Here is a 142,657-nt window from a genome sequence, read left to right as displayed (position 1 = left end):
AAGGGTTTAAATTTACAAGACACTAATAAAACTTATATATTTCCTTGTAGTCTGTTTCGGTAATTTGTGATATTTAGTTAATGAAAATGAGCAATAACCTACTTTTGAGGATTCTCAATGACAACAAGCTGATCAGACTGAATTTTAATAATTGGTTAAGGAATTTGAGAATTATTCTCAGTTCTGAAATGGCCAGGCATGTCTTGGAAGCACCCCTTCCACTTTCTTTGCCTCCTGATGCCACACCACAAGAAAATGAAGTTTTCGATAAGTGGCAGGAGGATGACTTATGAGCTTGAACCTACATGGTAGCATCAATGAATGTTGAGCTCCAAGTTGAGCATGAAAAGATGGAAAGTGCAAATGAGATAATGATCCATTTACAAGAATTGAATGGTGAGAACTTAATGGTGAAGGAATACGAATTGTGTTCAACACTATTTGCAATGAGGCTTAGGGAGAGAGTTGCCCCAAATAATCTTGTCATTAAGATGATTAATATTATAGGGCAATTGCATACACTTAAGATTGTGATGCCATACAGTCTTGAGGAGAATTTGATTCTGCAATCCTTTCCACCAAGTTTCAAGCCCTTCACCACAAATTATAATCGCAATAGGATTGAGCGCACTCTTGCAGCATTGTTAAATGAGATTCAACAGTTCTGCAAGCAGGCAAGAAAGGAAAAGGGGCAGGAGGATGTTTTTGCAGCTTCTTCTAGTATGACTAAAAAGAAGCAATGGAAGCAAAAGAAACGTCCAAAAGTTGGACCACATAAAAAACCTTTCAAGAAGGTTGCTTCTAACACCGAGAAGGGCAAAGAAAAGGTTGATGATAAAGGAAATTATTTCCACTATAAGAAAGATGGACATTGGAAAAGAAATTGTCCTCTTTATCTGGAGAGCTTAAAGAAAGCTCAAGCAGGTATGTTCCATTCTTATGTTATAGAATTTGAATTAAATGTTAGTTCAAATGATCTTTCCTGGATATTAGATTCAGCTGCTACATCTCACATTTGTGTTTCATTGCAAGCACTGCAGAATAGTTCTACATTGTTAAAAAGTGGAGTCATTTTGAAGATGGCAAATAGAGCAAAAGCTATGGCGAAGGTAATAGGGACTTGCCATTTGACATTGCCATCAGGACACATTGTGTATTTGTACAGAACTTTGCATTTTGCCAAAGCAACTAGAAATATCATTTCTATTTCTGTTTTATGTAAATCTGGTTACAAAAATACAATATAATGGAAATGATTGTCTAATTTATTTTGGAAATGAATTAGTCGGCAAAGCAATTAATACAAATGGTTTGTACGTTTTAGAAATGAATGATTATGACGTACTTAATACCATTACAAATAAGAGATTTTGAAATGAAATTAATCCAAAATTACGTTGGCATCATCGATTAGGTCATATAGGAGATAAAAGGGTCATCAAGTTAGAAGCAAATGGGCTTTTAAACCTATTGGGTTCAGAACATTATCTAACCTGTGAATCTTGTTTTCAAGGCAAAATGACGAAATTTTCCTTTAAGGGTAAAGGGGAAAGATCCAACGAATTATGAGATGTATGCGGACCATTTAATGAAATGGCTCGAGGAGGTTTTCGATACTTCATTACCTTTACTGATGATTATTCTAGGCACAAGTATTTGTATTTAATGAAATACAAATTTGAATCCTTTGAAAAGTTCAAAGAGTTTAAGAATGAAGTAGAGAAACAGACCGGAAAGAGTATTAATACTCTGCGATTAGATCGTGGTGGTGAAAACTTAAGTACAGAATTTTGAGATTTTCTAAAAGAGAATGGTATAATATCCCAGTTCACTCCTCCATATACACCGCAACATAACAGCATGTCTGAAAGGAGGAATCGTACTTTATTGGATATAGTACAGTCGATGGTAAGTTTTATGGACTTGCCAATGTCACCATACGGATTTGCCCTTGAAACCGTTGCAAATATTCTGAATAGGGCACCATTTAAATCTATCAAGAAGACACCATATGAGATGTGTTATGGAAAACCTCCTAGTCTTAAATATATGAGAATTTGGGATTGTCTAGCTTATGTCAAGATTGTCAAGACGGATAAGTTGGACATTAGATCTGAGAAAAGTCAATTTATTGGGTATCCCGAAGATAATTTGGGATATTATTTTTAATTCCACACTAATCAACGAATTTCGATCAATAGGAATGCACATTTCCTTGAGAAAAAGTTCTTAGAAGAAAGTGGTGCAATGTAATGCTTTCTTTCTAGCTAGTATACTCGTAAAATAATCACTAAAACTCATTAAAAATATATATAAGAAAATACACATATATATACGAGTAATAAAGTATGGGCCCATATTCAATTTTTCTTTATAAACAATTATTTACAAAATATTCTCAAAAATAGCAACTTGACAGTGTAGCCCGACCCTTCCACTGCATGACGTTCCGAGAGACCGCAATTCACCTATTACCTGCAAAACTTTAAAAACAACGGAGTGAGCACTAAAATTTCGAATTTTCTTTCCTTACATCACATTTCCTGATTATTCTCTATTCTTTCCCTATTCTTCTCTATGTTCTTTCGCTATTCTTTCTCTATTTTTTCTCTATTTTGCTCTCTGTTTTTCTCTCCGTTTTCTAAATTTTTCACTACCCATGACAAATAAGCACGGTATTATGCATATTCATGATGCAAATGAACAAATGCATAAATTATGCATTTTCTTTTCTATTTTTCTTATTCTGTTTTCTGTTTCTTTATTTCTTTCTTTCTTTTCTAGTCTTTCTTTTCTTTCTTTCTATTCTTGCCAACCAGACTCGGTTGAGGCATGGATTTGGAGCCTTGGCCATATGAGTGAATTCTCTAATTCTGGGTATAGTCATCATCAACACACACTTCTAATGGACTGTACAATTTTTCTTTCTAAATTCTGAGGCCGCTCACTAAAAGGTGGCGTGCATGTGGGACTATGTCACTCATGGCTCCCCATCGCAACAACCTTCTCCTTTTTTTTTTTTTTTTTTTTTACAACTTCTTTAAGAAAAATTCAGATTTGATTATCTTTAATATTCTCACTTCTTTCTATTTTCTCTTTAACATATTTTAGGGCTTTTTCATGCTCTTATAATATGTATGCATGTTGATGGTTTTATGCTTATAATTCTTTCTAAATTCACATATTTAAATCCAATTATGCATTATAGAATGCAAACATGTCATTCTCTACCATCTACAAACTCATCCCAAAGTAACACATAATCATTCTCATACATGCACTTCTCTTTGGCATTTCATCAAACAATTCATGTGCACAAATCAACACTAATTTGACTACACTTCTATCTCTATTTTAGGCCACCAAAAATTTGGAATAAACTCCTCCATAATTAACACCAAATCTGCCCAAAATACACACTTCAAAATTTTCACTTCAATTCTTCCAAATCTCATCCAAACATTCATCAAATAACAACTACACCAACACAACTTCTCATGGATAGGTTCTAATCATTATTCAACACCAAATCCATCAACAATTTTACATATAACACATATATATACATAAAGAAAATTCTCTACACAACATAACTTAAATCATACTTAGGGTAGGATTTACTTACCTTGTGCTTGAGTAATTCCACTAGAATCTCTCTTTCTTTGGTAGACTTTTTCTTCCTCTAAAACCCTAAGCATAAATACTACAAGAATTCAATACTTTAAAAATTAATTTCACATCTATTGTAAGAATTCTTACCTTTGGGTGCTTAGGATCAAATCTCTACCAAAATCTAACGAAAAGCCCTCTAAAATCGCTTGGAAATTTGATGAAGAGATGAGAAAAATTGAGAGTGAAGTGGCGTGAGAGGGAGTAGAGAATGACAGGGTCTTTTTGCTTGAACTCTTACTATCTCATAATAATATGCATACTTTCCCATTTTGCCCTTGCACTTTCTTTAAAATTCCATCTATGTCCCTTAGTCAATTACCATAATGCTCTCATTTTTAATACATTCTCCATGAAATTCTACGTCTTTTCACTCCCCACTTTTTCAAGTAATTTTGAGTGAAAAGACCGTTTTACCCTTAATGCAAGTTTAAGGCATTTTCTCAAAATAACTTTAGCAAAAAAAATCAACTAAAGGTATAAGAGCATAAGTTAAATACGTACCTCCATATGGGCGTTACAGGTCGTAGCCCTTATTTAATTTGTTAATTAAAATTAAATAAGTGAAATTATATTCAAATATGTGTTCGCATATATTTAAATGAATTACTATTATTGTTAAATGAATTATTAAATGTTTTACCCTTAATGCAAGTTTAAGGCATTTTCTCAAAATAACTTTAGCAAAAAAAATCAACTAAAGGTATAAGAGCATAAGTTAAATTACGTACCTCCATATGGGCGTTACAGGTCGTAGCCCTTATTTAATTTGTTAATTAAAATTAAATAAGTGAAATTATATTCAAATATGTGTTCGCATATATTTAAATAAAATTATTGTTATTGTTAAATGTCAATATATGAAATATATATATTAATTGAATTTAATTGAAAAATAACAATAATAATTATTAAAATATCTAAAGGGGGCTGTTTGGATACAAGGGGTGTTTGGGTTGGAGCCCAAGCCTATTCCATGATGGAATAGGGCAAAGTGTGCACTATATAAGTGCAACACTTTGTGAATTATTCAATTAATTCATTTGAATCATTAAAAGGAAAAATTCCAGCCCTTTTCTCTTCTCTCCCACGTCAGAATGCTTTTGCTTGAAACAAAGTTTGATTCATTTCTTTTGGTTCTTAAAGACTAAAGAGGATCTAGCAAATCCCTCTTTAGTTCGTTAGAGTTATCTTCATGTGGACTACATTGGTTTGATCCTACACTTGAGTTGGTAGCGAAATCCGTTTAGAGACAAACTTGGAGGAGCCTCCAAACGTGCGTATGATTTCTTAAACTTTAAACTAATTTTTCTACAGATTCTATTATTATATATAAACTGTAATTTTTGTGCCCTGATCTTGGTTCTAAGGAATGATCTATCATGTAAATTATTTTGTTTTCCGTTACCATAGATGATCGTTTCCTAATAGTGGTATCAAAGCCTGAATGACTGCTTTATACTAGGATACTCTTAGAAATATATCAAGTAGAATATATTGATATTAGCGAAAGTAAATGGGCCCAAAATTTTCTTTTATTACATATAAACATTATTTATACAAAACAGAGTATCATTTACAAAATGGTATTAAAACAGTGGACAGTGTAGCTATTGCTCTTCGCTTGCCGACGCCCATCCGACTGCATTCTCACTTAGATCTTGCAACCAGAAAAAAAACAACGGGGTGAGCACAAAACAATCCTCTACTCGACTGTCCCCGTAACTCTTTCTCTTAATTCTTTCCTTACACTTTTTCTCATCTCATTTATTCTCTCTTTCACACAGCTCTATTACTTAACTTCTGCTATAAGTCACGACCTCATCTTACCGAAGGCACGGCCAGGCGGAGTTCACACAGCACCAACCCACTCTTCGTGACTTTCCGGTGGAGATCACAAAGCACCAACCCATTTTTCATAACTATCGGGTGGAGATCACAAAGCACCAACCCGTTTTTAGTGCTCTTCTCATTCTCTCTACTCTTAGAGTAGTTCATTCACACAGTTCTTTACTCTTTCTCAAGCTACTTCTCAATGCACAAGTAATGCATATGGATGGTTCATGCTCATTAATGCACTTAAGAAATGCCAATATGCAATGTTGCAAGAATTAAGGTTGACAACTCATGCTCATACTTCTCTTAGGCATTTCATCAAACAACTAGTGTGCATACATACACTCTACTTTATCTATAGTTCTATCCCTCTCTTGAACCATCCAAAATGGGAGAAAACTCCCTCACCAAGCTATAATTCCTGCCATAACATAACACTTCCAAAGAGATTTCTCAATCTCCTCCAATTTCATCTCAAACTACATTCTCATCACACATCATACTTCTCAATTGAAGTGTGTATTTAACAACCACAAAATAAATACTCATCTCAACCCAAGTTCTCAATAACATAACATATATCATGCATAAATAAATCTCTACTCAAAGGATTTCTCAAATATCAACTTGGATTGAGATTTACTTACCTTACAATGGAGAGATCACACTTGCACTTTCCCTTCCTTTAAGATGCTTGTCTCTTCTCTACCCTTAAAAACAAGAACACCATAAGACTTCAATATACAAATATCTACAAAACTTCACATCTAAAGCAAGAATCCTTACCTTAGGATGCTTTAGATTAATTATCTACCAAGATCCAACTAAAAATCCTCAAAAATCCTTGAAAGCTTGAAGGAAAAGTTATGAGGACATGGAGAATGAAAGAGGCGGTGGAATATGAAGAATGAAGGGTTTACTAAACTTAACCCCTTTTTAGCTCAAATTATCTTCATTCATTCCCATATTGCCCTTGCTCTTCCTTAGGAATTCCATCATTGTCCTTTAATTCATTACAATCACACCCCCACTCTAACATATTCTCCATAAAATTTCCTTACATTTTACTCCCCACTTTTCCTGCTAACTAAGGGTAGAAAGGTCATTTTGCCCCTATGGAAGAATTCTCTAGAAACTCACTACAAATTTTATTCGGCTCTTCGCCGCAGCGAAGACTCTTTCTTTGCCCCGGCGAAAAATTACAGAACCTACCTCTTTGGTTGCAGAACCTCGTCGCCGCGGCGAATATTATTCTTCCCCCCTGTAAAGTCTGTAACACCAAGATTTCGCCAAGTCTTTACAATTTCAAGGCAACCACTCACCCAAACCAATACATCCATACAACCAAGGGCCAACCAAACAATATTAACAATATACCATCTCAAATAAGAGCAAAACAATAAACATTAGCTACGTACCTCAAGTGGGGCGTTACAGAGCCTAGGGTACTAGATTTTACAGTTTTTTGTGAATGGTTAATTACATGTATTTGATTGATAACATGTTGCCTTGATGAATCTGCACAAAATCTGCCATGAGATGCACAAAATTTTCCATTAGTCAGGTTATCAACTGGACAACTATCAAATATCGGTATCCCATACCCTGATTGGATGGCATGTTAGATGAGCTTCATGGTGCAACCATCTTCTCCAAGACTGATCTAAGAAGTGGCTACCATCAAGTTAGAATGAGAGAAGGAGATGAGTGGAAAATGACATTCAAGACCAATGGAGGATTGTATTGATGGATGATGATGCCCTTCGGCCTTTCCAGTGCACCAAGCACCTTCATGAGGTTAATGAATGAGGTGCTCAGGCCTTTTATTGGAAAATTTGTTGTTGTGTATTTTGACGACGTATTAATATATATTACATGTGAGGATAGCCATGTAGAACATCTTAGCTTAGTTCTTGAATCGTTGAGGCAGAAAAAGTTGTATGCTAAGCTTGAAAAATGTGAATTATTTATGAAGCAATTGGTGTTCTTAGTTATGTGGTTTCAGGAGAAGGCATTAAGGTAGATCAATCTAAGGTAGAATCCATTCATAGTTGGCTTAAACCTAGTTCAATTATGGAAGTTAGGAGTTTTCATGGTTTAGCCTCTTTCTACCAAAGATTTGTACCTAATTTTAGTTCCATCATGGCTCCCATAATTGAATGTTTGAAGAAAGGATCTTTTGAGTGGACTAAGGCAGCAAATGAGGCATTTGATTTGATTAAAAAGAAGTTGTGTGAAGCTCCCATTCTTGTCTTATGGATTTCAACCAAGTGTTCGAACTTGAGTGTGATGCAAGTGGTGTTGGCATTGGGGCAATTTTGAATCAATCCAAAAGGCCAGTAGCATACTTTAGTGAGAAGCTTAGTGATTCAAGGAGAAAATATAGGACATATGATAAAGAGTTTTATGCTATAGTGAGGGCACTTGACCATTGAAGTCACTACCTTCGGCCGAAACAATTTGTCCTCCATTCGGACCACCAAGCTTTAAGGTTCATCAATGGGCAACACAAACTCAATCCAATACATGCTGAATGGGTTGAGTTCAACCAATCTTTCTCATTTGTCCTAAATTACAAGCAAGGAGCACACAATGTTGTAGCCGATGAACTCTCTAAAAGGTATGTCATACTTTCTTTACTTGATTCTAGAGTTTTAGACTTTGAATTAATGAAGTTGTGTTATGAGGTAGATTTGAGATGAAAACATGCATAACCAAATGTGGGAAACCTAGTTTTGAAGATTATATTATGCATGATGGGTATTTGTTCAAAGGTAGAAAATTATGCGTCCCTAGGGGTAGTTTTAGAGAATTAATCATGAGGGAGACACATAATGGTGGGTTGGCAGGTCACTTTGGGGTTACTAAGAATTTAGAGACCATCAAAGAATACTTTTATTGGCCTAAGATGTTAGGGGATGTTCAAGCTCTCATTAGGAGGTGTGGTTCATGTCAAAGGGCTAAGAGCCAATTCAAAGCTGGTCCATACTTACCCTTACCCATAGCCAAACACCCTTGGGAAGATCTTAGCATGGATTTTTGTGGTTGCATTGCCTAGGACCCAAAAGGGAAAGGATTCCATCATGGTAGTGGTTGATAGGTTCTAAAAAATGGCCCATTTAATACCTTGTCATACCACACATGATGCCTCCAAAGTTGCTGAATTATTCTTTAGAGAAGTGGTGAGACTTCATGGCATTTTGAGAACCATTGTCTTGGATAGGGATACAAAATTTTTGAGTCATTTTGGGAGAAGTTTATGGGGTAAATTAGGGACAAAATTGATGTTTAGTACCTTACATCACCCTCAAACTAATGGCATTTTAGGGATTGGGATTTGCAACTGGCACATGCTGAATTAACCTAATTAAGTGGCCCTACTTCTACTACGGGTCACACTCCATTTGAGGTGTATATGGAGTAAACCCACTTATCCTTTTGATCTCACTTCCCTACCCTTTGATTTTAAGCCAAGTATGGATGCTAATGAAAAATTGAAGCAAATGAAATAACTCCATGAAATTGTGAGGGCTCAAATTGAAAAATCAAATGAAAACATCAAAAATAAGGCAAATAGCATAAAAAGCCTAGCTATTCCAACCGATGGATTTAGTGTGGATTCACTTGACAAAGGAGGGTTTCCAAGTAAGAGAAAGAGTAAATTAACTCCTAGGGTAGATGGGCCTTTTGAGGTTGTTGAGAGGGTAAATGATAATGCTTATAGGTGGAGTTGCCTGTGAGTATAGGGGAGTCTCGGCACCTTTAATGGGGGGATCTAAGCCCATATTTGGAGGATGATCTAGATTAAGGGAAAATCCTTCTCAACCCAGGGAGGATGATATGTTTAGAAGTCTTAAAACACTTGTAAACTGTTAGAGTAGATGCCCTAGAGCCAATCAATTATTGTAGAATTGACTCTTTGTAATAATGTTCATAATCAATAAAAGGCATTTTATTCATATCGCGTAAATCATTATTATTGAATATGTTTTATATGTCCTTAGAATGGTAGAGCCGTGACGAGGGTATCAAGTGTTTCAAATCTTGATAGTGAGAACCTATGAGCACATATGGTGGCCATTCTAGAAACATCCGTAGCCCCAGTATTATTCTGAACTAAGGGCACAGATAATACAGTAAGGCTATCATAGTGTTGAACGACCCTGTCGAAAGGCAGTGACTGATCTCACTTGTCAAGGTTGTTTGGCGACACACATGGGTGTTTGTTGTAGGCGATTACACCACAGCAGTTCACTAGACTGACCCACCAGAGGATTCCATATGGATGGTAACCCCAGTGTCTATGGAACAAATCCTCTAACGAATGGTGGTGCATGTGATCCTTAGACTTGAGATCACCGGAGCGCCTTGTGCACCGATTGGTGAGTTTGACACTAGCCTAACGCAGTTCTTTTCAGAGCTGTCAATATGGTGGTGATTGGCTGCATCAAGGAGTGTATCCAGACATGGTGGATTGACAGAGGATTTATCACTCCTGTGGTACGGGAGAAAGTTATCTCACGGCGCAATTCAGTATATGGCAATGACACTAAAACTGTGGCCACAGTGGGTTGAGTTGTTGCTCTATCCAGTTTATAATACGGGTCATGGTCCAGAAACTGAATAAATAATATCGAGAGTAACTAAAGGTTGACACTATTTTCTATGCCTTCGTTCGTCGAGATAACGTATGAGAAAGGATCGAATTGCACACGTAACCATATCGTTGACAGGTAGCTACTTTGCTGATCCGAATCTATCGGGTGGCCATGTGCCTTGCTAGGGGCCAATCTTGGTCTGTGTATTAGTGAGAAGATTAATTGGTGTTAATCGCAATACTAACACTACCGATATGATGAGGAGCCTAAGGGTCACAACATAGAAGACAATTTAAGATGCAAGAAGAAAGAAGGGCATTTTCGTCTTTTAAGGTGAAAGGGTATTTTGGTAATTTCACAGTGCAATTAAATTTGCTGAGGTCGTAGCCTTTATTTAATTTGTTAGAAAAATTAATAAGTGAAATTACGTTTAAATATGTGTTCGCACATATTTAAATATATTATCATTATTGTTAAATGTTAATATATTATATATATATATTATATATATATATATATATATATATATTTTTATATATTAATTGATTTAATTGAGATATAAGATGGAAATTAAATAAATCAAATTGGGTGTGTTGGAACATGGGGCGTTGGGTTGGAGCCCAAGCCTATTCCGTATGGGATATGGCAAATTGTTTTTTAAAATAAAAGGAAAAGTGTGTGATTTTTTTAATGAATGTTTTTCTTTGTAAAACCAAAACACACAGCAGCCTATTTTTGCTTCTCCCACGGCAGTAAACACAAGTGCCTAAAATCAAATCATTGATTTTTCTTCTTAATCTTGAAGCCAAGAGGACTAGAGCAATCCCTTTTGGTTTTTTTAAGATTGTCTTCGTGTGGATACGCAGGTTCGATCCTACACTGGATCGGTAGCAAAATGTTCGTCGACAAATTTGGAGGAGCCTTCAATGTGCGTTTGTTTCTCTAACTCATGTGAATATTATGCAGATTTTATTTAATATAAATTATTAAAATCATACCCTTGATCTTGGCTCATGTAAATGATCCTGTTATATTTATTTTTCCGTTTCCGGCGTATACGGGACCGTTTACTAATAGTTGTATCAGAGCCTAGGGTACTGAATTTACAATTTTATGTGTATGGTTGATAACAAGTATTTGATGATAATGTTGCCATATTGAATCTGTGTAAATCTGGCTTGAAATAGTTTTTAAGAAACTGATTAATTGATTAATTAATTTGTTGATGATCTACTGGTGGTTTAATGCATGATGGATTTTTGTTGAGATCAATGTGTTTGATGATTGCAAATCCGGTTAGAGTGTTTTGGTGCTGTAGAACAGATCCGGAGCTACAGATCTGTGTACATCGTCGCAGCGATCGTTGTCGCCGAGCGATATAACTCATCGCCGCGGCGATCGTCCTTGGACGCGCTGTATGAAAACAGCTCACGCGGCGATATGACCCATCGCCGCGGCGATCGTCCTTCAGACGTGTGCTGTACCAAAACCAATGCACACCGCGACGATCTAACTCATCGCTGCAGTGAGTGCACTTCCAAGTGTGCAGGGGGTAAAATGCAAAGTTTCAAAACTTTTAGACCAACGTCAGCAAATTGTTAGGGGGTAAATGGTAATTAACCCAAAAATTTCAGAAATTGGTGTTTTGAAATGTAGCTTCGTACATGTTTGTATATTGCATGGTGCCGGTACATGAGCCTAGACCTAAGGGTGAATGTTTTAAAATATTGGGTATGATGGTGTATTATTTATTAAATAGGGCCTGCGTGTCTGCCTTTCTCCTCTTCTCGATGGATATTCTCTCTCATCTAATTCCCTCGAATGTAAACGAGGTTTCTAAATTTATTGATGTAAAGAATTTGTATATTTATTTATTGTAAATTTAGAACGATAGTTTGTAATGTACTTGAAGACGAAGCAAAGGACGAAACAACCATACTTGAAGACTCAAGATGTTTATTACAGCACCCCTAGGTGACCCACCGATTCCTCTAGGCTCGAGGAAATCGGTTTTAGTTGGGCCATGTACCGGCACATTTAATTTTTGTTTAGAATGATGCTAAGGTTGAATGTTTGTAACATGCAAACAATGTCATTCTAACAAAGATATAATCTGATGAGACATTAAATAACAAACCCCTCAACTGAATATATTAAGTCACGTAAGCCTTCCTCACCATGGTTTTAATCAAACCATGTCGTCGAAACCTTGTTCGCCAAAGCGAAGGGTACACTTCTACAGTGGGAGGGTAAAATCATGGAGTTTTTCCTAATGGTGATGGGTCGACTTAAAATGACGGTTTTGCTTGTTCGCCAAAGCGAAGGTTGATAAACGCGTCATAGGCCTAGTAGAGCAGTACACATATATGTGTACGTGGTGACATGTAGTGTCCACTCTACTGATACTGAGAATCACACTTGAGGAAAATGGTTGGAGCCATTGGATTGTGTGATTGGCTTGTTGGCTTTCTCAAATTGAGGTTGTATGTGGGAGCTATCAACTGGTGTGGATTAAGTTTGTTGGCTACCTAATCAACTCATTTTGGCTTGTTCGCCAAAGCGAAGGTTTGAAATGGGTAGGATGGGATCTCAATCCACTAGGAAAGTCAACGGGCTTTCCGAGTTAATAGTGAGGGCTATTGGCTTGAGAAAATAGTGGGAGCATCGTTTAATAAAGACCATATTAAACAACAATGAACTTTATTTAACTTTATCTTTCTGCAATTGTAGATTCACCAAATGAGCATTATGAACCTACGACCGATAACGAGAAAGAAAACAGGTTAGATGGATCCAATTTCTCAGACTGGTATCGTAATCTTCGGATTATACTCAAGTTAGAAAAGAAATTGATATCCTTGAAAAGCCATACATGGCTGAGCCTGATCCTGATGCCACTAGAAAGTTAAGGTATGTAACATCTGCTGAAAACTAATAAAATGCATGCATATACAATAGAAAATTGGGCCCAAAACTTCTTTCATTATAAGTCATATGTCTTTATACACCAAAAGTATTGTTTACAAAGGTGCATTTAAAAGACAAAACAGGGGAAACCGTGTAGATTGCTCCTCGCTTGCCGACGCCCTCCGACTGCATCAACACCTAGATCCTACATCCACAAAGGAAAATAATAGGGTGAGCACAAAATAATGCTCAGTAAGTAAAACCCTCTATCTGTCTGTCCCCGTATGTATCACACGTAATCTTTCCTTATACATTTCTGTTTCTATTTCTGTTTCTACCAAACATCATGGCCTCATCTACGGAGGTACGGCCGGATGGCGTTCACACAGCAGCATCTCACTCTTCATGACTATCGGGTGGAATCACACAGTACCAACCCGTTTTAGTGACTACCGAGTGGGAATCACAAAGCACCTACTCGGTTTTCCAACTGTCGGTGGAGACCACCTAGCACTACCGTTTCTCATGACTTTTGGGTAACGATCACCAAGCATTAAACCTCTAGTCACTGTGGGTGATGATCACAAAGCATCAACCCACTTTACTAAATGTCAGAGATGATCACAAAGCATCAACCTACTTATCCAAAACTAACCAGGTGGTGGTCACAAAGCATCCATCCGTTTCTAATACTATCGGGTGACGATCACAAAGCATCAACCCATCTCTAATGGCTATTGGGTGGTGATACAAAGCATCAACCCGATCCCATAACTGTGGGTGATGATCACAAAGCATCATCCCAACTATACTACTCTTCTAATTCACTCTATGTAGGATTTTTCATTCTCTCTACCCTTAGAGAGTTGTATCCACCAAGCTCTCTACTCATGGGTAATTGCGTACACAAATTTCCTACACTTTCTAGGTCACTTTCAATGCACAATTAGTGCCTAGGATGTTCAACTCCACCAATGCACTTATGAAATGCCAACATGCAATGTTTGCAAGAATTAAAGTTCACTGCTCATACTCAAACCTCTCTTAGGCATTTCATCAAACAACTCAAGTGCACTATAAAACTCTACTATAGCAATATTCTAAAATTTTCTAACCATCCAAAATGGGGAGAAACCCCTTCACATAACCACAAAACCTGTCAATAAACACTTCCAAAAAGGGATCCACAATACCCCTTCAATTATCTCAAACTACCTTTCCAACCAAAACAACCATTTCTCATATTGCAAAGAATAAACAATCACAAGGCATAGAAATCTCTATTTAAGCCTTCATACATGGCATATCAAATGTATATCACATAACATACATCATTTCTATCAAAACCCTAATCAAGAAAAATTCTTAAATCTCAACTTGGGTTGGGGTTTACTTACTTGTTATGGAGAGACTTCACCAACTCTTCCTTTCACTTGGTTTGCTTGATTTTTCTATTCTTAACCAAAAGAACAAAAACCCTCAAACTCAAATATATACAAAACTCACAAGCTATCACAACCAAAGCAAGAATCCTTACCTTAGGAAACCTTAGGGGATTTTCTACCCCAATTCACTTCAAAAAACCCTGGGACTCCGTGTAAAAAAGAAAGGGAGTTGAGAGGAAACAGAATGGAGAGGTTGCGTTTTTTAGAAGAAGAATGAGGGGTTTTAACTCTTAATTCCTTTTAATGAAATTATACACAATCATTCCCATTTTGCCCTTACTTTCTTTGGAATTCCATCTATATCCTTTGATTCATTACAAACTCACCCCCCATATCAACATATTCTCCATGAAAAATCCTTACAATTACTCCCACTTTTTTGCTAATTAGGGGTAGAATGGTCAAATGCCCTTAGGAAGAAAATATCTAAAACTAACAAACATTAATCGGCTGTCGCCGCGGCGAAACTGCCCAGAGAGTTTCCCCGTGTGGTTCAAACATCTTCGCCGCGGCGAAGATTCTCCTTCGCCCGGCGAAGCTTTGCACACTGAACTTCTTCTATTTTCAACCAATTTCAGGGCAGCATTCAACACACACTCAATCAAAACAATTACCAAAACCCAAACTCAAATAAGAGCGGAAGAGGAAACAATAACGAAGTATCTCATGTGGGGCGTTACAGGATACTTATCAAAAGTTCCTGTGATGCTGATAGCGTTCTGCTTGATGTTAGCATCGATGACACACTATGCTGCAAAAGCAGCAGGAGATATGGATGCTTTCCATTATTCTACATCTCAAGGAGCTTTACGAATCAAATGCTCGACATGAGAGGTACAAGGTGTCGAAAGCACTGTTTGGGAGTTGTCTAACTGAGGGAGCCCAAGTTGGTCCTCATGTGCTCAAGATGATCGAGCACATAGAGAGGCTTGAGACTTTCGGATGTGGCTTGGATGCAGAATTACAAATGGATTTAATTCTGCAATCTTGCCGACTCTTATGCTCGTTCATAATGAATTTCAATATGAACACGATGGAGAAAACCTGTCAGAGCTTCGAACATGCTTAGGACTGCAGAGCAGGACTTGAAAAAGTCCAAGCTGTTTTGCTGGTTGCTGCCATAACCAAAGGGTTATGGCAAGGGTAAGGCCAAGGCCAAACCCAAGCCCAAGCCTAAAAGACAGGTTGCTCTTGGACCTGAGAGTGGCATAGGGAAGGGTAAGGTAGTTGCTTCTTTTGTGGCAAGCCTGGCCACTGGAGGAAACACTGCAAGGCTTTCCTGCAAGCAAGAAGAAGAAGTTAGAGGCTACGACTTCAGGTGTTTTTGATTGAGATTAACTTCTCTCCTCAACATCTTGGGTCATTGACACAGGATGTGGTACTCATATGTACTGATGTGCAGGGTCTAAGCAGAGTAGAGTGCTAGCCAAGGGAGAGGTGGACCTCGATTGGAAATGGAGCACATGTGGCTGCATTGGCTGTAGGGACTTATTGTTTATCTTTGCCTACGGGCATTATTGGAACTACATAATTGTTATCATGTACCTTCTATTTCTAGAAATATTATTTCAGTATCCGCTTGGATAATATGGAGTATCATTTTGAGATATCTAATGGGTTGTTGTCCTTTAGTTTGATGGTATTCTATTTGGAATTGCAAGGTTATATAATGGTTATATGTTCTTGATTTAAACAATAAAGATATCTCAATATTGAAACCAAGAAAGCTAAACATAGCGATCAAAACCAAACATATCTCTGGCATTGTAGATTGTGTCATGTTAATAGACTCGCATTGCAAAACTTCAAAGGGTGGAGTTTTGGCCCCTTTGACTTCCAGTCTTTTGAGGTATGCGAGTCATGCCTTTTGGGCAAGATGACCAAGTCTCCTTTCACAGGACAAAGTGAAAGGGCTACTGAACTGTTAGGCATATCCATAGTGATGTTGTGGTCCACTAACAGTTGAAGACGAGGTGGATTATCATATTTCATCACATTTACTGATGATTTCAGTAGAATGGTTATGTCTACCATATGAGACATAAATCTGAAGCCTTTGATAAATTCAAGGAATTCAGGAATGAAGTACAAAATATGTTGGGCAAAAGTATTAAAGCTCTTCGGTTGGATCGAGGAGGTGAATACTTAAGCTCAGGGTTTTCAGAGTACCTGAAGGAATGTGGGATAGTATCACAACTCACCCCCTTATACACCCAACAAAATGGAGTGTCAGAAAGAGGAATAGGACCTTACTTGACATGGTTAGGTCCATGATGAGGTTAGGTGTTTACCTGCATCGTTTTGGGGTTATGCCCTAGAGACTGCGACTCACGTTTTGAACCGTGTGCCGTCAAAGTCTGTAGATAGACTCCGTGAGCTATGGAGTGGGGGAAAGCCCAACTGTCTATCTAAGGATTTGGGGTTGCGAAGCTTATGTTAAGAAATTGACTTCGAACAAGCTGGGCCCAAAATTCTGTATGTATATTTGTGGGGTATCCAAAGGAGACCAAAGGATACTATTTCTACCACCCGAAGAGCGAAAATTTTTGTTGCCGATCTGGTGTCTTCCTAGAAAAGGAATATTTTCTAAGAAGTACTATGTGGAGAAAAGTAGAACTCGATGAAGTTCTAGAACCACAAGGTATACTAGACGAAGGACAGGTGATGTGCCACAAGAAGTGGTTGAGCATCATAAGGAGGTTACTCCATAACTTGTGGATCAAAGTGAACTACCTCAAGCAGCACAGAAGCTACGTAGATCTGGGAGAGTACGCCATGAGCCGAGAGATACGGTTATCTCGTGCATCAACATGGTGATGTATGGTCTACCAAGACGATGAACCCAGAACCTACGAAGACGCTATACGGATCCAGATTCCGTTAAATGGCTTGAAGCCATGAAATCTGAGAGGACTCCATGTACCAGAACCAAGTGGTCTCTGGTGGAACCACCTGAAGGGGTAAAACGCATAGGGTGTAAATGGGTCTTCAAGAAGAAGACTGACATGGATGGCAACGTACATACTTATAAAGCACGACTGGTTGCCAAAGGTTTCAAACAAATTCATGGCATGACTATGAAGAAACCTTTCGCCGCGTTGCCATGATTAAATCCATCCGGATTATGCTTGCAATTGCTGCATATCATGACTATGAGATTTTGCAAATGGATGTCAAAACTGCTTCCTGAACGGAAACCTTGAGGAGGAGTGTATATGACAAAAACTGATGGTTTCGTTCTTGATAGTCAAGTAATAAGGTATGCAAGTTGCGAGATCCATTTATGACTCAAGCAAGTTCAAGGAGCTGGAACATTGTTTTGATGAAGTCGTAAAAGAATTCGGTTTTATTAGAACGAAGATGAGCCCTGTGTTACAAGAAAGTGAGTGGGAGCGCAGTAGCATTCCTAGTGTGTATGTCGATGACATACTTCTGATCGGGAATGATATACCGAACTTGCAGCGGTAAAGACTTGGTTATCCAAGTGCTCTCCATGAAGGACTTAGGGGAAGCGGCCTACATCCTTGGTATAAAGATCTCATCGTGATAGATCGCGTAGGTTGCTTGGCCTAAGTCAGAGTGCATATATTGACAAAGTACTGAAACGATTCAGTATGAAGAATCCAAGAAAGGATTTTTCCGATGTCACATGGGGTGTTATCTCTCTAAGGAATTGTGTCCCAAAACACAAGATGAGAGAGATAGGATGAAGAGGATCCATATGCATCAGCAAGAGGCTCATGTATGCCATGCTATGTACTCGGATTGAGTTCATGTGCCTTGAGCAGTAGTAGATATCATCGGATCCAGGTGAGCGTCACTGGATGGCTGTCAAGAATATCTTAAGTACCTGAAGAGGAATAAGATATGTTCTTGGTTTATGGAGGGAAGATGAGCTCACTGTAAGAAGATACAGTGATGCTAGTTTCCAAACAGACAAAGTGATTATCGACGCAATCAGGGTTTGTATTTGTCTTAATGGCGGTGCAGTGAGCTGGAAGAGCCCAAGCAAAGCACTGTAGCGGATTCTACAATAGAGGCTGAGTATATTGCATTGTCGGATGGGCCAAGGAGGCAGTCTGGATTAGAAAGTCATTTACTGAACTTGTGGGTTCCTACGATTGTTGATCCTATAGACATCTATTGTGACAACAATGGAGCAATTGCTCAAGCCAGGGAACCAAGGTCTCATCAGAAATCAGACACATACTCAGAGGATTCCATCTAGAGAGATAGTTGGAGAGAGAGACGTGCAGATTAGTTAAGTGCATACTGAGACAATCTCGCAGATCACTAACAAAGCCTCTGGCAGCAGAAGCATGACAGGCACTTGAGATCATTTGGTATTAAATACATGAATGGTTGGTATAGTGCAAGTGGGAGATTGTTAGAGGAGATGCCCAGAGCCAATCAATTATTGAGAATTGACTCTTTGTAAATATGTTCATTAATCAATAAAAGGCATTTTATTCTATATCGCGTAAATCATTATATTGCAATATGTATTGATATTGTCTTAGAATGGTAGAGCCGTGATGAGGGTATCAAGTGTTTCAAATCTTGATAGTGAGAACCTTATGAGCACATATGGTGGCCATTCTAGAAACGTCCGTAGCCCCAGTATTATTTGAACTAAGGGCACAGATAATACGATAAGGCTGTCATAGTGTTGAACGACCCTGTCGAAAGGCAGTGACTGATCTCACTTGTCAAGGTTGTTTGGTGACAACCTAGTGCAAAACATGGGGGTTTGTTGTAGGCGATTACACCACAGCAAGTTCACTAGACTGACCACCAGAGGATTCATATGGATGGTAACCCAGTGTCTATGGAACAAACCTCTAACGAATGGTGGTGCATGTATCCTTAGACTTGAGATCACGGACGAGCGCTTGTGCACCGATTGGTGTAGTTTGACACTAGCTAACGCAGTTCTTTTCAGAGCTGTCATACGGTGGTGATTGGCTGCATCAAGGAGTGTATCAAGACTATGGTGGATTGACAGAGGATTTATCACTCTGGGTACGGGAGAAAGTTATCCCACGGCGCAATTCAGTTATGGCAATTGCACTAAAACTGTGGCCACAGTGGGATTGAGTTTTTGCTTTATCCAGTTTATAATACGGGTCATTGGTCCAGAAACTGAATAAATAATATGAGAGTAACCGAAGGTTGACACTATTTCTATGCTTCATCTGTCGAGAAACGTATGATGAAAGGATCGAATTGCACGGTAACCATATTGTTGACAGGTAGTAATTTGCTGAATCCGAATCATCGGGTGGCCATGATGCCTGCTAGGGGCCAATCTTGGTCTGTGGTATTAGTGAGACGATAATTGGTGTTAATCGCAATAACTACATGCCGATATGATGAGGAGCCTAAGGGTCACAACATAGAAGACAAATTAAGATGCAAGAAGAAAGAAGGGCATTTTCGTCTTTTAAGGCGAAAGGGTATTTTGGTAATTTCACAGTGCAATTAAATTGCTGAGGTCGTAGCCTTTTAATTTGTTAGAAAAATTAAATAAGTGAAATTACGTTTAAATATGTGTTCGCACATATTTAAATATATTATCATATTTAAATGTAATATATAATATATATATATATATATATATATATATATATATATATAATCATTATCTCATAAAATCAATTAATATATAATATATATAATATATTTAAATATATATATTAATTGATTTTAATGAGATAAGATGGAAATTAAAATAAATCAAATTGGGTGTGTTGGCAACATGGGGCGTTGGGTTCGAGCCAAGCCTATTCCGTATGGGATTAGGGCAAATTGTTTTTTAATATAAAAGGAAAAGTGTGTGATTTTTTTTAATGAATGTTTTTCTTTGTAAAACCAAACCAAACAGCCGCCCTATTTGTTCCCCACGGCAGTACCACAAGTGCCTAAAATCAAATCAATGATTTTGTTTCTTCTAATCTGAAGCCAAAGAGGATCTAGCAAATCCCTCTTTGGTTCTTTTAAGATTGTCTTTTGTGGGACTACGCAGGGTCGATCCTACACTTGGATCGGTAGCAAAACGTTCGTCGACAAATTTGCAGGAGGCCTTCAACGTGCGTTTGTTTCTCTTAACTCATGTTGAATATTTATGCAGATTTTATTTAATATAAATTGTTAAGATCATACCCTTGATCTTGGCTCATGTAAACGATCCTGTATATTATATTTTTCCGTTTTCGCTGCATATACGGGACCGTTTACTAACATAAACATGAATGGACAAGGAATTGCAAGTCCTAACACACTTTCTATTTCGGTTAAATTGAAGAAATTCACTCCAAGTCCTAAATCACTTGGTTTGTGGAATGTGGGGAGCTATGAAGACCACTTGGCCCAAGCAAGTTCAAAGAAAGAGAAAAGTCCAAACATTTCAGCCCAAGTCACTCCAAGTCCAAGCACAACAAGGGAGGCTCAAGTCCACCAAAAAAGAAGCCCAAATGTTCAAAGTGTCAAATTCGGCCCAATTTGCATTACAAAGGGGAAAGTCCACATGACCCCTTATTGGATCCATTTTCATGATTTTAAAGGCCCAAATTCTTACACCCCTATTAGTAGACTTAGTTAGGACATTGATTAGCTTTTGATCTAATGGAAGCAAGCTTTGACAACTAATGGGGTGGTTAAAGACATAGATCCTAGAATTAGGGAATTGTGTCTCTTTTGCATTAAATAGGCATGGCCTTGTTTTTTGAATGAATGGCTTGTAATATTTAGCTAATTTTATTTCATTTTCTTGTATTTGTAATTTACTTTTTTATCCTTGTATTTTCCTATATGAGGGTAACTATTCCATTGTATCACTTGGTTTTGAAATATATGAAAATTGGTTTATCCATTTGAGAGAACTTTTGTGTTCTTTGATTGTGCATTCTTTATCCATGTCTTGGCAAAGGGATTTGGTGGTGAATCAATTCAAGTTGGTGGAACAATCCTTTAGACTTGAAGTGTTTCTACTTGTCTTGGTCCAAAATTACAAGTAAGTGTGAGATTGTTCTTGTTTTGTGTTTGGTCGAATTTTAACTTGGATTTATGGCATGTGTTGTTGAATTGATTGGATTTGGATAAAAAAACCAATGCACTTTTGTCCCCATTATTGAATCTGATTCAATAATAATATTTAATAAGTCTTTATTACCCTTGCTTAGTGCTAGCTATCCATGGATAATCATTTCTCACCAATACATTAATTCGAATGTAACTGTTTACGTTTGAACATCATTAATCTGATCAATTATATGTATTACTCTCTCTCCTTGAGCTTGGTTTTATGTGAGATCATTTTGGTTTACTATGATCTAGCCATGGGCCCAATATCGAATTTTGATATGTTTCATTGTAACTACTTATAATCGAAACTCCCACTGATTATGGTAGATGTCTAACAATGTTCCATAACCCCTAAACCACAATAAAGTGTAAACTCCAATGAACCCTTTCTGATCGTACGAACCATGTAGTAAAATCCTTCCATCATCTAATCCCGATTAAGAATGGTGTAACATCTTCTGAAAACTAGTACAATGCATGCATAATAACAATATAAAATTGGGCCCCAAAAATTTCTTTTCATTATAATTCATATGTCTTTTATACACAAAGAGTACTGTTTACAAAAATGCATTTTAAAAAGACAAAACAGGGGAAACAGTGTAGCTATTTCTCTTCGCTTGCCGACGCCCCTCCGACTGCATCATCACCTAGATCCTGCATCCACAAAGGAAAATAACGGGGTGAGCACAAAATAATGCTCAGTAAGTAAAACCCTCTATCTGTCTGTCCCCGTATGTATAACTCTTAATTCTTTCCTTATACTGTTTCTGATTCTATCTCTGTTTCTACTAAACATCATGGCCTCATCTTACCGGAGGTACGGCCGGATGGCGTTCACACAGCACCATCTCACTCTTCATGACTATCGGGTGGAATTCACACAGTACCAACCCGTTCTTAGTGACTACCGAGTGGGGATCACAAAGCACCTACTCGGTTTTCCTAACTATCGGGTGGAGACCACCTAGCACCTACCCGTTTCTCATGACTTTTGGGTAACGATCACCAAGCATTAACCCGTCTCTAGTCACTGTCGGGTGATGATCACAAAGCATCAACCCACTTCTACTAAATGTTGGATGATGGTCACAAAGCATCAACCCACTTATCTAACAACTAACCGGGTAGTGGTCACAAAGCATCTACCCATTTCTACTACTCATCGGGTGACGATCACAAAGCATCGACCCATCTCTAAGGGCTATTCGGGTGGTGATCACAAAGCATCAACCCGATTCCCATAACTGTCGGATGATGATCACAAAGCATCAACCCAACTATACTACTCTTCTAATTCACTCTATTCTAACATTCTTCAATTCTCTCTACCCTTAAGGTAGTTGTACCCACCAAGCTCTCTACTCATAGGGTAATTGCATACACAATTTTCCTACACTTTCTTAGGTCACTTTTCAATGCACAATTAGTGCCTATGGATGGTTCATCACCACCAATGCACTTATGAAATGCCAACATGCAATGTTGCAAGAATTAAGGTTCATTACTCATACTCAAACCTCTATTAGGCATTTCATCAAACAACTCAAGTGCACTATAAAACTCTACTATAGCAATGATTCTAAAACTTTTTCTAACCATCCAAAATGGGGAGAAACCCCTTCACATAACCATAAAACCTGTCAAATAAAACACTTCCAAAAAGGGATCCACAATACCCCTTCAATTCCATCTCAAACTACCTTTCCAACCCACAACTCATTTCTTATATTTGAAAGGTATAAACAATCACAAGGCATAGAAATCTCTATTTAAGCCTCCATACATGGCATATCACATGTATATCACATACATACATCATTTCTATCAAAACCCTAATCAAGAAAATTCTTAAATCTCAACTTGGGTTGGGATTTACTTACCTTGTTATGGAGAGACTTCACCAACTCTTCCTTTCACTTGGTTTGCTTGACTTTTTCTCTACTCTTAACCAAAAGAACAAAAACCCTCAAACTTCAATATAAACTAAAACTCACAAATCACACAACTTAAGTAGGAATCCTTACCTTAGGAAGCCTTAGGTTGATTTTCTACCCCAAATCACTTCAAAAACCCCTTGGAACTCCTTGATCAAAAGAAAGAAAAGTTGAGAGGAGTAAGGATGGAGAGTTGCGTTTTTGAGAAGAAGAATGAGGGGTTTGCTAACTCTTAATTCCTTTTAATGAAATTTATACCCAATCATTCCCATTTTGCCCTTACTCTTCTTTGGGAATTCCATCTATATCCTTTGATTCATTACAAACTCACCCCCATATCAACATATTCTCCATGAAAAATCCTTACAATTAACTCCCCACTTTTCCTGCTAATTAGGGGTAGAATGGTCAATTTGCCCTTAGGGAAGAAAATATCTAAAACTCAACAAACATTTTAAACGGTCTGTCGTCGCGGCGAAGAAACTTCTGTCGCCGCGGCGAAACTGTCCAGAGAGTTTCCCCGTGGTTTCAACACATCTTCGCCGCGGCGAAGATTATCCTTCGCCCTGGCGAAGCTTGGCACACTAAACTTCTTCTATTTTCAACCAATTTCAGGGCAAACATTCAACACAACATTCAATCAAACAATATTACCAAAACCAACTCAATTAAGAGCGAAAGAAGCAACAATAACTACGTACCTCATGTGGGGCGTTACAAATGGTTCATGGTATGTCGAAACCCTTAACTTAATCTTTAATCGAATTGTCTATCGATACAATGGAACTCATCAACATGAAACTAATTTTCATCTAACATTCATTATACTCTGGCTAGAGATTTCCCTTTTCCAATGTTTATTGACATTTTTCTGGGAACTCGAGATTGGATTGTTTTGAGTTAACGGATCCCATCTTGACCATACTTGTCCTTGCACATGAATAACATATGACCAAACTGTCTTATTACACAAGACATGACTAGTCTCACGTTTATACATATATGAACCATATGCATCCTATGTTGAATCCAACATGATGTTTGAGGTCTAAGGATCAGTGGTACACTAGCACGATCCTACAATTCATCATTAACCACATTCTAAACATCCATGTGATTCATCGTAATCGGTCGTATTCGATAAACGGTTCACTAACCTTTTATCCATGCGAATGCCTTAGTGACATACCTTTTATAATCACCCACACTAATATCATCACATGATATTCAATGGAGACATTCGGCATGCCTACAATGCAATGTTATTGCGTAATTAACATTACTTGCGTAGGGAATTCTTCGATGATTTGATCTCCTAAAGATTCGTGTTATCCAGACATTTCACATGCAATATTAAATATAATATAAATGAAGCAGTAAATCAACATGTGAAATAAGATCACTTTCTTTTATTCATAATACATTTACAAGATATAATGTCTTAAAACCGACAACACGATTGGTTCCTAGGGCATACACTAACAAAATTTCCACTTGCACTAGAGCCAATCGCTGTGGTATCTAATACCCATCTTCTCAAGATGATAGTCCAACTACTTCTGTGTCATCGCTTTAGTGAGTGGGTTAGCTACATTCTCTGCTGAAGGTGTTTTCTGAACCAAAATTCCTCTAGCTCCAATGAATTCTATCGAAATGTAATATTTACGTTAAATATGTTTTGACTTCTGGTGTGCCCTTGGCTTTTTTGCTTGTGCAATAGCACCAGTATTGTCATAGTACAAGGTTATTGGATAAACCATGTTTGGAACCACACCAAGTTCAGCCATGAACTTGCACATCCAGACAGCTTCCTTTGTTGCTTCTGAAGCGGCAATGTATTTAGCTTCTGTAGTGGAATTGCAGTGGTCGACTGCTTAGAACTCTTCCAACTGACTACTCCTCCACTACATATGAAAATGAACTCGGAGCTAGACTTTTGATCATCCATATTTGATTGAAAATCAGAATCATAGTATCCTTCAATTTTCAACTCTGAATGTCATGACTCTATCTAGCTAGTATACTTGAAAAATATAATACATTATAAACACATAAACATATTAGTAAAAGATAATGGGCCCGAAAATTTCTTTACTTTATATATAAAATTCTTTACATTAACAAAAGTCTCGTGTACATAAGCTCAAAAATAGTAGACAGTGGTGCCATTTCCTTCCGCCTCTCGACGTCCATCGGACCGCTTTTTACCTATTTCCTACAAAAACAAAGAAATCAATAGAGTGAGCACTAATGGCTCAATAAGTAAATCTACTAAACTAGCCTTTTCTATTTGTTGCTCACATTCTAATTTCTTTCCTTACATTACTCTATTCTTATCTCTCTGTTCTTTCTTTCTTTCTAATTCTCAATTCTTCTTCTTTCTTTCTTTCTAATTTCTCACTACTCATGGTAGTAGGCATAATGCCATGCATAAGTGTGATGCACATGCACAAATGCAAGAAATGCACATTTTCTTTTCAGTTTTCTATTCTTTCTTTCTTTCTTTCTATACTTTCTCTTCTTTCTTTTCTTCTCTTATGCTTTCTTATTCTTATTCTTCCTTATTCTTTGTCGATTGGACTAGGTTGAGGCACGGATTCGGAACCCTGGCCGTGTGAGTGTATTCTTCTTTCTTGGGTACAGCCCTCATCCATATGCACTCTTACGAGCTATACCAATTCTTTTTCTTATTCTTAGGCCACTCACTGGAGGCGGCATGCATGCGGGGAAATTCTTCTTGTCACTCACGGGTTCCCCATCGCAACAACCTATTCTTTGCTTCTTTTAGAGCATTCTTTAATAACTTTACTTTCTTTCTCTTTATTCTTTAAGTTCTAGTACACATGTATATGCATGTATGTAGATGGCTTATGCTCATTATTCTTTCTAATTGCAAATGTTTAAATGCAAGGATGTCATGTAGCATAAAAATAAGTTTCTCTCTACCATCTTCTCATATCAATTCATAAATGAACAAAACTCATGCATACACTTCTCTTAGACATTTCTTCAAACATATTGCATGCATAATTAAATTCTAATTTGGCTATAATTCTATCTCTTTCTCAAGTCACCGATATTTGGAGTAAAACTCCATTAAATAATTACTAGACCTATCCAAAACAATACACTCCCAGAAATTCTACTCAACTCTTTCTAACTTCAACCAAACTTCAATTAATCATCATACAACCAAAACCACTTCTCATGGATAAATTCTACTAATCAATAATCATCAAACTCATCAATAATTCATCAATTTCATCAACAGTTCTCAAAATCATAGGCATATACACATATGTAAAATCTCTACACCCTTGATTTCTCAAATCATAACTTGGGTTGGATTTACTTACTTGTGCTTGAGTTATTCCACTAGAATCTCTCTTTCTTTGGTAGACTTGTTCTTTCTCTAAAACCTAAGCATAAACACTATAAGAATTCAACACCTTAAAAAATTAATCTCACTTCTATTGCAAGAATTCTTACCTTTGGGTGCTTAGAATCAAATCTCTACCAAAATCCATCCAAAAGCCCTCTAAAATCCCTTGGAATTTTGATGAAGAGATGAGAGAAATCTAGAGCGGAAGTGGCATGAGAGGAAGTAGAGAATGATAGGGTCTTTGTGCTTGAACCCTTAATATCTCATATTAATAGGCATACTTTCCCATTTTGCCCTTACACTTTATAGAAAATTCCATCTTTGGCCCTTAGTCATTTACACAAATGCCCTTACCTTCATTACATTCTCCATCAAATTTCCTTATTTTTCACTCCCCACATTTTCAACTAATTAGGGGTAGAATGGTCATTTTGCCCATAAGGTAGATTTCTCTAGAATTTTCTCAAAATTCTAGCCAGCTCTTTGCCTCGGTGAAAAAATCCAGAGAGTTCTTCGCCTCGGCAAAGTCTAAAATTTTTGACACAAATTTGGGCAAAAAGTTCATTACCGCGGCGAAGTTTGTAAATGTCGATTTTTCAATCTTTCTCCCTGAAATAAGCAAAACTAAGGGCATAAATGCATAAATAAGTTATGTACCTCAATGTGGGCGTTACACTAAACCTCCATAACTTAGTATTAGATCCTTAGTTCTTCTTAAGTACTTAAAGTTCGTCTTAACCACTGACCAATGTTTCTCCCTGAGTCGGATTGATATTTGCTTATAACACTCACAACATATGCTATATCAGGCATAGTACATAACATAGCATACATGAGACTACCTATGGCTGAAGCATGGGTATCCCAAGTTGGTGTGCTGTCGTAGGCACCCAGAATTAAAACCTAAAAACACATGTAATAGTGTGAGTCATGGTCATTCCCATAGAGAGTGTCTAGCCGAATGTTTTGTTATGTGAACAAGGCTGAGGGGGTTTTTTAGTAAAACAAAAACTTTTGTAGGAAAACAAAATAATTCAAATCGAATTCAATCAAAATAACGAACTTGGTCTCCGTCAACATCCACCCTCGGAATCTTACAACTGATCATTGATGCAAAAAAAATAGATCAATTCTTACTTTGAATATTCACCGTTAGAACTATTTTCCTATCTCTCCTTAATTGTAATTAATTAGGAAACAAGCGATCTTAATTAATCTTACCACTAAACAACCCTAGACAAGTGCTCAAGATTTAATCTAGTGGCAGCCTTAAGAATTAGAGAAATCGATGAAGCTAAACAACACAAACACAAGCGTTGCAACAAATAATACACTAGTAGGCCTCCCAGTAATTAAATGCATCAATCATGAAGATATGCACAGAATAACATTCAATACTCAAACACGAAAATTGAACACTAAAAAAAAATAGAGTAGATCTTACAGTTGGTTGATTCCGAGGTCTTCGTGTCCTTCGACCAAGTTAAAAAAATCAGCCACTCATGGCCATCACGAAAAATACCAAAGAGAAAATTTCCAGAAGAGAGCCAAGAGAGACGTCCCTGATACTGGTCTAATCCCCCTCTCTTTAACAAATCCAATTCAAGTTTTTTAAATCCACTCAATCTCCTCAAATATTCTAATATCCTAAAATCATTTATCCTAATCTGATTCTAATTAATTGAAAATGCAATAAAGTCCTAAAATAAAAATAGGAAAGTGGCATGTCCAGCTGTAACTTGTGTGCCACATGTATTCAAATCTTCCAATAATAAACTGCCTCTTGGACTTGCATTACAAGGCGGAATGTTCCAGAACATCGGCAGTGCAGATACGTCAACTTCAAGCCCGATTACAGCCTTGATGCAGCAAGTATCTCTCCAAACTCAAAACATTAAAGTTTTAGATCTATTTCTTATTGTTCCACAAAATTTTGAATCATCTCAATCGGAGCTCGGATGAGAGAGTTATGCCCAGATTACGAAACAATGTCGACATTGTCCGAATTCACTTAATTAGTTCCATTTTGCAATTAACGCCTCCATTTGCATCCTAAATCAAAATAGAATAATAATGAGTACATTTTAGGCAAAAAATAAGTATAAAATACTAGACATTAAGGGGGGTAAATATGACATTTTACATTCTCATCACACGCATTTGCTCGCGCTCCTGATCAGTCTTTGGACTCATATCTTTTGAACGATGAATTCTGTGACTGCAAGGCAAAATTCCCCTTTTGGAGTCTTGCATGTCAAACCATTTCAACATCTTTTCTATGTACATCCTCTGGGATAAGCCTATTAATCCTTTTGTTCTGATCTCTATAGATACGAATTCCTAGGATATAGGTTGCTTCTTCTAAGTCTTTCATGGAGAAAATTCCGGATAACCACAACTTAATTTCAGTCATCATCCCAATGTCATTTCCCATCAATAGTATGTCATCTACATATAGTATGAGAAATATGATTGCATGATCCTTTGTCCATTTATAAACATAGGGTTCATCCATATTCTTTATAAAACCAAACATTTTGATTGTTTCATCAAATTGGATGTTCCAGCTTCTTGAAGCTTGTTTTAACCCGTAAATGGATTTATGCAGCTTGCACACTTTATTTCTTTCAGAACTGGATACAAAACCTACAGGTTGTTGCATGTAGATATTTTCCTTAATAAATCCATTGAGGAATGCTGTTTTGACATCCATCTGCCATAACTCATAATCATAGTATACAGCTATGGCTAGCATAATTCTGATTGATTTAGGCATAGTGACTAGTGAGAAAGTTTCCTCATAATCCAACCCTTGTTTCTGAGTATAACCTTTTATTGAGTGTTGGAAATGCAGATTTATTTAGTGATTTAGGGTGAAACTATAAGGAATTTAAGGTTTAGTGCATGATTTGTTATCTTCCAAAATCACGGGTGTTGTGTGTGTTTTCAGGTATTCAGGTGCAAAAAAAAAAAAAAAATGGATTATTTGTGCTTGTGTTGGTGTTTAGACATCCTGGATCCATCAAGTGTGGATAAATCAAGGCGAGCGGAAAAAGAGTTAAATTTTGCATTTGAGTCGCAACACACTTTTCTGAGCCGCAGCGTGATGATGGCGAAACTAATTTTGAGCTGTAGCATGTTAGTAAACGGTCCCGTATACGCAGCGGAAACAAAAAAATATAATATAACAGGATCGTTTACATGAGCCAAGATCAAGGGTATGATTTTCAATTTATATTAAATAAAAATCTGCATAATATTCAACATGAGTTAAGAGAAACAAATGCACGTTGAAGGCTCCTCCAAATTTGTCGACGAACATTTTGCTACCGATCCAAGGTGTAGGATCGAACCTGCATAGTCCACACGAAGACAATCTTAAAGGAACCAAAGAGGGATTTGCTGAGCCTCTTGGCTCAAGATTAAGAAGAAAAGAAAACAATGAATTGATTTCAGGTCAGATGTTACTGCCGTGGGAGAAGCAAAAGGGCTGCTGTGTGTATTGTGTTTTACAAAGAAAAACTCATCAATTCAAAATCACACACTTTTCCTTTATATTTAAAAACAATTTGCCCTAATCCCATACGGATAGGCTTGGGCTCCAACCCAAACGCCCCATGTTGCCAAAACACCCAATTTGATTTATTTTAATTTCCATCATTATCTCAATTAAAATCAATTATATTATATTTTTATATATTAACATTAACAATAATGTTAATATATTTAAATATGGTGAACACATATTTAAACGTAATTCACTTATCTAATTTTTCTAACAAATTAATAAAGGCTGCGACCTCAGCAAATTTAATTACACTGTGAAATTACCAAAATACCTTTCGCCTTAAAAGACGAAAACGCCCTTCTTTCTTTTGATCTTAAATTGTCTTATGTGTGTGACCCTTAGGCTCATCATATCGGCAGTGATAGTATGGGATAACACCAATTAATCGTCTTACTAATAAACAGACCAAGATTGGCCCCTAGCAAGGCATCATGGCCACCCGATAGGTTGGATTCAGCAAATTAGTACTCGTCAACGATATGGTTATGTGCAATTCGATCTTTCATCATACGTTTCTCTACGAGACGAAGGCATGAAAATAGTGTCAACCTTCGGTTACTCTCAATATTATTTATTCAGTTTCTGGACCAATGACCGTATTATAACTGGATAGAGCAACAACTCAATCCCACTGTGGCCACAATTTTAGTGTCATTGCCATATACTGAATTGCGCCGTGAGATAACTTTCTCCCATACCCGGGAGTGATAAATCTCTGTCAATCACCATAGTCTTGATACACTCCTTGATGCAGCCAATCACCACCGGATTGACAGCTCGGAAAAGAAATGTGTTAGGCTAGTGGCAAACCAACCAATCGGTACACAAGGCGCTCCGGTGATCTCAGTCTAAGGATCACATGCACACCATTCGTTACAGGATTTGTTCCATAGACACAGGGGTTACATCCATATGGAATCCTCTGGTGTGCAGTCCAGTGAACTTGCTATGGTGTAATCGCCTACAACAAGCACCCATGTGTTGCACCAGGTTGTCACCAAACAACCTTGACAAGTGAGATCAGTCACTGCCTTTGACAGGGTCGTTCAACACTAGAAGCCTTACCGTATTATCTGTGCCCTTAGTTCAGAATAATACTGGGGCTACAGACGTTTCTAGAATGGCCACCATATGTGCTCATAGGGTTCTCACTATCAAGATTTGAAACACTTGATACCCTTGTCACGGCTCTACCCTTCTAAGGACATACAATACATATTGCAATAATAAGATTTACGCGATATAGATAAAATGCCTTTTATTGATTAATGAACATTATTACAAAGAGTCAATTTACAATAATTGATTGGCTCTAGGGCATCTACTTTAACAATCCCACTTGCACTATAGCCAATCATTCATGTATTTAATACCAAATGATCTCAAGTGCCTGTCATGCTTCTGCTGCGAAAGAGGCTTTGTTAGTGGATCTGCGAGATTGTCGTCAGTATGCACTTTACCATCTGCACGTCTTTCCTCTCAACTATCTCTCTGATGAGATGGAATCGTCTGAGTATGTGTCTGGATTTCTGATGAGACCTTGGTTCCCTGGTTGAGAAATTGCTCCATTGTTGTCACAATAGATGTCTATAGGATCAATAATCGTAGGAACCACACCAAGTTCAGTAAGAATTTCTTAATCCAGACTGCCTCCTTGGCCGCATCCGACAATGCATATAATCACAGCCTATTGTAGAATCCGCTACAGTGCTTTGCTTGGAGCTCTTCCAGCTCACTTCACCACATTGAGACAAAATAAAAACCCTGATTGCGATCGATAATCCTCTTTGTCCGTTTGGAAACTAGCATCACTGTATCCTCTTACAGTGAGCTCATCTTCCCCTCCATAAACAAGAACATATCTTTAGTCCTTTCAGGTACTAAGAATATTCTTGATAGCCATCCAGTGACGCTCACCTGGATCCGATTGATATCTACTACAAGTGCTCAAGGCACATGAGACATCAATCCGAGTACATAGCATGGCATACATGATAGATCCTATTGCTGATGCATATGGGATCCTCTTCATCCTATCTCTTATTTGTGTTTTAGGACACAATTCCTGAGAGATAAACACCATGTGACATCGGAAGAAATCCTTTCTTGGATTCTCCATACTAATCGTTTCAGTACTTTGTCAATATATGCACTTGACTTAGGCCAAGCAACCTACGCGATCTCACCAGATAGATCTTTATACCAAGGATGTAGGCCGCTTCCCCTAAGTCCTTCATAGAGAAGCACTTGGATAACCAAGTCTTACAGACTGCAAGTTCGATATATCATTCCCGATCAGAAGTATATCATCGACATACAAACACTAGGAATGCTACTGCGCTCCCATCACTTCTTGTAAACACAGGGTCATCTTCGTCTTAATAAAAACGAATTCTTTTACGGCGTCATCAAAAACGAATGTTCCAGCTCCTTGAATCTTGCTTGAGTCCATAAATGGATCTCCACAACTTGCATACTTATTAGCTTGACTATAAGAACGAAACCATCAGGTTGTGTCATATACACATCCTCCTCAAGGTTTCCATTAGGAAAGCAGTTTTGACATCCATTTGCCAAATCTCATAGTCATGATATGCAGCAATTGCAAGCATAATCGGAGGATTTAATCATGGCAATTGGCGAAAAGGTTTCTTCATAGTCATGCCATGAATTTGTTTGAAACCTTTGGAACCAGTCGTGCTTTATAAGTATGCACGTTGCCATCTATGTCAGTCTTCTTCTTGAAGACCCATTTACACCCTATGGGTTTTACCTTCAGGTGGTTCCACCAGAGACCACACTTGGTTCTGTACATGGAGTCCATCTCAGATTCATGGCTTCAAGCCATTTAACGGAATCTGGATCGATATAGCGTCTTGTAGGTTTCGGGTTCATCGTCTTGGTAGACCAGTACGTCACCATGTTGGTCACGAGATAACCGTATCTCTCGGGCTCATTCGTACTCTCCAGATCTATGTAGCTCCTGTGCTAAGTAGTAGTTCACTTTGATCCACAAGTTGTGGAGTAACCTCCTCATGTGCTCAACACTTCTTGTGGCACATCATCTCGTCCTTCGTCTAGTATACCTTGTGATTCTAGAACTTCATCAAGTACTTTTCTCCCACTAGTACTTCTTAGAAAAATTCCTTTTTAGGAAGACACCAGATCGAGCAACAAAAATTTTGCACTCTTCTGGGTGGTAGAATAGTATCCTTTGGTCTCCTTTTACAGAATTTAGGCCCAGCTTATTCGAAGTCAATTTCTTAACATAAGCTTCGCAACCCAAATCCTTAGATAAGACAAGTTGGGCTTTGCCCACCCATAGCTCATATGGAGTCTTATCTACAGACTTTGACGGCACACGGTTCAAAAGTGAGTCGCAGTCTCTAGGGCATAACCCAGAACGATGCAGGTAAATCACAAAACTATCATGGACAACCATGTCAGTAAGGTCCTATTCCTTCTTTCTGACACTCCATTGTGTTGGGGTGTATAAGGAGGGGTGAGTTGTGATACTATCCCACATTCCTTCAGGTACTCTGAAAACCCTGAGCTTAAGTATTCACCTCCTCGATCCGACCAAAGAGCTTTACTTTTGCCCAACATATTCTGTATCATTCCTGAATTCCTTGAATTTATCAAAGGCTTCAGATTTATGTCTCATAAGGTAGACATAACCATATCTATGAAATCATCAGTAAATGTGATGAAGTAGAATATCCACCTCTGGCTTCAACTGTTAGTGGACCACATAAACACTATGGATGATGCTAACAGTTTAGTAGCCCTTTCACTTGTCCTGTGAAAGGAGACTTGGTCTCTTGCCTAAAAGGCATGACTCGCATACCTCAAATGAATGGAAGTCAAAAGGGGCCAAACTCCATCCCTTTGAAGTTTTGCAATGCGAGTCTTATTAACATGACACAATCTACAATGCAGCAGATATGTTTGGTTTTGATCGCTATGTTTAGCTTTCTTGGTTTCAATATTGAGAATTCTTTATTGTTTAAATCAAGAACATATAATCCATTATATAACCTTGCAATTCCAAATAGAATACCATTCAAACTAAAGGACAACAATCCATTAGATATCTCAAAATGATACCCCATATTACCAAGCGGATACTGAAATAAATTTCTAGAAATAGAAGGAACATGATAACAATTATGTAGTTCCAATAATAAGCCCATAGGCAAAGATAAACATAAGTCCCTACAGCCAATGCAACCACATGTGCTCCATTTCCAACTCGTAGGTCCACCTCCCTTGGCGAAGCACTCTACTCTACCTTAGACCCTGCACATCAGTACAAATGTGAGTACCACATCCGTGTCAATGACCAAGATGTTGAGGGAGAGAAGTTAATTCAATCATAAAAAAATGAAGTCGTAGCCTCTAACTTCTTCTTGCTTGCGAGGAAAGCCTTGCAGTGTTTCCTCCAGTGGCCAGGCTTACCACAAAAGAAGAGACTACCTTACCTTCCCTATGCACTCTCAGGCCCAACAGTAACCTGTCTTTTGGGCTTGGGCTTGGGTTTGGCCTTGGCCTTGGCCTTACCCTTGCCGTAACCTTTTTGTTTACTGGCAGCAACCAGCAAAACAGGCTTGGACTTTTTCAAGTCCTGCTCTGCAGTCCTAAGCATGTTCAGAAGCTCTGATAGGGTTTTCTGCATCGTGTTATATTGAATTCATTATGAACAGAGCATAAGAGTCAGGAAGGATTGCAGAATTAAATCCATTTGTAATTCTGCATCCAGCCACATCCCAAAGTCTCAAGCTCTCTATGTGCTCGATCATCTTGAGCACATGAGGACCAACTTGGGCTCCCTCAGTCAGACGACTCCCAAACAGTGCTTTCGACACCTTGTACCTTCATGTCGAGCATTTGTTTCGTAAAGCTCCTTGAGATGTAATAATGGAAGAAGCATCCATATTCTCATGCTGCTTTTGCAGCATAGGGTCATCGATGCTAACATCAAGCATTGAACGCTATCAGCATCATCACAAGAACTTTTGAGAAGTATCCTTAACTTCCAGAGTGGCATCAGGATCAAGCTCAGCCATGTATGGTTTTCAAGGATATACAATTTCTTTTCTGACTTGAGTATAATCCGAAGATTACGATACCAGTCGAGAAATTGGATCCATCTAACCTGTTTTCTTTCTCGATTATCGGTCGCAGGTTCATAATGCTCATTTTGGTGAATCTACAATTACAGAAAAGATAAAGTTAATATAAAGTATTGTTGTTTAATATGGTCTTTTATAAACGATGCTCCCACTATTTACTCAAGCCAATAGCCTCACTATTAACTCGGGAAAGCCTGTTGACTTTCCTAGTGGATCGAGATCCATCCTGCCATTTCAAACCTTCGCTTTGGCGAACAAGCCAAAATGAGTTGATTAGGTAGGCCAACAAACCTAATCACACCAGTTGATAGCTCCCACTATCACCCAAATGTGAGAAAGCCAACAAGCCAATCACACAATCCAATGGCTCCAACCATTTTCCTCAAGTGTGATTCTCAGTATCAGTAGAGTGGACACTACATGTCACCATGTACACATAATATGTGTACTGCTCTACTATGCCTATGACGCGTTTATCAACCTTCGCTTTGGCGAACAAGCAAAACCGTATTTTAAGTCGACCCATCACCATTAAGGAAAACTCCAATGTATTTTAACCTCCCACTAGTAGAAGTGTACCCTTGCTTTGGCGAACAAGGTTTCGACGAACAGTGGTTTGATTAAAACCATGGTGATGGAAGGCTTACGTGACTTAATATAATTCAGTTGAGGGGTTTGTTATTTAATGTCTCATCAGATTATTATCTTTGTTAGAATGACATTGTTTGGCATGTTATCAAACATTCAACCTTAGCATGCATTCTAAACAAAAATTAAACGTGCCGGTACATGGCCAACTAAAACCGATTTCCTCGAGCCTAGAGGAAATCGGTGGGTCACCTAGGGGTCCTGTAATAAAATCTTGAGTCTTCAAGTATGGTTGCCTCGTCCTTTGCTTCGTCTTCAAGTACATTACAAAAACTATCGTTCTAAATTTACAATAAATAAATATACAAATTCTTTACATCAATAAATTTAGAAACCTCGATTACATTCGAGGGGAATTAGATGAGAAGAGAATATACATCGAGAAGAGGAGAAAGGCAGGACACGCCAAGCCCTATTAATAAATAATACAACCATACATACCCAAATATTTTAAAACATTCACCCTTAGGTCTAAGGCTCATGTACCGGGCACTATGCAATATACAAACATGTACAAAGCATACATTTCAAAACAATCAATTTCTGAAATTTGGGGTTAATTACAATTTCCCCCTGATAATTTGCAGATTTACGTTTGGTCCAAAAGTTTTGAAACTTTGTATTTTACCCCCTGCACACTTGGAAGTGCGCTCGCTGCGCGATGAGTTAGATCGCCACGGCGTGCATTGGTTTTGGTACAGCACACGTCCGAGGACGATCGCCGCGGCTATGGGTTATATCACGCGGCGGAGGTTGTTTTCATACAGCGCTCGTCCAAAGGACGATCGCCGCGGCGATGAGTTATATTGCTGCAGCGACACGATCGCTGCAGCGATGGATTATATTGCCGCGGCAAGCGTACACAGATCTGTAGCTCCGGATCTGTTCATACAGCAACCAAAAACACTCTAACCGGATTCTGCAATCAATCAAACACATTGATCTCAACAAAAATCCATCATGCATAAACCAAACCAGCAGATCATAACAAATTAAATTAATCGATTAATCAGTTTCTTAAAAACATATTTCAAGATAGATTTACAAGATTAATATGGCAACATTTATCATCAAATACATGTTATCAACCATACACATAAAATTGTAAAATTCAGTACCCTAGGCCTGATACCACTGTTAGTAAACGGTCCCGTATACGCAGCGGAAACAAAAAATATAATATAACAGGATCGTTTACATGAGCCAAGATCAAGGGTATGATAATTTATATTAATAAAAAATCTGCATAAATATTCAACATGAGTTAAGAGAAACAAACGCACGTTGAAGGCTCCCCAAATTTGTCGACGAACGTTTTGCTACCGATCCAAGTGTGGATCGAACCTGCGTAGTCCACACGAAGACAATCTTAAAAGAACCAAGAGGGATTTGCTAGATCCTCTTTGGCTTCAAGATTAAGAAGAAAAGAAAATCAATTGAATTGATTTCAGGCTCAAGAGTGTACTGCCATGGGAGAAGCAAAAGGGCTGTGTGTGTGTATTTTGGTTTACAAAGAAAAACTCATCAATTCAAACACACACTTTTCTTTTATATTTAAAAACAATTTGCCCTCCATAATACGGAATAGGCTTGGGCTCCAACCCAACGCCCCATGTTGCCAAACACTCCCAATTTGATTTATTTTAATTTCCATCATTATCTCAATTAAAATCAATTAATTATATATTTTTTATATATTAACATTAACATAATGTTAATATATTTAAATATGTGGAACACATATTTAAACGTAATTTCACTTATCTAATTTTTCTAACAAATTAAATAAAGGCTACGACCTCAGCAAATTTAATTACACTGTGAAATTACCAAAATACCCTTTCGCCTAAAGACGAAACGCCTTCTTTCTTCTTGCATCTTAAATTGTCTTCTATGTGTGTGACCCTTAGGCTCCTCATCATATCGGCAGTGTATAGTATTGCGATTAACACCAATTAATCGTCTTACTAATACAACAGAACAGATTGGCCCTAGCAAGGCATCATGGCCACCGATAGATTCGATTCAGCAAATTAGCTACCTGTCAACGATATGGTTACCGTGCAATTGATCCTTTCATCATATGTTATTTCGACGAGACGAAGGCATAGAAATAGTGTAAACCTTCGGTTACTCTCGATATTATTTATTCAGTTTCGGACCAATGACCGTATTATAAACTGGATAGAGCAATAACTCAATCCCACTGTGGCCACAGTTTTAGTGCCATTGCCATATACTGAATTGCGCCGTGAGTAAACTTTCTCCGTACCCGGGAGTGATAAATCCTCTGTCAATCCACCATAGTCTTGATACACTCCTTGATGCAGCCAATCACCACCGTACTGACAGCTCTGAAAAGAAAACTGCGTTAGGCTAGTGTCAAACCACACAATCGGTGCACAAGGCGCTCCGGTGATCTCAAGTCTAAGGATCACATGCACCACCATTCGTTAGGGATTTGTTCCATAGACACGGGGTTACCATCCATATGGAATCCTCTGGTGGGTCAGTCCAGTGAACTTGCTGTGGTGTAATCGCCTACAATAAACACCATGTGTTGCACCAGGTTGTCACCAAACAACCTTGACAATGAGATCAGTCACTGCCTTTCGACGGGTCGTTCAACACTATGATAGCCTTACCGTATTATCTGTGCCCTTAGTTCAGAATAATACTGGGGCTTCGGACGTTCTATAATGACCACCATATGTGTCATAGGGTTCTCACTATCAAGATTTGAAACACTTGATACCCTTGTCAAGGCTCTACCATTCGAAGGAATCTATCAATACATATTGCAATAATAATGATTTACGCGATATAGAATAAAATGCCTTTTATTGATTAATGAACATTATTACAAAGAGTCAATTCTACAATAATTGATTGGCTCTAGGGCATCTACTTTAACATAGCACACTTTTATGCACCGTGGCATAAAGTCGACAAAATCAGTGATTAGGTTTTTGCCAAAGAAGAAATTGGTAGAACCGCATTGTGGCACAATTAAACTGACCCATGGTGTCAACGCATAGGGGTGCAATTAAAATGAGCCGCGGTGCATGTCGCGTAGAATGTAAAAATGTCGCATTTCTAACCCTAATTTCGGCGACTGGTATTTACAAGTTTGCTATTTTTTGTAAAAACTATATAAAGGTAGCTTTAGTCCGTTTTTAAGTTTTTTTTAAGGTTTGATATACACATTTTAGGGAGAGAATACATTTGGGGCTTCTTGGAAAGGTGGAGCTTGGAATGGAGATGAGGTTCTCTTCCTCTCCTCTTCCTTTGTTCTTCATGATTATGGTTACAAGTGTTGTTGTTTCTTTTCCTTTATGTTGTATTTTGTTTTCTAGGGATTTGATGTAAGCTAATTGAAGGCTTGTGTTTTTTTGTTAATCTATTTGTTTGATCCATTCTATTATGTTCTAGATTCATTCATTGTGTTTAATTCAATCTTTAGTTGATGTTAGGGCCTGATCAACCTTGATGTTAGTTGATTGATTGTATGAGACAAGACTGGGTATAGAATGATTGATTTGTAGCCCTGCCTAGGTATAGATTGGTTATTGTCTTTAAGATTGTCTTGTGCTTAATGGGTTTTTGTTACTGGACTAGGCTATACGCCACTAGCTAGTTTAGTTGACGGAAACACTAGGTTATTTCGAATGGCCATGGTAATACCTTACAAACGAGAGACGTCGTGCCTATCTTGATTAGCTCTGTGAATGGATGATTTGTGTCTATGCGAATTGGTTCCTTCATTGTTTAGATTAGGCTACACGCCACTAGCTAGTTTGAATAATGAAAGTACTAGGTTGAACCCGATGATGCACGAGCCCTAGAATGGAGTGGGGAGAATGATAGTTTGATGATGAACATGTAGACTAATAATTATGATGGAGTTAGAGCCCTAGAATTCTTTGTAGATAGTTAGATTTAGATTTACTTTAATGTCATTTATATGTTTTCTTTATTTCAATTCTTGTTGTTTTGATTCATCAAGGCATAGTTACTAGGATCACGAGAGCATCTATAGTCTCTATGGGATCGACCCTTACTCGTGCACTATGTTGCAATTGCGACTTGTGCACTTGCAAATGATTAAACTTTGTATGTCTGTTACCTTTCGCAACCAGTCTTGCTTTGTAGGTCTCTACCTTTCCATCCTTGCCAATCTTTCTCTTGAAGATCTATTTACATCCAATAGGAAGTATTCCTTTTGGAGGATCAACGAGAGTCCATACTTGATTAGCATGCATGGATTCTATCTCAGAATTCATGGCTTTTAGCCATTTTCCAAAATCGATATCTAATATCGCTTTTTCATAGCTTCTAGGATCATCCTCATGACTGACTTATCCAATCATGATAGATTCAAAAATATCTTCATGAAGTAATTCGTATCTTTCTGGAGGTCGAGATGCTCTAGATGATTTAGGAATTGGAACTGTTTCAGGTATTAAGGTTTCCTGAGAGGGACCACCCATCTGAGTATTTTTGGTTTGAGGCTCCCCAAACTCTTCCTGGAGCACAAATTTTCTTCTTGCATGTAACGCCCACATGGAGGATTTAAGAGAAAGAGAGTTTGATCAAAGGAGATTCTTAAAGGGTTGAATTTGCTTATATCAAAGGTAAGTAAATCCTACCCTAAGTATGATTTAAGTTATGTTGTGTAGAGAACTTTCTTTATGCATATATATGTGTTATATGTAAAATTGTTGATGGATTTGGTGTTGAATAATTATTAGAACCTATCCATGAGAAGTTGTGTTGGTGTAGTAGTTATTTGATGAATGTTTGGATGAGATTTGGAAGAATTGAAGTGAAACTTTTGAAGTGTGTATTTTGGGCAGATTTGGTGTTAATTATGGAGGAGTTTATTCCAAATTTTTGGTGGCCTAAAATAGAGATAGAAGTGTAGCCAAATTAGTGTTGATTTGTGCACATGAATTGTTTGATGAAATGCCAAGGAGAAGTGCATGTATGAGTATGATTATGTGTTACCTTGGGATGTGTTTGTAGATGGTAGAGAATGACATGTTTGCATTCCATAATGCATAATTGCATTTAAATATGTGAAGTTAGAAAGAATTATAAGCATGAAACCATCTACATGCATACATATTCATAAGAGCATGAAAATGCCCTAAAATATGTTAAAGAGAAAATAGAAAGAAATGAGAATATTAAAGATATTCAAATCTGAATTTTTCTTAAAGAAGTGTAAAAAAAGATAAAAAGAAGAGAAGGTTGTTGCGATGGGGAGCCATGAGTGACATAGTCCCACATGCACGCCGCCTTTAGTGAGCGGCCTCAGAATTCAGAAGGAAGAACTGTACAGACCGTTAGAAGTGTGTGTGGATGAGGACTGTACCCAGAATTAGAGAATTCACTCATACGGCCAAGGCTCCAAATCCATGCCTCAACCGAGTCCAGTCGGCAAGAATAGAAAGAAAGAAAAGAAAGAGTAGAAAGAAAGACTAGAAAAGAAAGAAAGAAATAAAGAAAAAGAAACAGAAAACAGAATAAGAAAAATAGGAAAAAAAATGCAAAATTTATGCATTTGTGCATTTGCATCATGAATATGCATAATACCATGCTCATTATCATGGGTAGTGAAAAATTTAGAAAACAGAGAGCAAAACAAACAAAGAATAGAGAAAGAACAGCAAAAGAACAGAGAGATGAACAGGGAAAGAATAGAGAATAATCGGGAAATGTGATGTAAGGAAAGAAAATTCGGAATTTTAAGCAACAGAGAGAGAGAAGGGTACCATAGTGGGTTTACTTACTGAGCCATTAGTGCTCACTCCGTTGTTTTTAATGTTTTGTAGGTAATAGGTGAGTTGCGGTCGCTCTGAACGTCACGCAGTGGAAGGGTCGGGCTACACTGTCAAGTTGCTATTTTTGAGAATATTTTGTAAATATTTGCGTATAAAGAAAAATTAAATATGGGCCCATACTTTATTACTCGTATATATATGTGTATTTTCTTATATATATTTTTAATGAGTTTTAGTGATTATTTTACGAGTATACTAGCTAGAAAGAAAGCATTACATTCACCACTTTCTTCTAAGAACTTTTTCTCAAGGAAATGTGCATTCATATTGATCGAAATTCGTTGATTAGTGTGGAAGTAAAAATAATATCCCAAACTATCTTTGGGATACCCAATAAATTGACTATTCTCAGATCTAATGTCCAACTTATCTGTCTTGACAATCTTGACATAAGCTGGACAATCCCAACTTCTCATATATTTAAGACTAGGAGGTTTACCATAACACATCTCATATGGTGTCTTCTTGATAGATTTAGATGGTGCCCTATTCAGAATATTTGCAGCGGTTTCAAGGGCAAATCCCCATGGTGACGTTGGCAAGTCCGTAAAACTTACCATCGAATGTACTATATCCAATAAAGTATGATTCCTCCTTTCAGACATGCTGTTATGTTGCGGTGTATACGGAGGAGTGAACTAGGATATTATACCATTCTCTTTTAGAAAATCTCAAAATTCTGTACTTAAGTTTTCACCACAACGATCTGATCACAGAGTCTTAATACTCTTTCCGGTCTGTTTCTCTATTTCATTCTTAAACTCTTTTAACTTTTCAAAGGATTCAGATTTGTATTGATTTGTATTTCATTAAATACAAATACTTGTACCTAGAATAATCGTCAATAAAGGTAATGAAGTATTGAAAACCTCTTCGAGTCATTTCATTAAATGGTCCGCATACATCTGAATGTATAACCTCTAATAATTCTTTGGATCTTTCCCCTTTACCCTTAAAGGACAATTTGGTCATTTTGCCTTGAAAACGAGATTCACAGGTTAGATAAGGTTCTGAACCCAATGGGTTTAAAAGCCCATTTGCTTCTAACTTGATTATCCTTTTAGCTCCTATATGACTGATTGATGATGCCAACGTAATTTTGGATTAATTTCATGTCAAAATCTCTTATTTGTAATGGTATTAATTATGTCATAATCATTCATTTCTAAAACATACAAACCATTTGTATTAATTGCTTTGCCGACTAATTCATTTCCAAAATAAATTAGACAATCTTTTCCATTATATTGTATTTTTGTAACCAGATTTACATAAAACAGAAATAGAAATGATATTTCTAGTTGCTTTGGCAAAATGCAAAGTTCTGTACAAATACACAATGTGTCCCGATGGCAATGTCAAATGGCAAGTCCTTATTACCTTGGCCACAACTTTTGCTCCATTTGCCTTCTTCAAAATGACTTCACTTTTTAACAATGCAGAACTATTCTGCAGTGCTTGGAATGAAACACAAATGTGAGATGTAGCAGCTGAATTTAATATCCAGGAAAGATCATTTGAACTAACATTTAATTCAAATTCTATAACATAAGAATGGAACATACCTGCTTGAGCTTTCTTAAAGCTCTCCAGATAAAGAGGACAATTTCTTTTCCAATGTCCATCTTTCTTATAGTGGAAACAATTTCCTTTATCATCGACCTTTTCTTTGCCCTTCTCGGTGTTAGAAGCAACCTTCTTGAAAGGTTTTTTATGTGGTCCAACTTTTGGACTTTTCTTTTGCGTCCATTGCTTCTTTTTAGTCTTATTAGAAGAAGCTGCAAAAACATCCTCCTACCCCTTTTCCTTTCTTCCCTGCTTGCAGAACTGTTGAATCTCATTTAACAATTCTGCAAGAGTGCGCTCAATCCTATTGCGATTATAATTTGTGGTGAAGGGCTTGAAACTTGGTGGAAAGGATTGCAGAATCAAATTCTCCTCAAGACTGTGTGGCATCACAATCTTAAGTGTATGCAATTGCCCTATAATATTAATCATCTTAATGACATGATTATTTGGGGCAACCCTCTCCCTAAGCCTCATTGCAAATAATGTTGAACACAATTCGTATTCCTTCACCATTGAGTTCTTACCATACAATTCTTGTAAATGGATCATTATCTCATTTGCACTTTCTATCTTTTCATTCTCAACCTAGAGCTCAGCATTCATTGATGCTAGCATGTAGGTTCAAGCTCGTAAGTTATCCTCCTGCCACTTATTGAAAACTTTTGTTTCTTGTGGTGTGGCATCAAGAGGCAAAGAAAGTGGAAGGGATGCTTCCAAGACATACCTGGCCATTTTAGAATTGAGAATAATTCTCAAATTCCTTAACCAATTATTAAAATTCGGTTCGATCAGCTTGTTGTCATTGAGAATCCTCAAAAGTAGGTTATTGCTCATTTTCATTAACTAAATATCACAAATTACTGAAAGAGACTACAAGGAAATATGTAAGTTTTATTAGTGTCTTGTAAATTTAAACCCTTTAATGCTAATCTTAAGGTATGATTCATTCCTTGCCTCTAGTTTTGGATACCTCACATAATAGAAATCTTGGTACCCTAGACTAGTTAAATCCAACCCATTATGCTTTCTTAAAATATAATTCCCATTATACCCTCACATAATAGAAATCTTGGATATTATGAAAATTTCTATCCAAGAACTAAGACAATTAATTCCATGTCATAAAATTAGCATCCCTCACATAATAGAAATATTGGGATCTCTAATTTTATGCCAAAGAATTAATTGACCCATAATGGAAGGCTTGGATCTAATATTGTTCGTTAGGGAGATTATTAGGTTTAACCTTTGATTAAAAATGTTTTACATTTATCACATTCATTAATTCAAATGCATCCATGTAAATATAAAACATGGTGGGATGATCATGGGGGCTTTGAAAATACAACCTAATTAGGTAAATTATTCACCTAATTCTGATTCGCCATGCGGATCTTCATCTGGTGATTGTTCGGATCTCCATCCTCTGTCCGATTGTACGATTTCATAAACCAATTTAGAACATGCAGGCTCAGATAACAAACTAATAATAAAATTAATTATTATAACAATCCATTGAAAGAATATTACATGCCCAAATATCAAATATTTTTGGGAAAAATAAATATACACCCGTGATCATCCCCTAATTAATATTCATCCATCACATTAATAAATATTAATTCAATCAAGGGCATATAAATAAATATATATGCAGCTTGCAATAATTATAAATAAATGACTTCATGTAATAAATACATAAAAATATGCCATCATTGAACCAAGGGTACATGCATAATTTTACTACGCTTAAACTTACAATATCATTATATTATGCATCACATGGATATAAAATATCTTATATTATCCATCACATTAAGTAACCTCTCAAATTACATTCAAAAAAAAAAAAAAAAAACAATTGTAAACCATCATGATGCACAATTTTTACTCAAAGATGAATCAACCAACTTGCATTCACAATACAATCTAAGTCAAATGCATTTATAGACTATTATATCACAAATAACACTTTCAATAAGCATTCAAAATATATTATGCATTTGAATCAAATTTGACCGAATTCATCCCTTCTCAAAATGTTAGAGTAGGTGCCCTAGAGCCAATCAATTATTGTAGAATTGACTCTTTGTAATAACATTCATTGATCAATAAAAGGCATTTTATACTATATCGCGTAAATCATCATTGTATGTATTGATATATGTCCTTAGAATAGTAGAACCGTGACGAGGGTATCAAGTGTTTCAAATATTGATAGTGAGAACCCTATGAGCACATACGGTGGCCATTCTAAAAATGTCCGTAGCCCCAGTATTATTCTGAAGTAAAGGGCACAGATAATACGGTAAGGCTATCATAGTGTTGAACGACCCTGTCGAAAGGCAGTGACTGATCTCACTTGTCAAGGTTGTTTGGTGACAACCTGGTGCAACACATGGGTGCTTGCTGTAGGCAAGTTCACTGGACTAACCCACCAGAGGATTCCATATGGATGGTAACCCCAGTGTCTATGGAACAAATCCTCTAACGAATGGTGGTGCATGTGATCCTTAGACTTGAGATAACCGGAGCGCCTTGTACACCAATTGGTGCAGTTTGACACTAGCCTAACGTAGTTCTATTCAGAGCTATCAATACAATAGTGATTGGCTGCATTAAGGAGTGTATCAAGACTATGGTGGATAGACAAAGGATTCATCACTCCCGGCTATGGGAAAAGTTATCTCACTGCGTAATTCAGTAAATGACAATGACACTAAAACTGTGGCCACAGTGGGATTGAGTTGTTGCTCGATCCAGTTTATAATACAGGTCATTGGTCTAGTAACTGAATACATAATATCTAGAGTAACCGAGGTTGACACTATTTCTATGCCCCGGTCTCGTCGAGATAACGGATGATGAAAGGATCAGATTATACGGTAACCATATCATTGACAGGTAGTTGTTTTGCTGAATCTGAATCTATCGGGTGGCCATGATGCCTTGCTAGGGGCCAATCTTAGTCTGTGTGTAGTGAGACGATTAATTGGTGTTAATCACAATACTACACACTACCGGTATGATGAGGAGCCTACGGGTCACACACATAGAAGATAATTTAAGAACCAGTTTAGAAGAAGGAGTTTTTCATCTTTTTAGGTGAAAGGGTATTTTGGTAATTTCATAGTGCAATTAAATTTACTGAGGTCGTAGCCTTTATTTAATTTGAAATTAAAATTAAATAAGTGAGATTACGTTTAAATATGTGTTCACATATATTTAAATAAATTATCATTATTGTTAAATGTTAATATATATATTGTAAATATATATTAATTGAATTTAATTGAGATAATGATAAATTAAAATTAAAAATATCTTAAAGGGGATGTTTGGATACAAGGGGTGTTTGGGTTGGAGCCCAAGCTCATTCCATGATGGAATAGGGTATAGTGTGCACTATATAAGTGCACACTTTTTGAAATATTTTAATTCACTCATTCAATCATTGAAAGGAAAAATTCTAGCCCCTTAAACACTCTCACGCCAGATTGCATTCTTTGTTAAAATCAAATACACTTTGATTTCTTTTTGGTTCTTAAAGGTTAAAGAAGATCTAGCAAATCCCTCTCTAGTTCCTTGAGGTTATCTTTGTGTGCACTACATTAGTTCGATCCTACACTTGGGTCGGTAGCAAAATACGTTCAGAGACAAGTTGGAGGAGCCTCTAAACGTGCGTATGATTTCTTCAACTCTAAACTAAAATCTGCAGATTCTTATTTAATATATAAACTGTAAATTTGTACCCTGATCTTGGTTCTAAGGAATGATCCATGTTGTAAATGTTTTTGTTTTTCCGCTGCCATGTTTGATCGTTTCTTAACACAAAATCATCAAATTTGCATCAAATATGCTTATATTACACATGCATGCACCATATGAATGTGATATATTCGTATTTAATCAAAAATGCATCAAGATGAATAAAAAACAACATGCATGTTACATATGACTTTAAGAACAAGAAATTTTTTATTCTAAATATCAAAATTTCATACAAGCATGTTAATAAGCATGAATATCATATATCCATCATCAAATGTATTCAAAATACATAAGCTCAACATGCACTCAAAACCGAGTGACACCTAGGTCCAAACCAAGCCATTTTTCACTAAAAATGTTACATGCATGCATGAATTTAAACATGCTATGACACCATTGTTGGGATTCATGCATTTTGGACATGGAAATGGTGTAAAAATGATGAACAAGATGATGGATGCAAGGTAGAACATAAACATAACACATAAGCCCAAAAAATTTCAAGGTAAGGATGGAATATTACCTACTCCTTTGCTATTCAACACTTGAATCTTCTTTCTTGGAGTCTAAGTTCTTCAAGTGGACTTGAAGAACCTCAAAATGTGATCCACACAAGCCAAGGAAGAGAGAGACGCGAGAGTGAGAGAGAAAATGAGAGAGTCATTTTGTTTCAATTGTTTTCAAAAAAAAAAAAAATGAAAATGGTATAATACTTGGTTTATATACCACGGGCACAAAGTGTAATTATAAATTGTCTTGGGAAGTCCTCAAAAGATTTAAATTAATCTTGGAAAAGAGCATTTATGTCAAGTCCTTGGTTTTATGGTTAATTCATAATTAGCCAAAATTTTAATCCCATTAAATATTCTAACTCTTTAGAGTAAAACTAATGCACTTTTGTCCCCATGATTGAATCTGATTCAATAATAATATTTAATAAATCCTTATTACCCTTGGCTAGTGCTAGTTATCCATGGATAATCATTTCTCACCAATACATTTATTCGGATGCAACTGTTTACATCCAAACATCATTAATCTGATCAATGATATGTATTACTCTCTCTCTCTCTCCCCTTGAGCTTGGTTTTATGTGTGACCATTTTGGTTTACTGTGATCTAGGCGTGGGCCCAATATCGGATTTTGATATGTTTCATTATAACTCTTTATAATTGAAACTCCCACTGATTATGGTAGACGTCTAGTAATGTTCCATAACCCCTAAACCACAATGAAGTGTAATGTAATATCTCACTAAGCAAGTATTCACTGAGTATCCTATAGAGAGAATCCAGAGAATTGCTAGTTTAAAAAGGGTGTTCGTCTAAATTTTTTATCCTTAATCCAGTTATAACATACTATTACACAAAGATTATTTCTCACATATACAAATCCACATTAAATTTCTTCACTGAGATAGTGTATGTAATCCTCTCGTCAGCTTGACATCTCCTAACCACTACAATCTAATAGCTGCAAAAATAAGGAAACCAACCGGGTGAGCTATAAATGCTCAATAAGTAAACCAAATCTAATAATGCTCTTACTCCGTTGTCCCCGTTTTCGCTATACTGCTTCTAAATTTCTGCTTGCTTTCTCTCTTTATTCTCAAGCGTACTACTTAGTAGTCTTCTATTTTTCTCAAATCTTTCTAAATCTATCTAGGGCTATGCTATTCTTTATCATTTTATTTCTCTTCTCTGCTAGATTATAACTTTCTGTTTCTTTCTCTACTCAACAAATCACTAGGTTTTCAGGCTATTTGTCATGTTTCTAATTTATGTTCTTTTCTAGCATGTATCTAATTTCTGTTCTTTTCTTGTATATCTTTAATTTCTTTTCTTTTCTATTCTCGGAGGCTTTTATTTTATTTTCTTCTCTATTCTCATGGGTTTCTATTTTCTTTTCTTCTCTATTCTCATGGGCTTCTATTTTCTTTACTTCTCTATTCTCATGGGCTTCTATTTTCTTTTCTTCTCTATTCTTATGGGTTTCTATTTTCTCTTCTTGGCTAGTCAGAGTGTCAGACACACAATAATAAATAAACTGTTTAATCTATGCATAAATGCATAAGATGCAATGCACATAAAATGTCTAATGCATATGCAAATGATCATGTTTGTATTCTTTCTGAAAATTCTTTTTCTAATTATTTTCTTTTCTTTTTAAAATTCTTTCTGTTTTCTATTTCTTATTCTATTTTTCTTTCTTTCTGAAATTCTTTTTCTATTTTTCTCTCTTTATGAAATTCTTTCTGTTTTCTGTTTTGGTTTGCCGATCAATGCAAATGATCATGTTTGTATTCTTTCTGAAAATTCTTTTTCTAATTCTTTTCTTTTCTTTATGAAATTCCTTCTATTTTCTATTTCTTATTCTATTTTTCGTTCTTTCCGAAATTCTTTTTGTTTTCTATTTATTATTCTATTTTTCGTTCTTTCTGAAATTCTTTTTGTTTTCTGTTTCTTATTCTATTTTTCGTTCTTTCTGAAATTCTTTTTGTTTTCTGTTTCTTATTCTATTTTTTCTTTCTTTCTGAAATTCCTTTTGTTTTCTATTTCTTATTCTATTTCTCTTTCTTTCTGAAATTCTTTCAGTTTTTTGTTTCTTATTCTATTTTTCTTTCTTTCTGAAATTCTTTATGTTTTTCGTTTCTTATTCTATTTTTCTTTCTTTCTGAAATTCTTTTTGTTTTCTGTTTTGGTTTTCCGATCGGACCAGGCTGAGGCATCAATTTGGAACCCTGGCTGTGTGAGCGTATTCTGAAATTCTTTCTGGGTACAGTCCTCATTTACATGCACTTCTAGTGGACTATACAATTCTGTTTTCTATTCTGAGGCCGCTCACTGATGGCGGCGTGCATGTGGGAAACTTCTGCATCTCTGTTACCACTAGCTAATGCAATGAATGCTCACAAGTTCCTCATCGCAACAGCCCTCTGAAAACATGCTCTGTAAATCTGCAAAGTAACTAGCTAGACATTTCCAATAATTATAAAATTTCTAAAATATATGCTATGTTATGCTATGTCATGCATTTACATGCCGTCTATGCATGATCCCAAGAAACATGTCTGACTCTGGCATTTACTCAATTAATTCTAAGGCTTTTATTTCTATACTTTTCTGGAAAGCCCAAAGTTCTATTCTAATAACACACTTTACTTAAACATTTTCTATTTTATTCTTTATTTTTGAATTCTATGCATCATGTGTACGTACACGATTCTATAATTTCTACAAAATTATGTAATTCTTCAATTCTGTCATGCTATGTAAAATGTACATGTACACAAGTACATTAGCTCTCACAAATTCTACTCTTCTATAATTCTATGAGTGAGATTAAAACGGCACAATTTAACTGGGGAATGAATTCTACATTTTGGGCAATCTAATTTCTTCTATAAAAATCTATGCCACAACTTAGGTATGAAGTCTACTAATTTCCCCAATTATGCTACTAGTTTTTCTCAAACTTATATGTCACATAACCATGTCATTAAGCAACTTATTTTTCTATTGTAACCAACATGCCTTGTACAACTTTTTAAATACAAATCTTAATGTCATAAATTTGCATTCTCTTACATGACCATCAACTTCAATTGTTATACATGCCCTTCTTTCTTCTTTTCTTTTGGCTACATTATATACATTAATCTATATTGCCATATTAAACATTGTAAATTCAATCTAATATATGGCATAACATTTATACTTTGGCTAAATTCTAATTTCTTTCTAACATTCTTAACTAAACTTTTGGCCAATACAACCTATTCTCAAGATCTTCTAGCACAATTCTATAGCTTGTAATATATAATAAGGCATGAAAACTAAACTCATACCAAACAATTTCTAAAATGGTCATGTATTTAATACATAAACCAAACTTCTATTTCTTTGATGTTTCTTTTGATATCTATGCTTGGGAAAGTTTTTCTAATTCTTTATACAATAAAATCACTTATTACATATTGTTTGTAACTAATCTCAAAACAGGAAACAACAATATACTCATTTGGCCAAGCCATTATTTGGATGATCTTTCTAAATTCAAGTACACAAACTTGAGAATTTATTATGGCATATTGATATGTCATGATATAATCTACCATTCTCTATTATCAACAATACCATATCAAAGTAACAATTTAACATATAAATCCCTTCTAACACTTTCCCAAAGTCATAAGTTTCACAATTTCTAATTCAATAACTAAATAAAATGTGCTATTGAAGAAATACTAAAGATTCAAGTAACTTGAACCATGCACTAAAAGCCATATAAAATCATTGAACTAAAATGACCAAGTGATATTCTAAATTTTGGCATAACAAAATGCACTATTGAACACTAAAACTTACACTTGGTTGAGCCTAACATAACCTTTCAACTCCAATTCTTTCCTTTCTCCAACAATTTCTTCAATAAGATTTAACAAACTCATGCATGCATTTCTCTTTGAATTTTCATCAAACAATTCACATGCACATGCAAATACTTAGTTGGCCATACTTCCATATCTCTCAAAATCCACCAAAATTGGAGCAAAAACTCACTAAATCTAACTTCAAATCTGGCCGGATTCAACACTTCAAAATTTCATCAACAATTCTTCCATATTTCATCCATAATTCCACCAAATCACCACATACACATGAACTACTTCTCATGGCTGGAATTTTACACATCATTCAACATTAAAACAACCAATAATTCTCACCATACAATCACATACAAACATACAAGAATCAATCTACACAATTATTGCTCAAATCAAAACTAAAATTGGATTTACTTACCTTGAATTTGTGCAACACTAATGATATAACCTCCCTTTGCTAAAATTCTCTTCCTCTTGGACCTAAATCATATAAAACCATAAGAATTTAAAACTTTAAAGTTTAATCACACACCTTTGTGCTAGAATCTTACCTTTGGATGCTTTAGGATTGAAAATCTACAAAAATTTAAGCCAATTCCTATGAATTCTCTTTGAAATTTGGTGAAGAAGTTTGAGAGAAATTGGATGAGGGGTGGCGTGTACAAGGGATGGAATGGCTAGGGTTTAGTTTATTGAAACCTTATAACTAAATAAATATATATATTCCCATTTTGCCCTTGCACTTTTATGATAATTCCAATTATGCCATACGTGCATTTACCGATATACCCTCACTTTCAATGGATTTAACACATGTTCTTGGTCATTTTCACTCCCCAGTTTTTCATCTAGTTGTGAGTGAAAAGACCATTTTACCCTTATTCTTTAATTTCTTTCTATGACTTTACAAACATGTATTTATCTCGGCATCACATCACGTGTATTCTCCATAACCTTTCTGCCACTCTATTCTCATGGCTAGCACACTTAATACATTATATTTATCATACTCACTTTTTTTTTTGAACACGTGATTCTATGTGAAATGGCCATTTTTCCCCTATTGAAACTTTTATGGAGTTCCTATATAAAACTAATTAAATATATTCACTATGACTAGAAAATAATGTTAACCATATTTCTGAATGTGGGTATTACATGTAAACTCCAATGAACCTTTTCTGATCGTACGTATTGTGTAGTAAAATCCCTTCATCATCTAATCCCGATTAAGAATGGTTCATGACATGTCAAAACCCTTAACTTAATCTTTAATCGAATTGTCGATCGATACAATGGAACTCATCAACATGAAACTAAGTTTCATCTAACATTCATTATACTCTGGCCAGAGATTTCCCTTTTCCAATGTTTATTGACATTCATCTAGGAACTCGAGATTGGACTATTTTGAGTTAACGAATCCCATCTTGACCATCATTTGTCCTCACACATGAATAACATATGACCAAACCAACTTTTTACACAAGACATGACTAGTCTCGTGTTTATACACCATATGAACCATATGCATCCTATGTTGAATCCAATGTGATGTCTCAAGTCTAAGGGTTACTGGTACACTAGCACGATCCTATGATGCATAATTGACAACATTCTAAACATCCATGTGATTCATCGTAATTGATCGTATTCAATAAACAGTTCACTAACCTTTTATCCATGCTAATGCCTTAGTGACATACCTCTTATAATCACCCACACTAATACCATCACATGATATTCAATGGAGACATTCAACATGCCTACTATGCAATGTTATTGCCCAATTAACATTACTTGCATAGGGAATTCTTCAACGATTTGATCTTCTGAAGATTCATGTCATTCGAACATTTGACATGCAATATTATATATAATATAAATGAAGTAGTAAATCAACATGTGAAATAAGAACATTTTCTTTTATTCATAGTACATTTACAAGATATAATGTCTTAAAATCGACAACACGATTAGTTCCTAGGGCATACACTAACATAATATAGCATTTTTTTTGGCAATATACAGATAATTATTACTATGTAGAGATAAGTTGAGACCTAGAAAAATGATAACTTATTACAATATGAAATTTATTCTTATTTACAACTGACCCAAGTTGGAACCATAATTTTTTATAACTATATTGAAGTTATTCCTATATAGAGTATCACTATAGAGATGTGCTACTGTATATGTTATTGTATATATGTATATATTGTATGGGCCAAAAATCATCTTGGGCCTTATCAGGTCCAAGCATGAACCATCTATTATGTGGCCAAAGGCCATGGCCCAGTTTCGATTGGGCCTCCGTCAAGGTTCATGTCATAGGCAAGACTCATGACACCAACCTAGCTCCCCTCCAGATTGGGCCACTCAAATTGGGCCTTATCATTAGTCCATCTAAGCCCATGCCTGTTGGTCCAATATCTATTAAGGGTCCAAAATCCTACTCAAACCCTACTACATCTACTTCCTATTCAATCTTCATCCTAATTCACCTAAGATCCTAAATCTTATGTAAATTAGGACTCTCACTCCTAGAGAGGTAAGTAAATCAAGACCTTCCTATTTACTAAAGTTCTACCATTATGGACTTAAAGTCGTACTAGGATTTCGATGCTATGTTCGCTATATAAACAGAGGCTTGACCTCTCATTAAAGATTGAATATTCAATGTCGCCTACTAGCTCCTAAGTTCTTACTCTGGAGAACTATACACCTTCGTCATAATTCTAGTCTCCGACTAAACTTCTAGTAACATGTTCTTCCCTTAACCCTCACTAAATAGCCTCTTTTAGCCTTTCTAACTTGAGCGTCAGAGTGTCTACGGCAGACACCACACTGGTGTTTTACGTAAGCTTCGCGCTTGTTTTCTTTGTGTGTAGGTTCAACGGATTATCAGTGGTCTCAACCTCATAGGATCATACCTTCTTCTATAATTGTAGATTTTACTATCTATAGTTTGGTGCCCACCGTGGGGCCTTTGGCAATCAACCTTCCTTCGGTAATTTACTCTACAAAGAATCATGTTATGGCTGAAACCACAGACAATGCCTCAACATACCTCCCGGAGACTCTTACTACATTAATGCAACATCACACAGATAAGGTCATGACACTGGAAGTCGAGAATGCCAACATTCGGGCTGAGAACCAACCCCTATGAGAAAAGTTAACACAATTTTACTCTCTTGAGTTTCCAATCAACTAGATACCAGAGAATCGCTTTTGCGTCCCAGTGAACTCCATGCAACCCCTCATGACCCCAGACCCCAGATCCTTGGCTTTAGACCCTCAGTCTTCCCAGCTTCAATCATCCTTAACGGATGGCCCGGTTCCCGCCATTATAAACACATTTGACCTAGCCATGCAAACACGACCTTTATGAACCGACCCATCACTCACCTTTGACCAAGCTACTCCACTTATCCCCAATAACCAACTACAAACAACTGCCACCATCAGCCACCCTATCCACATGAATGTAAGTGATCCTCCCTATCTCCAAGTTTCACTCGGCTCGGCTCTTCCTCATGGGTCGGGTGTGTTAGTGAGCGACCCAGTTACGCAGCGGAAAACAAAAACGTAAACTACATGGATCGTTCCTTAGAACCAAGATCTGGGTACAAAAATCACAGTTTATACAAAAATGATCAAATCTGCAGAAAAATCAGTTCAAGGTTTAAGAAACATACGCACGTTTGGAGGCTCCTCCAAGTTGTCTCTGAACATATTTTGCTACCGACCCAAGTGTAGGATCGAACCCACGTAGTCCACACGAAGACAATCACAAAGAACTAAGGAGGGATTTGCTAGATCCTCCTTAGCTTTAAGACACAAGAAGAAAAATCAAAAGAATTTGATTTCAAAGCAAAATAGCAATGTGGCATGGGAGAGAGTGTTTTGGGGTTGTGTGTTTTCTTTCTCAATCAAAGAATGAATCATTTAAAAATCACACACACCTTTATCTTTTATAGTCATATTTTAGTTGCCCTATTCCCTTATGGAATAGGCTTGGGCTCCAACCCAAACACCCCATGTTTCCAAACACTCCCAATTAGATATTTATTTTAATTCATCATTATCTTCAATAAAAATCAATTAATATATATATATTAACATTTAACAATAATGATAATTTATTTAAATATATGCAAACACATATTTAAACGTAATTTCACGTATTTAATTTTTTCTAATAAATTAAATAAAGGCTACGACCTTCGCAAATTTAATTGCACTATGAAATTACTAAAATACCCCTTCGCCTAAAAGGATGAAAACACCCTTCTTTCTTCCTAGCTCTTAAATTATCTTCTATGTGTGTGACCCATAGGCTCCTCATCATACCGGCAGTGTATAGTATCGCGATTAACATCAATTAATCATCTCACTAATACACAGACCAAGATTGGCCCCTAGCAAGGCATCATGGCCACCTGATAGATTCAGATTCAGCAAAGTAGCTACCTGTCAACGATATGGCTACCGTACAATTCGATCCATTCATCATACTTTATCTCAACGAGATGAAGGCATAGAAATAGTGTCAACCTTCGGTTACTCTCGATATTATGTATTCAGTTTCTGGACCAATGACCTGTATTATAATCTGGATAAAGAAACAACTCAATCCCACTGTGGCCACAGTTCTAGTGTCATTGCCATATACTGAATTGTGCTGTGAGATAACTTCTCCCATACTCGGGAGTGATGAATCTTCTGTCAATCCACCATAGTCTTGATACACTCCTCAATGCAGTCAATCACCACCATATTGACAGCTCTAAATAGAACTGCATTAAGCTAGTGTCAAACTACACCAATCGGTGCACAAGGCGCTCCGGTGATCTCAAGTCTAAGGATCACATGTATCACCATTCGTTAGAGGATTTGTTCCATAGACACTGGGGTTACCATCTATATGGAATCCTCTGGTGGATCAGTCTAATGAACTTGCTGCGGTATATCCGCCCACAACAAGTACCCATGTGTTACACCAGGTTGTTACCAAACAACCTTGACAAGTGAGATCAGTCACTGCCTTTCGACAGGGTCATTCAACACTATGATAGCCTTAACGTATTATCTGTGCCCTTACTTCAGAATAATACTGGGGCTACGGACATTTCTAGAATGGCCACCATATGTGCTCATAGGGTTCTCACTATCAAGATTTGAAATACTTGATACCCTCATCACGGTTCTACCATTCTAAAGACATATATCAATACATATTGCAATAATAATGATTTACGTGATATAGAATAAAATGCCTTTTATTATTGATTAATGAACATTATTACAAAGAGTCAATTCTACAATAATTGATTGGCTCTAGGGATCTACTCTACTCCCACTTGCACTATAGCCAATCATTCATGTATTTAATACCAAATGATCTCAAGTTCCTTTCATGCTTCTGCTGTGACAGAGGCTTTTTCAGTGGATCTGCGAGATGGTCGTCAATATGCACTTTACTAATCTGCATGTCTTTCCTCTCAACTATCTCTCTGATGAGATGGAATCGTTTGAGTATGTGTCTGGACTTCTGATGAGACCATGGTTCTCTGGCTTGAGCTATTGCTCCATTGTTGTCATAATAGATGTCTATAGGATCAACTCAACAATCATGGGAACCACACCAAGTTCAGTAACGAACTTCTTAATCCAGACTGCCTCTTTGGCCGCATCTAAAAATGCAATATACTTAGCCTCCATTATAGAGTCCGCTACAATGCTTTGCTTGGAGCTCTTCCAGCTCACTGCATTGCCATTGAGACAAAATACAAACCCTTATTGTGATTGATAATCATCTTTATCCATTTGGAAACTAGCATCACTATATCCTCTTACAGTGAGCTTATCTTCCCCTCCATAAACCAAGAACATATCCTTAGTCCTCTTCAGGTACTTAAGAATATTCTTGACAGCCATCCAGTGACGCTTACCTAGATCTGATTGATATCTACTACAAGTACTCAAAGCACATGAGACATCAATTCGAGTACATAACATGGCATACATGATGGATCCAATTGATGATGCATATGGGATCCTCTTCATCCTATAAGTAAACGGTCCCGTATACGTAGCAGAAACAAAAAATATAATTCAGGGATCGTTTACATGAGCCAAGATCAAGGGTATAATTTTACAATTTTATCATAATAAGAATTTGCAGAAATATTAATCATGAGTTAAGAGAAACATATGCACGTTGCAGGCTCCTCCAAATTTGTCAACGAGTGTTTTGCTACCGATCCAAGTGTAGGATCTAACACACGTAGTCCACACGAAGACAATCTCAAAAGAACCAAAGAGGGATTTGCTAGATCCTCTTTGGCTTCAAGATTAAGAAGAAAGCAAATCAATTGAATTGATTTTTTAGGCCAAAATGTTTTTGCCGTGGGAGTGTTTATCAAAAGGGGCTACTGTGTTTTTTTTTTCAAAGAAAAATTGTCTTATTTAATTAACGCACTTTTTCTTTTATAGTGAATCAAGTTGCCCTAATCCCATATGGAATAGGCTTGGGCTCCAACCCAAACGCCCCACGTTGCCAAACACTCCCAATTTGATATTTTATTTTATTTTCCATCATTATCTCAATTAAAATCAATTAATATATATTTGAACATATATTAACATTTAACAATAATGATAATATATTTAAATATGTGCGAACACACATTTAAACGTAATTTCACTTATTTAATTTTTCTAACAAATTAAATAAAGGCTACGACCTCAGCAAATTTAATTGCACTGTGAAATTACCAAAATACCCTTTCGCCTTAAAAGACGAAAACGCCCTTCTTTCTTCTTGGATCTTAAATTATCTTCTATGTGTGTGACCCATAGGCTCCTCATCATATCGGCAGTGTATAGTATCGCGATTAACACCAATTAATCGTCTCACTAATACACAGACCAAGATTGGCCCCTAGCAAGGCATCATGGCCACCCGATAGATTCGGATTCAGCAAAGTAGCTACCTGTCAACGATATGGTTACCGTGCAATTCGATCCTTTCATCATACGTTATCTCGACGAGACGAAGGCATAGAAATAGTGTCAACCTTCGGTTACTCTCGATATTATTTATTCAGTTTCTGGACCAATGACCCGTATTATAAACTGGATAGAGCAACAACTCAATCCCACTGTGGCCACAGTTTTAGTGTCATTGCCATATACTGAATTGCGCCGTGAGATAACTTTCTCCCGTACCCGGGAGTGATAAATCCTCTGTCAATCCACCATAGTCTTGATACACTCCTTGATGCAGCCAATCACCACCGTATTGACAGCTCTGAAAAGAACTGCGTTAGGCTAGTGTCAAACTACACCAATCGGTGCACAAGGCGCTCCGGTGATCTCAAGTCTAAGGATCACATGCACCACCATTCGTTAGAGGATTTGTTCCATAGACACTGGGGTTACCATCCATATGGAATCCTCTGGTGGGTCAGTCCAGTGAACTTGCTGTGGTGTAATCGCCTACAACAAGCACCCATGTGTTGCACCAGGTTGTCACCAAACAACCTTGACAAGTGAGATCAGTCACTGCCTTTCGACAGGGTCGTTCAACACTATGATAGCCTTACCGTATTATCTGTGCCCTTACTTCAGAATAATACTGGGGCTACGAACGTTTCTAGAATGGCGACCATATGTGTTCATAGGGTTCTCATTATCAAGATTTGAAACACTTGATACCCTCATCACGGTTCTACCATTCTAAGGACATATATCAATACATATTGCAATAATAATGATTTATGTGATATAGAATAAAATGCCTTTTATTATTGATTAATGAACATTATTACAAAGAGTCGATTCTACAATAATTGATTAGCTCTAGGGCATCTACTCTAACAGGGTGGACAACTTTACTAAACTCCACTTAGCTCTACTCATCCTCATGGGTTGAGTGGTCCCTAAACTACCCCCTTCATCATCCATGCTGGTCGAAGCACCCGAATAGTCACACTCGGGTTGACTCATCTTGAATGGATGAATAGAAACCTAAACAACCAAGCAACCACCCATGATGGAACCAACTCTGGTGTCACTCCATATGACTCGGCTCATCCTAATACATCGAGTGGGAGAGAAACCCATCACCAAGCCATATTTGTGGACTTACTGTCCACCGCCACACCCCTAAGCAAATATTGATGAAAAAATTGGCTGACATAGAGGCTATGATGAGGTGCATACCTGTAATGCCCACATTGAGATAAGTAACTTAACTTATGCCCTTATACCCTTAGTTGATTTTTTTTGTTAAAGTTATTTTGAGAAAATGTGAAGAAAATGCCTTAAAATTTCATTAGGGGTAAAACGGTCTTTTCACTCATAATTAGTTGAAAAAAGTGGGGAGTGAAAAGAAATAGAATTTCATGGAGAAGTTAATAAAAATGAGGGCATTATTGTAATTGACTAAGGGACATAGATGAAATTTCTTAGAAAGTGCAAAGGCAAAATGGGAAAGTAGAAGTAACAAATGAGATATCTTGGGTCCATTCTTGAAAACTCTATCATTCTCTACTCCCTCACACGCCACTTTCATCTCCAGATTCTCTCATTTTCTTCATCAAATTTCCAAGGCAATTTAGAGGATTTTTGGTTGGATTTTGGTAGATATTCAATCCTAAGCATCCAAAGGTAAGAGTTCTTGCAATATGATGTGAGATTAATTTTTAAAGTGTTGAATTCTTATAGTTATAGGCTTAGGGTTTAAGAAGGAGAGGAGATCTACCCAAAGAGAGAGTTTCTAGTGTGGAACTACCCAAGATCAANACCGTGCCGGTACATGGCCCATCTAAAACCGATTTCCTCGAGCCTAGAGGAATCGGTGGGTCACCTAGGGGTCCTGTAATAAATATCTTAAGTCTTCAAGTATGGTTGCCTCGTCCTTTGCTCCGTCTTTAAGTACATTACAAAAATATCATTTTACATTTACAATTAAATTAATATTAATTAATTTTACATCAACAAATTTAGAAACCTCGATTTACATTCGAGGGGAATGAGATGAGAAGAGAATGTACATTGAGAAGAGGAGATAGGCAGGACACGCAGGCCATATTTAATAAATTTACAACCATACATACCCAAAAATTTTAAAACAATCACCATAGGTCTAAGGCTCATGTACCGGACACCATGCAATATACAAACAAGTACATAACATACATTTAAAAAACAATCAATTTTTGAATTGGGTGGGTTTATTAATTAATTACCCTTTTATATGTGTAGAATGATTATTGGCTTTATAGGTTATTAAAAATTGTAGATTGCTCCCTTCGCGAAAAATACAGAATTGGGAAAGGTACAGACTTCGCCACGGCGAAGGTTTTATCTTCGCCGGGGCGAAAAATTCCAAAGAGCACTTCGCCGCGACGAAACCTGGAAATCCCCAATATGAATAGTTCGCCTTTTTTTTTTGCAGTTTTTGTGTAATAACATGAATCCAAATCAAATCGAACGTACAAACATTCGACCAGGATATCAACCAACCAATATAACATTCATCAGCACATTATTAAACCAATTTATCATTTGAATCATTCATCCAAAAGCAGATTTTGTAGATTTTTCAAAAATAACATGCTATCAACCAAATACATGTTATAAATCATACAATAAACTGTAAAAATTTGATACCCGAGGCTCTGATACCAATGTTAGTGAACGACCCAGTTACGCAGTGGAAAACAAAAACATAAACTACATGGATCGTTCCTTAGAACCAAGATCCGGGTACAAAAATCATAGTTTATACAAAAATAATCAAATTTGCAGAAAAATCAGTTCAAGGTTTAAGAAACATACGCACATTTGTAGGCTCCTCCAAGTTGTCTCTGAACGTATTTTGCTACCGACCCAAGTGCAGGATCGAACCCACGTAGTCCACACGAAGACAATCACAAAAAACTAAAGAGGGATTTGCTAGATCCTCTTTAGCTTTAAGAAATAAGAAGAAAAATCAAAAGAATTTGATTTCAAAGCAAAATAGCAATGTGGCGTGGGAGAGAGTGTTTTGGGGTTGCGTGTTTTCTTTCTCAATCAAAGAATGAATCATTTAAAAATCACACACACCTTTTTCTTTTATGGTCATATTTTAGTTGCCCTATTCCCTTATGGAATAGGCTTGGGCTCCAACCCAAACACACCATGTTTCCAAACACTCCCAATTAGATATTTATTTTAATTCATCATTATCTTCAATTAAAATCAATTAATATATATATATTAACATTTAACAATAATGATAATTTATTTAAATATATGCAAACACATATTTAAACATAATTTTACTTNTGCAGAATGACTACCTCAAAATATTTTTAGTCTAATGATCTATGATTGATTTCAAGTATGGGAATGTTGTTGGTAAAAAAATACTAGTTCTCTAATGATATTTTTATATGCCATAATGCATTCTCACATTCTCACATTTGCATTTAGAAAGAATAGTAAAGAATGAGCATAGTTCCATGCACATACACTTGGATGAGAATAGTAAAGAATAAAGAAAAAGAAAGAAAAGAATTAAAGGTAGAAGTATTATCTAAAGAAATATACTTAAAGAAGAATTCAAATCTGAAATTTTACTTAAAGAAATGTAAAAGGAAAAGAGAAGTGAAGGTTGTTGCGATGGGGGACCCGTGAGTGACAGAGAAGAATAGTCCCACATACAGGCCGCCTTCAGTGAGCGGCCTCAGAATGAGAAAGAAGTAAGTGTATAGTACGTTAGAAGTGTATGTGGATGAGAACTGTACCAACAGAATTTACCTACATGCATGCTGCCTTTAGTGAGCGGCCTCAGAATCAGAAAGAAGAGTTGTACAGTCTGATAGAAGTGCATGTAGATGAGGACTATACCCACTCACATGGCCAGGGTTCCGAATCCATGCCTCAACCAAGTCCGATCAGCATAGAAAGAAAGAATAGAAAGAAAGAAAGACAGAATAGGAAGAAAGAACAGAAAGAAAGAACAGAATAGAAAGAAAAGAAAAGAAATTGCATTTTTATGCATTTATGCATATGCATCATGGCATTCATATTATTCAGAATTAGTTTCTCTAGTTCTGCTTACTTGTTAGTAAGTGAGAAACAAGAATATAGAAAGAAGAGAGAGAAAGAATATAGAAAGAATAGAGAGAAAGAAAAAGAGTAGAGAAAGAACAGAGAAAAAGAAAGAAATGTGTTGTAAGGAAAGAAATTCAGAAGTTGAACAACGTAGATAAAGGAGTAGCCTAGTGGGTTTACTTACTGAGCAATTAGTGCTCACCCCGTTGTTTTCAATCTTTTTGCAGGTAGTAGATGAGAGGCGGTCGGAAGAAGTGTCAAGAAGCGGAAGGAGCGAGCAACACTGTCGAGACTATTTCGAGAAGTTTTGTTACATGATGTAAATTTTGTTTAAAAAAAAATTGGGTCCATTATTTTAAGCTCATCTACATGTATATTTTCTTCTATATATTTAGTGAGTTTTACTGTAATTTTACGAGTATTCTAGCTAGAAAGAAAGCATAACATTTTTGGTATTAGAGCAAAAATTTTGGGATTTGACAGTGTGCCTCTTCCGCCGCATTGATGCTCCATAGCCGACCATTGTAAGTTATTTCTTTCTTTACTTGTAGTAGAGTGTTGGTGTTATGAAGATGAGACGTAGAACTCGGGCAGGCAATAAAAAGGTAATGAGTATGGGTGAACCTTCCAACCCGTCAGAATTTACTCCCCTTGTCCTCGATGAAGCGAGGATCCTTAATTATTCAGTAAGTCTTGGTAGAGACTCAGGGAGGCTCGATATCGGAGAGAGTTGAGATCCCAACTATTGTATCGACCCCCAAAGAGGAGAGAGAGAGACTAGTACCCCCGATAGTGCATAATCGTATTGAGCCAATTATGGGTTGCCTAGTCAACATCAGCCATCAGAATTCAAGGGTACGACGGACCCTCTAGTGGTAGAAAAGTGGTTTAGGTCCGTGGAGCGTACGACAACACTGTTAAAGCTGATGCCCCCAATAATAGAGAGGTGAGAAATAAGAAAAGATTTCAACCCAAGAAGAACATGAGGGATTGGCAGAATAAAAGGCCGAGAACTGTCCCATCAAGATAGAGTTACCAGATGGTGTTAGTGTGGTAACTAAGGAGATGCTTCCAGAGGAGTTCGTAGTGATCCATGGAAGGGAGTTGCCAGTGGATTTGATAGTATTTGATATGCCCGACATGAGCACAATGGTGATGTCCCACGACTAGAGATTCAAAATATGGTAGTAGTCCGACAGTTTTTAGATGTATTTCCGGAAGATTTGTCGGGTTTACCTCCGAAAAGAGAATAAGAGTTCAGTATTGAACTAGCACTAAGGACTGCACCAATTTCTAAAGCACCTTACTGGATGGCCCCAGCTGAACTTCAAGAGTTAAAGAAGCATCTTCAGGAACTCCTAGATAAGGGTTTTATCCAACCCAGTCATTCTCCCTAGGGAGCTCCAATTTTATTTGTGAAGAAGAAAGATGGATCCCTACGGATGTGTATAGATTACAAAGAAGAATAAGTACCCGATACCTCGTATAGATGATTTATTTGATCAGCTGAACGAGGCAGCTGTATTTTCAAAGATTGATTTGAGGTTAGGTTATCATCAAGTAAGAGTGGCAGAACAAGATATTGTTAAGACTGCTTTTCAAATTAGATATGAGCATTATGAGTTTGTAGTGATGCCTTTTGGGTTAACCAATGCCCCAGCAGTCTTTATGGATTTAATGAACCAGGTGTTTCACGAGTATCTGGATCAATTTATAGTGGTGTTTATTGATGATATCCTAGTTTATTCTAAGACAAAAAAGGCGCATGAAGAACACTTAAGATTAGGGCTACAGCGAGTGAAAGATAAGAAGCTGTTTGCCAACTTTTCTAAGTGTGAATTTTGGCTGGATCAAGTTATCTTTTTGGGCCAACTGTTTCTAAGTGGATGCTAGTAAGGTGAGAGCAATTCTAGAATGGCAAAATCCAAAGACATCTTGGGGCTAGTAGACTATTACAGGCGGTTTGTAGCAGGTTTTGCTCAGTTAGCTAAGCCGCTTATAGCTCTTACCAAATAGAGGACTCCTTTCATGTGGTTAGATGAATGTGAAGACAGTTTTCAAGAGCTAAAGAGAAGATTGACCATAGCTCCTCTTCTTGTGTGACCTTAGGAAGGTGTAGATTATGATATTTATATAGATGCCTCGTTTTGGGGACTTGGTGCAGTGTTGAAGTAGTTGGGTAGGGTAGTAGCTTATGTTTCTCGACAGTTGAAAGAATATGAGACAAGATACCCTACGCATGCTTGAGAGTTGGCTGTTGTAGTTTTTGCACTAAAAATATGGAGGCATTATGTGTATGGAGCAAAGAGTAACATTTATACAGATCATAAGAGCTTGAAGTACTTTTTCACCCAAAGGGAGCTGAATATGAGGCAAAGGAGATGGTTAGAGTTGGTAAAGGATTATGACTGTGAAATTAAGTATCAGCCTGGAAAGGCCAATGTAGTAGTTGATGCCTTGAGTAAAAAGGCCTACGTGTCCCAATTCACACGACAGAAAGAATTAGTAGAAGAGTTGTGTAAGGAATAAATGGAGGTGATACCAGGAAGGCTTGTCAGGTTAGACATTCAGCCTACTTTACTGGAAGAGATTAAAGAAAAACAGGTTGTTAATGAGTGGTGTCAGAAAATAAGTCAGCAAGTGATTGAGGGCAAGATATCAAAAGTCCACCGGTTAGATGGTGTCCTCCATTTTCGGAATCGTATATGCATTCCCCAAGATGCTAAGTTGAAGAGAAAGATTCTTGCGGAGGCTCATGATACACCATATATACTGTTCATCCTAGAGGAACCAAGATGTATCAAGATTTAAAGAAAAGTTATTTGTGGTCAGGTATGAAGAGAGATATTGGAGATTATGTGACTAAGTGTTTGATTTGTCAACAAGTGAAAGCAGAACACCAAAGACCACCAGGTTTGCTTTAGCCACTCAGAATTCCTGAATGGAAATAGGAAAGTATATCAATGGATTTTAAGTTTAGAAGGAGTATAATGCAATATACGAAGTCAACCTATTTTCTTCCAGTAAAGGATAGTACCACCTCAAATCAGCTAGCTCAGATTTATGTCAGGGAGATAGTTAGATTCCATGGTGTGCCCAAGACAATAGTGTCAGATAGAGATTGCAGATTTGTGTCTGCTTTCTTGACCAGTTTACAGAGAAACTTGGGTACTAGATTGGCATTTAGTATAACATACCATCCTCAGATAGATAGCTAGACTGAGAGAACAAATCAAATATTTGAGGATATGCTGAGAGCATGCTGTATAGATTAGATCTCCATGAGATTGGGATGAGATAGGAGAGAAAGATGAGTTAAATACAACTCTTGGGCCGGAGATTACTCAGAACATGATAGAAGATCACCCGCTGATCAAGCATAGAATGAAGCAAGCCCAAAATAGACAGTAGAGTCACACATATTTAAAGAGAAAAGATATGGAATTTGAAGTGGGTGATAAAGTGTTTGTTAAAGTTGCCCCCTATAAGCGAGTGATACACTATGGCGGTAGAGGAAAGTTAGCACCAAGATACATTGGTCCCCTTTGAAGTATTGCAACGAGTTGGGAACGTAGCTTATCAGTTGGCGCTCCCACCTAGTATGAACAAGGTGCACAATGTGTTCCATGTTTTGATGCTTCGAAGATATGTTAGTGATCCCTCCCATATATTAAGAATAGAAGAAGTGAACTTAGAATAGAATCTCGTTTATGAGGAGCAACCAGTATAGATCTTAGACAGACAATTAAAGGGCTCCTAAATAAAAGTATTCCATTCGTAAAAGTCCTATGAAGGAATCATATGGTAGAAGAAGCAACATGGGAGGTAGAACAAGACATGTAGAACTGCCATCCCAAATTGTTTGTTTGAATTTCGGGGATGAAATTCTTATAAGGGGGGTGGGGGGAGAATTGTAACGCCCACGTTGAGGTACGTAACTTAACTTATGCCCTTATACCCTTAGTTGATTTTTTTTTTTGTTAAAGTTATTTTGAGAAAATGTGAAGAAAATGCCTTAAAATTTCATTAGGGGTAAAATGGTCTTTTCACTCATAATTAGTTGAAAAAGTGGGGAGTGAAAAGAGAGAGAATTTCATGGAGAAGTTAATAAAAATGAGGCCATTATTATAATTGACTAAGGGACATAGATGAAATTTCTTAGAAAGTGCAAGGGCAAAATAGGAAAGTAGAAGTAATAAATGAGATATCTTGGGTTCATTCTTGAAAACCCNTTTTTTTTTGTTAAAGTTATTTTGAGAAAATGTGAAGAAAATGCCTTAAAATTTTATTAGGGGTAAAATGGTCTTTTCACTCATAATTAGTTGAAAAAGTGGGGAGTGAAAAGAGATAGAATTTCATGGAGAAGTTAATAAAAATGAGGACATTATTATTGTAATTGACTAAGGGACACAGATGGAATTTCATAGAAAGTGAAAGGGCAAAATAGGAAAGTAGAAGTAATAAATGAGATATATTGGGTTCATTCTTGAAAACTCTATCATTCTCTACTCCCTCACACGCCACTTTCATCTCCAAATTCTCTCATTTTCTTCATCAAATTTCCAAGGCAATTTAGAGGATTTTTTGTTGGATTTTGGTAGATATTCAATCCTAAACATCCAAAGGTAAGAGTTCTTGCAATATGATGTGAGATTAATTTTTAAAGTATTGAATTCTTATAGTTATATGCTTAGGGTTTAAGAAGGAGAGGTGATCTACCCAAAGAGAGAGTTTCTAGTGTAGAACTAACCAAGATCAAGGTAAGTAAATCTAACCTTAAGTTTGATTTGAGTAAGTTTGTAGAGATTTGTATATGTATGTATGTGCTTATGTTTTTGAGAAGTTTTGATGAGATTGATACTTGTTGATAATTAAAATTCAGCCATGAGAATGTAGACTTTGCCTAAATGGTGATTGATGGAAGTTTGGTTGAATTTAGAAAGAGTCTGAGTAGACTTTATGGAGTGTATTTTCTTGGCCAGGTTTAGTTTTGATTTAAGGGAGTTTTGCTCCAAGTATTGGTGGCTTGAGAAAGAAGTAGAAGTGTAGCCAAATTAGAGTTTGAGTATGCAGGCAATTTGTTTGATGAAAATCCTAAGAGAAAACATGTTACCATGGTTGCCCTGTCATAGCCATGACTGTCTAAGTGATTTTTGGGCATCTTACCGATTGAATTGAGTTGATACCTAAACATAAAAGTTGTAGCCCTGTCTCTAAGCTTTAGAACGAGACCAAGATCATAGCAATCCAATGTGTATAACTCGAGATATGTCTTCTTGAATATGACCTGTGCAGAATGACTACCTCAAAATATTTTTAGTCTAATAATCTATGATTGATTTCAAGAATGGGAATGTTGTTGGTAAAAAATACTAGTTCTCTAATGATATTTTTATATGCCATAATACATTCTCACATTCTCACATTTGCATTTAGAAAGAATAGTAAAGAATGAGCATAGTTCCATGCACATACACATGGATGAGAATAGTAAAGAATTAAAGGTAGAAGTATTATCTAAAGAAATATACTTAAAGAAGAATTCAAATCTGAAATTTTACTTAAATAAATGTAAAAAGAAAAGAGAAGTGAAGGTTGTTGCGATGGGGAACCCATGAGTGACAAAGAAGAATAGTCTCACATACACGCCGCCTTCAATGAGCGGCCTCAAAATCAGAAAGAAATAAGTATACGGTTCGTTAGAAATATATGTGGATGAGAACTATACCAACAGAATTTACCTACATGCACGCCGCCTTTAGTGAGTGGCCTTAGAATCAGAAAGAAGAGTTGTACAATCCGATAGAAGTGCGTGTAGATGAGGACTGTACCCACTCACATGGCTAGGGTTCCAAATCCATGCCTCAACCAAGTCCGATCGACATATAAAGAAAGAATAGAAAGAAAGAAAGTAAAGAAAGAAAGAATAGAAAGAAAGAAAGAATAGAACACAGAAAGAAAGAACATAATAGAAAGAAAGAAGAGAAACAGAAAACAGAAAAGAAATTGCATTCTTTATGCATTTATGCATATGCATCATGGCATTCATATTATTCAGAGTTAGTTTCTCCAGTTCTGCTTACTTGTTAGTAAGTGAGAAACAAGAATATAAAAAGAACAGAGAGAAAGAATATAGAAAGAACAGAGAGAAAGAAAAAGAGTAGAGAAAGAACAGAGAAAAAGAAAGAAATGTGTTATAAGGAAAGAAATTCAGAAATTGAACNACAATCCGATAGAAGTGCGTGTAGATGAGGACTGTACCCACTCACATGGCTAGGGTTCCAAATCCATGCCTCAACCAAGTCCGATCGACATATAAAGAAAGAATAGAAAGAAAGAAAGTAAAGAAAGAAAGAATAGAAAGAAAGAAAGAATAGAACACAGAAAGAAAGAACATAATAGAAAGAAAGAAGAGAAACAGAAAACAGAAAAGAAATTGCATTCTTTATGCATTTATGCATATGCATCATGGCATTCATATTATTCAGAGTTAGTTTCTCCAGTTCTGCTTACTTGTTAGTAAGTGAGAAACAAGAATATAAAAAGAACAGAGAGAAAGAATATAGAAAGAACAGAGAGAAAGAAAAAGAGTAGAGAAAGAACAGAGAAAAAGAAAGAAATGTGTTATAAGGAAAGAAATTCAGAAATTGAACAACGGAGAGAAAGGAGTAGCCTAGTGGGTTTACTTACTAAGAAATTAGTGCTCACCCCGTTGTTTTCAATGTTTTTACAGGTAGTAGATGAGAGGCGATTGGAAGGAGTGTCAAGAAGCGGAAGGAGCGAGCAACACTGTCGAGACTATTTCGAGAAGTTTTGTTACATGATGTAAAGTTTTGTTTATAAAAAAAATTGGGCCCATTATTTTAAACTCATCTACATGTATATTTTCTTATATATATTTAGTGAGTTTTACTGTTATTTTACGAGTATTCTAGCTAGAAAGAAAACATTACACGGTCTCGCTACTGATCTAAGTGTAGGATCGAACTCACGTTGTCCACATGAAAATAGTACAATAGAGACCAGAGATTGGTTTTGCTAGATCCAATCCTTAGCTTTAAGGATTCAAGGTTTGGAAGGATGAAGTGAAGAAGAAAGGAAGAGAGAAAAAAAATTCTCTCATAGTTTTTCACTCCCACGACTCAAAATGAGACTTGTACTTTTGCTATAGGTCCCTGTTTAATTATTTAGTTAAATATGAATATTAATATTAATATTAACTTTAATAATTAAATTCGTAATTTTGCTAGATAACTCCAATAATAAAATTGGACACAGGCAATAACCTCAGTAAATTTAATTACATAGCAAAATTACCAATATGCCTTTTCGTCCAAAAGACAAATATACCCTTCCATAGTTAACCACCCTTAAACCGTCTCCTTAGTGTGTGACCTGTAGGCTCCTCATCATACCGGCAGTAAGTAGTATCGCGATTGACATCAATCAATCGTCTCACTATGTACAAACCAAGATTGGCCCCTAGTAAGGCATCATGGCCACCTGATAGATTCGGATTCAGCGAAATAGCTACTTGTCAACGATATGGTTACCGTGCAATCAAATCCTTTCATCATTTGTTACCTCATCGAGACTGAGGTATAGAAATAATGTGAACCTCAGTTATCCTCGATATATTTGTATTCAGTTACTAAACCAATGACCGGAATAATAAATTAGATTGAGCAACAACTCAATCCCACTGTGATCATAGATTTATTGTCATTGTCATTAACTAAATTACGTCGTGAGATAACTTCTCCCATACCTGGGAGTGATGAATCCTCTATCGATCCACCATAGTCTTGATATACTCCTTGATACAGCCAATCACTACCATATTGACAGCTCTAAATAGAACTGCATTGGGCTAGTGTCAAACTACATCAATCGGTGCACAAAACACTCCGGTGATCTCAAGTCTAAGGATCACATGCACCACTATTCGTTAGAGGATTTGTTACATAGACACTACGATTACCATTTATATGAAATCCTCTGGTGGGTCAGTCTAGTGAACTTGTGATATAATATGAACAAGTTGTTTTGCTAGGAACGTGTTGAGGATGATCGAATTAGAACCCTAAGGAAACTAAGTCCTTAAAACCCTAATCTTGAGACGTCATAAAGGTTGATCACTCCCTTTGATAAGTTAAGATTTAAGCATTCAATCTGTTAGAGAATATGCCCTAGAGCCAATCAATTATTGTAGAATTGACTCTTTGTAATAATGTTCATTAATCAATAAAAGACATTTTATTCTATATCGCGTAAATCATTATTATTGCAATATGTATTGATATATGTCCTTAGAATGGTAGAACCGTGACGAGGGTATCAAGTGTTTCAAATCTTGATAGTGAGAACCCTATGAGCACATATGGTGGCCATTCTAGAAACATCTGTAGCCCTAGTATTATTCTGAAGTAAGGGCACAGATAATACTGTAAGACTATCATAGTGTTTAATGACCCTGTCAAAAGGCAGTGACTGATCTCACTTGTCAAGGTTGTTTGGTGACAACCTAGTGCAACATATGGGTGTTTGCTATAGGCGAATACACCGCAGCAAGTTCATTGGACTGACCCACCAGAGGATTCCATATGGATGGTAACCCCAATGTCTATGGAACAAATCCTCTAACGAATGGTGGTGCATGTGATCCTTAGACTTGAGATCACTAGAGCGCCTTGTGCATCGATTGGTGCAGTTTGACACTAGCCTAACACAGTTCTATTAAGATCTGTCAATGCGGTGGTGATTGGCTACATCAAGGAGTGTATCAAGACTATGGTGGATAGACAGAGGATTCATCACTCCTGGGTACGGGAGAAGTTATCTCACGGAGCAATTCAGTATATGACAATGACACTAAAACTGTGGCCACAGTGGGATTGAGTTGTTGCTCTATCCAGATTATAATACAGGTCATTGGTCTAGGAACTGAATACATAATATCGAGAGTAACCGAAGGTTGACACTATTTATATGTCTTCGTCTCGTCAAGATAACGTATGATAAAAGGATCGAATTGTACGATAACCATATCATTGACAGGTAGCTAATTTGCTGAATCCGAATCTATCGGGTGGCCATGATGCCTTACTAGGGGCCAATCTTGGTCTGTGTATTAGTGAGATGATTAACTGGTGTTAATCGCGATACTATATACTACCGGTATGATGAGGAGCCTATGGGTCACACACATAGAAGATAATTTAAGACTCAGAAGTAAGAAGGGCGTTTTCGTCTTTTTAGGTAAAAGAGTATTTTGGTAATTTCACAGTGCAATTAAATTTGCTGAGGTCGTAGCCTTTTATTTAATTTGTTAGAAAAATTAAATAAGTGAAATTACATTTAAATATGTGTTAGCATATATTTAAATAAATTATCATTATTGTTAAATGTTAATATATATATATATATATATTAATTGATTTTTAATTGAGATAATGATGAATTAAAATAAATATCTAATTGTGAGTGTTTGGAAACATGGGGTGTTTGGGTTGGAGCCTAAGCCTATTCCATATAGGAATAAGGCAATTAAAATGTTACTATAAAATAAATGTTTTAATAGTAAAAAGTTAGATAAATTCTTTTAACTCATTTCATTGTAAAAGAGAAAACACACAACCCCTTTTTGCTCTCTCCCACGCCAGGCTTGGTTTTGATTGAAAATCAAAATACTCTTCATTTCTTCTTGTTTCTTAAGGCTAAAGAGGGATCTAGCAAATCCCTCCTTAGTTCCTTGCGATTGTCTTTGTGTGGACTATGTCGGTTCAATCCTACACTTGGGTCAATAGCAAAATACATTCAGAGACAACTTGGAGGAGCCTCCAAACGTGCATATGGTTTCTTAAACTCTAGATTAATTTTCTGTAGATTCTTATTTGATATAAACTGTAAAATTGTAGCCTGATCTTGGCTCTATGGAACGATCCTTCTTATATTGTTTTTTTTTTCCGTTGCCTCAATGGATCGTTTCCGAACACAATCAAGAACACAAGAAGGCAAAGCAAATAACTTTATGAAATAGAATTGCAATTGATAATAATATGTCCCCAAAAAACAAGATGGCTGCCTTTTTATAAGCAACAAACCTAAAAGAAAACCCTAGCTTATGAAAAACGGGTTAGGCTAAGTACAAGCGAATTAGGCTAAATAAACCTTAAATAAATAAAGATTAAATAATCTAATGATAATTAAAACATAAAAAAAAAAAAAAAAAAAAAACGAAGATTAAATAAACAAAAATTAATTTCTAAATTAATCCTTGCATCCAACTTGATCTTCCGAATCTACCCCTTGCATAAAATGATAATAGGCCATCCTTGGTGAAGCTTTGAAATCTTCGAATTTAGTCTTAGAGTCTTCTAGTACAGCCACTTTGTATTGCACTTCCATAATCAAGCCTTGCAAAGCCTCTTTCATCCTCTTTGTCTTTGCCCTAGTTATTGGACCGCCAATTCCTTGCAAAAGATCTCGAGAATATTTGGGAACATCAACTTGGTCAGCACCTCTATCTCCATTATTCCCCTTCTTTTCGAAAGGATTCGTCCTCGAATCTCCTACATCAAACAAAGATAAATCAACAACATTAAAAGTTGCACTAACATTACCATAGTTGCTTGGCAAATCTAGCTTGTAGGCATTATCATTGATCCGCTCCAAGACTTGAAAAGTCCCATCTCCTCGAGGCTACAATTTTGATTTCCTTTGTGTGGGAAACCTCTCCTTACACATGTGCACCTAAACCCAATCTCCAGGTTGGAAGACAACCTTCAAACGCCCCTTATTGGCTTGCTTAGCATATTGCTCATTCTTCCTTTCAATGTTGGCCTGAACTCTGGCATGTAAATCCTTCACAAAATCTTCCTTTTTCTTACCATCAAGATTAGCGTGCTCATTGGTAGGCAAAGGTAAAATATCCAAAGGTGTTAAAGGATTAAAGCCATAAACAATTTCAAAAGGAGAAAATGAAGCAATAGAATGAACAATCCTATTATATGCAAACTCAGTATGTGGCAAACACTTCTCCCACTGCCTTAAGTTCTTTTGAATGATAGCACGCAACAAAGTAGTGAGCGTCCTATTAACTACTTCAGTTTGACCATCTGTTTGAGGATGTACAATAGTAGAAAATAACAGTTTGGTTCCTAATTTATTCCATAAAGTGCGCAAAAAATGACTTAGGAACTTAACATCTCTATCACTAACAATTGTCGTAGGCAACCCATGCAAACGAACCACTTCTTTAAAGAACAAATCAACAATATGTGTTGCATCGTTTGTTTTAGAACATGTAATAAAATGAGCCATTTTACTAAACCTATCACAACAACAAATATGTTATCCTTACCACTTTGAGTCCTTGGTAATCCTAAAACAAAATCCATCGATATATCAATCCAAGGTTGATTAGGTACAGGTAAAGGGGTATACAAGCCATGCGGTCTAACTTTAGATTTTGCTTGCCTACATGTAATGCACTAATCACAAACGGATTGCACATCATACTTCATCTTAGGCCAATAAAAATGCTCACGTAATATATCTTAAGTCTTTAGAACACCATAGTGACCCATCAAACCTCCCCTATGACTTTCCCTAACAAGCAACTCACGAACAGAACAAATAGGCACACATAATTTATCTTTCTTGAATAGAAATCCTTCATGCCTATAAAAATCACCAAATGCACACTTATCACATGCATTCCATACTTGGCTGAAATCAGAATCCTTGGCATACAAATTCTTAAACAATTCAAAACCAAGTAATTTAGTTTGCAATGGAGTAAGTAATACGTACCTCCTAGACAATGCATCAGCCACAACGTTTTCCTTCCCATGCTTGTATTTGATTACATAAGGAAACGTTTCTGTGAACTCCAACCACTTAGCATATATTTTATTAAGCTTACCTTGAGTCTTTAAGAACTTCAAGCTCTCATGATCCGAATGAATGATGAATTCCCTTGGCCACAAGTAATGCTGCCATGTTTGAAGAGTTCTCACTAATGCATAAAGCTCCTTGTCGTAAGTAGGATAATTCAACGCTGCCCCACTTAGCTTTTCACTTAAATAAGCAATTGGTTTGGAATCCTGCATCAAAACAGCTCCTATTCCAATCCCGGATGCATCACATTCTATCTCAAAAGCTTTATCAAAGTTAGGCAAACACAACAAAGGTGCATTAGTTAGCTTATTTTTCAAAGTTTTGAAAGCCCGGTCATGCACATCATCCCATTTAAAAACAAGATTCTTTTTAACAAGTTCATTCAAAGGTACAGTAATAGAACTAAAATCTTTAACAAACCTTCGATAAAAACTTGCTAAACCATGGAAGCTTTTCACCTCGTTCACATTCTTAGGTGTAGGCTAGTCCCTTATTGCCCTTACCTTTTCTTCATCAACACTAATACCTGTTATCTTGTTAATAGCTCGGCAATCCACACATATGCGCCATGTTCCATCTTTCTTTGGGACTAAGAGGACAGGAACTGAACATGGGCTGAGACTCTCCTTTACAAATCCTTTTTGCAATAGCTCATCCACTTGCCTTTGTATCTCCTTCGTTTCCTCGGGATTAGCTCTATAAGCAGGTCGATTTGGTATAGCGAAACCAAGTATGAAGTCTATTTGATGCTCAATTCTTCTTAGAGAAGGTAATCCATGGGAAATCTCCTCAGGAAATAGGTCCTCAAATTCCTACAATAAAGACACGACAACACTAGGCAAAGATGAGTTAAGGTCGTTAGTAGAAAGATAAACATCCTTGTACATAAGTACAAGTACTTGTTGCCTCGCCATCATTACACTCTTAACCTCATGTTTTTCAGCAAGTATACTAATTCTTTTATTTTTCTCTCCATGTTGCTCACTTTTCTCTCCTTTTTGCTCACTTTTCTCTCCATTTTTCCTCTCGACCTCACTTGCTCTCTTTTTATTTTCCTCTTGCTCACATTGTTGTTTCTCTCTCATTTTGCACTCTCTTGCTATCCTAATTTGGTCCTCATAAGCTTGCAAAGGTTTGAGAGGGGCTAATACAACTTTTCGGTTGTTCATTACAAAAGAATAATGATTTTTGTACCTATCATGCGACACCCTCCTATCAAATTGCTGTGGTCGGCCAAGCAATATATGACCAGCATACATCGGTGCCACATCACAAAGAACCTCATCCTCATACTTGTCAATTGAAAAAGGAACCCGAACTTGCTTGTTTACCTTCACTTCTCCACAGTCATTCAGCCATTGTAGCTTGTACGGTTTAGGATGCTTCTTCCACTTCAAATTCAATTTTTCTACTAACAAAGTACTAGCAGCATTAGTACAACTCCCACTATTAATAATCAATGTACATACCTTATTTTTCATGTGGCATCTTGTGTGAAAAATATGTTCACGTTACTCCTCATCTCCTTCATCTTTAGGCTATATAATCAGGGCTCTCCTTGTAACAAGTAAATCACCATGCACAGGTTCTTCCACTTCAACATCAGAACAATCCTCCAATAGTGGCATCTCATCATCACTTGAGCTAGCACTTTCGACTTCTCCATTTGCCCGTACAACCATAACCCTTTTGTTTGGGCATTCGAAAGCAATATGTTCGAATCTTTGACATTTAAATCACTTAATATCACGTGACTTAGTAAGAGTTTTAGTTTCGGGTTTACCTTTAGGAACAGCAACCGAATTCTTCGACTTTGCTTCTTCTTTTGTTCTGAAGGCAGCTTTGTTGTCCTTCTAATTTGATCTACACTGAGAGCTAGAGGACAAGCCAGATTTGAACCTCTTGGACTTGATTTGCTTCTCCACTTTAACGGCTTTGTGCAGTAGCTCCTCCATTTCTACGTAATGTTGCAACTCAACCACGTCAGCAATCTCCTTGTTCAATCCGGCAATCAATCTAGCCATTGTTGCTTCTCTGTCTTCCTTTATGTTTGCTCTAATCATGGCGATTTCCATCTCCTTATAATAACCTACTACACTCATGGAACCTTGAACTAGCCCTTGCAACTTCCTATACAAATCTCTATAGTAATGGTTAGGTATAAATCTCTTGCACATCACCAACTTCATCTTTTCCCATAACCAAATAGGTCTCTCACCATTTCTACGCCTATTGATCGCCAATTGATCTCACCATATACCTGCATAATCTGTAAACTCCACGGCTACTAGCTTTACCTTCTTCTCCTTGGAGTAATTATGACAATCAAATACGTGCTCAACCTTTCATTCCCACTCCAAGTATAGCTCAGGATCATTCTTTCCTTGAAAAGTCGGAATTGCCATCTTTATACTGCCTATATTGTTATCTCCTTTAGAGTCAACCTTCTTGGCCCGTTTATAACTTGTTCTCTCCACTTCGGAATCAGCTTCATCTTCTTCGTCGAACACATGTCTTCTATGTGATTTAGAAGCGGAAAAGGACTCCAAATCATTCAATCTCGCATTTAGCAATTTAAATTGGTCATTAACAGCCTTGATGAAGAATTTCATGTCGACCTCTTGTGGTTCTCCTCCTTCCTTACTCATGGTTTCAACTTGCAAAATAAAATAAAATAAAAGGTGTTGTTCCTCACACACTCCCTCACGTGTTTGCACTCAAATCAAATTGTTATCACTTGTGTTTCACACTATTTTGGCTTTTTCTTGATGATGATATCTCTTGCCTTTTACCGCTCAAAGCCAAGCGAGCCCCCTTTATGTTCTTAACAGAATCAAAGAATTCAACAAATCTCAAGAAGCAACCAGTTAGATGGTGACAATCTCAAAAATCAAAACTTTAAAAACTTAGTTGAGGCAAACGGTGAACAGAAAGAAAGACCCAGGAGGACTTTAAAGAACCAAGAAAAATAAGAAAACTCTAAAAGGAGGCAAAAGACATGTGAAAGAAATCACTGGAATTGATGCTAAATGATTAAGAAGGCAAAAGACACAAAACAACCTTGTATATGCTTGAAACAATCACTAGAACAAAAATAAAGGGAAACTAGAACAAAATAAAAAGGAAACTAGAACAGAATAAAGGAAACTAATTCAACAAGAATAAGAAACTCAAGCAAGAAAAAACAAGAATTGGAAACTTAATTGAACAAAAATAGGATACTTAACAAAGAGAACAAGAATGGGAAACTTAGGGTGCGTTTAGCTCCCTATTTTTATCCATATTCCTAATCCTATTCTCCAAATAATGTTTGGCACACTATTCCAGAAATATTACCCTATTTTTCTTAATTACTTTTAGACCCCATAAGGTTATTAATTTCACTAAATGCCCCCTGAATTTTTTTTTTAAAATTAACAAAACCCCCACCCCCATCAACCCAACTTGTCAGATTCCGGCAACCACCGCCGGTGATAGCCGGAATCTGTACAACGACCTAAATTCCGACCATAAATGGCCGGAATTACACCGATCTAGCCTTTTCTGGCCAGATCCACCACGGATCTGGCCGAAAAAGGCCAGATATGGCCGTCGTTGACCGAAAACGATGGCCACATCTTTGGCCGTCGCTGACGGCCAAAGATGGCCATCGTTTTGGCCTTTCAGGCTATCGACGGCCATAACATGCCGTAGATCTAGCCTTTTCCAGCCAGATCCGTGGTGGATCTGGCTGAAAAGGCCATAATGATGCGTTACGGCACAGATCCGATCGGTCTGTGCTGTAACAAAATTTTTCGGCCAGATTCCAGCTGGAATCTGACACTGCAGGTGGTGGGGGTGTTTTTGTCATTTTATATAGTAGGGTCTTTAATTAAATTAGTAAACCTAAGGGCTTTTTCATAAATTTTTCAAATTTACCTCGTAATACTCCCCTATCCAACAATCCAATACTATCCTCAAAATCCTATCCAAAATACTACACCAAACGCACCCTTAACAACTCGAAATTGCCACTTTGTTCTTCTTCTTTTTTTCCTCTTTTTTTTTTTTTTTTGCTATCTCTTTTTTTTTTTTTTTTTTATGCAACAGAACTATGAAAAGACGAATTCAATTTTTTTTTTTTTGAATCAAGAACGCAAACAAAGAGTGTTGGAGATAAATAACATGTTTTCAGTAATCAAAGCTTTGATACCAAATGATAGAATAGGAACAAGTTGTTTTTCTAAGGAAACTAGTCCTTAAAACCCTAATCTTGAGACGCCATAAAGGTTGTCACTCCCTTTGATAAGTCGAGATTTAAGCATTCAATCAAGAACACAAGAAGGCAAAGCAAATAGCTTTATGAAATAAACTTCAATTGATAATAATATGTCCCCAAAAAATAAGATGGCTGCTCCTTTTTATAAGCAACAAACCCTAAAAGAAAACCTTAGCTAATTGAAAAACGGGTTGGGCCTAAGTATAAGCGAATTGGGCCTAAATAAACCTTAAATAAATAAAAGACTAAAGAATCTAATGATAATTAAAACATAAAAAAAAAAGCACAAGATTAAATAAACGAAAATTAATTCCTAAATTAATCCTTGCATCCAACTTGATCTGCCGAATCTACCCCTTGCATAAAAAGATAATAGGCCATCCTTGGTGAAGCTTTGAAATCTTCGAATTTAGTCTTAGAGTCTTCTAGTACAACCTCTTTGTATTGCACTTCCATGATCAAGCCTTGCAAAGCCTCTTTCATCCTCTTTGTCTTTGCCCTAGTCATTGGACCACCAATTCCTTGCAAAGGATCTTAAGAATATTTGGGAACATCAACTTGGTTAGCACCTCGATCTCCATTAACTTGCCTACAACAAGCACCCATGTGCTGCACTAGGTTGTTGGTAGACAACCTTGACAAGTGAGATTAGTCACTGCCTTTCGACAGGGTAGAAGACTTCTAGACACTACACTGAGAGAATTTGTGGGATTTATTGGTAAACAAAGAGATACAATACTTTTATTTTATCTAATATTCTTTATTATACTTTTTTTTTTTTTTTAAATGGGGCTAATGAACAAGAAGATGGGGTCTAAAAATGAATTTGGAGTATGGATTTGACAAAAAAATTTCTTCAACTCAATATGACAATGGACAAATTATTTTTTTCATTAATGAATGACAATGGCGTCTCAAGTAGAAGAGAAAAAAATTCCACAATTGTCAATAATAAATTTATTAAACAAAGATAAAAAAAAGTTGTGTTTGTTTTATTATGGAGTAATATTTTTGAAAAAGTTGAGTTGGGTAGTTATTGCGATGATAGGATTTGAAAACTAAGAAAAACACCCTCTAGGTTTGTTAATTTAGCTACCCTACAATAAAACATTAAAAAATAACAAAAACACCCCATCCACCCATTAATGCCGACAGTTGGCTACTACTGCCAGAGGGTGGCCAAAAGTCATTGTGATGGCGCACGACCGGTTGGATCTGGCCAGTCGTGCATGGATCTAATTGGAAAAGGCCACATCTGGTTGTCAACGACGACTATGTCTTGGTTGTCGTTGACGATTAGATCTGGCCAAAGATCTGACCTTTTCTAGCCAGATCAGTGCACGACCGACCAAATCCAGCTAGTCATGTGCCATTACGGTAACTTCCAACCACCCTCCGGCAGTGGTGGCTGGCTGCCAGCATTTTAATGGGTGGATAAGGGTGATCTTGTTAATTTTCAATGTTTTATTGTAAGGGGTGTTTAGCTAAATTAATAAACCTAGGGGGTTTAAAAATAATTGAATATAATAGGATTGGATTTTGAGAATATTGAAACAAATATGTATTTTGGGTAGGATAGGAATAAGAAAGGATAAGAATAATAAAACAAACACAGCCATAAATCTCTTACTGTAAAAAAAAAAAAAAATTATAAAAATAATTCTAATCATTGAATGGCATAACTTTAGATCATTCAAAAGTTAGAAATAGGGGTAAAAAAATGCAACTGTCCAGTGTTATTGTAGGTCATTTTTGGTGTAGTGTTACTAGACTTTCTGTGTTGTCATTCTTTGATCTTACTGATAGTTTTGGATAAGAGAGCAAAGATTATCTAAGATAAAAAGAGTTTAATTTAAAGTCTTAATCGATGAGTCTCAACCAAGATTTTTGAGAGGATTTTTTAATTCATTTTCGTGAGTTATATATTTGTTATCAGTTATTATGATATAAGTGTTGATATAGAAATATGCATCAACCAAAGAAGTTCGATCGACCTTGGTGGGATCGGAATAAATGTGTGCATGATTACGGATAATCAGTGATTGACAAGTATTGAATGCAATACAGTAAATGGCAATGAGAGTTTTTAAAGTGGTTCGGCGAGGTAAACTCTTAAGCCTACGTCCACTACTTTTTGTATTTGTTGTAGGAGCTTACAATGAGAATTCTGTGAAAATTTTGTAACCCCTTTTCCATCATTTGAGGGGGTTTATATACAAGGTTTGTACAAAGGAAAGAGCGAAAATAAAGGGATTACAATTGATCTAAACTGTAATTCCGATATTCTCACGATTGGGCGCTGTGATTGCGTAGAGATTTTTGTTGATCTAGTCATTTCCGTGATATTTGGGATCTGAAGTAATATGGGAATTAATTGAATGATCATTCAGGTTGTTCGCGATCGGCTTGTGTTGGGTCGAGCTATATGTCGACGAGCTTATGTTGGGTCAGACAACTGGTGCGGTTGGATTAATCTTGAGTTGAGCTACATCTTCGTTGTAGCTCGAGCTTGGTGGAAAAATCACACACAACATCTGCCCCCTAGTGTTCGATGCTCGTTTTGTGATTCGAAGAATATTACTTGATTTGATACCAAGGTCGCCATTAACAACAGCTCTTCGGATGCAGGTTCGACTGAGCTCCTAGGGTCGACCTCATGTCTGGACGATGTGCTTCACACTTGTTTGCTTCCTACAATACCTGTTGAACTCAGAATATGAAAAGTTAGGGCAAATATGTAATTTCCATGTGGTCATGCCGCATTAAATGCGGCAGCCTTTGTCAGTCACGTTTCGTCGCGTGTGGGCGTCTACAACTGTCCATGTGTGAAGTAGAGGTAACATGCGACAATGGCTATTAGTGCAACAGTCTGACGTTTCGTTGCCCCTCATGGATGGATGACACGTGGCCATGTCAAGGGTCGAGATTGCTTGATGAATGAAGGGTCGAGATTCACTGTAGATTGACACCTGCGATTAAACCCCGCCCTTTCGTCTTCCATGCAAACCACTATAAAAGGTGGCGAAGTTGTCAGAATGCTCATTCAGTCCACAGAAGTTTTCTGATGCCTTTGTTCACTTTGTTGCTGCTTTGTTGTCGTCACAGTGCTTTTTCCGGCGAGTTTCTGTACTTCTTTCATTCCGGTAAGGTTCTTTTCCTTTTTTTTTAAGAATGTAATAGAATTCTATCAATGAAAAGAAAAATTTTCAACATGTCCTCATCGAGCTAAGATTGTTATATTTCTGCGGAGTTATTTCATTTGTCCTAGTTGGACTTGTAATAGAAGATCTGAATTCGCTCTAAGTTATGTATAACTCGCTTCTTGAAGAGCTTTTTTAAATGTGTGTGAGGAAATTTTTTACGACAAGCAACTTCGATTTCGGATCAGTTATTCATTTCAAGTTTTGGTCCAGCTTAAGGCTGATTTCCTTCAACGTGTTTTTTCTCGAATTTTTTCAAGTTTAACTTCATCGATTTAGGATGTTTCATCTTTAAAGAGTTGGATTTTGGCGTGGCTTTGAGATAAGCTGCCTTTTTCGGACTCTTGTCTCCGGGTTTTCTTTTTGGAATATCATTGCATAGGTCGCGATCTTTGAAACAATGAATAAATGTTAAACAAACTAAGAACATTAACAAAGAAAAATCATGAATAATTCCTCTTTTGTTGATCAAGCGTTTTGGTCATGAGCGGCCTTACAACGAATAAAAAAAAAAAAAAAAGTGGAACCCGAGCTGCTTATTGGTAATACCTTCACAAATGTTCGGTGCTCCAAGCTCGCGGTATCGCTTCGCCATTGAGGCATTCCAGGTGAAAATATCCTGGTGTGAGCTTTTCTGAGATCCTGAAAGGATCTTCCTATTTGGGTCCAAGTGCCCCCAAGTTCGGGTTTTGGGTACCCTGGATGACCTTTTTGAGAACTAAGTTGCCCAATTCAAAGTCTCTGTTTTTGGCTTTGGTGTTGAAATATCATTTGGCTCGCTGCTGATATGAGGCGAGCCTTAATTGAGACTTTGCCCGGTGCTCTTCATCAGGCTGATACATTGGGATTTGGTTATATACCAAGTACGCATCCATGAAGCTACTAGTGCGTTCCTAGCTGTCGCATCTACTAGGTGGTTAATCTGTGGTAGCAAAAAGCTGTCTTTGGGATAGACTTTATTTAGATTCGTGAAGTCGACACAAGTCTACCATTTGCCATTCGACTTCTTAACCAGGATTGGGTTGGCGAGCTAGTCTAGGTACTTAACTTCCCTGATGAAGTTGATTTTCAAGAGTTTGTCAACTTCATCCTTGAGCGCTTGCGAGCGCTCTGCATCCAGACCTTCTTTTTTGCCTTATGATGCGTTGATTTTACAACATGCAATGTGTAGCAAGTGCACTAGTCGCACAAAGTAATAAAGTGATGAGTCAGTATCGTTCCCACGAGGATTGGTTGTTAAGCACTAAATTTCCTAACTGTTTTCAAGTTGGAGGAACCGAATTTGTTTGGATTAATGGGAGAGATTAAAACTAAAACTAAAACAAAACTTACTAAGTATTAAAAACTAATTAATGAAGGCAAGATTTAAAGGCAAGAGTAATATCAATTTAAACAAACAGTTAGGGTTTTGACTTCATTCGGACTCAATGGATGAATTCTACGGATTATGCTATTTCCACACTCATATGCACGGATTGTAAATCGAATTTTCTAAGTTTTCAAACATACCTTCTCAGCCTATGAATTCCTACTTTTCCCTATTAAACTTCCGCACCTAACAAAATGAAGATTAATAGATCCAAGTTCATTAAGCTAATAAAATCCTAGATTGATTTCATTGATTCTCAAATCTATCTCTAACATTCAATACTACAATGGTGATTGCCTAAGAAGCTCAACATGATTCATTTCTCAATCGCATCATATTCATCAAATAAAATCAATAAAAACGGAATAACCACACAATCTGTGCAATAGAATATAAAAATAACAATAATCAATTGATTAACCCATAGAAATCCGAGTTACATCAAAACCCTAACCCAAAATGGGTTAGTTCATAAATAAATCAACACAAACAGCAAGAAAAACATTAAACATAACAGTCAACATATTGAAATAAGAGAAAAGCAAAGATATCTCCCCTAGTTGAAGAATCCACAAGGTTGAATCTTAAATCTTCTCACTTTCTCAATAAAAATGTCAAATCTATTCTAAGGAAAATGAAAACCAGGCGAACTCAGACTTTCTCCGACCGACCTCTCTCAAAATGGCAAGGTTTTTCTTTTATACTTCGCCCAAAGACCTCAAACATTCCTAAAATAAAACTGTGCGTTTTGGAGAAAACAAAATTTCACAGATGTCGCCATGGCGAAGAAGGAATTTCGTCGTGGTGACGAACTAAAGCTGAATCTCGTTCTTGGCTTCTTTCGTCGCGGCAAACCTTCCTGGAAAATTCTGCATTTACCGAATTGCCCTTCGCTTGCTTCCTTGCCTGAATCTTCGATCCTCGATGCTTTCCCATCGGAACAAGCTTCATAGTGCTTTAACTCTGCTTCAGAACTTTCCCAAAATCTAAGATTCACTGACTTCTGAGTCCAGAAACTCCAATTCGCTCATTATTCACTCAAAATGTCCGTTTTAGCCTGAAACATAAAATAAATGGAATTAAGTAGCCATTCAGGCATAAACGAGCTAAGAAGTATCTAAAATCCGGCCAAAAAGCCTAAATAAATTAGTATAATCCTCAGATTATCAAATACCCCCAAACTAAAGACATGCTCGTCCCCGAGCATCAGGTACAAAACTCAAAGAAAGAAAAACAACAAACAACCAAAAACAAAAAATAACAAAACTGAAAACGAACAAACAAAAATTAGACTCAAACTCAACATAAGAATTGCCTAGAATTTACACAAGTCTCAAAAGTTTGTTGGAAAATTATTACTAGAAAATGTTCAACACTCCAAGAAGTCATAAATTGCATCGACTATCTTTCTCTATTGGTCCCTCGAGTAGGTGATCCCCACTTCAGTCCACATTCTGACTTCCTAGATTATTTTATACAGAAATGCAAAGTTTATCAAATGGCGGCAGACTCCATAAGCCTAAATATCGAACTACTCTCCACTAATGAGGATTAGACATCACTAAAGATCAAAAGGTCTTTACAGGCTTGTAACGTTAGACTCGGTTAGTGGGCTTCAAAGAAAAGGAAAGGATAAACTAAGCAAGAGAACTCGGTTTCCTTTAAGCAAACACTAACACTTAACTCAACTTCCACTTAAGATGTCAACCATTTTAAAAACCCTCAAACATGAGCACTTCTCGTTTTTGCTTCTGAATTGTAATTCTCAGATATATATATACAATAACAATAATTAAATTGAGGTTAATTACCCCTCTTATTCTTCTTGCCCTTCTCACAACCCCCAAACTATTCTTTTAGTTCATTCACACAACTCTCCAAGCTCTTTGTGTTTGCATTAAGTTTAGAATTCTCTTAAAGGTTGCGGGCGTGTTTAGGGAAAAAGGTTTTGGGCATTATTGGTTTCACAAGAAAAATAAGGCAACGATGATTTCATAAGGCTCAAATGGGTCACTAGGGATAAAATTCATGGTCGGTTGGAAAGGCTCAAACGTTTTGAAAACTGCCTAAATCACTTCCTTAATAATGTCTATTCCTAGAATTTCGCCTCAAGCACTTCTCAACGAGGTTCTAGAGTCCACCACCATTATCAAGACTTTACCTAACCACATAAAATGAATCTAAGCATGCAGAAATAATGAAAATAGTGGTCGAACCACTCAACAAACCTCAAGCAAAATTCAGTCAATCAACATAAACTTGAAGCAATGCTTAACATTTTTCAACAATAAAATCCCAACAATCTTATTCTCATCATAGACTTATGTAATTCATCATTGGCATACACAACAAAACATGAAAATAAAATAAACATAAATAAATTTTTTTCAAATTTTTCCTACTCCCAAACTACAGATGACATTGTCCCCAATGTCACATTATGCACAATGTAGGAATAGAAAAACAGAATTTACAAAGGTATGAGATAGTTCCCTGATTAATCCGTGAAGTTGGAGTTCCACTCAACAACATGCACACCCGTTCCTTGGCTTTCTCATCAACATAATCTGTAAAACAATTGAAATCTTATGGTGTCCACTGTTAGAAAATTTCTCCGACTAATATGAAAATATTACAAGCCTAATCTCATCCTTACAACTACTAGGAAGTTCAAACAAAAATTAAACAATCCCCAAACAAAAGGAAAATTAGTTCAATGTTCAAAATAAAAGACAATGACAACTTAAACAAAGAAAAATAAATAAAGTACAAAACAGGTGCTCCATTCATTCTTCGGCCTCCTCCTCTCCATCGGTGTCGTCATCTTCTGAGTCGGAGCCCATCCATTCCTCTGAATCCCAGTCTTCCCATTGGAATTCTGAAGTGTCAATGTCAAACTTGGTGTAGCAGCTCTGCTGCAGATTATAAATCATCCTGGTCTGCTCTACTAGCCAACCCTGACGTTGCTCCTTCCATTTCATCTTACCCATCATCTTTTGCAGCAACTCTTTCATTGTGGCTATTGAACCGAATGACGTGGCAGCTGCTGTGGTTCTTCGTCTTTTCGTGCCAGATTTGGGTCCTTCACTGGGTGGACGCTCAAGATGCTTGTTATAGTAGGCGGTGTCGAGAACTGGGGCAACATGGATAAATGGCTCATCATCTGTCTTCTCAACTCCCGCTCGAGTGCACAGCTTTATAATTAGATGTGAGAAAGGGAAGCTCCCTCTCCCTGGTTTGGCTGCATGCTAGATATTAGTCAGGATAACGTTTCCTACATCCATTCTCTTCCCTATGGCAATGGAATAAAGCAATAATGCTTTCTCATAAGTCATTGTACTATAGTGCGTCTTCGACATCATCCTCGCATACACAAAGTACTGCCACAACCTGGCCATCAGTGTCAAATTTGTTCCCTTAATGCTCTTTCTTCCCTTCTTCGAAATCTCCCAAGGGGTATCTGGTTTTGCTATGGCCTTAAGTATCACGTCATCCTCAAATCGTGTCTTCCTAAATTCCTCATAGTCATCACGGTCAATTTGAGGCAAGTTATAAAACTCATTGATGACCTTTGCATCAAATGCCACATCAGTACCCCTCACAAACACAAAACCAGGATCATACTCAGGGAGGTTGGCATAAAACTCTCTCACTATCAGCTCTACGGCTGCATGTGTAGGTTCACTCATAAACAAATTCTAACGTCTCCTTGTACTCCACTCAATAGCATGGCTCGAGGTCAATCCACGTTCAGCAATAAATCCTTTATCTTTCTTTTGGATTGGCCCTTCATATTGTTTTCGAGCCTTGTCATTCACAAATTAGCTGTCTAACTTTTTCCCTTTTCCTTTGCCCTTGGATGGTGCTTTGAGCGGCATTTTCCCCAAACTACAATTCTAACTCAACAATTCAACTCTAAGCACCCTACTATCAACCACAATCAATCCTGCAAAAATACCAAAATTCCCAAAAATTGCACCTAGACCCCCAAACTAAGATTTTTCCACACTTCACAAAACTCTCCCAAAATTGCAAACCCAAACTCCTCAACACCACACAAGTTAAGATCCGCACTTTCTCAATCAAAATCAAAGCACAACAACATTAAAAATCCACAACTCAATCAACAATCAAAATTTCAGATCTAAAATTCTAAAACTCGAAATTGTGCAATTAAAAGCTTTGAGAACTCAAAATCTTACCAAAACTAAGAAGTATTCACCACCAATTTAGCCAAATTCGGCCTAGATCGCAAAAGCCCCAAATTCTTGAATCCACAAATTTTTCAATTTTTCGCAGAGATCTTTGCTAAAATGAGTTGTTTTGGTGTTTAGGAGGGTTAAGGAGTGAGGAAATGTGATGGGAAATCACTGGAAAAGCTTTGGATCGAAGATGGAAAAAGTTGGCTCTTGGATGTGTTTGAAGTGTTTTGCGAAAAATGAAGAGTCGCGGTCTCTATTTATAAAAAGCAGGTTTCGCTGCGGCGAAGAACAATTTTCGCCATGGCGAAGTTCTTCAATCAATGAAATTTTAACCTAGTCAAATTCTTCGCTGCAGCAAAAAATTCCAGAGCCTACAGCGCCGCGGTGAACTTTCCTTAGTTAAAATTCGCTCAACCTTTTCTGCCGCGGCGAAGAAACTTTTGTCGCCGCAGCGAAAAATTCCAAAGAAAATGGCGCCTTGGCGAAGAACAATTTTCGCCGCGGTGAAGTCTGGAACTTTTCAACTTCCGTTTTGTGCAATATGTGCTTCACCGCGGCGAAAACTGGAATATTTTCCCTTTTCACCTTAGTTCGAAAATTCACTAGAAACACCCAAAAACACATAAAATCAAAATCATTTTAAATCATACAAAAACTAAACAAATTCAAACAACAAACCAATGAAAAACAATTGAAAACACTTGGGTTGCCTCCCAAGAAGTACTTGTTTATAGTCGGGAAGCTCGACTTTCTCAAGTTCTCATGTCGGGATGTCAAGTTGGATGGGAATTGACTTGCAACTCACCACCCCGTCGATGTATAGCTTCAACCTCTATCCATTGACCTTAAATGTGCCTTTTTCTTTATGTGAGACCTCCATCGCCCCGTATGGGTACACTCTTGTAACTACGAAGGGTCCGGACCATCTAGAATTAAGTTTTCCAAGGAAAAGCCTAAGTCTAGAATTATTCAACAACACTTTCTAACCCACTTCAAAGTTCTTCTTCCTGATATGCTTGTCATGCCACTTCTTGGTCTTTTCCTTGTACATCCTAGCATTCTCATACGCTTCATGACGGAACTCATCGAGTTCATTCAAAGTTAGCATCCTTTCCTCCCCAGCAGCTCGTAAGTCCATGTTTAGTTGCTTGACTGCCCAGTATGCCTTATGCTCGAGCTTTACCGGCAGGTGACATGCATTCCCATAGACCATCCTAAATAGAGACATACCAATTGGAGTCTTAAATGCAGTGCGGTAGGCCCATAATGCATCATCTAATTTCCGTGACCAATCCTTCCTAGATGCATTAACTATCTTCTCTAGAATTCCCTTAAGTTCTCTGTTCGATTGTTCCACTTGCCCGCTAGTTTGTGGATGGTATGGTGTAACAACTCTTTGTTTTACTCCATATTTTCCCAACGGTGCATCTAATTGCCTATTGCAAAAATGCGATCCTCCATCACTGATGATTGCCTGTGGTACTCCGAATCTTGAGAAAATGTTCTTTCTCACAAAATTAACCACCACTCTGGCATCATTGGACATCAATGTGACTGCTTCCACCCATTTTGATACGTAATCCACCGCTACCAAAATGTACATGTTCCCATAAGAATTTGGGAAATGACCCATGAAGTCAATTCCCCACACATCAAACAGCTCAACTACTAGGATATTGTTCAACGGCATCTCATCTCTCTTTGAAATATTTCCACTCCGTTGACACTGATCGCATTCCTGAACCATTCGAAAAGAATCCTTGAAAAGGGTTGGCCAATAAAATCCAGATTGAAGAACCTTGGCTGTTGTCCTAGCTTATCCAAAATGGCCACCCACTTCCCTCTCGTGACAATGTCGTAGAACACTCTCCATTTCCTCTTCCGGGACACATTTACGTATCATCTGATCAGCATAATGTCTATACAGAAATGGCTATTCCCAGAAGTAATACTTCAAATCTAAGAAAAACTTCCTCTTTTTTTTGGAAGGTCATGCCAATTGGGAGCACTCTCAATGACAAGTAGTTTGCAAAATCTGCATGCCACAGTGCTTCCTCCACTCTCATCAATTTCTCTCCAGGAAAGTTTCTCTGATTTGGGTTTCCTCTTCATTTCCCTGAATTGGTTGTTCAATCCTTGACAAATGATCCGCCACCACACCACAGGCAACAATTATTTTTCAGTGGCGGTGTAATTCAATTGTGCATCAGTGAGTGTTTTGCTAGCATACTGAATTACATGCAACACTTTGTTTTTCCTCTATCCTAACACTACTCCTAATGCAAAATCACTAGCATCACACATCAATTCAAATGGCAGTCCCCAATCAGGAACTGCAATAATAGGTGCAGACACTAATAATTTTTTTAGAGTTTGAAAGGCATGTGTGCATTCATCATTAAATTCAAAAGCAACATCTTTAATCAATAAATTGCAAAGGGGTTTAGAGATCTTAGAAAAGTCCTTGATAAACCATCTATAAAACCCCGCATGCCTCAAGAAACTCCAAATTGCTTTAACATTTGAGGGTGGTGGTAGCTTCTCAATCACTTCTGTTTTTGCTCGATCCACTTTTATGCCATCCCTTGAAATTCTATGACCAAGCACTATTCCTTCCTGGACCATGAAGTGGCACTTCTCTCAGTTGAGCACCAAGTTCGTCTCTTTACATCACTGTAAAACAAGTGAAAGATTAGATAAGCAATTGTCAAAAGATGAACCAAGAATAGAGAAGTCATCCATGAAGACTTCTATAAATCGCTCCACCATATCTCTAAAGATCAACATCATGCATCTCTGAAATGTGGCTGGTGCATTGCATAACCCAAAGGGCATCCTTCGGTAAGCAAAGTTTCCATAGGGACAAGTGAAGGTCGTCTTATCTTGATCCTCAAGAGCGATGGCAATCTGATTATATCCTGAATAACCATCCAGGAAACAGTAGTAAGCATGCCTTGTCAATCTCTCCAACATCTGATCAATGAAAGGAAGTGGGAAATGATCCTTCCTTGTCGCTTCATTTAATTTCCGGTAGTCAATGCATACTCTCTAGCCCGTGACCGTCTTAGTTGGTATCAATTCATTGCTTTCATTCTTTATCACTATGATACCTCCTTTCTTCAAAACCACTTACACCAGGCTTACCCATGGACTATCAGAAATAGGATAAATTATGCCGGCATCTAGAAGTTTCACAACTTCCTTCATCGAAGGATTCAGTATCCGTTGTGGTTGCACCCTAGGCTTGACATCATCTTCCATAAGTATCTTATGCATACAAAACGACGGAGAGATGCCTCTAATATCCAAAATAGTCCATCCAATTGCTGATCTGTGTTCTCTTGGTACCCTAATCAACCGCTCTTTTTCCAATTTGCTCAACCTTGAACTGATGATTACTGGGAAGGTTTCTGCTTCACCAGGATACACATATTTGAGGTGGGAAGGCAAAGGTTTCAGTTTAAGCTTCGGAGGTTCTTCCTTTCTTTCCTTTTCCTTCTCCTTCTCAAAATGAAATTCCTCAAATTCTAGATCTTGGTTCTCATCAATCGGCTGAAGTGCTTCCAACAATCTAGCACATTCATTCTTCGCCGACTCATCTACCTCTATAATTTTTGATTGGGCAATACATGCTTCTAGAGGCAGTTGTAGAGTGTTCTCTTCAATAGCCTCTGCTACTAGTTTATCCATCACATCAACACTAAAGCACGAATCCGACTCAGATGGAAACTTTATAGCTTCAAACACATTGAACGTTACTATTTCATCTCGAACTCTTAAAAGTAACTTTCTTTCTTGCACATCAATGAGTGCTCTTCCCATGGCCAAAAATGGTCGGCCCAAAATAAGAGGCATTTCCTTGTCCTCTTCCATGTCTGAAACAACAAAATCCGTAGGAAAGATAATCTTGTCCACCTTCAACAACACATCTTCGACTATACCCCTAGATGTTTGATGGATCTATCTACAAGCTGCAACGACATGGTCGTTGGCTTCACTCACCAATTCCCAATCTCTTAAAAACAGAAAAAGGCATTAGATTGATGTTTGCACCTAAATCACACAAAACTCGATCAAAAGTAATGTCTCCTATAATGCAAGGAATAGTAAAACTCCTTGGATCTTTGAGTTTTGAGGGTAGCTTCTTCTGGAGAATGGTGCTGCACTCCTCCTTGAGCATCACTGTTTCTTCATCTTCTAACTTCCTTTTGTTTGATAAAATCTCCTTGAGAAATTTTGCGTAGCTCGGCATCTGTTGCAATGCATCTGCAAAAGGAATGTTAATATGCAGTTTTTTAAATATTTCAATAAATTTGGAAAACTGTTTATCCTGATTTTTTTTCTTGAGTCTCTGAGAAAAAGGCACGGGAGGAGTGTGATGTGCCAGCTCTGGTGGTATCTCGGGAAATGGCAATTTCTCTTTCTTTTGTCTTTACCTCTCTTCCCGCTTTTGTTCATCAACCCTAGAACTGGTTGGTTTCTCTTCAGCAACTATCTCTTTATCAACTTCCTCATAAGAATCTTCATTTTCTTTTGGTGGGTTTCCTTCTTTCCCTGATTGTTCTACTTCTTCTAACATTGTCCCACTTCTCAGAGTTATTGCATTTGTTTGCTCACGTGGGTTAGTCACTGTGTTGCTCAATAGGGACCCTTGTGGTCTCTCATGTAACTTATCAACCAATTGACCCACTTGTACCTCCAAGTTCTGAATAGACGCCCCTTGATTTCTAAAATTCGTCCTCACCTCATTCATAAAACCTGTGGTCTCTTGCATAAACTTTCCAAACATGTCCTCCAATTTTGTCACTCTTTGCTTTCCTGGTTGTTTGTTCACCCCTGCTTCGTTGTTTGGCAATGTTCTTTGGTTCTATTGATTGTTTTGCTGATTCTGTTGGTTCTGATTGCCCTAAGACAGGTTCGGATGATTCCTCCAACAAGGATTATATGTGTTGGAGTACGGGTTGTTTGGTTGCCTTTGATTTCTTGCCAAGTAGTTAACATACTCCAATGATGAAGACGCTGAAGCAAACGTGTTCCCCACTTGGCATTCACTACTCACATGACCATCTGCACAAAATTCACAAATTAGTTGAGGAGCTTGAATAGAATTTAGCTGCATACTTCCCAACTATTTCTGAAGTGCTATGAGTTGGGCTGAGATAGCCGTGTATGCATCAACTTCATGAAGACCCATAGATTTCTTCAGTTGCACCCTTTCATTAGGTCTTTGATAGTTGTTACTTGCCAGAACTTCAAGCAACTTATGAGCTTCTTCAGTTGTCTTATTTTGTAGTGCTCATCCCAAGGCTGCATCCACCATAGTTTGCATATTCACCATCAATCCATTATAAAACGTTTGGACTTGCATCCAAATTGGCAACCCATGGTGTGGACACCTCCTCATTAATTCTTTGTATCTCTCCCAAGCCTCATACAATGATTCTGACTCTTCCTATAGAAACGATGTGATATCATTTCTTAGCTTTGCTGATTTTGCTGGAGGAAAGAATTTGGTCAGGAACTTCTGTGCTAAATCATTCCATGTTGTGATCGTTCTTGATGGTAGTGCCATTAACCATCCCTTTGCCTTATCCCTTAATGAAAATGGGAACAGTCTCAATCTGATGGTGTCATCTGACACTCCGTTTGACTTGAAAGTATCACAAATCTCCAAAAAAATTGGCAATGTGTAGATTTGGATCTTCCTTCAAATCTCCTTTAAACTGTACTGACTGCTGGATCATCTGGATGATTGCCGGCTTTATCTCAAAGTTGTTGGCTTGTACCGCTGGTCTAATAATGCTCGATCCACTACCATCAACTGAGGGAACGGAAAACTCCCTTAGTGTTCTATTTTCTGCCATCTCAACAACTATGGCTTCTGGTTCAACTGTAGCCTCTCGTTCTCTTCTCTCTTTGTTAAGTCTTCTAGTGGTTCTTTCAATTTCTGGATCAACGGGAACCACTGGCTGACTTCGTGCTCTTCACATAAACTACACAGAAAGATTGAAAAAGTGAGATCACAAACCAACCGAAGAGAACAACAAAAATTAAACAAACAACAATTAAAACAAAAATAAACTCCAATCTAGCTAACACAAGAAAACTCAATGTTAACACAAAACTCAATCCCTGGCAACGGCGCCAAAAACTTGATGCGTTGATTTTACAACATGCAATGTGTAGCAAGTGCACTAGTCGCACAAAGTAATAAAGTGATGAGTGAGTATCATTCCCACGAGGATTGGTTGTTAAGCACTAAATTTCCTAACTATTTTCAAGTTGGAGGAACCAAATTTGTTTGGATTAATAGGAGAGATTAAAACTAAAACTAAAACAAAACTTACTAAGTATTAAAAACTAATTAATGAATGCAAGATTTAAAGGCAAGAGTAATATCAATTTAAACAAACGGTTAGGGTTTTGACTTCATTCGGACTCAATGGATGAATTCTACGGATTATGCTATTTCCACACTCACATTCATGGATTGTAAATCGAATTCTCTAAGTTGTCAAACATACCTTCTCAGCCTATGAATTCCTACTTTTCCCTATTAAACTTCCGCACCTAACAAAATGAAGATTAATAGATCCAAGTTCATTAAGCTAATAGAATCCTAGATTGATTTCATTGATTCTCAAATCTATCTCTAACATTCAATACTACAATGGTGATTGCCTAAGAAGCTCAACATGATTCATTTCTCAATCGCATCATATTCATCAAATAAAATCAATAAAAACGGAATAACCACACAATCTGTGCAATAGAATATAAAAATAACAATAATCAATTGATTAACCCATAGAAATCCGAGTTACATCAAAACCCTAACCCAAAATGGGTTAGTTCATAAATAAATCAACACAAACAGCAAGAAAAACATTAAACATAACAGTCAACATATTGAAATAAGAGAAAAGCAAAGATATCTCCCCTAGTTGAAGAATCCACAAGGTTGAATCTCAAATCTTCTCACTTTCTCAACAAAAAGGTCAAATCTATTCTAAGGAAAATGAAAACCAGGCGAACTCAAACTCTCTCCAACCGACCTCTCAAAATGGAAAGGTTTTTCATTTATACTTCGCCAAAGACTTTAAACTTTCCTAAAATAAAAAAATGCGTTTTGGAGAAAACAAAATTTCCCAGACTTCGCCTCGACAAAAAAGGAATTTCGCCGCGGTGACGAACTAAAGCTGAATCTCGTTCTTGGCTTTTTTCGTCGTGGCGAAGAATGACCTTCGCCGCAGCAAACCTTCCTCGAAAATTCTACATTTACCGAATTGCCCTTCGCTTGCTTCCTTGCATGAATCTTCGATCCTCGATGCTTTCCCATTGGAACAAGCTTCATAGTGCTTTGACTTTGCTTCAGAACTTTCCCAAAATCGTAGATTCACTGACTTCTAAGTCCAGAAACTCCAATTCGCTCATTATTCGCTCAAAATGTCCGTTTTTGCCTGAAACATAAAATAAATGGAATTAAGTAGCAATTCAGGCATAAACGAGCTAAGAAGTATCTAAAATCTGGCCAAAAAGCCTAAATAAAATAGTATAATCCTCGGATTATCACCTTATGGGCCAAGCTTTAGGGTTGAGGTTCAACCTGTGGCACATTACCTCGGGCTTATCCCTACCATATCCACATGCACCCATGTGAAAATATCAAGGTTTTTCCTCAAGAACCCCACCAAATTATTAGCCATTTCTCCGTTCAAACTGTTGTCGATTTTTAGTACATGAGTTGGATCTTCCTCATTGACACTTATTTCTTGTAGCTCTTCTGTCAGCCCTACTGCGGACTCTTCTCTATGGATGCTAGGATTTATAATATCCTTGAGTGGCCCGGGGTTTGGCTTGGATTCTACTATAACCGTTGTTCTCGGGAGCAGCCACTTTTGTGTTGTATGTATGGCTCAGTTGTAACATTCCTAAGATTCCTTCCTACAGCTCCTGATTGTTGTGACCCCCTCGGGAGTCGAAAACCTCATTGCATGGTAGCGCACTGATGTGACTACGCTTAAATCATCCAAGATCGGCCTTCTGAGGATGACATTGTATGTGGTAGGGTAGTTTACCACTAAAAATTCGGCCATCACTGTCCTGATCTTTGGCTCCGTCCCGAGAGTTACAGGGAGGTCGATTGTGCCCTTGGGAACCAGGCTGTCCCTGGTAAATCCGTAGAGCGGTGAAGGGCATGCCCTTAGGTCTCTCTATGTGAACCTCATTCCCTGTAAAGCTCCCAAATAAATGATGTTCGCTGCACTCCCATTATCGATTATTACCCTCTGTACTCGGGCATTGTCGATTCTAGCTACAATTACGATCGTATCATGATTGTGGCGAGGGGATTATTTGCATTTCTCGATTGTGAACCCTACTACCTCGCTCTCTTGTCTATGCCGCTTGGGCGACTTTTGTTCATAGCTCATTATCTGGGGATCAAGTCTGTCCTTACCTTTTGGACATATTACTTGCAAGCACGTCTTGAACTCCCTGCCATGTCAGGCCCCCCGTAGATCATGCTTACCTATATTTCATTGTTGGCGTTTGGTGGGGCTTGCTGGACCTGGTTTCAGGCTTAGTTTTGGTCTTGGCACTGGATCTGGTTATTTTGCTCGCTAGGATTTTCGCGAGCTGTGTCGTTTTAACGAATTCCTTTAGGTGGCCCCTTCTTATTAGGTCTTCGATGACATCCTTCAAAGCACGACACTTGTTTGTGTTGTGCCTAACATCCCAGTGGTATCGACAATACTTTTGCCGATCTCTTCTGTCCAAAGCCACCTCTTTCTTTCTAAAATGGGCAATCTTTTTGCCTTATGAGAGACTTCATAGATGTGGGTGATGTCTTGAGTGGGGGGAGGGGGAGGTGTCTTCTGTATATCGCGAGAAGGGCTGCCTGTCTCTGTGATTATATTTTCTTTATCTTTTTTAGAACCTGTTGTCGTCCCTATCATTGCGGTTTTAGCCCATGTGCCTATCCGACGGGCAATCTTGTCGCCTATCCGGGACCCCTCGAGTCAAACTTTTGGCCAATACTGCCAGTGAACTTTCTACCTACTGGTGTTTCGCAACCATTTAGTAAAACTTGGCTAGGCTTACGTGATCTTCAATTTGGAGCTCTTTCCACAGCTCCATATTTGGCCTGATCCCTGTAATCAACAAAGTTTGGATGGACTCCTCAGGTGTATCCACAACCTTTGCTTGCTCGTTTTGGAACCTCGTTAAGTATGAGGTTAATGTTTCATCTCTCTCCTGACGAATGTTGCTCAAGTAGCTAAGCGGCATTGCGAACTATCTCCTCGCTTGGAATTATTGTAAGTATAGCGATGAGAATTATTACCAGGAGTTGATGGAATTCGCCTTGAACCTCTTATACCACCTCTTGGCATCCCCTACTAATGTGACTGCGAAGTACCTACACTTTTGCCAATTCAAAGACCAAGTGCATCTCCGTCAGGTCATTGAAATTATCGAGGTGGTCTCTAGGGTCCCCTCTCCCATCGAACTTACTCTCTGGCACCTTGAATCCTTGTGGAAGTGGGCCTTGGCAAACTTTCTCTGTAAAGGGGGAAATTAATTACTATTTCCTCTACTATGCCATTATGGTGGGCTCTCAGATCGTCGAGCATTCTCTACATGCGATCTAAGTCTTCATTATGGTTGCATTGGCTGGCTCTATTCAGCCTTACTTCGAGCAAATGAGTTCGCAAGTCTGTTGCCTACGAAGCCCTTATATTGTGTGCATTGATGTGCAAAGTTGAGTCATGATGGCTAGGCTGATAAGTGCTATCATGCTCGTTGGTTTGTTGCTCGCGATGTCGGTTATAACTGGAATGTCAGTCATTGCTAGATTGACGCACATGGCTCGTCTCGCGAGCTGGCGGGGATTGATCTTGTCTTGGGCATGGGTTAATACCGGCATGCTGACGTTGTGGATATCGTCTAGCATCTTGGGGATGACGTTGCCTTCACTTTCAATGGTTGCTTCCCTAGCCGCCTCCCGGATTTATTTTGCCCATGGGACTCATGCTCGTGAGCGGAATGCAGTTTGTGATGTCGGGGGGGTTGGCTGCCTCTTGGTGTCGATTAGACTTGGGCAGGGATCGGTCCCAACCGGACCCAGGTATGGGCCTGATTGGGACTAGTCGCTCATGGGCTTGGGACCAGTCCCAGGCCCAAGAGAAATTTCAGGACCCGGACCGGTCCCTAGGACTGGTCCTATGGGCCTGAAACATTATTGTTCACCCCCCCAATTTTTTTGATATTTAGGGCAAAAGAAATTATGTAGGGGGGTTTATGTAATTTTTAGGGGCTTGGAAAATTTTTTCCACCCCGAGAGATTAATAAATTTTTAATTAATTTAAAAAAAATAAATTAATGGTTAATTATAATTAATAATAATTTATATATATATGAGGATTTAAATTTTAAAGAAATAATTTAATTAATTAATTTTAACATAAATGTAATATTTACACAATCATACATTCACACTTCACAAATAAACAATTAAATAAATTTATTTTTATTAAATTATTCATCGTCAGCAATATTTACATTGTTCAAATCTGTGTTCCTGAAAGTTCGAGTAGTTCAGGATTTTCAAGGTGCTGTTGCAGTCTTCTCTCTACATGAGTCCAATCTCGTAAACACGTTATCACTTCAATCATCTCATTGGTTAAAGAGCATATTCTGTCTTCAACAATTTGGCCACTCATTGAGAATGCTGACTCGGATGCAATTGTAGAAACTGACACATATAAAATGTCACGTGCCATTTTGGCTACAATGGGGAATCGACTTTGATTTTGTTTCCACTATTGAAGCACATCCATCTCACGTTTCTCCTTCTTCGTCATGTAGGACATGTCCATTTGTAGGTAGCGATTCAGCTCATTTGGTCAATGTATGTATGCACTGGAGCTGCTACTTCTGCCGTCATGTTCCATATACGTCCACATGCTCGATTCTTGATAGTTGTCTTCATCAGGGTCCTATTAGTTGTCTCTGCTGGATGTTCTAGTTCCATTGTACCTATTCTGATATAAAGAAAAAAGGCTTTCCAATTTTCGGTTAAAGTTAATCAAATAATATGCATAATCATGTCCTAAATGCTGGCCTATCTCAATAACTATACAATTAACTATGTGTAATTTAAATCTAGGATCTACAACAAGATCTAATCCATATAAGAATGGAATATCTAACCAATATTTCTTGTATTTTTTTCCATCTTTGAAACAATTTCCATTAAGACGTCATTATATCTATATTTAGCAAAAGTTTTAGAAATTTGAAGTAAAATATCTAACGCTAAATTAGTAGTAGGATGATAAATACCACTTAATGTATTGGTGGATTCATAAAAAAGTTCGCAAACCGTCCAATCACCATAGCTGACAACTTCTTGTGGATTCTTCCGGTTGACGAAATTTGTAATTTGTGTTGTGTTTGGCAAAGCTTTTTCCAATTTCAAGTAGGTGGAGTTCCAACAGATAGGCATGTCTATACATAACTTCAAAGGTCGAACCGGTGGATCCTCTTGCTTACAATATTTGACGTACTCCTGCCATCTTTTGTTGCTACCGCCGACGATGAATCTGATAGTCGTGTGCACCCTTTCAATCTTCGAATTTATAGCTTCTAAACCTACTTTAACAATCAAATCGATGATGAGGCAAACACATCTTTGGTGAAAAAAATTGTCTTCACCAAGCGAATCTAATCTCTTTTCAAATAAAGAGATAGCTGCGGTGTTAGTAGTTGCATTTTCTAGCGTTAGTGCTACAACTCTATCAGTTAATATATATTCTTGCAAAACTTCAAGTATTGTAAAATAAATAGTGCCAGCATTATGAGCAGTATATAATGGTCTAAAACCTATCAATTTTTGTTGTAAACCTCAACCATGATCTAAGTAATGTATTGTGACAGTTAAAAAATCTGTTTTTGATCTACAAGCCCATATATCTAAAGTAAGTGCAATAGATATATTCCTAAAATTTTGAAATTCATTTTTAAGTTGAATATTTATTTGGTTATAAAGTTTTAGTATGTCTCTTCTACTTGTACTTCTACTAACAGGGGTATATGCTAGACAAAATGCGGTTTTAATCAAGTGAATAAAAAAAAGATTTTCAGATAAAGAAAGGGGAGAGTCCGTAGTAACTATGTATTTTGCTATTTCCTCTCGTGATTGGAGTGCATTGTATTTCCATGTTGACAAAGTTAAGGATTGTGGATTAAAATTAAGTTGAGTTTGAATTTGCCTACTTGGTCCAATTGAAGATGAATCGGATAGCTGCATTATTTGGGGGTGCTTCTTCTCCAAATGACGTTGCATCGTCGAAGTTCTTGTCTCAACGCCGATAACAGTTCCATAGAAATTACATACCCCGCACGATTCTTCCCTTTCCCCATTTGCTTTTGCCCATTTTGATTTGGTGAAGTGTCACCTTACATCGGAAACGACTCTCTTTGACGATCAGGGGGGTTGGGTCGTGGAGTCGTAGCTCGCTTGTGTTTAGCTGCACCTCGTCCCGACTAAATGTGGTGGTTGTTGTTGAATTGCTGCTTCTAGAAAGGGTGAAATGGATTGAACCCTTCCATTTCTTCGGTTGATGGAACGTAGAACTCATTTGACCCTTCCATTATGAATTTATGATAAAATAATAAATAATTAAAATGAAAAAAATTAAATAATAATATAAATAAGAGATGATATTGAAAAATAGAAAAATTGAATAATAGAAAATATAAATAAATTATATGAATAAATTATAAATATAAATATAAATTGAATTGAAGAAAATATGAATAAGAATTGGATAGAAGTAGAGAGATTTAGAGAATGAGAGATTGACTGTTGGCAGCCAACGGTCATGTGCTATTTATTTGGATTTTTGTTTTATTTTTTTATAAACTATCAATTTACCCCTTAATATTTTTTTAATTACAAATTATTAGGGGGTTTTTGGATATTTTACAAGGATTGTTTTAAAATTTTGTAAATAGGTTTGGGTCTAGGCTTGGGACCGGTCCCATGCCCGAGCCTTGGAGGAGGGCCCGATCAAGGGACCGGTCCCTCCTCCCATAGGCTTGGTCCGGTTTGGGACCAAGCCCTCATAGGACCAGGCCTTCTTAGGACCAGTCCTTTGGGCTGGGTTTTTGGGACCAGTCCCAAATGCCTAGGTCTAGCGCCGATGAACCGGATTGACCACCTGTAGAATTCATACCTGTTAGGGTGGCACTGGTGAAGCACGACTGGTTGATATTCTCGGCAGTTGGTTGCTGATTCCTCAACTCAACCACGTTTTGTGTGCACCACTTGTGCAACCATCGTTTTGATCATCTCCACCAGTTGGCCATTTTTGGGGTTTGACATCCTTGCCCCCTGGTTATTCGTGACGTGCTGAGTTGGCGACATGGGTGGTCGACGTCTAGCAGAATCCTGTTGTACCTCCTAGTGGATGGTCTCTACATTCTCAAGGTTTTCGATGGTGGTCTTTGATTTGGTGTGCACCATTGTGGGCTTAGATTGGGTAGGTTGTTGAGACTGTTTGTAGGAATTGCTGAGATGTTAACGGAAGCTCTAGTGCCAAAATATTGATACAGAAATCTGCACCAACCAGAAAATTCTGATTGACCTTGACGGGATCGGAATGGATGTGCTCGTGATTACGGATAATCAGCGATTGACAAGTATTGAATGTAATAAAGTAAATGGCAATGAGATTTTTTAAAGTGGTTTGGCGAGGTAAACTCTCAAGCCTATGTCCACTGCTTTTTGTATTTGCTGTAAGAGCTTACATTGAGAATTCTATGAAAATTTTGTAACTCTTTTTTCATCATTTGAGGGGGTTTATATACAAGGTTTGTTCAAAGGAAAGAACGAAAATAAAGGGATTACAATTGATCTGAATTGCAATTCCGATATTCTCGCGATTGGGCGTTGTGATTATGTAGAAATTGCTGTTGATCTAGTCATTCCCGCGATATCTGGGATCTGAAGTTTTTTGGGAATTAATTGAATGCTCATTCAGGTTTTTCGCGACTGACTTGTGTTGGGTCGAGTTATATGTCGACGAGTATGCTGGGTCAGATAATCAGTGAAGTCGGACTGATCCTGGGTCAAGCTACATCCTCGCGGTAATGCAAGCTTGGTAAAAAAATCACACACAACAGTAAGTTTTTAATAGGATTTCTTTATATTTTAATATAAGGTTAAATTTATCATAAACAAAAATATAGACGACTAAAATAAAAACGGACTGAAAATTACTTTCCAGAATAAATCTTGTGCTTTTTAAGTCGATTATTGTAGCGACGGGCTTGCGGTCGCGGCTGAGCACAATTGAAAGTTGAAACCTTTAGACACAAAGGTCTGCCATCAAGCATACCCACAATCCAAGAATGTTGTTTGTCTCATATTTTAATATTTTTTTTTAATTTATGATAAAAGGAAATCAACTGTTCTTGTTCCAATGTTGCAGACACCAGCCTTTATCTAGAGTCAGTGACCCCACTTAACTAAACATTCATTAACTCCAATTAATTATGATTCCACTTTACTAAGCTCACCCTCTCACCTTACACAGCTGTCACTTAATTATATTTCTTTCAACCACCAAACCTCAGACCATCAATCTTATCTTAATCCTACTTGATTGCTGTTGCATTAAAACCGTGATCCTAAATTACTATACTGCCCTTTAGTTAAATTTTCACTCTACATATCCAAAACTCTTTAATGTGCGAAATTATTTCTTTACCCTCTTAGTATGGTTTCTTATTGGGACCTGAAAGGGGTCCCATCTTTTTGAGGCCCAATGCAATGGGACCAAAAACGGCAGCGCAGGAGACCTTTTACTCTTTACTCTTTAGGCATCTTCCCCCTCCGACTCCATATATAAAAATTCGGTCATTTTCTTCTTCTTTCTTACCGGTGAGAGTAGAGTAAACTCTGTAAAGCAAAAGGTGAATTCTCTATTTTCAGATTTTATTCAGACCAATCTAAAGTACATTTGTCTCTTTTCTTTTTAATGTTTTTGATTTTTTTTTTTTTTTTTAATAAACAAGTCTATATTGTTCAGATCTCTGAGGATTCGTTGTCTCTTTAGGTGTATGTTCTTCAGTTCCTTGGGTGCTTAAGTAATGAATGCTTGTTAAGGTTCCTCAAGTACGTCATTGCCGGTAATGCTTAGATCCAGCTTTACTTTTAGTTATAGATCAACTTCAACTTCACTGTCTCGTTTACTCTCATTTTGTTTTGTTTTTTGGTTCTGTAAGGAACAGTTCTCTATTGTTCTTTGCTTCTTTAGTTGCTTATCTTATTCCTTTTCTTACTTGAGTTTATTGGTGCTGTGAATATGTATTCATGAATTTTCTTTTAAGTGAAACCTTAAGTTTGTGTTGATTTAAAACATACATTTAGGTTGTGTGGCTTTACTTATAATTTACTAGTAATTCATGCAGTCATGTGCTTCGTGTTGAAGTTGTATTGTGCATTAATACAATTAAAATGCTGCAGGTTGGTGTATTTGGATTTATACTGCAACTGTAATGGGAAAGACTCCTGGAAAATGGATTAAGACCTTATTTCGGGGGAAGAAATCCTCCAAGTCTGGCTTTAAAGGAAGAGATATTCTGGTAATTAATTTCTATTTCCTTCTTAATATTTATGATTTAAATTTATCAGCTTCTTTCCTTTTCTCTTCTCATATGTCTCCACATAATGAAATATTGCTTCGAAAAGGGTGGGTAATTGCATGGCTAGAATGTAGTGCTGAAGTAAATTCACATATCCTATTTGATCTTCAATCATGAAAATCATTACATGATTGAAGATCAAATAGGATAATCAATTAAGAGACTGTTCAAAAGCTTAAAAGTGACTTTTGTAGAAAGTGAAGGTGGAATTGTCATTGGCTAGTGGACTATAATGCCATAACTTCTTTTGTAACTGCAATTGTGTATATGCTAGTTCTAATTGGTATCTGAATCTTGTCTTAAGAAATCTGCAAACACAGGAGAGTCATTAATTTCTTCTAAAGTGCCTGTCTCTGATACACTTGTGGCTCCTCTGTTGATCTCGCCACCTACTATTGAGACTGGTTCTAGAATTGGAGTGGACTCAAAACAGGGTTTAGCTGCAGAATTACCAAATGAAGGGGCTAATGTTTTGTCAGCAAAAGAAGATGGAAGTATTCAAAAAGTTATTGATTTGGGTTCAGAAAAAGACCCTGATAGAATTCGGCATAACCAAGCTGCCACAAAGGCTCAATCTGCATTTAGAGGTTATAGGGTAAGTTCTTCTTGCTCTGTTAAGACCTTGTCTGAGAGTTAAACGTAATGAACTCTGAGCATTCTCATGTTGCGTATTTGCAAACCTAGTTTTCTATTATTTTTCAATTTTTACAAGTTTTGATTTGATCTATTAATTTTATTGAATGATTTTCTCCGTTAACAATAATTTTCATAATGTTCTAGAAATTTCGTAATGAACTCTGACTCTGGTATCAGAATTGTTGATTGGTCATATGTTCAGATTTTACAAATTAAAATTGGACATGTGGTGAAAGCGTTGTAGAAAGAAGGGCTTTAAGTGTGTTTTGGCACAAGTGTGCAAAATTTGCATTTTGTGTGTTTGATTCTAGTACATTCTTTAGATGTAAGTTTGTCTATGGCAATTCAATGAATTAATAATTCAAATGTGATATGAGCTTATCTTGCTCTGAAATTAAGAATTTAATGATCTTCAGTCCTCAACGTGCCTGCTACTTGTATTGAAACATTTTGCTCGCTTCATGAAGACAGAAGACCGAGCTCCTTTCATTGATACACTGTTAGTAGACTTCAAATGTTTTCTTTATGAATTAATGAGTACTATATTAGTTTTGAAATGTTTCTTTGAAAGATCATGTAGGCAATAAGAGACCATGTTAAACAGACTAGGCCGTAGAACTCCTTAATTTATAATACAGGTGAAGGTGCTGCACAGTTAACTGATTGAATGCATAGGAAATTGGAGTTTGGATTTATTTCCTGCTTGAAGGGAAGACATATAGGCTTTACAATGTCACAAGGGTCACACTAATATAAGATGTTTGCTATAGTTTCCTAACTTCACACTATCCTGCAAAGCTAACACGGGCAACAGTTCTTTCAGTTTGAATGAAGTTGAAACACCTTTCAGCTTTATGTTTTCAGTAAGGTATAAATATTCGATTCTTTTTGTAAAGTTTCTGTTGTGCTGATGTTAGCTTAATTTCTTTGAAGGCTCGCCGTGCATTTCGAACCCTCAAGGGCATCATAAGGCTCCAAGCTCTTATTCGCGGTCACTTGGTTAGAAGACAAGCTGTTGCTACATTTCATTGCATCCAGAGCATTGTTAAGTTTCAGGCACTAGCTCGAGGTCAGAAGGTTAGACGCTCTGATATTGGGATTGAAGTACAAAAGATATGCAGCCAGGGAGTAGTTCTGGTAATTTTTTCTGCTTTATTTATATGGTAGTTGTTGAATTTTCCTATCATATCTTTTATCGGAGAAAAATACCTTCAGATTATGTAGCTCCCTTAGTTTTTGTTTCACAGTAAACAAGCATTGAAAAGCCTTTCATCATTGTATAAAAGAATAGATAACATAGGTTTTGATGAATAGGCATGTTGAATTTTCTTTTCAGTATTATGATAATATTTTTGTGTGTTTTAATTTCATCAAACCTTTTCTCCTTTAATTTTACCCCTAATATTTATGTTTCCCATCAGGTTGCTGATTGTTCAAATTCATCTGGAATAAGTACATCTACTCTTGTGAGGAAGCTCTCAAAGAATGCTATTATTCAGGAGGTAAGATCAACTTATATATTTCTGGCATATAGCTCAAAAAATTCTTTTCTTTTAGGTACCACTTCTAAAATGTTTATGGCTTCAGCTTTTCGGAATGAGATAACTCTTGATAGAAGGATTTTATCTTGTTTTGGTGCAAAAGTTCATTCTATTGGATTATGCCGTATGGGTGGCAGGATGGGATATTTCCTGGTCTTGTACATGCTTCCGTCAAATTTTTTCCCTTCGTTGAGTGCTTTTTATAAGACCAATTGCTATCCTTGGTGCTTTTGATGCATTACCATTCGCTTGTCTGACATATCAGCTTAAGAATTTTTGTGATGGCTGTATAAGTACCAATCATCTAGGTGCACCATGCTGCATTTGTCATCATGCCAATTAATTAGTACCATGTGGCTGTAAATTACATTATTCTTATGACAAATGTCAGCTTTTGGCTTCATCACCATCTGCAATGCCTCTACGCCTGACCTACAACCCAGGGGAACCTAACTCGGCCTGGCAGTGGCTTCAGCGCTGGACGAAGGTACTATTTTGGCAACCCCACCAACAATTAAAGAAGAATATCCAATCAAAGTCTCGGACCAAGCGTGGCAGTTCTCAAACTGTAGAAACTGAAAACGGTGTTTTAAAGAGAAATTTCAGAAAATCATCTAGTATGAACACTGAAAATGGCTCAATTCGTTCTACTTCTGAGTTTGAGAAATCCAAACGCAATCCCAGGAAAGTTTCCACGTATCCTGTTGATTCTGTTCTTGAACATCCACAAAATGATTTTCAGAAGGTAAAACGCAATTTAAGAAAAAATTCCAACTCCACAAAAGAAGTGACTGAGCAATTGGAGGTTGATAATGAGAAACCAAAGCATGGTCTAAAAAAATCATCAAATTCTGCTGTCCCTGATGTTCCAGTTCAGGGGACCAATGATTCTATTGAGAAGATGAAGGATGTGTCCTTGTCAGTGTCTAGACATTCTGATGTTGATACAAATTTGAAATTGCCAGAAGATGATGGTTCATTTGATGAGTTACTTGACCATCCAGCAGCCGACTTTAAATCTACAGAGAACAATGGTAAAGTTGAAAATATTCAAGGGACAAATGTGGAGCTCAACTCTAAGGATCATCATATTAGCAGTGAAAACCCAAAAAACAGCCAGAGAAGGGCCTCTTTACCTGCAAAAATTGATCATCAAGAAAATGTGTTACATAGTACACAAAAAGTGCCTAGCTATATGACACCAACTGAATGTAGCCCAAAAGTGCCTAGCTCTCTGGCACCAACTGAATGTAGCCCAAAAGTGCCTAGCTATATGGCACCAACTGAATCTGCCAAGGCTAAGCTTAGAGGACAAAGCTCCCCCAGGGTTTTCCAAGATTCAGTTGAGAAGAATGGTATAACCAGGCGGCATTCTCTGCCATCTTCCAATGGCAAGCCAAGTTCATTGTCTCCAAGAGTAACACGACTTGTTCAAGCAGCTGGCAAAGGGGTAGTCAGACCGGACCGATCCCTTACATCTTCCCGAGATGGTGGTGGTAAGAACATTTGATCACATTCTAGTATGCCCTTTCTTTTGTAAGTTCGTTATGTGTGACGACATAAATTCTAGTTCATGGATTTGTACAGATACATAGACACATAGATACACATATTTACCTATTGGTGGGTTCTTTTGGAATTTGGATATTAAGGATGATTTAAGCATAGGTTATGCATGGGAATTTTATTTTGTATTAGGGCCTACTTGAATCCTTCACTCTAGACAGTTGTTATGTTTTGCTGTGGCCTACCTGTCCACTGAAGTTCTGCTTAATATAGATGAACAATTCTGTTGTCTATGATTACTGATAAATTGACATCTTCACTTATATTTATTGAAAAGGATCATAAGTCCTCGGTAACCATATATTGTAAACTATTTTGTTTTTTGGGTGGGTTATTATACACAGAGTGGCTATTAATAAGTACTTTGAGTTCTTATTTGACTTGAAAAAGATTTTGAATGGCTAATTCTCTTTCTGATTGATTGTTGTGGGCATTCCGATTTCAGATAAGGTGATCCAAGCAGAGTGGAGGAGGTGATTTTGCACTATCCCATGAAAAGTCAATCAAAGAGGTGAAAGAAAAATGTTAAGTAGGATTCATTTGCATCAAAGAGTTGTAGAACAATGAAATGGATGTCAGGTACTAAATAGTGTGTGGTTTGTGCCAAGCGTGTTAATTAATTTTCTCACTTGTTGGGTTGTAGGTTGGTAAATATTTAAAGGTCCCAAGGCATGGGTTGGTTATTTTCATGTTTTTTGTGATGTACAATTAATTTTACTGTATTTTTAACTCTAGATATTAAAGTGTGAGAAACTTCTATTCAAACTTCAACCTTTCAAAGGTGTAGTTGAAAAATCTGATATTATATATCAGAGGAAATATCTTGCGTTACCATATTTACCCACTCTGATGGTCTTGTTGATTTACCCGAGCAATCTTAATTCTTAAAACATAATTATCGGACATGACCCATTAATGAAGATGCCATGATTTCTTAAGATTGCCTGTATTGATACTATCAGTCCCAACTTCTGTATTTGGCAACTTCTCTTATTGCGACTGTGAAAACACATTATTGCCTTGAAAAAAACGAAGAGTTCTATTTCTTATTAGGGTCAGCTATGATGCACTTTTATTGACAGTGTTCTATCTCTTTGCTGAGGTCCTAATTCACCAAATGCAAAAAGCATGGAGTGAAGTTCCGGGAGTCCAGTCAGGGTGGAACTTTGCCAGGCTCTTTGTGTAACCGTTTCCTAGATAAATGCACCCATAGCCTGCTGATGCACCCCCATATATTGTGGTTTTTTTATCATAAGACCAGATAATTTTGCCTGTGTTGGCGTCCATTGTGTATAAAGGACCATTAGGAGATACAGAGCCAGCAAAGAGGAGATTGTTTACTGGTGTGACAGGCGCTTGTGCAGTCATTGCTGGGATTTGCCGTCTACCAAACAATTTCCCCGGTACTTGCATCCAGAGCCACCCATGCTCCAGCCGTTGTTCTTTGTGTAGAAGGTGCAAGAGGGAAACTCACTCGGTCACTGTTGGCAATGTTTGTATACACTCTTTTACCATCAGTGGCTGCACCCCAGAGTCCTCCCTCCTTCCCACCTGGTCCAGCCAACTGCAATCCAAGAAATAAGACATTAATTTTCCTTGGGTTAAAATTAAGAGTAAATAAGAGTTGCAGGCTTACCTTGAACCACACTGTGTCACCATTGTCACGGTCTAAGGCCCATACAAACCCACTCTTTTGTACAGCCACTGCAACGTCGCGTATTGTCTTGTTTACATATATGCTAAGTAGCGTAGGAGCCTCTCCAAAGTCAGCATCAATGCTTGGCCCTGGAGGACAGTCGGGGTTATTAGGAACTAAACATGCGAAATAGAATACATCATAACCACCCAGTTGCCTTGCCCAGGCAATCCTTCCAGAATCAATATCCAATGCAAGTATTGAATTGAAGTTGATATCAGGTCCAGTGCACTGATCCGGTTTAGTTGGTGGTGTTGTTTGATTGTTTTGCAACTCTTGGCATCGTAGCACATCAGGAGGAGCTATGTAGAGGTTCCCAGTTCCTATATAAAAACGTCGTCTTTTTACATCAATGGCAGGACTACTTCCCCATATAGCGGCTCCTGAGTAACCACCCAGTTTGCCTCCATTATCAGGAAGCATATAGGTTCTCCATATGACTCTACCAGTTCGAACATCTAGCTTTGCAAAGCTGCCCCGGAAACTACAACACTGTTCAGCTGGTAATGCCTCTTCTAATGACGATACTCCAACGTAGAAGCCCTTATTAATTGAAACAAGAAGTTCTTTAAAGAAAATTTAACAAATGGTCTATATCCTGAATTAATTTCACCGCAAGGAAAACACTTATTTTCGTCGTAATAGGAACATCTCCCATCGGACAACCTATAATACGACATCCGGAACTACGTTAGACCGGAATCGTAGAACGTGGGTCAGAAAACTTCTATTGCGACGACGGCTGCAAAGCAGAAGGGCTATTTCAATGCCACCTGCGTCGCAATAGATTGCTAACACCCTATTCTGACGCCGGTGATCACTATCGTATCTTGAGGATTTAAAACTTTTCATTTCACCCCCTGTACATTACGCAACCTTCATTCACCCCCTGAATGAACAAAATTTACTCATGGATTTGAAAAGCCAAAATTAAAGATTAGCTGGGTTCACTTACCCTAGACAGTGATTTGAGCTCGAGGACGTGAGTCTAGCTGAGTAGACCACAGAAGTCTCCCATTTGATCTAGTAACAGCGATTACAACTGCAGGGCCATATATTCCAACAATCAGTAAGCCACCGGCTATGGCTGGAGTTGTTCTTGATACAGTAACGTTAACGATGATCCCAGTACCATTTAATCCTGTTAACTCACCAAGGTTCTTCTTCCATATAAGAGCACCACTGAAGGCATTCACTGCATATAAATTTCCATTCCATGATGGAAAGTAGACCACTCCGTGACTCCTTCTGCTATTGCTGGAGTTGCTGTTATGTCTTTACCAGCATAGAATTTCCATCTAAGCCGTAACTTCTTCACAGTTGATGGATCGATTAGCACCTCTTCACTAGCATACCTCCTGTTATTTAAGTCTCCTCCATGATTTAGCCACTAAAAAAGAAAAAACAAACAAACCATAAAATACGTAAAATGAATATAGAGACTTTGCTCCCTAGCTTCAAATTTAATTATTCCTAAACTTAAAAACATTGAGCAGCTGAAATTAAACAAAGTATCGGCACTTGCATGAACTGCTTGTGTGTAATGCATAGCTTCAAATAAGCACATGGACATGAGAACAATGGTGATGATCCCATGAGACTTATGGGATTTGTTATTATAGGCCATGATGAGTAAAGTAATATCTAAGGGAGGAATAAAAAGCAGTATGAAACTGGCTATTTATAAGAATCTAGAGTTCAACTAGAAAGAATTTGTGTAATTAGTTCTAGTTTCAATTTTCTGTTACTACAAAAATAGAATGTGACGTTCCAAAATCAACTTTATCATCATATTCCATCACTAGTATTAAAAATGACAAGAGTTTGAGATCTAGCTAACGGTGAGGGATACCGCTAACGACTATACACATAATGTGACGTTGGGAAATCTCATTTTGATATCTTTAATCCTTAGACAATAATATATGAGTAATGTTAGCCTTACTCACTTTTCTTACTCATTTTTATAAATATAAAGCATAGTATGTGTACTATGAACATAGTACGGATACTATATGTTATTTTAACAAAGGTGAGTAAGAGAAGTGAGTGAAAAAAGTAAGGTTAGCATTTTTCATAATATATTGAGCCGCTCATTTTTATAAATATAAATCATAGTATGTGTACTATACGCATAGTACGGATACTATATGTTATTTTAACAAAGGTGAGTAAGAGAAGTGAGTGAAAAAAATGAGCAGGGTTAGCATTTTTTATAATATATTGAGCCGCATAGATGATAAACCCTGATTTAAAAATTTATTCCTAAAATAAATTATTAAATGTTAATTTTTCCATAGTAGTTTTAAAAAGTAACTCTTTCATCCCTCGCCTCATTTAGGCGTGGGAGGTCAGATCTATGAGAAAATGATGACTGATGGAGATGCAAAAGAGAAAGGAGGAGGAGGAGAAAGAAAAGAAAAAAAAAAAAAAAGATGAGAGGGAGAAAAGTAAAAGAAAGCACTGTTTTGAAACCTAGACCGGATCGATCGGTCTGACCGTCGATCGACCCCTTCTCCGGTCCCGGTATATCCTAAACTTGGTTATAGTAGTTAGACCAGATTGACACGTGGTTGGACTGGCTGAACAGTGTCAAATCGCTGGTTCAACCGTCGGGTTAGGGAACTACATTCACTACTAGCGCTGCTGCCGACCATTTAATCTGGTTTTCTACCTGTTTTTTTTTTCACCAAAATCACTTGAAAACATCACCCTAACACCGTTTCTAGCCATTCCCAACCTTGATTCACTAATTTTGGCCGGATTTTGCACATTCTCGTCTCCTTCATCAACTCGTGCGACTACAGTTCCAGGCCCGATCTTGCCTGATTTTGGCATCGTTCGACCTCCCTGACACCACCATTAATTAGCTTCACCTTCACCTCCACGAGAATCCTTACCATTTTCAATCCCAGTGCACTTCTCATTCATCGCTCATCGTCCATGTCTTGTTCGCGCGACCGTCTTCCTCCCCAATTCCGGTAGCTTTCGACGCCAACCATCCCACCTGATACCACCATAAGCATCACTTTCATGTCCAGATCAAAACCCCTATCATCTTGAACTTTGATTGGCAACTGATCATCGTCACCGCCATCGATTTCCTACCTAGATCGCAAGGGTGTGTTTGTTGGATTTCAAACCTGAAGGGACTGATGTGTTATTTCTCAAGGGTGTGTTTGTTGGATTTCAAACTTGTTAGATATGATGACATCACCGGTTCAAACTGCTGATCGAACTGGTTGAATTGCCCGACCCGGGAATAGGCCTGTTGGCCGGGTCAGTCCCTGGGTCAAGTTTCAAAACACTGAAAGAAAGAAAAGGTAAAGTGAAAAAAAAAAAAAAAAACATTAGGTTTATTATGAAAATTTCACAAAAGGTTAAAAACACCCTTATTAGCTTTAGGAAAAAAAAAAATTCACTAAATGTGGGCAAGGATCCTATTTCACATACCTTTGGGTGGGTTTGTAGAATCGCTATAGCTATGGAAGTTTTCTAAAAATACCCCTATTTTTATTATTATGTTATACTTAATTTGTAGAGGCAAATTATTGTCTTAAATATTTTTCATTATGTATAAAAAATCCTAAGGAAATTTGAATGACATTAATCATTTTTTCATAATTTTCTAAATTCCCTTCTAGGAAAACAAGTTCTTTACCAATGTAATATATTAAAATCATTATTAGTTTTATTAATTATACCATTAAATCATTATGCGTCACAGTCAAATAAAACAAAAAGATTAAACATTTTTTGCAAATAAGGTTTCATTATCTTTCATTACACCAATCAAAATCCAATGATATAAATTTTATACTTTAATACAACAGATTCTTTTAAATTTTAGTTTTTGAAAGATTAAAAATAAAGATAAGCATTCTAATTATTATTTCAAACATATTCAAAGTGCTACTATTTTTCAATAAGTTTCTTTTTTTTCTTCCTGTCTATTGTTTATTTTAAATTGATAGCATTATTATTATTTTTTCTTTGTTTTTATTAATTGATTACATATTTGTTTTTAGTTGATATTTTATCCCAAGAATTTATAATTGAACTTATGAATCTGTATTTAAAAAGCTTAAGAAAAATAGAAGTTTATGCAGATTTAGTTAAACTTTAGAAAAGAGTTTCATCAAATTTATCAGAAAAATAGTTACCTCGGAAGTATGATAAAATAATAAAAAATCCCCAATGATTTCAGAAATAACAAAAGTGCTCTTGTCGATAAGTTTTAGGTGTTAAAACGGGATAATATCATAGATGACCCTTAAGGTTTCCAAATTTATCATTTAGATAACAACTTTTGCATTTTTTATCATAGATTTTAATCAAAACTTGAAATTGTATCATGGATACCCCCTTTGCTCTAACTTCATTATGTTTACCGATTGTTGTAGATGACCAAAAAGGTAACTTTGTTCTTATAAGGAACTGTTAGGGTAAAATAGTAACTTTGGTCTATAAAAAAGTGTTTTACCAGCCTAACGGCAACATGACGGGGTTAGCAAAGAGAGATATTTGTGGTAAAATTTATAAACTTTGAAGGTTCATTTGATATGCAAAGGAGTATTTATGATACACTTTCAAATTTTGAGGGTAGTTTATGATAAAAAGTTTGAAAGTTATCATCCGAATGAAAAACTTAGAAACTTTAAGGGTAGTTTATGATAATGTCTTGTGTTAAAATAAAAGATATTAGGGTAATTTGGTAGCATTTACTAACTTGGAACATGTAAATTTTAATGGTTCACTAATGATTCTTTAACAATAAGGGATTTTTTGTTATTTCATAAACACCAGGGGGTTTTTGTTATTGTTTAATATCTCAGGGGATCTATATCTTTTAACTAAAAGAAAAAAAGAAAAAAGAAAAAAAGAATATACACTTAAATAGATTATAAAGAAAATGGCAATCTTATTTTGTATTGTGGAAAGAATACCTTGAACCGAGGATAACTCCCTAGCAATAGACAAACGTACAAGAGACCGAATAAAAAGTAGTGTGAACAGAGAATTGATCAACCAGATCATCAAAAGATTGATATGTTTCTTGGTTTCAGTGTTCTTTGTCGGAGAAGTAGCTATGATTGAATCTAGGGTTTGTTAGAAATTGAAGTTTATCATGGAGTGTTGGAGTAAAGTAACTGAATTTCAGCTCATTATCGGGTAAAAGCTGCCGGGTAGTTGAAATTGGTCAAAGCTCTTTTAGGAAGGCCCTCGTACTATGATGTCATGGGAAACAATTTTCTGATCGATTACTCAGCTCATGCCTTCTGGATGGTAGAAGGTAATACTTTAAAAATTGGAAGACTAACTTCAAAATTCGTTTGAAATCTATTATAACTGAGATTATAAATATTGAAAATCTATTATAACTGAATTACAAATGTTAATTTCAGTTTAAATAAGGTAAGTTACAATGCTACAAGGGCTAATTAATAATCTTCATGGTCATTTAAGAACAAACAGAAATAATATAAATTCTCCCTTTAATTACTTAAGCCGTTCACCGATCTTTACTAGTCCCAGTAAAACATGGCAAGAATAAAAGTTAAAAGAGATTAAACTAAATATACAAATTAATGTATACAACTGACATAACTCCTATTCACCCATAGTTATTCAATATTCATTCAGTTATTTTGTAAAACATTAATTTGCATGCAGAATTGTACGTACACAGTATTATTCTAAAGTGAATTATATGATTAAGATTATCTTTACATTGCTTTGTATAATTATAATTATTGGGGAATTATTTTGTACACTAATTCCCTTCTTATATTAGCTCCCTTTCTTGTGTCACTTTACCATACAGTATATAATTAAGAATCCCTCACGTATTATTAATGTTATACTATGATAACATTATGGTATTAGAGTTACAGTTGTATATTCTATATATTACAATTATCAGCATAGTTGGAATTAATGGAGCGTCATTAAGTAGTATCCAAGGAAATGGGATGGTTTGAATGTGATGCATATCAATACCAATATATAATGATCGCTTCAGGCTTCTGCATTTGTGGAGTTATGTATCTAATGGTTAATCAGTCCATATTATTATACTTCAAAGCAATGAAATAATTAGACAAGACATAACATAATGAAACAAAAACATGAAAAAGGATAAAAGAACTGCAATCAGGTAACTTTTTTTGGATGTAGATTCCACAATAAACCCACAGTTGAAGAAAACCCAAGGATCAAATTACTGCAAAAAAACAAAAATTCAAGAAAAGAGGGGCAACATCAAGATGAAGATTAACAATAATCCAATAAATAACAATGCCTTGCGAATACATTTAGCAGTAAATTAATGTCAGGTGGCAGCCAGAGTTCCCCCAAACACTTCATTCCTTGGAAAGGTCTTAACTTAAAGAGTTGCAAATATGCACCAGTGAAGTGGTCAAGGGAACTCCAGTTGACAACCGACTGTTTCTAAATTTCTCTTGATTGTTATGCCTTCTATTTATAATGAAATTAAGTTGGAAATGTTATCAAGAGATGGTGACCAAGCCAGCCATTTTGTAGGGTTACCATAGATAAGGAGATGAAATAGATCAACTCAACTGAAATTTCTGATTTGAAAGTAGTCTGAATGATGGGAAGATCAAGTGTCGAGAATATTTTGAGGTGAGTGGTCATAATCTCTCCCCATACATGCCTTTTCAACCTTTTCTATCTTTTCCAATATTCATACAAATGCTTTTCCAATTCAACTGCATTAGCTAGATAAATAAATCAATTCAACATATATACGCTACTTAAGCTTTATCTAATCTAGAAACTGCGCATGCTTGTTCGATATTTCTCTCTCGTTATGTACAATAATCTAGCCTAGATTCGCGTCCAGGTTCACAAACTCAACGTACATATTGTCCTTTCAGTCTCAGATTTGTCTGGCGGAGAGAAAAAGGATCAGAACATATACGTTGCAACTTGAAAAAGAATTTTGAGGACAAGTGTTCTTAAGACCCACCCCTTTAGGTATAAAACCTGCTTGATTCTGAATGTGAGCCCGGATTCGATTGGGCTTGGAGATATAAACTAGCAATCCAAGTGATTTCATGATAGGCAGTACCAAGTCAAAGAGTAGTGTCGTATAAGCTCCGCTTTGTTATTAAGTATGTAAATTTGAAGAATTATATTTTCAATTCATTGATTTCTAATACATAGTTACAGTCCTTATATAAGTAGAATACAATCCATTGAATCTTCTAATTATGTCAATTATAAATTACATAATATACTGACATAATTAGGAGATTACATAATATCAAGAGTATCCTAATACTGACAAAAATAGGAGATTATAAAATATTTTGGAAATCTTAACACTCCCCTTCAAGTTGGTTCGTAGATGTCACACATGTCCAACTTGTCTAAAACTTGTGAGAATATACATTTAGTAAGAATGTCGGCCAATTGATCTTCTGATTGAATCTTGGGTAATTCAATAATATTTTCATCTAGTTTTTCTTTGATGAAAAATCTATCTACTTCAACATATTTCGTACGATCATGTTGAATTGGATTGTGAACAATATCACATATTGCTTTGTTGTCACAATATAACTGGATTGGTTGATTAGGTTGATAGCCCAAATCTTGCAAGAAAAATCGTAGCCACAAAGCTTCACAAATTGTAAGGACTGTTTTCTACTTGTATTATCATAAAATATGCATAGTAAAATACATGTAAAATACCATAAATAGTTGGACCCAAATTTTTCTTTTATTAAACATACACATTCTTTACACAAAAAGTTATATCATGTACAAAACATTAAAAGCAGGGTGGACAGTGTAGCCATGTCTTTTCACTTAACGACGCCCATCCGACCGTGTCCTCACCTAGATCCTACAAAACATAGAAAACATCGGGGTGAGCACAACTAAGGCTCAGTAAGTAAATCATCTACTCATCTATCCTCGTAACTCTCTCTCTGATTCTTTCCTTACAAGTCTCGTTTACTCTCCCTTTTATACTCTTTCTGATTTCTCTTTCTCGTAAGTCTTTTCTACTAACCCTCTTTAGTAAGTCACGGCCCCATCTAACCAGAGGCACGGCTAGGATTCACTCCCACTCTACGTGACTGATACTCGTTCTAGCCGATCGGACTCGGTTATGCATGGATTCGGAACCCTTGGCCATGTAAGTACATAATCTCTCTCTCGGGTAAACTCGGGTATAGCCCTCATCCGCATGCACTCTCACGGGCTACACCACTTCTTTTTGATACTCATGCCGCTTTCTTAATACGGCGTACATGCGGGAATACTCTACCCATTACTCACGGTTTCCCTATCACACAATCTACTCTATTCTCTTATCTAGCACTAGTTTCTTTTTGTTCTCCAGTGCTCAATTTCTCTTTCTCTCTATTCTTAGAGTAGCTCAAACTCAATTTCTCTACTCTCTTTTAAACAATGTGTGATCTGAATTACTTTGATGGTAGCCAAAAGACTTCATAGCTTTTGTAAACGTCCCAAACCATGCCCTCGAAGATTGCTTCAACCCATATAGAGATTTCTTTAACTTATATACCTTTTGGCTGTGTTTTTCTAGTAAAATACACCCTAGCGGAGGATTCATATATATCTCTTCTGACAATTCTCCATGTAGGAAAGCATTCTTCACATCAAATTGTTGTAATGGCCAATCAAGGTTTGCAGCTAAAGATAATAAAACACGTACCGTGTTGATTTTAGCTATGGGTGCAAATGTCTCTTTATAGTCTATCCCCTCGGTTTGAGTGTACCCCTTTGCTACTAGTTTGGCTTTGAATCTCTCAATTGTACAATCAGCTTTATACTTCACAGTGTAAACCCATCGACATCCAACCGTCTTCTTTCATGGTGGACGATCAACAAGTTCCCAAGTCTCATTCTTTTGTAACGATTTCATTTCCTCGTTCATAGCAGCTTTCCATTTTGGATCAGATAAGGCTTCCTGCACACTATTAGGAATAGATACAGTAAATAATTGATTCACAAATGTCATATTCGATTTTGACAGACAATGATTAGACACATAATGACTCATGGGGTATTTGACCTTACTAGATAGTTGTGGTTCGTATGTTGGTTTGGGAATCCCTCTAGTACTACGTGGTGGTAACTGTTTCCTAATTGGTTCAGACTCAATTGCTTCAGACTCTAAATCAGGAACATTCTCAACAAATGATGATTGTGACATACCAGGAATGAGAGACTTGGACTGAGAAGCTTCTACGGACGGGTTTGATACCACCTTCACATTTTCATCATCCACTTCATCTTCTTGTCGAACAACAGGTCTAGTTTGTGACTCATAGTCTTCCACATCTTGAACAACATAGTCAAGAGTTTGAATTTCTTCTTGACAATACTCCCCTTGAAGTTAAGATTCGAAAGAAAAATACATCAATTCTTCATGGAAAACAACATCCATCATCACAAACATTTGTTGAGTTGAAGGATGATAACATCGATACCCTTTTTGATGAACATCATACCCAACGAAAACACATTTCAATGCATGAGAGGACAATTTGTTGCGTTGATGTTTATGGAGGTGAACAAAGGCGATACAACAAAAAACGTGAGGCGGTAAGTTCGATTGTTGGAGCATTCACTACTTTACCAAGAGTCTGAAAAGGTGTCTCAAACCTAATAGAACTAGAGGGTACCCGATTGATTAGGTAGGCTATAGAAGTAAATGCTTATCCCTAAAAGGATAACAACATGTGAGCTTCTATTAATGAGGCACGAATGACCTTTAATAAGTGCCGATTTTTTCGCTCAACAACACCATTTTGTTGGGGTGTGATAGGACAAGTAGTTTGATGAATGATACCATGTGTTGCCAAGTACTATTGAAGATTCAAACTTTGATATTCTTCTCCATTGTCACTTCAGAGGACCTGAACCTGTGCATTATACTACGTACGAACCATTTTGTGAAATCTTTGAAAGAGCAAATTAACCCGCCCTTTAGATTTCATTAGACATACCCAAGTCATATTTGTAGTCATCAATAAAAGTAACAAACCAATGAGATCCACTTAAACTAGTAACTTGTGATGACCCTTAAACATCTCAATGTATAAACATAAAAGGACTGGACTTTTGTTGAATGTAGTTGAAAATGGGATTCGATGGCTTTTTGATAGCTCACAAACGTCACAGTAGAAGTTACTAATATCATTTTTTTTTTTCAAACAAACTTGGAAAAAGTTTTTTTAAGTAACCAAACGAAGCATGTCCGAAGCACCGATGCCATAATCAAATGTCGGATTTCTGTTTATCCCTTTTTGAGTAATCTACTATCAAAGCCTACTTTAACATGGTAGAACTTTGTGACTCTAAATCCAAGTAATACAACTGCCCCTGTCTAACACCACAACAAATCATCTACTTTGTTTGAATGCTTTTAAACTCACAAAAGTTAGGCCAAAAAATCACTACACAAGATAAATCTTTGGTTATTTTGGAGATTGATAACAAGTTATAATTTAGAGATGGAACAACTAATATGGAATCTAAGTGTAAAGTATTTTTTAGGGTTAATGATCATTTCCCAATGACTCGAGTGGACTCACCATTGGTAGAAGAAACAAATTTTTGTGGGGATGTTTTAAGGTTAGAAACATACCTAGAATCGAATGTCATATGACTAGTAGCACCAGAATAAATTATCCATATACTATTAGAAACAAATATACACATATTTAAAGACTAACCATCATTTCTAATAGTGGCTACACATGATGAAGACATGTTTGGAATCTTCTTTCTTTTCCCCAAAAACATCGATAGAATTCTTGTTGTTGTTGTTGGGCTTGTTGAGTTTCATCTATGGATGCTGTCTCTCATTCTAAGCTACCATAGCTGAAGCTTTAGCGAAATCTGGAAGCAGGTTCTTGCATAGAATTTACCTGCACATCTTTTTTTTCTTTGACTTTGACTTTGACTTTTTCACACTTTTTTTTGACTTTCTTTGACTCTTCCTTTAGCGAGGATTAAAGAAGCAAAAAACAACAAAATAAAATGAAAAAGAAAAAAAAACGAACGAGAGAGTTTGAAACACAAACTCTTTTCTCCGGACAAAATGGGTTTCTGATGCAAAAGGAGTCGACGACAATAGAAAATCGGTGGCAGATCGGAGTCGTCAGTGGTAGATCAGTCACGACAGCAGCAGTTTTTTTGGCGATTTCGAGATTCGATCCGCGTTGTCTGACGACGACATCTTGACGGTGAGCAGATAGGCACGTAAACAAAGATCGACGACAAGTATTCTTGTTGGATTTCGTCGGTTTCTTCTCACTGGATTTGGCAGTTTTGACGGAGGGTGATTATGGTTATTGATATTGACAGGTTTGGTGATGGTTGATTGGGATAGATTTCTGGGTATTTACTGGGTTGGTGATTGATGGTTGCAGATTTGTTTGAATTTTTTTTTTGTTTGCGGCGGCTAAACATGGTGGTGATGTGAGTTGTTGAGTTTTGATTTGCTTGTGTTGATTGGGTGATCTGAGTTGTTTAGTGGCGGGATTTGATGGGTAGACTTTTTCTAGAGTTGTTTGGTGTCAGCTTCTTGGCAACAACTGGGGACTGGATTTTTGGTGGTTGAAAATATGGCTGTTGGTTCTTGATTTGGTAGAAGTTACGAAAGGTAGTTGAAAATATGGCTGTTTAGGGAACTTGTTGGCTTCGGTAAATTTGCAAAATGGTTGAAGGTGGCTTGGTTGTGTGAGTTATATGGTTGCTGATTGGGTTGTTTTTCGGCTGGAGGTTTATGTATTGATGATGGTTTTTTTTGACGTTGGTAATGGCTGGGCTTGGTCTTTGATTTCCGTTGGATGATGTTGGTGTTGTCAGGATGACGACTGGATGACTTACTTGCCGGTATTTTTCCCGTGGCTGCTTGACAATGAGCAATTTTTTTTTTAGATCAGAACCTGACTCGAAGAATTGTATTTTCAGTTCACCAATTTTCAATATATAGTTACCGTCTTTATATAGGTAGTGTAGGATTCATTGAATCACTTAATCATCTCAGTTACAGAATACACAATATACTGATATAATTAAGAGATTGTATAATATCAAGAGTATTCTAATACTAACAAAAATAAGGGATTACAAAATATTTTGAAAATTTCAACAAACTAAACAATATCTTCTTTTTCAACCAGGGTAAAATTGAAAAATAAAATAAAACTATATAATTTCAGTTCAGAATTCCACAATTAATTCATAGAAGTAAATACCACTAAAATTGTTACTCAAAACCATTGTCTCATAAAAAAAAATTCATATGCAATTGTAAAAAGAAAAAAAAAAAAGGTTTATTTCTTCAATTTTCATCTTGTTTTCTGTAAATAACAGTAGTGAAAGAAAAAAATAAAGTTTATGTATAGATTGAAACAGTCAAACACTTTATTTTGTTTTATTCCAATTTTCTTACAAGAGTTGGAAGCAAAACCTGTTTAGTGCAAGGGAGTTAATCTTTGTATTTTGAATTTTAAATATCATGAATTCTTATATTAATTGAGAGATTAGGTTAAAAGGAAAACAATTCATAATCCCAATTTTGGACACTTTTTTACATTAATTTTTGGTAGGATTTATGTTATTTTTCCTTCTATGTGGCATGGATTTGCTATTTATTGGAATGATTATTATTTGTAGGTCTGAATTCCAGTTTTAAATATAAGAGAAGGATGTGGGCTGAATTATGGAGTTGTTCATGCTAGTTACAGATATACTTTTTTATCAGCACCTGTTTCACAATAACCAGCATAACTCGAGCTTTACAACTAGGAATGACCTAAATCCAACAGCTATAGAAATCTAAGAAGTAGAGCTACAACTTTCTTTTTTTGGACTTGACCTAATTCTGTTGGGAAAATGGTGAAAACTTGACGTGAAGTTTCAGGCAAAATACGGAAAGCTGATTGAAGCATGCATAGTCAATGCCACAGTAGGAAAATCTAAATGCTGCGGCCATGAGGTTTCTAGAAAAATTGAAGGACAAGAATGCCATAGCGGAGCATGCTCGGGAAATCTTGCAATTATTCAATGTCGTGGCGAGCGTAACACAGGAAAATTTAATAAGAAGATTAGTTGGATTGGGGCTCCTTGGGGACTAGGGTTTCGTGTCTTACATGCAAGAGGACTATAAATTGAAGAAAAAAAGGGATATTTTGGGGGTTCCTAACTTCTTGGAGATGAATAATAGTTCTTGGATTTGAAGATCAAGCACATACAAGGAGGAGATTCTTTATTTGGTTTTCTTTCTTCAAGATGTTTATGGATATGATTGTTTTTATTATTTGTTACATTATGAACTAATTTTATTTTGCCAGGGCAAAGATGTGGCCTAATTACAAAAATGAAACTTTATTGATTCATTTTAATTTATATTCTATTTTTCTTTGATTAAGTGTTTATTATTTCTCTTAATGCAGTTGGATGCTTGATCACTATTCAATTAGACATGTTGTTTATAATGAGACTGAGAAGTGATTCATGATGTTAGCTTCTAGTAATATCATAGATTGAGCAAAAAGTAGAGATAAATAAACGCAATCAGTGTGACCTAGGGCAGAATTCCCTAGAGCTTAATGAACCTAGAATTATAAACTTCATTATTGGTTAGAAAGGTTAATAGGAAAGGGTGGGGCAATATCACCTAAGAAGGAGTATTGAACAATTTAGGGAATTCGGTCATTAATCATGAAGATTAATAGGATTTATAAGTTGTATCGGGTTAACAAGGTGAAGTCAGATACTCTAGTGTTTTATGCTTATTGAATCAGTTCAGACTTTTGGATTTCACTGATAATCGATTTTCTGTTTTTATTGTGTTAATTTCTGAATTTTTACTTTTGTTAGTATCCAATCATTCACAATTTCGGTTATCAATTAGGGTTAAAACTAGGGAGTTCAGTAGTTAATAAGTAAACTTTCCTCGTGGGATCGACACTCTATTTATCATTATATTACTTGATCGATTTAGTGCATTTGCCAAGTTTCATGCATCAAGTTTTTGGCACTGTTGTAAAGGAAATTTTAGTTTTATTAATATTGATACCATCTAGTTGAAATACTTAATTGAAGGTGTTTTTATTTTTATTGTTAAGTGTTAATTTTTCTTTCAGATTTGATTTGGATTTCTCTTGTAGTGCATGTGGAGATCGAGGAGTCTTGATCTAGTTCCAATTGACCTAGAAATCAAGGGGACTTTGAGACGCATTGACAAGGAAAAGAAACAAGCAAGAGAAAGGCAAAACACGACAATGGATCCACCTAGGGAAGAAGCAAATGCAGTAGCAACTAGAAATAGAGCATTGAAAGAGTATGTTGTACCAACGGTTGAAGGCTGTAGTACTGGCATTAGATGACCATCAATTCAAGTAAACACTTTTGAGATCAAGCCGGCTATCATTCAAATGATCCAACAATAGGTTCAATTCGATGGAAATTCATATGAAGATCCAAATTTGCATGTAGCTAACTTTTTAGAGATATGCAACACATTCAAGCATAATGGAGTGACGGATGATGCAATTCGATTGAGATTTTTTTTATTCTCATTAAGGGACAAGGTGAAGGGTTGGCTTATGTCATTACTAGTAGGAACTATCACTATATGGGAAGAATTAGCTCAAAAATTCCTTGCCAAATATTTTCCACTAGCAAAATCTGCAAAGATGAGGAATGATATCACCTCTTTTGTGCGAGGTGATAATGAATCATTATATAAAGCTTGGGAGAGGCATAAGAAGTAGTTAAGGAAGTGTCCACATCATGACTTACTGGTTTGGATGCAAGTTCAAACATTTTATAATGGGTTGCTCTCCACTACGTAACTATGATTAATGTGACAGTAGAGGAACATTAAATAACAAGACACTGGAAGACGCTTATGAACTACTTGAGGTGATTGGCTAGTAGTAATTATCAAAGACCTAATGATTGAGAAATGCATAAGAAGGCAATGGGTTTACATGAAGTTGCTGATTCACCGCATTATTAGCTCAAATTGCATCACTTCAAAAACAGTTGGGAGGTATGAATGTTAATGCCATTCAATCTCCTATTTTAACTTGTGAATTTTGTGCAAGGAATCATACAAGTGTGGAGTGTCAAACTGGAAACTCTTTCTCCTCTTCAACAAGCGAGCAAGTGAATTATATGACAAGTTCACAAATGCCTTACAACAACCCATATTCCAATACAAACAATCTAGGTTGGAGAAATCATCCAAATTTCTCTTGGAGCAATCAAGAAGTACCAAAACCGATGGCCACTTACCAACCGCAAGAGAAAAAGATGAATTTGGAAGATATATTTGGAAAGTTTATGCAAAAGATGGAAAATTTCATAAATGAGTCAAAGACCAACTTTAGGAATCAAGAAGTGTCCATTTGGAATTTGGAGACTCAAGTGCGGCAATTGTCAGAGCAACTTTCGGAGGAATATCAAGCCTGTTTGCCAAGCAAAGAGAGCATATCAAGGCTATAACATTGAGTCGGACAATTTTAAAGCAGCCATAGAAAAAGAGTATGGTGGAGGACCATAAGGAAACAATGATGAAAGAGGCAACTATTGTACCCCTTAAGGATGAGCCGAAGAAAGAAAAGACAAGTGGAAAAAAAACGCAAAAAGATCCAGAGATTCTAGTAGCTCTGTCACCATATGATCAGCCTATTCCATTCCTTTAGAGATTGAGAAAGTAAAATCAAGATAAGCAATTTTTTAAATACTAAATTCTTAGATGTATTTAAAAAAATTGTATATTAACTTTCCTTTTATAGATGTATTGCTACAAATATCGAGCTACGTAAAGTTCCTAAAGGAGATTTTATCCAATAGAAGGAAATTGGAAGAGAACGAAATGGTTATGCTTACGAATGAGTATAGTGTAATACTACAAAAGAAGCTACCTCCAAAATTTAAGGATATAAGGAGTTTTATGATGCCTTGCTCCATTTGAAATATTCATTTTGACAAAGTTTTATGTGATTTACGTGCAAGTATTACTTTAATGTCTTTCTATGTTTTTAGGAAACTTGGCATAAGAGAAGGGAAACCTACCATGATTTCTCTTCAACTGGCAGATCGATCAATTAAGCATCTAAGAGGGATTGAGGAAGATGTTTTGGTCAAGGTGGATAAGTTCATTTTCTTTGCTGACTTTCTAGTGCTTGATATGGAAAAGGATAGGGAAATTATTCTTATATTAGGGAAACTTTTCCTTGCAATGGGGATGACTTTGATTGATGTGCAATGAGGGAAGCTCATTTTGAGGGTGCAAGATGAGAAAGTGACCTTCAATGTCATTGAGGCTATGAAGTTCCCATCCAAGGTAGATTCGTGTTTTCAAAATGATGGTATGGAAAAGTTGGTAACTAAATCTTTTTGAGAAGAAAATCTTAAGCTACCACTTGAAGCATGCATAACCAAGTCATAGAATACTGAGGATGATGATCCTAGGGTGAGAGTGTGTGCAAGATACTTAGAGGCATTACAACCAATCACTTCACTTCAAAAAAATAATTTAAAAAATTTGGTGTAAAGGAAGACAAGTTGCAAAAAGTGTCAGAGGACCCTTAAAAACTTAAGCTCAAACCACTATCTTCTCATCTCAAGTATGCTTATTTTGGTGACTCTAATTCTTTTCTTGTTATTATTAATGCTAATTTGAATTATGTAAAGGAAGAGAAACTACTTAGAGTGCTAAGAGATCACAAATCAACAATTGGATAGACCATTTCAGACATTAAAGGTACTAGTCCTCCTTTTCATATGCATGAGATACTTATGGAGGAAATGTTTAAGCCTAGAGTGTAGCCACAGTGTCAATTGAATCCATCCATGAAAGAGGTGGTAAGAAAGGAAGTTGTAAAAATGTTGGATGTTAGAATAATATATCCTATCTCGGATAGTTCATGGGTAAGTTTGGTTCAAGTAGTGTCAAAGAAGGGAGAAATTGCAATGGTGAAGAGTGACAACAATGAGCTCATCCCAACAAGGACAGTCATAGGATGTCTGGTGTGTATTTATTACCTAAAACTCAATGAATCTACTCAAAGAGACTTGCCGGTCTTAAGCAGGGCCTTAAACTCTAAAATTGGAAGAGACTCAATTGACCTAGGCTTGGTGGTCTTAGATAGAGGTGGTAAAGGCTCGTACTTTATGGTCTAGGGTCTATGTTCTAGATTGGTTGACCCATCTAAATAAGCACTAACTTCTTGAATCTCAGACACAACACTCAGGCTACATATCTCCTCAACAGACGGATTCATAAGAGTGTAAATTGCATTATCATATAACATCTGTGGGGTGTGAGCCTCCACTAAACTATCAGTAGCATCAGCCATGAAACACTCGTCATCATCCTCAGTCACCGGTCTTAACCCCGCATTAAACACATTGAACTTAAGTTTTCTGTTTCCAAAGGATACTTCCATTTCTCCTAATCGACGTTAATACACGCATTGGTCGTTGTAAGAAAAGGTCTCCCTAAAATAATCCATGGCATGCTTCCACTACTAGTATATTCCATGTCTAGAACAAGGAAATCCACCAGAAATATAGTTCTTCAACCTTAACTAACACGCCCTCAATCATGCCCCTAGGCATTTTGATCGATTGGTCAGCTAACTGCAGGATGATTTCAATAGACTTGAGCTCACCTAAGTTAAACTATTCATACACGAAAGTGGTTAGTAAGTTCAGGCTCGCCCTAAGTCTAAGAGTACTCTATCAATAGTGATATTACCTATCACAAATGAAATAATAAGAGCTCCAAAATCCTTCAACTTTGGGGGAACACGGTTTGAGACAATGGCACTTACATTCTTCAGTAAATGTACAGTCTTAGGCGTATGAGACTTAAGTCACCTCTTTTGTGTGCACAAGTCTTTAAGGAATCTGGCATACATAAGCAGGTACTTACTAAATGACATCTAAGAGTGGAATGTTAATTTGCACCTGTTTAAACAACTAAACAATTTCCTTCATCTTAGCATTTTCCTAGCAATGATAATTTTTTAGAGCTCTAAGCATTGAGGGAAAGGTGTTCTCGGTATGTACGATGTAGGAGACGGTTCCTTCTCCCTAACTTTACAAGTGGCTCACTCTTACTCTCTTTGCTTGGTCTCTACCTAGACTTTCCTTTTCTTTACCCTAGACTTCTACTTCCCTCTTAGGCCTAATTAGCTCTCGACCGCTTTGAAGAGTTATCATGTCCTTAGCTTGTTTAGAATACCGTTTCTATTGAGAAGCACCACTAAGGTTACCTACGACTTGACTAGGCAATTGGCCTTGTTCCCTCCAATTGCCTGCTTTGGCTATTTGACCAATCTGGGTCTCTAGCTTACTGATCGATTAGGAATGGGAATCTACTAGTTGGGTATTTTGCTTTAAGTTTTGTAACCTAGAGTTCATGTCAGCTTTTTGCTCCTACACGGTTTGGAGCATTTAGGCCATCATCGATTCTAGTGAACCGAGCATTGGAATGGGTTGCTGGATGGGGGGTGGGATCCTAGATTGGATGGGTGGTTGGATTGAAGGTTGCTCCCTATAATTTCCTTGTTGATGGGAAAAATAATTCCTATATGGCGTATTGTTTGGGGCATTGGGAGGTGATTGTTGCTTCCATGAAAAATTAGGGTGGTTTTACGATCCCAGATTGTAAGTATTTGAGTACGGATCGTTTCGTCTTTAGAAGCCTTGTGCCACTTACACTTGCTCCTTAAAAGGGTCAGGTGCAGATTCCTTGGTAGGATGGTCAAGACTAGACTGTAAAACAAAGGCATCTTAGTTTGCCCGACTCTGAGATGATTGCGTAGAGGTCTGCCCTTGTATAGATACAAACTTGTCAAACCAATGGGCCAACGACTCTAGCTTGGAAATAATGTCATCTAAGCATGACATCTCGTACACACCATTTTTTTTGGATGGTTGCCTTGAGACAAACATTCTAGATGCAAACATGTGGTGCATGGAGTTTCCAGTTAAGGTCTCGAAGAGTTGTCATAACTTATCTTTGTCCTTGTGCATAAATGTTCCTCCACAAGAGGTGTTTACCATATTCCTATGCTTCTTGGTTAGTCCATCATAAAAACTATGCACTAGTTACCACCTAGGGACTGCATGATGGAGGCACTTCCTAAGCATTTCCTTTAAACGTTCCCAACTCTCATAAAATTCCTCATAATCTAACTGAGTGAAACTAGTGATGGCTCATCTTATGCTATTGGTTTTACCTATGGGAAAATACTTTTTTTAGGAATTCTTGTTGCATTTGGGCCCAAGAGGTAATGGACCCTAGTGCCAAGGAATTGAGCCATTGTTTGGCTCAATCCTTCAGTGAGAATGGGAATGAGATTAAGTGCACAATATCCTCATTTACATTTGGAAGTCGAACAGTGGAGGAAACTCTAAAAATTCATCTAAGTATTTATACGGTTTCTCATTTAAATTCCTGTAATATAATGGCAACAATTGGATAACGCTAGTCTTAATCACATAATGTTGGGCTTGAATGTTTGGAATACGGATGCAAGAGGTTGATGTTTAGGCTGTGGGAATGAAATGCTCATTAAGGGGCATATGTTTCAGTGCGTGGTTATCACCCATCCTATGAAAGATGGAATGCATGGAGAATGATGCATGTGATACTATAACATGTATATTCTTATTTTGCAAAAAAAATTCAATCAAATTGAAAACAAGTAAGGTATAACTTGTTACCTTAAGTCCTTAGCAACCTTGGAGACTTTTAATTTCAAGAGAAATTAAACAAAAGAGTATCCACACTAAGGTAAAAGAAGAATTAGGCCAAGAGAGATATTTGGGGTTCTTAGAAATTTTTGATCTCTATCTCAAGATTGATATATCATTTTCTTTATATATGTAGCCTTGTAAACAATTCAATAATTGTTTTGGAGTTGTAAATAATTCCATAATTATTATGAAGCTGTTAAACTTCTTTAAATAATAACATTGGATTAACATTTAATCATAATTAACAATTTAACTCTTAAATTGTTTACAAAACAATTTAACCCTTAAATTTTCCATATGTTTACAATTACAACCCATTGTTAAATTCAATTTAATATAAAGAAAATAATTAATTATGAATTGGAATTCCATTTAATTCAAATTAGCAATTTAACTCTTAAATTATTCATAATAACTAGTACAACTCTCCATTGAATCTAAGTCAATGATAATAATATAAATAACTTTATTACCCTTCGTAGGTGCTAGCCAACCTTGGATAATCAATTCTCTTTGGTTATTTCTCTATTCTCCTTAGTTTTTATGTGTAACCTCTCAAGTTCACTGTGGCTTAGTCGTGGGCCCAATATCATAGTCTATTCCAATATGTTTTGTCATAACTCTTTATGAACAAAATTCCCACCGATTATGGTAGGCATCTAGCAATCCCCTAAGTCACAATGAAGATATACTCCAACGAACTCTTTTGTAATCATACGTGCTATATAATCAAATCCTTCTGTTGTCTAATCCTAATTAAGAATGGATTAATGGTATGTCAAAATCCTTATCTTAATTTTATATCAAATTGACAATCAATACATATGGAACATGTCACCTTGAAACAACTTTTCAGGTAACATTTTATATACTCCGGCTAGAGATTTCCTTTTTCCAATGTATCTTGACATTTGTCTAGAAACTTGATGTCAATCTATACTAAGTCAATGGATCCCATCTTCACTATCACTTGTCCTTACACATAAACAACACATGACCAAATCGGCTTATTAACACATGACATGATTAGCCTCGTGTTTATACACCATATGAACCATATACGTTTATGCAGAATCCAACCGTGATATCTCAGGTCTAAGGATTAATAATACACTAGTACGATCTTATGATGAATCATTGACTATATTTTAAATGTCTATTTGATTCATCATAAATGGCCATATTCGATAAACAGTTCACTAACCGCTTATCCATGCTAATGCCCTAGTGATATAACTTTTATAATCACCCACACTAATACCATCACATGATATTATACGGAGGCATTCAACATGCCTACTATGTAATATTATTGTCCAATTAATATTACATATGTAGGGAATACTTTGATGATTTTGATCTTCTAAAGATTTGTATCATCCGGACATTTCACATGTAATACATATATATAAATGAAGCAATAAACTATATGTGAAATAAGAACAATTTCTTCTATTGATAAGATAAAAATGTATATACAAAATATATACATTAACATATATATACAAAACATAATGTCTTGGAACCGACGACACGATTGGTTCCTAGGGCATACACTAACATCCTACATGCCTGTTTTCTATTCCTCTTACAAGTACGTTGTATTTCTAGGTTCAAGGGTAATTAATAACTCTTCGTGACACGACCGTCTAGTTTGCATTCATCAATCAAGCACACATGAGGCTTTAAAACAACCACAACAAAAATTAAAAGAAAAACAACTAACAACAATTCCTAGGAATTAAAATTCAAAATACACAAATAAAGAAAATTAAAACTAATATACTATATGCAAATACTATAAAGCAACTTCAATAAGCACACAAAACAAAATTGAACAAAATAAAGATTCAATAAGATTCTAACCAATTAATTCAGACAACAAATAAGGCATAATCAAATAACTAAAACTACCAATCACACAAAAATAATTAAGTGCTAAAACAAAAATTGAATCCTTTGAATAAAAACACAATATGCAACCATAATAGGCAACACTCACAATTACTAAACTCATTCTGAAAACATGCAATCAACCACACAAATGATTAACCAAAAATAAAAAGAATTAAACCTGAAAATATGAAAGAATTTCATAATCAGTTCACGTTAAAACTTCACTTCACACGACATGCTGTAGCGTTTCCCCAATTGCAATCTTCCTGCAAAAACAAAACAAACACGAATGAATCTATTCGATTGAAACTAAAATGAAAATGAAATAAACTAAAATTAAATTAAAAAAATGCAGAAAACTTAAGTAAAAAGAACAAATCACAACTCAAAAACACGCAAGATCAAAAGCACGTTGCTTCCCGACCATGGCACCAAAATTTTGTCGAGCCGGTTGTCACGACAACAAAATTAAACCTAAGTACCATAGTTAGTGGTAAGTAGGGTCAAATCCACAAGGAGCAATTACTATCAATCCAATGTATAATTGAGTCACTAAAATAAAATTGGCGATTTTTAATCAACTAATACCCTAAGAAATTAATTGTTAACGAGGACACAAATATTAAAGGTGTTGCCCTACAACTTCGACTCAACTCAAGATTGACACACAATTCTTCTTCTCACTCCTAGATTTCCTAAACCTACAAGGCTAGGCAAAACACATAAAAAGTCCCTCAACAACCTAGGTATAATCTATTATGTCTCTTGTTGTCTTAGTTATAGGTTGATTGGTTAAAGACTATCTTCGATTAACAGAGAGACCCAAACAATTAAAACCACTAATTGGTACAAAGAGAATAATACAATCCATAATCCTTATAATACAAGCACAAATTTATCACAGTTGAATGAAATCATAGCAGAACCATTACTAAATGACGAAATATAGCATGATTGTAATCAATATCGAAACAACTGGAAACCATAATCCATCATTCAGAACTCTCAAACCCAACATTCAACATGCAATCAATTTGATTTCACAACGAGCATAGATCCAGCAAAGCAATTTATAAATCAAATCATGCAACATTATTGTAATCGAATCAAAACAAGGAAATTCTCAAATCACAATTCACAACAATCAAATCATGGGTCCACTATGTAATTAATAATCCAATTAGTCAAAAATTTAAGCGAAGAAAAATATCACCTAAATGCTGGTCTTGCCTTTACCTAACGAGCAACCGAAGCTCATCCGCTCATGGTGGTGTCGGTGTGGCTGGAGAATCGAAAATAGTGCTGGTCATGGTGAAAAGCAAGTAACCAACAACGAGATGGCATGCTTTGAGATGGAGAAGACAAAGAAAACATAGGGAAATGAACTGTCGCAACTAGTTGGATTCCGGTGGTGGTTTTTGGTGGCAGGTGGCGGAATGATGATCCAAGGGTATTGCGAGGTAGATCTTGTGCTGGGGAGTTTGAATTAGGTGCTAGGGAGATGGATTGTCGCCAGAAAGTGAGCGAAAACATGACTAGAAGCCAAAGGGTCACCGACGGTGTAAGTTGAAGTGTCGTACAATGAAATAGTGATAGAAGGTGTCGACTGACAACTCTTGGTAATGGGGTAAAGGAATCGGTGGCTAGGGAGGTGGATTGTTGCCGGAGGTCACTAGAAAATGGGAGAAAAGTTGTGGGGAAGCCAAAATGTCACCAAAAAATGCGTAAATCACAGCGGTGACTGAGATATGATGATGATGATGATGATGATCGGTGCAAGGGGAGTTGGAGAGTCACCGGAAATGGAAGGGGAAAGGTCGCTGGCGGTAGATCTAGGGATTGAAGGCAGCTAGTTGGCTAGAGTTTTACGACATTGCACTTTCCTTTTATATAGAATGTGGGAAATCTTATTTGGTCCCTTCATGATTGAAAAGTGCAAAATCAACCTAAGAAAATATGACAATTTGACCCTTGAATAGCATAAATGAGACAAAATCAACCCTTATTAATAAATCACACCCTAATATCAACTTACACAATCTCAAAATTCATTCCAAACATGCACAAATTGTAAGGAAAAATAAAAATGTGATTTTTCATGAATAATCTCATAATTCTTTAATTGTCTCATTATGATTTCATTTTAATTACACATGGGGTCTTTTTATGACCAAAATATAGTCATTTTCATGACTAACAAAATTTCAAGACGTTTTAATCAACAATTTTTTTTTTTTATTCGCACTAATTCTTTTGTATCAAAAATTCATTTTTGAAAAGGATGAAAAAATTTGGTTTCAAAACAAATCTTTGCCAGATGACAAGATTATCCTGTTTTGATTTTGACCTTAAACACATTAAAGGCCAAAACAATTCATTACTGATTTCCTTTCCATGAATTCTTACGAGGAAAGAAAACGTAGAGAGAGAGAAAAGTGAGGGCACTCCCATCAATAAAAGTAATTTCGAAATCAATAATGATGAGGCTAAGGCTCCCACAATAGAAATCAGCATATGTAATGATACCTTAGCATCCAATTACCCTTCAACCATATACAATCAATCCAAATCAAGTAAGCAACAAACTATGAAAACACCAAACATCCCAATCAATTCCAATTACTTGCTGAGAATCTATTTCTTCATCTCCCCAAAAAAATTACATCAAGCCCTTTTGGCTCCTCCCCACTACCATGTATTCTCTTCTTTAATACCTTATCTTAATCAAGCCCCAATACAATGAAAAGAAAATAACTCAACCTGTTGTATAATTGAACTAGAGTTCTAGGGAAAAACTTTTCAAGAAACTTTATCACCTATTTCCCTTTGGAATTTCTTTTTATTCCTGATGATTTATTAAAAACAGGAACATTTTATCAATTCATTTTAGTTGACACAGTGTAATACTTTCTTTCTAGCTAGTATACTCGTAAAAATCAATAAAACTCATTAAAAATATGTATAAGAAAATCACATATAAACGAGTAATAAAGTATGGGCCCACATTTAATTTTTCTTTATATACAAATATTTACAAAATATACTCAAAATAGCAACTTGACAGTGTAGCCCAACCCTTCCACTGCGTGACGTTCCGAGTGACCGTAACTCACCTACTACCTGCAAAAACATTGAAAACAACGGAGTGAGCACTAATTGCTCGTAAGTAAACCGCTATGCTACCCTTCTCTCTCCGTTGCATAAACTGATTTCTTTCTTACATCATACTTCCCGATTATTCTCTATTCTTCTCATTCTTTCTCTGTTTTGCTTACTGTTTTTCTCTCAATTTCTAATTTTCACTACTCACGATAATGAGCATGCTATTATGCATATTCATGATGCAAATGCACAAATGCATAGATTATGCATTTCTTTCTATTTTTCTTATTCTGTTCTTTTTCTTGTCTTTTCTTTTTCTTTATTTCTTTATTTTTCTATTCTTTCTTTTCTTTCTTTCTATTCTTTCTTTTCTTGCCGATCGGACTTGGTTGAGGCATGGATTTGGAGCCTTGGCCGTGTGAGTGAATGCTCTAATTCTGGGACAGTCCTCATCACACGCACTTCTAACGGACTATACAATTCTTCTTTCTGAATTCTGAGGCCGCTCACTAAAGCGGCGTGCATGTGGAACTATGTCACTCACGGGCTCCTATGGCAACGACCTTCTCTTCTTTTTATCTTTTTACACTTCTTAACTAAAATTTCAGATTTGAATATCTTTAATATTCTCATTTCTTTCTATTTTATCTTTAACATATTTAGTGCTTTTCCATGCTCTTATGAATGGGATGCATGTAAATGGTTTCAGCTTATAATTCTTTCTAAATGCAAATGTTTAAATGCAAGGATATGTAGCATAAAAATAAGTTTCCCGCTACCATCTACGAACTCATCAATTCATAAATGAATAAAACTCATGCATACACTTTCTTGGACATTTCATCAAACATATTGCATGCATAATCAAACTTTAACTTGACCACAATTCTATCTCTTTCTCAAGCCACCAATATTGGAGTAAAACTCCCTTAAACAATTACTAAACCTATCCAAAACAATACACTCCCAAAAATTCTACTCAACTCTTTCTAACTTCAACCAAACTTCAATTAATCATCATAAACCAAAACCACTTCTCATGGCTAAATTCTATTCATCAATAATCATCAAATCATCAATAATTCATCAATCATCAACAATTCTCAAAATCATAAACATATACCTATATGAAAATCTCTACACACTTGATTTCTCAAATCATAACTTGGGGGGATTTACTTACCTTTGATATGAGCAATCCAACCCCTTTCAGAATCTTTTGATCAAACTCTCTTCTTCTTAAATCCTATGAGCAAAAACATTAAAATAAACACTTTAAAAATGAAAAATCACTTCTTAGTGCAAGGATCTTACCTAAAGTTGTTTGGGATTGAAAATCCACTCAAAAATATTCAAAACCTGAATTTCCTTTGAAGAAGAATTGAAAAATTTGAGAGAATATGGAGGTGAAAGTGGCATGAAAATGGGTAAGAGTGGCTAGGGTTTCACTCTTCAATTTGATATAACATAAAAATATATATATTAGTTTCCCATTTGCCCCTCACTTTCTTTAAAATTCCATCTAGTCATTTACTCAATTACCATAATGCCTCATTTTTATTGCATTCTCCATGAAATTCTATCTCTTTTCACTCCTCACTTTTTCAACTAATTTTGAGTGAAAATACCATTTTACCCTTAATGCAAGTTTAAGGCATTTTCTTCAACATTTCCTTAAAATAACCTTAGCAAAAAATCAACTAAAGGTATAAAAGCGTAAATTCCATGGGGCGTTACACACAGGTTCAGTAGAAATACTTATAAGTATGATAAAATGATCCAACAAAATTGCATTTTCAAAATGTAAAATAGAGTTTTAACAACCCGACATTGGTAGCTCAACATTTATGAAAGACTTCGCCTTTCTCAAACTTTCATTCCTTAAGAACTTTCTTACAAAGATTATCAAAAAGCATCGTTCAACATTCTTTTTATCTAACACAACACATTCATGATTTTTTATTTTGATAAATCTTTCCCAAATCATTTCCAAAATGGTTTCAATGTTTTGGTTTGAATGAACTAATTTCCTACCTTCTATTTGGGAAGGTTTTCAATTATTTGCAAAAAAAAAGTTCAATAATAGTGATGAACTTTACTGCATTTTCCATAAAATTTTAATTGCTTGGATTATGAGATGACAATTCACTATTACAACATCTTCTCCTCTAAATTAGATAATTGAGGAGGAAATTCTTATGAATGGGTCTAGTTTTCTATTCGAACATGAGTCCACCAGAAAATTCATAAATGGATTACACAACATCCACAATTATGTCCGCACACACATCAATAAACTTTTCTGGCACAAAGGTAAAAAATTATGGTAACTTAGCTTAGTGTCAAACATCAACGGGATTTTACGTCAAATAAATCAAGTGTCAGTAGTACTCAAGAGCCTAGTGATCATGAGTAGGGGTGAGTGGTTCCGAGTTCCCTACAATTTTTGGAGGAACCGAAACCGGGTCTTAGGTTCCTGGAATCGAAATCTACATTATCGAGTACCCTGTGAATTTAATTACCCCCTATTAATTTAAAAAATGACAAATAAATCATAAAATGTAAATACACCCCTTAAAAATTAAGAAAACGAGCTTTAGTAGTTTTCACTTTTCATTACTTATTCATTTGTATCCAATCATAGTCACAGATCCTTGGAAATATATTACATATATAATTATTAAATTTTACATCAAAATATAGTTGTGGAATTAATTTGGGAAAGAAATTCAGAGAACTTTACTATCCAAAAAAAAAAAAAAATATATAATATATAGATATATATATATATATATATATTATATAATATTATAACCACTAGAATGAAAATGAAGTTTTTGAATTTGCCCATAAGTTAATTAAATATCTAATCATTTAATTAAGTAATGTACTAATATAATATTCATCAGTTTATCATAAATAATTACTAATTTACTATAGATATGCTTAGAATTTGATAATTGAAGTAAATATTATTCAATCAAATATACTATTTTATTCAAAAATATTTTTTTAATAACATTAAAACACTTTTAATTGGATCCTAATTCCAATTATGCACTTAATTAATCAAATAATTAATAAACCTATTTTGATTCTCTTAAGTCTTAATCACAAGCCCTCAAAACTTTAACATTATAATATCTTTTTTTTAATAGAGAAATAAAATAAAATTACTAATAATTAAATTATTTCGGAAAAAGTTTCATACACAATTAGTAGGTGGCTTTGATTTTTGTATTTTAATTAATTAACGACTAATCACTTATCTTTGGTACTCGTTGAACTTTGATTCATACAATCATACTTATGAGTAGATAAAAATAATTTATATAATATTATAATTACTAGAGTGAAAATGAACTTTTTGAATTTGCCTATAAGTTAAATTAACATTAATTGTGATAAAATAATCAAATTAAATATTAATATTAATATGATTTATGAATTTTAATTAAATAATTAGTATGAATCTAAGTTTATTTTATGTCATTAATTTAAGTTTGATTATAAAACCTTTACCTTTCTTAATATACCATGAGTTGTCGTACTATAATATTATAATTAATTAAATATATAATCATTTAATTAAGTAATGTACTAATATTCATCAATTTATCATATATAATTAATTAATTAATTACTAATTTACTGTAGATATACTTAGAACTTGATAATTGAAATAAATAACTAAATATTATTCAATCAAATATACTATTTTATTCAAAAATAATTCTTTTAATAACATTAAAAACACTTTTAATTGGATCCTAATTCCAATTATACACTTAATTAATCAAAACTTTAATATTATAATATATATTTTTTATAATAATATTTTTAAAATATATATAATATTTATTGTTTAATATAATATACACCAACCAAGTGAGGGCCTCACAGTCCACACACGTCACCCATGTGTTTTAATCCCATTTAAATTTTTTTATATGTAAAATTACAATAGACCCCCCATTTTTACTGATATTCGTTTCAGTCCCGTTCCATTTCCCAACCTCGGTTCCCATTCCAAGTTCTGGGCCTGGTTATGCAGGAACCAGAACCAGACCCAAACTCGCACATTGGCAGTTCAAAAAAATTGAAACCAAAACCTATCTTGTGAAGGCCAGTTTCGGGTAGATTCCGATTACAGTTCTAGTTCTACCCGCCAGTTTTTGGTAGAACCGTTAACCATGTCACCCCTTCATGAGGAAGAAAATTATTATACCAGTTATCACGGTTCATGAATCAATATCGACTCTTCTTAAAAAATTGGGGCTATCACTTAAGAGTGTTTCAAAATTGTCAGGAGCTATTCATTACTTTTGACTTTGCTATCACTTATTATTAAAGTAAATGACTTTTTCCCACCCAAATAATAGGGTGATGACACTTTCTCACCCACAGACTTTTAAAATATTATTTTACTAATATTATTTTACTAACCAAAATAATATTCCGTTTCTGATTCTGACATCGTTGCGACTCTACACCACCACTATTATCTTTCCTAATTACCACTCACCAAAACCTCTTAAACCTTACTCCCGTTGACCTTGTCAATTGCTGACAATTGAGCGATTAGGGTTTATGCAATCGCCTCTCCCAAGTCAAATTCCGATCAATCTCAACCACCAAAATTCAACCTTCTACCACCAAAAGACTCATCAACCCCCTCTCTTCAAAAGCCCTAATAGCATGGACCGAGTTTGCTCTCTGTTTGTCATTGGAATATAAATTTGGGTAATAAAGTGGTATTTTAAAAGTCTGTGGGTGGAAAAGTGTCATTAAACCATTAGTTGGGTGGGAAAAAAATTGTTAACTCTTATTATTATGTTTATTTGATATCATTGTAACGGATTCAAGAGTACTTGAAATTCGTCTCTTTGTGTAATATAAATCTATGTCTGTATATTGAAGAAGGCAGAGTCAGTTCGGATGTGAGAATTGCCTTCTAAAAACTCTTTGTAAAATATTGGAAAAACTTTCAATAAACATATGTTGTTCGTCATCATATTTTGTAACTACTTTGTTACACTATTAATTTTATGCAAATTTTAAATTAAATCATTATTAAATATTCATATAATTGTTGTAACAAACATATTTAAACTATATATATATATATATATATATATATATATTGATTTTATATATACAAATACACACACACATATATATAGACACACACATACATACATTAAGCATTTTTCTTTTAGGTGTAACCAAAAAAGCAAATATCTCATGAGATTTTGCGAGGATTATGTATAGGAACATAAAATAAAATTATGAATTAAGTTGCATCAGTTGAGAGAATAAGAGAACCATTTTTCCTCATAGATCCTGGTATAAAAACCGACTCAGGTTGAAGATCTTATTTTCTCCAGGGTTTTCTCTTATTTTCTTATTTTTTCTCATACTTTCTTTAATTCTTTTATCAATTAAACACCTTGCATGTTACTTTAAGAACATCATCGAAGATTATCTTGAATCTTCTTTTGCCTTCGTTTGTGGATGCTAATCATCTGCATTTTTTAGAGCATTTTCATATATTTCCGGCAAAATGAAACAATTCTATATAAAAACACATGAGTTGCCCTGACTGAGAATCGTGAACTTAGAAACGCAATGTCTCTCTGCTCGCTTTTGAAGGAGATCAGTTTACATAAAAATCTTTTTCCTCTCTCTTTTAAGCATCCAGTTAATAACATAAAATATATATCTTCCTTTCCCAATTTTGTCGCTAATGGTGACGTTGTCAAATCTATCTAATCTCTTGTAATTACTTATTTGCTTTGCTCCCCAGCACCACCAATTAACCTATAAAGTAGAGCATAATTAATGAGTAGACTTTACAAGAAAGCAATCTATTTATGGACCTCAATTACTTGGTTCCCTTCTCTCATTTTCTGAAAACATCGCCAAGAAAAATGCCAGGAAAAACGTTGAACCGATTAAAAAGCATTATGGGCAGTTTTTTCAAGATGTTGGGAACTTCAAATGATTGAGGAACGTAAAATATCTTGGCTTGTATATAGTTCTACTAATGTGCCACGGAATAAGGCTAATAAAAAGAAGGAGAAGCGGTCAACTTCTTCTGGGAGAAGGATATCCACTGGGAATCGGAAAAGGAGACTAGCATGGACGCCAGTCTGGTTTAAACTGTTTGGTTCAATTTGTTATTAAGAATTTTAGAAAAAAAAAATTTATGACCCGTGTCCTAAGATTTTGGCAAAAAACGTCCCGTTGATAAACAAAAATACGATTCTGGGAGTGTGATCACTTTATATTATAGAGTTACAAGAAACTGTGATTTAAATACGAAATTATAAACTGTTAGCAAAGGACAATGCATAAAAAGATTATAGAAGAAATGAGCCATACCATCAAGCTGAAGACTGAGAATAATTCAACCAACCATGTTTTACTAATACAGTAGTAAATAAATTAAATGTCAGGTGGCAGCCAGAGTTCCCCCAAACACTTCAGTGGGTTGCAAATGTGCACCAGTGAAGTGGTCAAGGGAACTCCAGTTGACAACGGACTATTTCTGATTTTCCTTTGCTTTCTATCACTTGTATTTATATAGAAATCAGGTTCGATATGTGATAGAAAAATGGTGATCACCAAGTTAGCCATTTTGTAGGGGACCATTTATAGGAGATGAGATAAAGCCACTCAACTGAGATTAGTCATTTGAATCTAGTCTGAATGAGGGGAAGATCAAGTCTCGAGAATATTTTGAAGTGAGTACTGGTCGTAATCTTTCTCCATGCCTTTTTAAATACCTTTTCTATCTTTTTCCACATTCAGACAAACGTTTCGCAAATTAGTAAGCAACTCAACTGGATTAGCTAAACAACTCAATACAACATACACTACTTAGCCTCGTTTAGTATCTGGATGAGATGAATGCTAACACGGAGTGGCAGGATTGTTCAATATTTCTCTCTCATGATGCATGTCCCATATAACCATAATCTGAGTCCAGGTTCACAAACTCAACGTACATTGTTATGCCTGAAAAAGTAGGGCTGACGTAGAGTCTTGTCAGCATAGGGTGGTCAAAACTCAGGAAGGTTCCGCGACGGATCAAATGCGGCCACGTCGCATGATGACATGGGTGGCATGCCCCTGTCAGGGCAGTGGGTGAACGCCAGGTCAGCAGATGGTTGGAAATCGTCCACGTGTCCAATCCCTGCACAAGTCAAGGAAATCACTCGAGCAGGTGAGCAAGCAGAGAAGGATTTGCACGGTATCCACCCCACTTGCAGATTGAGTAATCATTACCTTGATTCATCCTGCTATAAATAGAAATCTTCTCTCTCATTTGCGGGACTGGCTAATTTCACTCTGGAATAGCATAACCTCTCTCCCTCTCTCTCTCTTGCACTCTCTAAGCTGTAACTTAGCTCGCTGAACGCGACCTGACTTTGCTCTCATTAATACAATATCAGTGGACGTAGAATTCGCCTTTGAGCATCCGAACCACTTTAAACATCGTTATTTACCCTTTACTAAGCTAAATATTTCTATAATCATGTGTGACTTCTAAGCCCGCTTAGCATTTCTCACGTCCGACTAGTTGGTGTCAAAATCAAGCATCAATAGTTTGACGTTAGAAGGAGGGCCTGATTTAGTACCTATTCTTCATCAGGAAAATCTGTGACTAATTAGTCCCACTACAGAAAATGGCTCTCGGCTTCGAATCTGAGTGAACCAATTATGGCAATGAAGAGATCCCCCAAGTATAGGAGGACACTTCTCTCGAAGTGCCCCCAGCCCAGCAAAATATCATTGGGGATATCCCTTCAAGCTCACGGCTTGATCTAGCCATCATGAGTTACTTAGAGAGGTTCAACAATACTCTCCAAACGGTCAGCCAAAGGCTAGACCGATTGGATCGGGTCGTGCCACCCGAATCCAATGAGGCAGTGCCACCGCCGAAAACGCCTATAGGTCGCGTGAAAGCACGAAAAAGGGCAAAAGCCCATACCGCGTGCACTGTAGCGCATCAAAGAAAGGGAAATTAAGTGGAGCGCAGCGGACCCAAAGGCTCTGAGGGACCAGCAAACACCGATTGTGCCTCAGGTAGAATACCCATGGTATTGCAACTCGGTGACATGTCGTGGCTTGAGCCATCCCACGCCACATCACACGAGCACCCCCACAAAAGTGCAAGGCGGGGAGATTCCTATTATCGCCAAAATGACGGCTTTGATCGATGTTGTGCAGGGGATTCCCACCATCCACGGGTCAGTTCGCACCACCGTGGAGGTCGAGAAGATTCCCCAAATCACTCAATGCCATCACACGACTCCAGCCAGCATGTGTCGAGATTGGTCGGAACTACCAATCAAGGCGAGGAGGTTGAGTGAAAGCGTGGAAAAGGGCAAAAACCCATACCACGTGCACTGTAGCGTGTCAAAGAAAGGGAAATTAAGTGGCGCGCAGCGGAGCCAAAGGCTCCGAAGGACTAGCAAACACCGATTGTGCCTAAGGTAGAATACCCGTGGCATTGCAACTCGGTGACATGTCACAGCCTGAGCCATCTCGCGCCATGTCGCACGAGCACTCCTACAAAAGTGCAAGGCGGGGAGATTCCTATTATCGCCAAAATGATGGCTTTGATTGACGTCGTGCAGGGGATTCCCACCATCCACAGGTCAGTTTGCACCACCGCGAAGGTCGAGAAGATTCCCTGAATCACTCAATGCCATCACATGACTCCAGCCAGCATGTGTCGAGATTGGTCGGAACTGCCGATCGAGGCAAGGAAGAATCTGACTTGCGGTCTTTCCTCAACCGCAACTGTGAGAGTCGAACCCACGTTGCAAAAAGTGATCCCCAGTTAGCTCCGCTGCCTTAGATTGAGGAGCTACAACAAGCTC

At 36.7% G+C, this 142,657-nt stretch overlaps 2 protein-coding genes, 2 non-coding genes and 2 pseudogenes across 9 annotated transcripts; 2 read left to right on the top strand and 4 right to left on the bottom strand.

Moving 5' to 3' along the window:
• Positions 1-25,618: 25,618 nt before the first annotated feature.
• Positions 25,619-77,443, bottom strand: LOC116124105 (annotated as a pseudogene).
• Positions 77,444-93,202: 15,759 nt separating this feature from the next.
• On the top strand, positions 93,203-93,309 carry LOC116124136. Its single transcript, XR_004127169.1, has one exon. It is a non-coding gene; the product is annotated as a small nucleolar RNA R71 (small nucleolar RNA).
• Positions 93,310-102,661: 9,352 nt separating this feature from the next.
• LOC116124124 (protein IQ-DOMAIN 31-like) lies at positions 102,662-108,167 on the top strand. 3 transcript variants are annotated; one of them, XM_031409831.1, is made up of 8 exons: positions 102,662-102,803; positions 102,920-103,019; positions 103,357-103,475; positions 103,840-104,130; positions 105,105-105,308; positions 105,593-105,673; positions 106,104-107,208; positions 107,724-108,167. In XM_031409831.1, exons 3-8 carry the CDS (start codon positions 103,389-103,391, stop codon positions 107,753-107,755), a joined length of 1,800 nt encoding a protein of 599 aa, XP_031265691.1. In that variant the 5' UTR covers positions 102,662-102,803; positions 102,920-103,019; positions 103,357-103,388; the 3' UTR covers positions 107,756-108,167. The 3 variants fall into 3 exon arrangements, with proteins under 3 accessions (XP_031265691.1, XP_031265694.1, XP_031265704.1); XM_031409834.1 differs by having other exon boundaries at positions 102,728-102,803; positions 102,947-103,019; XM_031409844.1 differs by lacking the exon at positions 102,920-103,019 and having other exon boundaries at positions 102,733-102,803.
• Positions 108,168-108,388: 221 nt separating this feature from the next.
• Positions 108,389-111,812, bottom strand: LOC116124095 (annotated as a pseudogene).
• A 4,997-nt stretch (positions 111,813-116,809) lies between these two features.
• LOC116124075 lies at positions 116,810-119,834 on the bottom strand. Of its 4 annotated transcripts, none has more exons than XR_004127156.1 (3): positions 119,711-119,834; positions 117,685-118,361; positions 116,810-116,847 (listed from the first exon to the last, which is right to left on the bottom strand). XR_004127156.1 is itself a non-coding variant. In XM_031409793.1 (3 exons), the coding sequence occupies exons 1-3, from the start codon at positions 119,778-119,780 to the stop codon at positions 117,903-117,905; spliced, it is 288 nt and encodes a 95-aa protein (XP_031265653.1). In that variant the 5' UTR covers positions 119,781-119,834; the 3' UTR covers positions 117,255-117,902. The 4 variants fall into 4 exon arrangements, 3 of the variants coding, with proteins under 3 accessions (XP_031265653.1, XP_031265660.1, XP_031265646.1); XM_031409793.1 differs by lacking the exon at positions 116,810-116,847 and having other exon boundaries at positions 117,255-117,946; positions 118,188-118,361; XM_031409800.1 differs by lacking the exon at positions 116,810-116,847 and having other exon boundaries at positions 117,255-117,939; positions 118,188-118,361.
• Positions 119,835-123,682: 3,848 nt separating this feature from the next.
• Positions 123,683-123,789, bottom strand: LOC116124143. Its single transcript, XR_004127173.1, has one exon. It is a non-coding gene; the product is annotated as a small nucleolar RNA R71 (small nucleolar RNA).
• Between the last annotated feature and the right edge of the window lie 18,868 nt (positions 123,790-142,657).

Source organism: Pistacia vera, unplaced genomic scaffold, assembly GCF_008641045.1.
Source record: "Pistacia vera cultivar Batoury unplaced genomic scaffold, PisVer_v2 Contig1031, whole genome shotgun sequence".
In the NCBI taxonomy this organism is placed as follows: domain Eukaryota; kingdom Viridiplantae; phylum Streptophyta; class Magnoliopsida; order Sapindales; family Anacardiaceae; genus Pistacia; species Pistacia vera.
The sequence above is the reverse complement of the archived record's forward strand: the minus strand, read 5'-3'. Positions and strand labels throughout refer to the sequence as shown.

Excerpts from the sequence above, each read along its gene's own strand:
- LOC116124124 (XM_031409831.1), top strand. The coding sequence starts at position 103,389 with ATGGGAAAGACTCCTGGAAAATGGATTAAGACCTTATTTCGGGGGAAG. Across the intron at positions 104,131-105,104 it reads CTGCATTTAGAGGTTATAGG|GCTCGCCGTGCATTTCGAAC; the intron begins GTAAGTTCTTCT and ends ATTTCTTTGAAG. Across the intron at positions 107,209-107,723 it reads ATCTTCCCGAGATGGTGGTG|ATAAGGTGATCCAAGCAGAG; the intron begins GTAAGAACATTT and ends TTCCGATTTCAG.
- LOC116124075 (XM_031409786.1), bottom strand. The coding sequence starts at position 119,780 with ATGTTTTTGGGGAAAAGAAAGAAGATTCCAAACATGTCTTCATCATGT. Across the intron at positions 118,362-119,710 it reads AGCCACTATTAGAAATGATG|GGGAGTATTGTCAAGAAGAA; the intron begins GTTAGTCTTTAA and ends CTTAACTTCAAG.